General features: G+C 40.4%; 1 protein-coding gene across 2 annotated transcripts; it reads left to right on the top strand.

The window, feature by feature from the left end:
- The first annotated feature begins 13451 nt into the window (after positions 1-13451).
- On the top strand, positions 13452-99598 carry LOC309401769 (trafficking kinesin-binding protein 1-like). Of its 2 annotated transcripts, XM_081971002.1 has the most exons (18): positions 13452-13524; positions 28507-28584; positions 30145-30351; positions 50211-50405; positions 65476-65552; positions 65888-66004; positions 66721-66821; positions 69078-69186; positions 70777-70855; positions 72102-72232; positions 75715-75789; positions 77141-77275; positions 86528-86598; positions 86941-87162; positions 89173-89462; positions 92331-92549; positions 93255-93357; positions 97812-99598. In XM_081971002.1, the coding sequence occupies exons 1-18, from the start codon at positions 13467-13469 to the stop codon at positions 98293-98295; spliced, it is 2751 nt and encodes a 916-aa protein (XP_081827128.1). In that variant the 5' UTR covers positions 13452-13466; the 3' UTR covers positions 98296-99598. The 2 variants fall into 2 exon arrangements, with proteins under 2 accessions (XP_081827128.1, XP_081827129.1); XM_081971003.1 differs by lacking the exons at positions 13452-13524; positions 28507-28584; positions 30145-30351; positions 50211-50405 and adding an exon at positions 57231-57579.
- The last annotated feature ends 24880 nt before the right edge of the window (positions 99599-124478 follow it).

The raw sequence follows: 124478 nt of genomic DNA, 5'->3' as shown, positions 1-124478 counted from the left end.
GTCATAAATTGAGGACTATTTGTATAGTCTAAAGTAACTGAAGATGGGATGTGCCCACATTTTCCATTGTCTTAATCCTTAAAATAGTGGGAAGGTAGCTATAGCTCCAAGGTCACATGTATTCTTTTTGCCCTCAGATCTGATCATAAATGGTCAAAACAATATCATAATTTCCTGTTAGTTTAAGGTGGGAAACAAAAACTGCAGTAGAAGACAGCTACATTGCAGATAAAACTTCTCCGAAAGCCCAGTCTGATGTCATGTCATAGGCCCTAGTCATTTTTAACTTTTATCCCCCCCTCCCCCCCCCCGTTTAAGAGAGATTTTTGTTATCAAATGGGTTCTGCCTCTTCTATGTTGCAGGAGTATGTGGGTGTAATCTACATATCTTTACCCCAGAATTCTGAAATGATTCAGATGTGCCACTTACATGTAAACATTACAAAATATATGTATCAGAGATGAAAATGAAACTATATGGATAAAGTTCTTTTGTGTAGCTTCCTTTGCAATTTATCTCTTCTCCATAAACAATAACCTGTCCTGCTTATACTTCTAAAATCTCATCATGACTTCTATTTTGGTTCCTGACACTAAGCAAGTTATTCTTAACATTCCCTGTTGAGCAGACATCTTTTTCCCAATGATAATGAAAACATTGAGAATAGATAAAACGTTAGCAAGTTTGTAATGTGCTAGACTTGTACATTAAAAATCCCAGTAAAGCATTAGATAGAAGTTGTAGTATATAAGAGCAATCTTCTCCTGGGTTACTTGTGTTTGTTGCAGAAACACTGCAATATCAGTTTCCTACAACACATGTGATTATTTAAAATAAACTTTCCCAACATTTCCAGATATTTGGGACTGAAATTCATAACCTTCATTGTCAAAGATAGTGGCTGAAAATTCTTATTTTTTTCCTAGCCCTTTCTCCCATATGGACTATGTAAATTATGGAATTTCTATGATGAAACAGCTTTCACCTAATGATACTTATAACTTTCTCTGATGTAATGGACTAGGATCGCAATCTTTTCCCGCGTCTCCAGATTATTTGCCTTTCTCTACATTTAGCTCAACCCCCAGTGTTACATAGGCCAAAAAGTTCCGTAATTGTTTTCTAGGAAAGAGAAAGTATCAAACATCAACATAAGCAAAGTTTCAGTGTTGATACTGTACTTCTAAATGACCTGGTTCTCTTGGAATAAAGTGTAGGGAAGTAGACCTTTATACTTTCCCCCAGGTTTTTATTCCCCTGAGATTCATTCTTTGGGTCTACTGAACAAATTGTATTTTTAATATCGTCCCGTGAGCCACTAATCTTTCTAGAATGACAAATGAAAGGCGTCAGGATCAAAGGGATCTAGGAAGCAAAGTTGCTTCTGTATAATCATTGCCATCCAATGACAAGCCACTTACTCTCTCCTGCCAGCTTACTGGTGTGAATTAAATTTTGTTTTCCAGAATTAGATATGGTATAATCAAAGGGTAGGAGGAGAATGGCAAGTTGGATAACAGTAAAGGGAAGATTAGAACTTCAGGGTTTTCCTTTCCAGCTACAGAAGAGCTACTTAAAATTGATCATAATGCTGACGGGTCTTTTTTAAATTTCTATACATCATGCTCCACAAGTTGCAATTTTAAAGAAAACAAGAAGAAGCAACATAGTAGATTGGAAAGCAATATTTTCTTCAGTTATTTTGTCTACCAAAGAATCATGCTGACATTCTGGCTGCAGAATTATTAAAACCAATTTTAGTTTTGATGTAACAGTTGGCTTCTTTTCTACTTTAATGACTGCTTGGAAAGATAAATGAGCAAATTATAATTGTCAGATTGTTAGATAAGATTTTGGAGAGGGGAATACTTTTGTGTTATTCTTGGCTTCTCTTTGAATATATAAAATCCACCCATTGATTGTACACAGAGACAGTTACAAAATACTAACCCTAAATCTCAATTACATGACAGTATTAGTACATTCAAGTTAACTGGTTTGTGACTAACTTAACTACTGAAAACCCACCAATTGAGATATTTGATAGCAAATGGGAGACTATATTTATTTATAATTTGCTTGGTTATAACCAACCCTCAGTCAAAAATGACAGATCTCAAAGTTATGATAATGTCAGCAATTTGGTGCTCCCTCAATGTAGCAGGGATTTAGAGTTCTGGATTTTTTTTAGAATTAGTGGCTTTTTCTGCCCAAGGTAAACTCATTACTTCGGATGATAAGACCTGAAGATGTCTGTATTCACCTGAATTTATCTTCAGTGTAGATTTCAGCTTATGCTTCTGTTACTGATAGGCAATGTTTTGTATCCCTATATCTGCATGCAAAAACAAAAAAAATATTTTCTTAAAAAATGTCCCTCTTCTGTACCACCAATAACAGGAGCTAATATGAGAAATTTGAACAATCTAGAACATTCTACCTATGGAAATAACCCACAAATCTGTAATTGCAAATATTAGTTTTACAATTATGTTATATTTAATATGAACAGGGAAGGTGGGGAATATGAATTAAGATTTTTGCAATGGTAAAAATGTTTTGGGAATATAATTTTAATTGTGTTGATTTGAATATCGTAGTATTCCATCTTCAGTGTACAATGGGTGATTCAACAATAAGAGGTTGTTTTTATGTAATGGAACTTTTTCATAGTTCAACACCTATTTTATTTTATTTTTTTCACATGTGTTAGATGGCATAACCTATAATTCTGTAATAATAGTGAGTTTATTTTAGATATAGCTAGCTGGGGTAAATTGTCCTTTCAAAGTCTTTGGGTTGGCTGGCTAGAAGTTATTAAAGCTAGTACAAGTTAAAGCTTTTGTTCATTAAATCAAGAGATTCCTTACATTTTAAAGGAAATATTTTGCCTGTATAGTCTTATTTGGCAGTTTTGTTTTACAAGTACAGGCAAAAAAGTTCCTACATGCGTGATGTTGATCAATAACCCAGTTGAATATATGACCTGACTACTGAACAGCATTGTGTCTATAATTGTTGGAAAGTTTTGTTTATTGTGACTATCACTTGATGAAGTATCTATTAGTGAAATTCATGTTCATGCATCATTGCCCGAAGAAAGTTCAAATGCAAATGAATTGTGTGCTAACACTATAATTTGTGAAAGAACATTTCTGAAACAACATGCTACAGCGATTTTGCTAAAAACTTTGTCTCATCAAGAGATGGTATCTCTGTCAGTTCTTCTGGGGAAAACCATGTTTCCCAATACTCCAAAAATTTCTCAGCCTTGGTCATTTTAAAATATTTGGATTTCAACTCCCAGAAATCCTCAACCAGTGTGCTGACTGTTGAATTCTGGGAATTGAAGTCCACTTGTCATAGAGAGGTTAAGGTTGAGAAACATTGCCACTGATGTCCATTGGAGCTGATAACCTACCTTGTGCATCCTGCTCCCCATTGTGGAGATATGGCCTCATCTATTAATTCTTCACCATTGCCTGAAGTCCCCGTTGTGGCATAGCTTTGCTGTAATTGGCTGTCTGTAACTTGATTCTTGAGACTGCATCCCAAAATCAAGGGGTTGTGTTGAGGATCAAGAGCGCAGTATGCCCAGTTCCCCCATAAGCCTCAGATTATCCTGGTTTCATCAGCAGCTGCATGAAATAATTTAGAGATAACATTTTTTACAAATTGTAATATTCCTGTGACATAATGTATTCCATAAATATGACAGATCAGCAAGAATACACAGACCTATTTGTTGACTTTCCCACTGCTGTCCTGACAGCAGTAATTTATAGCTTTATCCAGAACTGTCCTGTACATGCATCAGTATGTTTCTCTGCCTCTTGTTCTAACTTGACTTGCTAGTTATTACCTTCATGTTCTCACCTGAGCAACAGGTCTTGTCAGTTTCATTTAATCAGGTGACAGCAAGAGAAATAATTATTTTTGACGCCATCAGCAATATGTTATCTTGGCTGAATCAAGATGCTTCCAGTTTCTGTGCAAAATATATTGAAAAGGGCAGTTCTAACATTCCTGAATCTGGCTCAGCCAACTTGCTGTTTCTATTTCTGCTCCTATTGACAGACTGGAAATTAAATGGAAGGACCCTTTGAGCTATGTATTCATTTTCCATTTATTCATGTGTATTGTTACTACAATTTACGAATCTCTCCATTTGCAAATGCCATCTATATCCTAATTATTTGCATTATTTTTCCTCTAGGTGAAATTGAAATATGACTTCCATTTTACCTTTTTATAAGCATATCTTTACCTCTTTTTAATTAACAATGATTGGTCTATAAAACAGGATTGGTCACTGTATATTTAAGCCTAATTCAGTATTATATAAAATTTGGCATGTGAAGCACAAGTATCATCACTTTTCAAAGCATTGTTTAAACTTGTTGAGGTAATACAGTCACCTCATGGGGCAGCCTGAGTTCCATCTCTGGATTAGGAAACAGTTGAAATTGCTCCATTATTTCAGAATTGTATCTGACTGTGTGGTATGAATTCTAATAGATATACAGATAACTTCTTACTTATGCTGCAGCTTATTGTTTCAATAATGTTTTGTAATGTTCCAGTTATGTTTGCTTTACTAACAGAATAGATATTTGATTCAATATACTCATTTGATCTGATATATGTTCCAATAAGTATGATATTTTTACTATCTGGTAGGTGAGCCTTTCTCAAGCTGGTGTCCTTGGTATATGTGGGATGTCAAATCTCATAATCATTAACACAGGCCCCATCCTTGGTGTTTGGGAATGATGGGAATTGCAGTCAAACCCCTCTGGTGAGTACCAAGATGGGAAGGCTTCTGTATGTCCTGACACATGAAATTATTGTTTTGGGTTTTTGTTTTTTTTACTTGAGAAGTCTTAGTATTGGATTCACCACTAGTTGACACTGATTGTGTAAAGGTACAGACAGTCCTCAAGTTACAACCATTCATTTAACAACCACTGGAAGTTACAATGATGTTGAAGAAAAGTGACCTACAATTGTCCTTGCATATGGCTGTTGCAGCATCCCTATAGTCATGTGATCAAATTTGTTTGCTTAGCAACCCACAATGCACTTATGACAGATGCAGTGTCCCAGGATCATGAGATCACCATTTGTGACCTTCCAGGGAGACTTCTGAAAAGCAAAGTCAATAGTCAGATTTGGATAACAATCACAGCAAAAAAAGTTGTAAAATTGGATGTGACTCACTTAACTCTACTTAGCAAAATAAGTTCCAGTCATAATTATGGTTGTAAGTTGAGGACTATCTGTAAATTGGTTTTTGAGATATAATCTTGTAATGGATGCTCTTAACAAATTCCTTGAGAAAGGCAAAAAGAAAGGACATATTTTCTCTGAAATATTGGTTCTTGCATAGCATGCTGTTGCCACACAGTGGTTGTTTTGAAACATAACAGTAAAAATATATCAAATTCTGGAGTCTGAGCTTGGAGGATTTTGAAAAGGATCTAAGCAGCATTACATCGGGTGAGCAACTGAGTTCCAGCCCATTTAGCCATTGTAAGATAAATTGGAGAAAAGTGTATAGGAGCACAGCTTATTCGACCTGTTTGGGATCTAAGTGACTTAATTTACAAAGAATGTAATTAATTAATGAGTAAGAGTCCTTCTACACAAAACTCTTTCCATAACCAATCTCTCCAAAGGATTTTCAAGCCAGAAATGGTGATGATCAATCAATTGTTGTCTTTCCTGGTGACCTATGGAAGATAAGAAGAAGCAGAGAGTACCATAGACTCATTCAACTGTCTAATAAGAGAAGGCAGAAATTGGCATTCAGTTACTGCCCTCTGCTTATGTCTTAGAAGCTTCTGGAAAAACATCCTCCTTGCCCATGTCTCCACCCAGAAGGAAATAAAAATAACTGCTTTTTGTTTCTGGTAAATGTGGTATTCACTTTGCAAATTTATGAGCTCCCTGGTCATCAAGACTTCACACTTCTTGCCAATAAATTCATGTTGAAAGCTGTGATGATAGCAGGACATTGCAATGTTGCAACTGGAAATTAACAGCTTCGGGACACCACCATTATCTCTGCTTGGAAAGATGCAGAGAAAGAAATGACTCACTTAAGGCCAAAGGCTGGGAGATGGGATGAAGCAAAATTTTGCATAGACTGCTTATATAAACAAGGAAAATCAAGCCAGTTTCTTACCAAATCGTGAAAATTTGCTACAAGAATATGACTGAATTTGTTGCTAAGGCGTTTATAAAACCTACTGGAGAACTCTATGGAAGATGGGGTAAAACAGGAGCACCCCCAAAATGAGAAAACAGTACATATCACTCGGCAGAACCCAGCAGCATCACAGATTTAAAAGTATGGCTTGTCAATGCCAAAATCTGTGCTATTACTGAACCAAAAGAAAACTTCTTAAATGCCAAGAGGGAAACAATGTGGGAGTGTAGCAGCTCAGTAACAGTGCTGGATTAGCAGAAATATATGAATAGAATGCCCTAAGCTGGCCTCCAACCCATTTTAATTTTGGCCTACATTGTTTTTTGTAATAAATGCACTAGTAATAAGCAAGAAGTCTGAAATTTGATTCCAATCAGAATGGAACAGTGAGAAAATGTGGGATTCAGCTGAATACTCAGCAATGTTCATCTTTCTTTACTAATTTTCTATTTTGGTTCTGATTCAGCAACACTTTTTGTTTTAACTTGGATATTAGTTTAGGCAGAAATGTGTCTTCCACCACTGTGCTATTGCTGCCAAAAAAGCTAATGCAGTCCAGGTTGCATAGAGGAATAGTTTCATGATCATATGAAATAATAGCACCACTTTATACTGCATTAGTAAGACCACACTTTAAATACTTCATCCAATTCTGGTCACCACGATATGAAAGGATGTTAAGAATCTAGAAAGATTCTTTCTAGAGAAGAGCACAAAAATGATTTAGAAGTTAAACCATATGATGAGTAATTGAGGGAATTAGGTATGTGTAATCTAATAAAGAGAAGGACTAGAGTGAAACAAAAGCAGTGTTCAGTATTTGTGGGGCTTACACAGAAGCAGCGCTCAACCTGTTTTCTAAAGCACCTTACTGCAGGACAAGAAGAAACAGGTGGAAGATCATTAAATAGAGATCAGTCTAGAACTAAGGATACATTTTGGTCTTCTGAAAAATAAATAAATTATAATTAGTGCTGCTATGAACAGAATAGAATAACAGAGTTGGAAGGGACCTTGGAGGTCTTCTAGTCCAACCCCCTGCTTAGAGAGGAAACCCTACACCACTTACGTTGGTTATCCAACATCTTCTTAAAGACTTCCAGTGTTGGGGCATTCACAACTTCTGGAGGCAGGTGTTCCACTGATTAATTGTTCTAACTGTCAGGAAGTTTCTCCTCAGTTCTAAGTTGCTTCTCTCCTTGATTAGTTTCCACCCATTGCTTCTTGTTCTATCCTCAGGTGCTTTGGAGAACAGTTTGACTCCCACTTCTTTGTGGCAATACTTGAGATATCATGCTATAATGTCTCCCCAGTCCTTCTTTTCATCAAACTAGACATACCCAATTCCTGCAACCGTTCTTCATATGTTTTAGCCTCCAGTCCCCTAATCATCTTTGTTGTTCTTCTCTGCTCTCTTTCTAGAGTCTCAACATTTTTTTTACATTGTAGTGACCAAAATTGGCCTTGCCAAGGGATTATAAAGTGGTATTAACACTTCATGTGATCTTGATTCTATCTCTCTGTTTATGCAGCCTAAAACTGTGTTGACTTCTTTGGCAGCTGCTGCACACTGTTGGCTCATATTTAAGTGATTGTCCACTAGGACTCCAAGATCCCTCTCACAGTCACCACTATTGAACAAGGCACCACATATACTGTACCTGTGCATTTTGTTTTTTTGCCTTTTTGCACCATTGAATTTCATTTTGTTAGATAGTGCCCAATTTTCAAGTCTGAAGAGAATACTCTTCATTTCTGATTTTCCTTCACAAAAATGCATCTAATTCAAATATCAAGGCAAATTGAAATGGCATCAATGTCTCCGTTTAGAAATTAACAATTCTATTATCAATGAAACTTTATTCCAATATAAAAAGATTTGAATAGGAGGGTAGGATAGGTAGAATGCATGAGCTCTTCTTAATAACTGTCTACTTAAAAGCTGCCTAGCTAATTCTAAAGATGAAAAAATGAAGAGAGAAAGCAGAGAATTAGGATCTGCCTATCAATGCAGAACAACAACCATCAATATTTAAATTTGCATATGGAAATTTAAAGTGGATTGATTCCCCCCCCTCCCGCATATTTGCACTTTCTTTTTTCCTTTTTCTCATTCATGTGTAAGTGGCTGCACTAGAGGTAAATAGGTCAAATAATCTGGCAGTTTAATGGATGATTCCTACTTAGAAGATGGTATATATCAGGGCTGTCAAACTCCTGCCCACAGGCCAGATGCATCATGCGCTGACTATGCCCAAGCCCGGTTTAGCGAAGGAGGAAAAAGTCCCGATATATCATGTGACGCCGCTATGACAACATGAGTTTGACACCCCTGGTATATATGAAATTTGATTGTAGCTGATAGAAATTGAAAACACAACCTTGGTAGCATTATGTGATAAAAATGCATTTCAACTGTAAGCTTATTTTTAACAAGACCCTGATGGATAAAAAAACCAAACCAAACCAAACCAAGTAAAGGCCAATATTTATGTTTTTGTTTAATTCTCACTTACTCCCTGTAAAGCAGGAATGTCAAACTCGCATTATTAGTGTGACATCATGTGATGTATCGGGACTTCCCCCCGCTTCGCTAAACTAGGTGTGGGCGTGGCCAGCGCGTGATGCATCTGACCGGCGGACTGAGAGTTTGACAGCCCTGCAGTAAAGGAATAGCTTCTGAATATAATTCTAGGTCACGAATCTGAGTCAGCCAGATGTTTCTGATTTCACTAAGTAGATACCTGACCAGCCGTTCTTTGAATGACTTGAAACTGATATTCTTTAATCGTTCAATTTAACCTCCAGTTACCATATTAGCTTTACAATTTCATTTGAGGGCGAGGGATGGTGAAATCTGAGCTTGAGGTAAAAAGAATGGAAGCAGGAGGACTATTATTGGATCCAGAGTGCTTCTCTTCCATCTGTCTGAGCTTCAATTTTGAATGGCCATGCTGTGATATGAATTGCAAATTTAGGGAAATGGAAAGTGTTTTCCACATTTCTGCCAGCTTTGGTATCCGAAATGGTCTGGAGACTTTTTCAGTAAGCTACCTACTTACATCTGTATCGTAAGTAGAGTTAGTGTTAGGTTATAATTCAAAAAGGTTAAGCTGGTAACTGGAATGGTGAAATTGAAACTGTCCATTTTATATATGTGATGCGCATAAAAAGAGATACTTGTTTGCATCATGACTCTTGTCACCTGGACATTTTTGACTTCAGCCCGCAGATATTCCTGTTCACTTTTTCTTCACCACCTTGAGTTATTTGTTTTAAAAAGGTGTGATATAAATAAACAATTCCTAACACAGAAATCATGCAAAAAAGAGAGGTTGTGCTTCAATTATGCCACTGGCCAGTTTGATTCTGATTTAATTCTTTGTAGATATTCAAAAAATTAAATGTTTTTATCCCTTTTCTAAGAGTGCCAAGAAACCACACTGGCTCTCCAGAACTTACTGCAAAAACTTGGCAGGATGATAGAATCAAGGCATTCTTTAAACATTCTAGTTCTTGATTTAATATTTATTTTGGGGTCCCTCCTTTCAGTTTGGGATGAGTTGTGCTATTTTTCCTTCCAGACCCTGCCTATATGAACCTTACCCACTGCTACATTCAAACCAACAAACAGAAAACCAAATGTTATGGCCAGCCTCTTAAAGGTTGTCCATCTTTTTTACTTTAACTACTTGCACGCGTGCACCATCTTTCAAAGTTAATAGCCAATACAAAGTCACTTGAAGTTATAAAATATTCAGGGTCAATATGTTGCAAAAAGAAAAAAGAAAAAGAAAAACAAAGGAAAAGAGGGCAATATACATTTTCACAGAAGCAGTTATATGTTTTGTGTGAACTACTTAGCAAACTTAAACACCAAATTAAAAATAGAATAAAACAAAATTGGTTACTGATTCAAAAGCAAAATAGAAAGTTAAAAAAGAAAAACGAGCAGATCTGAGTACCTGCTAAATCCCAAACTTTGTAATAGGTGGAATCTAATTTAGATCTCCCTTTACGATGTCCAGGGCTATGATATTTATTGCAAAAAATAAATTGAAATGCGCTGGAAGTCAACTTAAGGCTCTTTGTCCTCAATAATTGTGTTCAGCATTGTCACTGACTTGTGTACCCACATTATTCTCCTTTGTCATCTTGCAATAAGATTGTTGTAATTCTTGCAAATTTCAGCTGCACAATAGCATTAAAACTTCATCTGCAACAGCTTGTGGTAGATTGATTGTCTTACCATTGTCATATTACCCTTCTTAAATTTTCAGAGATTATTTTTTCAATGTACATGCCTACAATATGGACATCAGAATATAAATTTATTCTTTGTGCCCTTCCTGTGACCAAAACACTGATATTGCAACATTGGAAAGATAAATGTAATGACTCCATGTATTCAATGGACTGAAGACCTGGTTACATTTGCCATCTATGAGTAGTTTGTCTGTAGATGTAGAACTTTGTATAGCCAATCATAATGAAAGATGGAACTCAGTTTTACAAATGGAGTAGGTTAAAGATGAATGATGGTTATATAAATGTATTGGAAATCAATATATGTGTGCTTGAGTATTTACATTAGATAAGTATCTATAGAATTGTAACTCTTACACTGCAATGATATACTTTGTTTTTTCTGTTGGAATTTTTCTTTTTCACTTCTAAAAAAGTGTTTTTTATGTACTTTCTTTTTTTTTAAAAAAATCTATGTATTTCCATTGTAATTATAACTTTTTCTTTTTTGTTATTTTAAAAGCAATAATAAATAAATAAATAAATATTAGATCATTGCTATGAGAAATGTTCTGGCTGCTGGTGTTTTTCTGGTGGAATACTTGATGCTTGTCAATACCCATAAAGCCCTATATAACATAAAACAGAACAGAACAGAATAGAATTCTTTACTGGCCGTGTGATTGGACACACAAGGAATTTGTAATTGGTGTGTATGTTCTCAGTGTACATAAAGAAAAATAAAATAGAATACATTCATCAAGAATCATAAGATACAACACTTAGTGAAAGTCATAGGTTACTAATAATCAAATTATACAAAGAAACAAATAAAACAATATAAATTTTAAAGATACAAGCAACATGGTTATAGTCATAAGTGGAAAGAGCTTGGTACATTATCTGCCTGAGTGACCAGAGAATACCTGTGGGAGGCTCCCTTGCTTTGAAACAGTTTCCCATCTAGAAACAAAAGTAGCCGTATTTTTAAGACCTTCCAAAGGATAGTGAAACCTGACTCTCTTAAAAGATTTTTCTGGAGGTTACTGCATGCAACAGCCAAGGCTAGAATGATCCGGTTCTATGATTACTTTGTATCATTATTGTATTGTTTAGATCACACTTTGTTACTGTGTCTGCATTTTGTCCAAAGTCCTATAGGATTAATGATTGATAAATCTTATAAATGACAAAATGAGTTTCTTTAAATGTTAGACCATAGTTTGTTTGTAATCATCTTGTGCTGAACAAACTATAGTAACTAGATACATATAATATCAAAGTCATACACCTCCATATATAAATTAATGCAGCTTTCAAACATATGATTGACTTGGAAAGCCAGACTGTGTTTACTTGCCTGGACATTTGCAGTAGAGTTTTATTTATCTGTTTGTAAAAATTTATTAGCCGCCCATCTTACCACATGGTAACTCTGGGCGGCTTACAGTATTAAAAGATAAAACTGTACAAAATCTAACGATGTAAATGCAATGCTATAAAACTCAGCCTAACTAAAATGATGGGGAGAAAAGGAATATGATGAGAAGGGGTGGTGGTGCAATCTGTTGCTAATCTATCAACCACCCCATCCTCATTGAAAACCCCTCCATTGGAGTTCCAGGTCAATTGGCTGAGCCAGATCTTTAAGCTCTTATGGAAGGAAAGGGGAGGGGGTTGGAGCCATCTTCACTTGGGGAGGATGTAAGATGTTCCAAAGAGCAGCTGCAACTGCAGAGAGAGGTCTTCTCCTGGACCTCACTAGCCTGAATACCCTGTCCGACTGAGCCTATGGCATGCCTCCTCTGTTGGCACAGCTGGGGCAGGCCAATCCCAGTGGGATGAGACAATCTTTCAAATAGCTTTGACCCATGCCATGAAGGGCTTTAAAGGTGATTACCAGCACCCTGAATTGCACCCAGAAATAAACTGATAGTTAGGGCAGTTCATGGAGCAGTGGGGTTACATGGGCCATACTTGGGGCCCCCAAATATGGCCATTCCACTGCAGTCTGTAGCTTCTGAATGCTCTTCAAGAATCAAAGATTTCCAGAAGCGTATCTGCCAATCTACCTGCAACCATTGACTATTATGATAAACACTTGAAAGATGCTTTAAGAAGTCACTAATCTTCAGGAAATCTAGTGTACCACTGTGTGTACTCTTAAACGGGAATATTTTCTTTTGTTAAAACATAGCTCTGAATGGCAATATTAGTTCAGAATAGGAGAAATCATGTCTAAATAAAGAGACATGGAAGAATATTTCAGAATAATCCCATGTAAGGTTAAAGATAGACCACTTAACAATACATACAGTATATAGCAATAGTAGTTAGACATATATACTGGTTTACCAAGTCAGTATATTGCCCCCAATAATTTGGGTCCTCATTTTACCCATCTTGGAAGGCTGATTCAACCTTGAGCCTGGTGAGATTTGAACTGCCAAATTGCAGGCAGCTGGCAGTCAGCAGAAGTAGCCTGCAGTACTGCACTCTAAACCACTACACTACTGTAGCTTATATACAGTATATATAGATTGGATAATATTCAAAATATTGAAAGCAAATTTCAAGTTCGAGTGGAGCAATAGTAATAACAATGATAAAGAGGATATCCAATTAATATGCACTCAAAATATATAATGACTTACAATGATCTCAAGATCTTACCGAATATTCCTTAAATTTAAAGGATGTGGAAATGGAAAAAGGCACAGCAGAAAATATTAAAATAAAAAAAATACAACAAAATAAGGGCTACAAAACCCCGGGAACTTTGCAGTGCTACATGTATCTGTCCTGATTCAGACAAGCCATAGGAGAGATGTAAGGAAAAAACGTAATGAGAAAATACCAGCGAAAAAGTTGGAGGGAAATTGGACTACAGTTCCCAGCTGGCAGTGCGGCTAGGCGCCGCCTTTGCACCTGCTGGAGGAGAGGCTTTGTCTAGGGAAACATAAGGAAGAAAAGCGAAGGAAAAGTTTCTCAGTGTTCCTTCTGGGCTGCATGTGCCGGTCGGTCTTAGAAGGACGGCAAAACAAAAAACAGAACAAGAAAAGTTCAGGTAAACAGATTTGGCTGCAGTAGTATAAATGGCAAAACAAGTAACTTGAGAATTCTGCTGGGGGGGGGGGAATCGGGGAGGGATGCTTTTTAAAAGCGGGGAAGAGGGTCCATTGCACATTCACATTCTGTGGAATGCGTGCGATCCGGAGTGCCTTTCATATCGCCTTTTGTATTTTAAGTGCGACTCTCTCCCTTGGGTCGCTTTCAAGGGGAACAGAAATGGTGAAAGCTTTTTTAAACTACAAACTAATCGCAAACTATGAGATTTCTACTTTTAGGGCTGCCACAGACACGGGAGATTATTTTTTCGGGGGAGGGGGGAGGGGGGAGTGTGGCGGATTCTTTTTTAATACAATACCATACAATAGCGGAGTTGGAAGGGACCTTGGAGGTCTTCTAGTCCAACCCCCTGCCTAGGCAGGAAACCGTTCCAGACAAATGGCTCTCCAACATCTTCTTAAAGACTTCCAGTGTTTTATTTCGTGTGGCTTTAGGACTCGGTAATGGATATTCCTTCAACCACCGATTTTTCTTTGCAGAAAAGAAGGCTGGGTGGGAGATGGAATATATAAACTTGAAAGGCTCAGCAGCGGTTTGGTTACGCAGCCTAAAGATGAGATTCATCCTTCTCTTCCCGTCTCCCAGCGCCTCGGATTAGCCTACGTACGTCTCCCTCTTGTCCCATGGAGAAATGGGCGCCAATAAAAACGGGAGAGGATAGATTCCCCCTCCTTCCCTGTAAACTAAAATGCTGCTTTGGTTTTCCATCAGTCTGATTCTACTTCTGAAAGAAGTTCAAGAAAGTGCTAGCCCTGCTTTGTGTTCACTGTTTAGCTAAAAGTTAAATTAGCCAGGGCATGGTTAATAGCTTTTCATGGTTCATTAGCAGCATTCACAATCAGATCCTCTGAGTGATATAGGCAGGCTTGTTTCTCCAATGGTGGTACAGGAGGGGTAAGTCAACATTTGGAGGATTTTGATGGTCTCTCTCTGCCTTAGCCAGCAACCGCTTTTTCCCACCACCTGACTCTGTGCTATTTTAGTCAGACTGGAAAAACATGTACAGAGTAGCATTTAATGAATCCTACAAAATAGTCATATCATTTGAATTTGCCTAGCTGTATAGCTGTAAGAAATTTTTCTATGGAAAATCGTTTCCAATTCAATAAATAAGGAATGAAAATAATTTAAACATACATTTTTATATGTAGCTTAATATATTTTTACACCAAAGGACAAAAATACCCACCTCATAATGTAAATGTATGATTCATAAAAATCATAAAGCAGTTATAAAAAGCAAAATGTAAAAAAACATCCATACATTAAAATATTCCAATTTCCCATTCTGTTTTAGCAGTGCTAGGACCAGGTTCATGTAATTCTATTACATCTCTTGTTTTTTAAAGTCTGTACTGTTTTCCTCTGATTAAATCTTCCTTTTCTCCACTTTGCAAGCACAAAGATTGCTTGCATTTTAAATGCTAGCTGCACCTGTGCAGCCACTACACTCAGTTGCTCATATGCTACCTTACTGTATTAGTTGGATTTTGGATTGCATTAATCACAACCTGGAATCAATTTGCAGTGTGCATTAAAACAAATATTGCATTATATGAAGTTGGACCAATTGTGACCTACCTGTGAGCTGCCCAGAGTTGTTTAAGAAGGCTAATTATATAAATATATATTTAGCAAATGCAGTTCATGTTAGTCTGGATTCTGCCAGACATGTGTGATGTTACTGAAACATATTTAGAGTCCTGAAGCACTTTGTTTCTAGCCACTGGGGATGGCAGAGAATTGCATTACTGAAGTATCCTATAGGAAAACCAACAGAAATTTGTGTTGTGTTTTCAGGATTGACAAAACTATTATGGGATACACTTTGCAGATGAAAGTCCGCTTTATCAGATTGATCCAAAGCAGTAAATCTGGCTTGTACAAATTCAGAATCATATATCTTCAGCAGACACGAAGGGCTTTCAATGCACTATACAACCCATTGCCCTATTTTTCATTTTTGTTAGTAACTGGATAAACCTATTTTCTCACCCACCCCTATCCCATTTTTTTGTCCTGAGTTTTGCTCTGGGTGTGGTCAATTTGCTAATGAGCAATAGATTACTGAAGTTGGCATTTGAGACACAGTAAATTTTGTTAAGATACACAAGCCAGACACTTACTGAGACATCCTTAGGCTTAGTATTTTCTTTGGCAAAAGTTAAATTTTGATTGCAGAAGAAAAGTCAGCAATCTGAGTGTTGAACCCTCAACTCCTTTCAACCCCCAGGTCTTCATGGCTAATGGGAATGGACTGTGGGAAATGGAGTCCTAAATACTATGTGTCTGTGAGTCTGCAAATAGCTGTAACAGCTATTTCAGTTGCTTCAGTGGAATGATGATCTGAAATGTTATATTAGCACGTGTCTCAGAGTACTGATTGATTAAAAAATCCTTCACAATTCTGGTAACCTTTTGTGTTTAGAGTGACCAGGAAAAAAATAAGATCTATTAAATAGTGTTAGATTCCTGGAACGCTTAAGCCACAGTGAGCCCAAAAAGAAGACAACTTAAACAGAGGCTTGAATAACAGTCGGCATTTAATCTTTGATCAAAGTTTATATAGCTAAAAATATCATCATCTTCATCGTTTTAGCCATTGTCTATCCACTACAGGATGAAGACCTCTTCTGCATGTTTCCAACCAATTCAATCCTGAGCTTTCTTTTTCCAATTGGGCCTGCAGTAGTTGCTGAGTTAAAAATATAAATGTAAACTAAAACCACAGAAGAGTGCCTTGCATGCAAATATAGCCATTTGACAGGCTTTCTATTTTAATTGGATCCCCAAGCCTGCTGATATGCACATTACATGTTGAGTGACATGTAGCATGTTATATAGAATAACATATATAATACATGCTATTACTTGGAGGGTGCTGATGTGTGAAGTCTTAGAAGCTCCTCAAAATGGATGGAGATTTCCACCCCCAAGTCCAACACCCAGAGACTATATAGCAGATGGAAAGAGGAGTGGGTGGATAGATGTCTATGGAGATTCTGTGGAATCATAGAGGTCCTGGTTGTGCCAAAGATGATTTTCCAAAAAGTAACTGGACTTTCTTGAGTTTCGTTTTGTTTTGGGTTTTTCTTTGTTTTGTTTAATTTTGTTTAATTCTTCTCTGAAGAATTGAAGAAGCTTCTTGGATGAGAAGCAAAATGCTTTCGAAGAAAAAGCAAGGAAGTCCAGTTGTCTTTTGCCAAAGCACCTGTAGGTGGATATGACGAGTGCCAAAGCTCTTGTCCTGGACAAAACTTATAGTTTTCTGGAGTACATCAGTAAGGTGGCCTTGAAAGACGAGCTGCTGAGAGGCAGCAGCAGACATGGGAGGAAAATCAAGCAGAGGAAATGCAGGACAGGACCCTGAATGGGATGTACCATCAACAGATAGGAGGGGTGGCTGACATTGGGAAAGCCTATCAGTGGCTGGAGGAGCTGGGCTAAAACATCACTGAGGCATTGAACATAGCAGCACTAAGCACCAGATCCACAGAAGCAGAGGTTTACCACATTGGACAGGACCTGAGGTACAGATTTTGCAGAGAGGCCTTAGAGACAGTCCAACATACTGGCAAGGTGTAAGATGCCGGCAGGAATAGCATGTACCGAATGGCACAACCAAGTAGCTGGCAGTGTGTGCTGGAATATCTTCACAGGGCATGAGCGAGAGCTTCCCAAGACCAGATGAAAGATTTCACGGAAGATCATGAGGAGGAATAACAGGGCTGGGATCCATTGGGACTACCAGACTTGGATGAACAGGCAGTTAATGACTAATGAATGAGTCAAAGATCGAGACAGTGATAGTGATAGACAGCAGTGTGAAGTTTAATCAAGAAGGAGCGTGCCCTGAAGGTGCTTTTTTTTTGAAGAGGCAACTGGACTTCCTGTTGTTTTTTTTCCTTTGAAGACCTTTTGCTTCTCATCTAAGAAGCTTCTTCAGCTCTGTCTGGGTGGTGGAGAATGGAAGGATTTATACTCCTTGCAGACAGCTGATCATTTGCATTCTTTCAGCAAGTCGTTAAGGCCATCTGGAGGTTTATCCGTGTCGTTGGGGGGTCACCTGAGTGGTGCAAATGGGTGTGGAGCCTTCTTGGAGCTGCTGAAAGGACTGTGTTGTACACTGAAGATAGATGATGTTGTATCCCTCCCCCTCTGTTGAGAGAGGGCTGTTCAATTTTGACAGATGGCCTCTTTGAGCCCTCTTTCAAACCAAAGTTTCTCTTTGTCTGAAATGTGCACTTTGCTGCTGACAAAAGTGTGGCCTTTGTTTTTTAAGTACATAAAATATTTGTTTTCAAATAAATTGTTTCTAAATTTGCATTCATTTAACTTAGCAAATCTTTTCTCTTGTTCTTTTTGTAATTAATAATTTCTGCTTCTTTGTCCTGCCTCCCCACCTCACCCCCCCCCCCCCAAAAAAAAACCATTGGCCCATTTTGACTTCTGGCTCATTCACTGGCCTCCTTTTTCTCAGCTTCTTGCTTGGGAACCTTACAATAGTTAGCCCAGTGCTAGTCTACAGGCAAAATGCTATCAACAGCAAACTCCTGAAACCGTCCAATATTAACTTTTAAATTAGCTGTTGTCAAGTCTTGTCCAAAAAACCCTAATCTAGTCATCAAATAGGCTTGGCCAAATTGTTATATCTTATGATTAAAACAGTATAAATTTCCATAGTTTAATTGCCATAGTCTGCAGCAACACAGTCATGATAAATAAGACTCGAAAAGCACCAAAATGAGAAGGTGGCTAACATAATCCATTTTAACAAATTTGTTCAGGGTAAATGGCTGTTGAAGTAAGCTTTACTAGGATTCCTTCCTTCCTTCCTTCCTTCTCTTCCTTCTTTCTCTTTCTTTTCTTTCTTTCATTCCTTCCTTTGTTTTCTTTCTTTCTTTTCTTTCTTTTCTTTCTTCTCTTCCTTTCTTTCATTCCTTCTTTTCTCCCTTTCTCTCTTTCTCCCTCCTTCCCCCCATCTCTCTTTCTTAGGGAGATGGTGATGAAGTGAAGTTGATAATTCTTTTAAACTATCCATTGAAGCTATTTTCTTTGCTTCTCACTATCAATGAAAAATAATCTGGCCAAAGTCGTCGTCTTTTTTTTTTTTTTTTAGGGGGAGGGAGCTTTTGACACCTCCTGCTAGATAACAGGGATATAGACCTGTTGAAAGTTTTACAGCAATATTCTGATAATTAAGAATCGTAAAAGAAAACTCCACTTCAGTAAGATCTGTATAGAAAAGACTTTCTAGCTAAACTAAAGAAGTAAATCTTTCCTGCTGTTGCTTGCCTTAACCATGCTAAATATTGGCTACCTTGCCTTGCCTGCACTTATGATAGGGCTGGCCCTTTTCCCAGACAGTTACTATGCCATGAGGCCAAATCAAGAAAAGCTGCAAAGCAACATAGCACCAATCATTGAGCTTCCAGAATTGACTCACTGAAGCTCCTTGGGAAGAAGCCATAGGATATATTTCCTTCTGTGATTAGGAAAAGGAGTTGGAGGTGCATGGTAATAAACATATGTAATAAACAATAGTTGTTATGGATTGGGGTGGTTGTATAGGAATGATAGAAGCAGTCACAGTGTGAAGGGTGACGGCCCCCTGCTCCTCCAGTTTTGGATAGCAGCCAAACTAGTAGATAACTGCCATTCAGGCAAAGAATTGTGATATGAGTTGCCAGCAGCTAGCAAAGATTTGGAGATCCATGCGCATCGCTGGCTTCTTGTATTATCTTTCCGGCTCAATATCCTAAATATCCTGCATCAAAAGAGAGGTTAGTTGCCAAGCATTCTGGTCAGAGATTATTTGGGATGGGCTTTAAAAACAGCTTTCTTTTTACCATTGTGGCCATGTTTGGGAATTCAAAAGAATGCTGATCTGCTTGTTGCTTTACGGACCCCTTTCTCATGCGCCTTGTTCTTCTTGGAGGCTTCTTGCCCTTGGAAAGATATGGCTGGTATGGTCTAGATCAGCGATGGCGAACCTTTTTTGGCTCGCGTGCCATAAGTGGGAGCGCAGGGGGTAGTGTGCGGGCGTGCCGCACCCATAATGCAATGCGCAACCCCCCAGTGTGCATGCACGCACTACAGGTGCGACCCCCCATTTTTTGCATGCTTTTTTTGCCCTCCCCAGGCTCCAGAGGCTTTATAGGAGCCTGGGGAGGGCGAAAACAGCCTCCCCCACCCCCACCCCCACCCCGGAAGCCCTCTGGAGGCTTGAAGTACCTTCAGGACGCTTCCCTGAAGCCTCCGGAGCAGTGAAAACGACCCTCTGAACAAACCGGAAGTCCGTTCCCGAACTTCCGGTTTGCCCATAGGGCCGGGTTTTTTGCGCTCCGAAGGCTTCAGGGAAACTCATGAAGCCTCCGGAGGGCCTCCGGGGGGGAGGCTCTTTTCACCCTCCCCAGGCTCCTATAAAGGCTCTGGACCCTGGGGAGGGCGAAAAATGGCTTTAAAAAGGGGTGAACACTTGTGGCCCACGTGCCATAGGTTCGCCATCACTGGTCTAGATTCTCTCAGGGACTGAAATAGGAGCTTAGAGTATGTGCACTCATGGGATGCAGAAGCAAGGGCCCTGTGGCTTCCCCAATGTTGCTGGGTTTCCTCTCCCATCACCCAGAGTAGATTAGAGGCAAGGGGTTGGAGAGCCATGCCTGACAATGAGTATGTCATGTAAGGCAGGTGCAAAATGCCTGTATCTCTATATAAGTTTCCTCTCTGAGCTCGCACAGGGGTGTATTTTGGTACTTCACAGGCCATTGTGATTTATTGCAAATAAATCTCCCAAATACCATCTGCATCCATGGGGTGATCAAGAGAACTATTTCTACTCATTTCAGTTTTTCCTCACTAACCCTTGTGCAGTCCCACGGGCAATCCAATTGTCAGAACACAAGCACAGTCTTTTAAATAGTTTGAAGGAAATTCAGAAATAAAAAGCATCGCTGGTGGCCATCGTTCATCACAGAGTCCTTTTATTATAATATTGCTTTCGTAACCGTGGATATTGTTCTTTGCAATGAAGCATTTAGTGCAACATTCTTGAGCTCTATAGTGTTAAGATGTTATCTACTAGAAAATTGGTACTGTAAGTGTTTTCCGTGACTTCCCCCTCTAAATATGACGATGCAGTTCCAATGCAAAGCCGGGGCTTCTCCTTAATGTTTTTTGAATGTGTGTTCAGTGAGGTCAAGAGTTTCTGAACTTTGTATGCTTTGTTTTACTTTGTACCTTCCATGATTCACTTTTGTGTATCCATTTTTCTTTCACTCTCAATATGATTAACAATTCTAGCTTGATGTGAAATACAGCCCTTTTAAAGGGACTGTGCACAGGGATAGCTTTGGCCGTGCTGGGGTTGGGCTTCGTGTTGTGAAGGGATTCAAACCGCATTGCAGCTCAAGGGCTTCTTGCAGTCCCAAAGCCATGGCACACCAAGAAGCCGCTGGACTGAAGCATGGCAAGCAGCAACAATACTGCATAGTTTTGGGCGGTATGCTGCCCCATAGGATAGGGTGCTGAACAAAGGCAGAGTTGGAAGAGAATAGGCAGATGGGGCAGTGGAGGGGAGGCAGACCCTTACCTCACCAAAGCTCAGGGGTGGAAGGGATCAACAACCAGAATAGGTTGGTTTGGGGTGGATCCACAGTTAATGACTGGTGGAATTTGCTTGATGGTAGCAATGAGGAGTAAGGGGGTTGCTCTTGCTACATGATGTGGTTATATAGGATGCCCTAAAGGTGCTTTTTTCCAAAAGCAACTTGACTTTCTAGGTTCCCCCCCCCTTTGAAAATATTTCGTTTCTCATTCAAGAAGCTTCTTCAGTTCTTTCCAAAGAAAAAAAAGAAGCCAAGAACGTCCAGTTGCCTTTTGGAAAAAACACCTTTGGGACAACGACTTGGATGATTGAGAATCTGCATCACATTACGTTCTACTTTATGACCACAATATGGTTGTGTATGAGGGGCAACCTCTTGGTTGAATCATAACCATGATGTGAAAGTGACAAGAGTATAAGATTTATCTGGACACCTCTCCCAATTGTTGCAAAGGGAATGAGAAAAGCTTAAAGAGCAAAATCTTCTTGCTGTCCAGAATTCACCTCATGAAAGGAGGCAAATATTCGTGTCCCGGGATAATGTTGAAGGATCTGGGTCAGTCATCAGAACCAGATTGAATCTTCTGAGGTTTCAGATTTGTGCTGGAGCCCATCCTCAAGGAACTTCTCTCTCACCAGAATGTCTCTCTAGCATAATGTTTCTGCTAGAGAGAATTTCCATGAGGATGGGCTCCCGCAAGAGTCCAAAAGACCAGGCTGGTCCTGGTGACCAACCCATATTGGATCTTGCAGAATTCATTTCCCTCCATTTTCGTTTCTTGAAACTACTTTGGATTCCAATCTTAGAAACCTGTCTGGCTTGAAGAAAAAGTGTTATTGAAAAATAATTAGAAGCATGGAAGATTAACTTTCTTTTACCTTTTACTTAGATCTTTTTGTTCTGAGGGACGCGATGTCTCAGTGGCTAAGACACTGAGCTTGTTGATCAGAAAGGTCGGCAGTCCGACAGTTTGAATCCCTAGTGCCGCCTAATGAAGTGAATTCCTTTTACTTGTCCCAGCTTCTGCCAACCTAGCAGTTCGAAAGCAAGTAAAAAATGCAAGTAGAAAAGTAGGGAACACTTTTGGTGGGAAGGTAGCAGCATTCCGTGCACCTTTGGCATTTTGTCATGCCGGCCATTTGACCATGGAGATGTCTTCGGACAGTGCTGGCTCTTCGGCTTTGAAACGAAGGTGAGCACTGCCCCCTAGGTCAGGAACGACTAGGACAGCGATGGCGAACATTTTTTGGCTCGCGTGCCACAAGTGGGGGGAGCGCATGAGGGTCGTGTGCAGGTGTGCCGCACCCATAATGCAACGCGCGACCCCCCCAGTGCGCATGCACACACAACGCGCGACCCCCCATTTTTACATGCTTTTTTCGCCCTCCCCAGGCTCCAGAGGCTTTATAGGAGCCTGGGGAGGGCGAAAAGAGCCTCCCCCGCCGCCCCAGAGGCCCTCCGGAGGCTTCAGGGACTGTCCGGAGGCTTCCCTGAAGCCTTTGGAACGCTTTAAACCACCCTCCGAGCAAACCGGAAGTGACTTCCGGTTTGCTCGGAGGATGGTTTTAAGCGCTCCGAAGGCGTCAGGGAAGCCTCCGGACGGTCCCTGAAGTCTTCGGAACGCTTAAAACCACCCTCCGAGCAACCCGGAAGTCACTTCCGGTTTGCTTGGAGGGCCATTTTAAGCGCTCCGAAGGCATCAGAGAAGCTTCCCAACGGTCCCTGAAGCCTTCGGAGCGCTTAAAACGACCCTCTGAGCAACCCGGAAGTCACTTCCCGTTTGCTCGGAGGGTGGTTTTAAGCATTCCGAAGGCTTCAGGGAAGCCTCCGGATGGTCCCTGAAGCCTCCGGAGGGCCTCCGGAGGGGGGGCGGGGGGCTCTTTTCGCCCTCCCCAGGCTCCTATAAAGCCTCTGGAGCCTGGGGAGGGCGAAAAATGGCTTTTAAAAAGGTGAACTCAGCTGGCCAGCACGTGCATGCGCGCTGGCCAGTTGACAGGGCAGCGCCTCGGGTGCCCTGACAAATGGCTCCGCATGCCACTTGTGGCACGCATGCCACAGGTTTGCCATCACGGGACTAGCACATATGGGCAAAGGGAAGCTTTACCTTTACCTTTGCTCTAGTCCTCAAATGATATGAATGTACAGTCCATAAGCTTTACCTCCTCTTGTGAAGTATTCAATTTGTGTGTGGTTGGTTTGTTCGGTTAAAACTTTGCTTCTCAATCTTGGCAATTTTAAGATGTGTAAACTTCCAACTTTCAGAATTCTCCAACCAGCCTACATACCTTAAAGTTGCCAAGACTGAGAAACGTGGCTTGACATGAGTTTAATGCAGGCAATCTCCTTGTGCAGGCTTCAGAATTCCAGATCACTATGCTACCAAATTCCCGCATAATTTCTGAAAAATGGCAGCATAGTTACCTGCCATTTTGAGATGGAAAATATGAAAACCTCTCTGCCTACTCTCATGCATTACTTTCATCCTGTTCTCCTTTCTGTCCTTGATGCATCCTATTTGCCTTCATGCTTGCTTGTAAGCAAATATGTTCTTCTGACTTCAGTGAAGTATAGGAAAGTACACAGACAGTTTTCGATTTACATTGGGCTTGAGGCCCATTTGAAATTATAATGGACCTCCCCAGGGCTACTATGACCCAGATTCAAGGCTCCAATAGCTGCTCCTCGCCTGCTGTCACGGGATCACATTTTGGGTACTCAGCATACCCGGCCTGCATTTATGGCCATTTGTTGCATCCCATTGCATATGACTGCGATTTACAACATTGTGTAAACTGGAAGTAAACCCACATTTACTTCCAGTTTCTAGCAAAAAAATGTCCTCTGTGGACAATGGATTCACTTTATGGCCGTGGTGGTCACTTAATGACCATGACACTCACTTTACAACCACCACGTTTGCTTTACAAGTTAGGGCTCAATTATAGTTATATGTTGAGGTCTACTTGTATCCACACTGGCCACACTGGTGTGGAATTGCAACAGGTTGTTGATTCCTTTCTATAAGGCATCCACATAACCTGTAAAACAAGCCCTTATGAAACCAATGACATTTACTTCTGAATAAATGTATGCCTTAGATTGTCTTGTAAATTAAACAGTGTATAAATAGTTGGTTGAAACATAAATAGAAAAGCTCAGTACCTTTTCTAGTCTCCCTACAATTTTAGTAATGAAGTTATGTTTGTTTTAATTATACACTTCTAAAATAAATATTAAACAGGTGCACAATAGGCATCAGGGGAAAAATGTATTTTTAAACAAGTGCTATAGTGTAAATTAAATGTATAATGTATTTTTAATTAATTTAATTAGCACTGTGCTAGAAATTGGGCTCTAATTTGGCGAGTTCCAGTCTTGTTTTAGATATAAGCCATTTGGATAACCATTTGTCTGAAACGGTATAGAGTTTCCTGCCTAGGCAGGGGGTTGGACTAGAAGACCTCCAAGGTCCCTTCCAACTCTGCTATTGTATTGTATTGTATAAAAGCCGGTTGGGTGACTGGGCCAGTTACCCTCTCTCTCAGCCCAACATATCTTACAGGGTTGTTGTTGCAGGAAAACAGGAGGAGGAAATAATTATTTATAAAAAATAATAAGGGCAGGGTACATATAAATAAAAAATAAAAATAATTGATTGGCATTTTTATGTGGCTGTAAACACACATTATGTATGTACTATTTTTCCTATAAAATCTGCTAAATAGATGAAGCAAAGGTTTGTGTATAGAAAAAGCACAATGCCTTCTTAATTGCAATTCTACTTGCAGGGAAGAACAATTATTAAATGAATGTAAGAGCTACTCTTCTAGAAGTTCCTTTGGAACTGTGGATTTTATAGCATCCAAATGTTAATTACAGAACAGAAAGCCAGATTCTGCAACTAGGAGTGAAAAGAGGTGAAATACAGGTCGTCCTCAATTTACAACCGTTTTCTTAGTGACCATTCAAAGTTACAACGGCACTGAAAAAAATGTGACTTATGGCCGTTTTTCATTTATGACCTTTGCAGCATCCCCATGATCATGTGATCAAAATTCAGATACTTGGCAACTGGCTCATATTTATGACTGTTGTTGTTGCCGCCAGGGGTGGGCTTCAAAAATTGCAGCAATGGGTTTGCTGCAGCATTGCTGGGTGGCCTTGGCCAAGGTGGCGCGTGGCCTCCTTGGCCTCCTGCAGCATGGCCGGGATGGGAGCGTTTTTCGCCTTTCCCAGGCTCCGGAGGCTTTCCTTGAGCCTCCTGGAGGGTGAAAACTGCGTCCTCCAGGCTCCAGACGCCGGAAACAGGTCCATTTCTGGACTTCTGGAATCTCTACCCTCCCCAAGCCTCCGCACCAGCCCTGCACTTACCTGGTATGATGAACAGGCTGCGTGGAGACTCCAGGGAGGGGAGGGGTGTGTGTGGCCAGCCACGGGTGGCATTTGGGGGTTTGGAGAACTGGGCAGAATCCTAGCTAGAGGATTGCCCGAATTCCCAGCAGCCCACCCCTGGCTGTCCCCAGGTCATGTGGTCATCTTTTGTGAACTTCATTGGGGCAGCCAGATTCACTTAACAACTGAGTTTCCAACTTAACAAATGTAGCAAGAATGGTCATAAAATGGAGCAAAACTCACTTAAGAAATGTCTCACTTAACAAGAGAAATTTTGGGCTCAATTGTGGTCATAAATCAAGGATGATCTATACGTGGGAACTACCAGAAACTCAAGTGGGAGATGGTGCTCCTTGGTTATTAGATAGTACCGCATACTATACACAATGACTCTGAACAGAAGGCAGGAAGCAGGAAAGTAGGATGAAGGGTAATATAAGTTACAAAGATAGCGACAGGGCTTCATAAATAAGTAAGTGGCCTACTTCATATGTGTACATTTCTCTATCATGTGCTTCAGCCACAGTAGAAAGTATCTACCAGGGAGTTGCCCATTTTCACTTTCTGAGATATAAACATAATATTTTATTGCACTTTTTCAGATATAAATTTGTACGTGCAAGGAAGCACACCATGGTTCAGAAAGGAACCCATTACACATTTCAGTAGAGGTTTTGCTTTGTAGGGTGGAAAAGAAATAGTTAGTGGGCTAGTGGATCTGTAGATCCAGATCCCTGTAAGCCTAAACATTGGGAATAAAGGGAATAGTAAGTACCGGTACATTTATATATGAAAGGAGGAGGAGGAGGAGGAGGAGGAGGAGGAGGAGGAGGAGGAGGAGGAGGAGGAGGAGGAGGAGGAGGAGGAGGAGGAGGAGGAGGAGATGATGATGATGATGATGATGATGATGATGATGATGATAGCAGTCCCAAAACAGCAGTGCCAAAACAAAGGTCAAGTTGGATGGTCTCCTTCTAGGATGTTGAGGTTTTCAGGATCTCAACCACAGAGCCTTAGATAAGCTGATGCCAAGTATATAAGTCAGAATTTCTGTACTGCATTCCATCTTACGTTTTTCTTAATTTCTGAAACCTAAAGCACTTTCAGAAAACTCTTTTTGGTAACCATGTTATGCAAAAAATACTCCTGCTTTAATTGTAGAGGTAGTCCTCAACTTACAACAGTCCATTTAGTGACAGTTTGAAGTTATAACATCACTGAAAAAAGTGCCTTATGACAATTTTTTACACTTACACCCATTGCAGCATCCTTATGGCCACGTAATCAAAATTCAGAAACTTGGCAACTGACTCTTTTAAGACAGCTGCGGTGTCTTGGGGGTCATGTGGTCAACTTTTGAACCCTCTGACAGGCAAAGTCAATGGGGAAGCCAGATTCACTTAACAGCCATATTAACAGCTGCAGCCGTGGCAAGAAAGATTGAAAAATGGGCCAACATTCAATTAACTGTCTTGCTTTACTACAGAAACGTTGGGATCATTTGTGCTCATAAGTTAAGTACTATCTGTATGTAAAGAATCCCTTGGATTTTGGGGGTGGGTCAGCCTCCCACTTAAGGCTGAGCTGAAGAAGAGATATTAGCAGCAGCACAACGTTAGAAATAGCAAGCATAATTTCTGACTTGGTTTGGATAAAGACAAGGAAGCTGGCCAGGATCATTTGTCCTTCAACCAATTATCATCTGCTTTGACTGGCAGTTCTTCAAAACCCATCCTCCTTCCCCCCCTTTCCTTCTGCCTGATTATTTAATTCAAGGATAATCAGTGTTTTTGCATTTTGGGGAACACATTTCTTTTTAAAGTTTGGCCTTCAAGGGCTGGAGGGCAATGTGGGGATGAGAGTGATGAGGGTGTCATTCCTGGGAAAGGATCACAAGACGAAACAAAATGTGGATCCCTCATTGATTTAATCAGAGAATCCAAGAATTGATGTTTCTGCAGTAGCCATGCTTCTTCTGCAAAATTCCTTTACTAAGGAACTCTTCATTAAGTGATTTGGAAGCAAGATGGAAGAACTGTTTAAAATCTAGAAACCATTCGATGGTGAAATTCCACTTCCTTAATAACCATTCTACTGTTTGCCCATAGGCTTTGGTATCCGTAATATCTCTTCAAAAGACAAAAAGAAGGGCAGTGGTTTACCATAGATAGGCAAAAAATGTTCCCGAACAGTCAAGATAGCTAGAACACAGAACATCCCAAAATAGCCACAGCCCTATCATGCTTAAGCTTACTCACTAGCTGGAGTTTACTGCTTCCTTCAGATGTTGCTGAAACAAATACAGCAAGGGGTTATAGCCATTTTGGTTTTACACTAGAGTCCCAGCTCATTCAATTAACCCACGGTTAGAAAGGCACCAAAGGATCTTTTACATTGGCACCAGCATTGCAACAGCAGTTGCTAAGTTTAAAAGAGGGAGAAAAATGGACATTTGTGGCAGGGAGAAATGTGTTAAAACCAGAGGAGGTATTCAGCTGGTTCTCTCCAGTGGGTGAACTGGTAGCGGTGGCTGCAGGAGGCTCTGCCCACCCACCCTGACATAATGTGTGAGCACTGCGCATGCGCAGAAGGCGGTATGAATGCGCAGACATGGCGTGTGAGCTCACATTTGCAAACCGGTAGGGAAGGTAAGTGAATCCCACTGCTGGTTAAAACTGTTTTCTCACTTATTGGTCCCTATTCTAATCAGCTCTCCTGTGGTAGCTGAATTCAGATAAATCCCAAATGGCTGAAAAATCTGCTGTATGGATCTCATACCACTTAAGGTAAGCTGTGCAATCAAAGATTTGCATGGAATTGAGGGAGTTAGAAATTTAGGGAGGCCATTTACATGGAGAGTACCAGGCTGGATAAGGCTGCAGATCTTCAAAGAAGGCAACATTTTTTGTCTTTTGATTCAGATTACCACACCTTGAAACCTGGTGACCAAGGGAACAAAGTTCATCTCTTCTGCGTGACCAGCTGGTGCAAGAAAGCTGGTACGTGTTGTTTTACACATTGAATCAATCTTCAGTTGCATGTGATACTAGAGTGAGGAGTCCACACTTTCAGTTTCAAATTATATAAATGACATCAGGATTGAGAGAGTAAGCTGTAAATAAATGGTGAGGGGGGTTTGATGTTTAGAACATCTGGATTCAGCTGTGGATTGGAAATGGGGTTTGAGAGATATTACTTGCCCAAGACATTTTGCTTGTCTGGCGCAGAACAGCAAATTATATCTGGCCCCCATCAAAATGGATTTTTATTATTATTTATTACATTCATTTGCTGTCCGTCTCACCACAAGGAAACTCTGCTTATAGAGTTAAAAGCAATAAAATGATATATACACACACACATATATAGCAATAAAATTGTAAGTTATAATAAAAAGATGGGGAGGGAAGGAACAAGGTGTGCAAGGGGATGAGGTGGGATTTGCTACTGGTCCATCAACCACCCCCAGTATGGAACTTCCTCATTAGGGTCCCAAATCAACTGGCAGAACTAGGTCTTCAGGAACTTGTACAGGATCAGGAGGGTGGAAGTAGATCTCACCTTGGGATGCCATTTTGTCCTCTTAAAATCTGTGATCATGAACTTTAATTGCTTTTGTAAGAACTCCTCTCCTGATATTTTTTCCCAACCTGGGATATAAGCAAAATGTAGTTTATAATACACGTGTAACATAACCTCTTAAAAATATGAATTATGATTTTCAGATGCTTGGCAACTGCCTCGTATCTTAGATGGTTGCTGTGTCCTGGGGTCATGTGATCATCTTTTGTGACTTTCTGTAAAGCAAAATCAATAGAGAAGCCAGATTCACTTAACAACCATGTTACTAACCTAACAACTGCAATGATGCACTTAACAACTGTGCCGAGAAAGATTGAAAAATGGAGCATAATTCATGTAACAACTGTCTCGCTTAACAAGAGGAATTTTGGGCTCAATTGTGGTTGCAAAATCATCTGCCTGCCTGAATGAAACCAGTGATTAAACTTGGCGTTTGTAGAGATAATTCCACAAGGGTTTTTTTTCTCTCCAGCTCCAGCATGAAAAATATGCTAATATCAAATAATTCCTTGCTGCTTTTTCATTTAAGATCTGCCGTCTCAGACAGCTGCTTCATTCTATGTGAAATACTCATGGTAGGGCTGGTTTGCTTCTGAAGTACCCTGTTTCCCCGAAAATAAGAGCTCCCCAGATAATAAGTTCGATCAGGCTTTTGAGTGCATGCGCTAAAATAAGCCGTCCCCTGAAAATAAGCCTCCCTGAAAATATTGCAACACAGCAGCAGCCATGAGGTGACCATGCTCGCCTCCTCCTGCACCTTAAAAATAATAAGATGTCCCTGAAAATAAGGCCAAGCACTTATTTTGGGGGTCAACAGAAAATAAAACCCTGTCTTATTTTCGGAGAAACACGGTAGAACAGGTAGCATAGAACCAACTAGGGCTCAGCACTTTTAAATTTTGGAGCGTTTTTGTTTAAAGCAGAATTATTTAGTTCTTATTCTGCCTTCTGATAGCTTGAGTCCTGCTCCATTCAAGGTGCTGCAGTGCTATATTTTCTGCACGATAGCTGCATTGTCCGTGTGACACCTGCCAAACTGGATGCAGCTGGGCCAGAAGAGGCTGAAGAAGGCAGGAGTCTCTCTAACGGCAGCCATCCACTCCCTCTTCTCAATAAAGAGCCAGTTACATCTGACTCAACCTCCAGCCAGTTCCAGAATTGGTGTGATGCCTCCACTCTCACGGGTGAGTATTATTCTACTACCTGAAGGCTAAGTTCAGTTTATATCTCCTGAATAGTGAGTATCTGCCTGCAACATAGAACAATGGAGTTTGGTAGTGATTTCTTCTTCTTAGGAAATGCTGGGAGCTGTAATCCAGCAAAAGGGGATGTGGCTTTCATTAAACTCCCAAGAATTCCCAAGATACTTCTTCCCAAGAAGCTCTAGCAGGGTTGTCAAACTGGCTGCCCATGGACTGCATGTGTCACGTGCAGGCCACACCCACCCTAGCTCCATGAATGGGAAAAACAATGCAAAACATCATGTGATGGCAATGTGATGTGGCGAGCTTGATACCTGTGCTCTAGGGAATTAAACCCTGCAAGGTCAATATCAATTTGTCATGGGTTGAAGTGTCCTAAAAATGAAACATTTGTAGACTGTCAGAGGTTGTAGAACAATTCTTAGGAGCGCCAACCAGCATGAAGACTTAATAATTAGCAATATTAAAAAACAAAACAAAACAAAGACCTCCCATTTCCTACTTTTATAGATGTTAATATTTACATCTGAATTGTGTGAAACCAGATTTGACACTTTGTGGATTCATATTTGACTCCATACTTCTATTATGAGGTTAATATGTAGGTAAGAGAATGTAGTAGCCTTTCCTATGATGACATTGCCTAGATCAGTGGTTCTCAACCTGTGGGTTGGGACCCCTTTGGGGGACGAATGACCCTTTCACAGGCGTCGCCTAAACCATCGGAAAACACATATTTTCAATGGTCTTAGGAATCGAGACACCAATTTTATGGTTGGGAGTCACCACAACATGTGGAACTGTATTAAAGGGTCATGGCATTGGGAAGGTTGAGAACCACTGGCCTAGATGTTTTGAGAAAAATAATATACAGGAATTATTTAACATTGGAAATCACGAGGCTTCTATTAATACTGTTGGGAATTTCAAATATTCATCCAGTTATGTCTTGTTGAGTTTTGTATAGAATATCCATAGACAAGCCACAAATTAGCAGTTAGAAACAAGAATGCATACAATTAAAACTATATTTATTAAGTATAAAAATAGCAAAAAGAAAATAAATTAAGAAGAACAAAAAATCCACAAACATATCTCAAATCACAACCCTCCTCTGATGGACGAGCTACAGATGTTAAAAATTGTGGAGTATTTGTAATCTAGTAAAATAAATTTTTTAAAAATCCCTAGTATTAAAATAAAAAAATAGAACATAGAATAACAGAATTGGAAGGAACCTTAGAGGTCTTCTAGTCCAACTCTCTGCTCAAACAGGACACTCTACACCATTACAAATAAGTGGTTGTCCAATCTCTTCTTAAAAGCCTTCAGTGATGAAGCATCCATGATTTCTGAAGGCAAAGCATTCCACTGATGTCTCAGCTTTAAGAAATTTCTCCTTAATTCTAAGGAATAGCAGAATAACAGAGTTGTAAGGGACCTTGGATGTCTTCTAGTTCAACTCCTGCTCAGGCAGGAGATCCTTATTTTGAAAGCCTCCAGTAATGGAGCACCCATAAGGAAAGCTGAACCACTGGTTATTTGTTCTCATTGTTAGGAGATTTCTCCTTAGTTTTAAGTTGCTTCTCTCCTTGGTTAGTTTCCATCCATTGTTTCTTATCTTGCCTTCTGATGCTTTGGAAAATAAATTAATCCCCTCATCTTTGTGGTAGCTCCTCAAATATTGGAATCTATTGCTCTCATGTCTTCACTCGGCCTTCTTTTCACTAGACCAGTGATGGTGAACCTATGGCATTTGTCAGGGCACGTGAGGTACTGCCCTGTCAGCTGGCCAGCACGCATGCATGCACTGGTCAGCTGAGTTCACCATTTTTAAAAGCCATTTTTCGCCCTCCCCAGGCTCCAGAGGCTTTATAGGAGCCTGGGGAGGGCGAAAAGAGCCCCCCCGCACCCTCCTGGAGAAAATGAGTGGGGGGAGGGGAGACTATGATGGCCTCTTTCAGATGTTTCAAAAAATGTCAAGCAGAAAAAGGGCAGGACCTCTTCTTGTTCAACTTCAGGATATAGAATAATGAATCCAAATCACAAGAAGATGGATTCTAGTTGAACATTAAGAAGCATTCTTTTTAATAATAAGAATTCAGTAGTTGAAAATGAAACCCAATTATCCAGAGAGCGGGAGATCATCCTAAGCAGGCCAGTGACCTTTTGGAATACTGTTTATTAGATTTCTGTGTGAGAAGGGTGCATTTGGACCTCACTTCATTCACCTTTTATGAAACTATGGTTGAACTCTTGGTCACCCCATATTTTCATGTACCTAACTTTGCGAGAGACATGGTGGCTCAGTGGCTAAGGCACTGAACTTGTTGACCAGAAAGGTCGGCAGTTCAGCGGTTTGAACCCCTAGCGCAGGGGTGGCGAACAAGTTCGACAAAAAGAGCCAAAATTTTAAACTGTGAGAGTCAGAGAGCCACACCACGCAGTGACCTGCCAAAACAGACAAACACTCACACAAAAGCATATAATTTTAACAATAATATATTAAACACATAATATAACATGCTCAGTCAGGTGTTTTTTGTTATAAATTTTTATAAACCCATTAGAGCTGCAACGGAAGGCAACGGAAATATTTTTAGACACAAAGCTTTTGACAAGTTAAAATTCACAGTAAATGGAATAATCTCTACAATCTTTTAATATGGAAAGTCAAAGGCAAGGATGGGCATTTTCTCTTTTATTATTTATAATTGGTTAGGACAGGGGTGTCCAAACTTGGCTGGGGAATTCTGGGAGTTGAAGTCCACAAGTCTTAAAGTTCCCAAGTTTGGACACCCCTGGGTTAGGAGGTCCTGGCGGGCCAGAACTGAAAAGCTAAACAAATATTTCAGCTAAAGATTCAGGTAGAAAGAGATACAAGATGAAATGCTATGCAAATGATATAGTAGTAACGATTATGCAAACACAAAGCTCCATAAGATACTAATGGCAGAATCCAAAGATTTTTGGCTACCTTTTAGAGATAAAAAATTAAATGAAAAGTAAGATAATAAGGCATTCAATTTCCAATAAAAAAAAAACATGAAAAGGGGGATTGGGATATGAGAAAAATATAGTGAAATATCTAGAACTCTTATTTAATAGGATATAATAATAATACATTTGAAAACAATTATAACAAATTATTGAATGAAATGAACAATTCCTTGAAACTTAGATATTATCTAAGATAAATGTTTTATTCCAAATGGCACCAACTGGAAGCTGGGTGGTGGGGTGGGGGAGCAAGATTCAAAATCATACAAGACTTAAAAGAAAGATATAGAGGAGCAGCATTTCTTAATCTTAGACTGGATTACAAAGCAAATTGTCTTAATCTTATTTAAAGATAAAATTGAACAATCACCTCTGTGGTCCCTTCCAACCCTGTGATTCTATGGGTTTGGTATACCTACAAATGATTGGCAGATCACCAATCTTTTCCAACTTCCAGTATTTTAAGTTAAATGAAATGTTAAAAATTTAGAAAGATCTCTGCCATAGCCACCATTCTGATAATTGCTTGTCTTTTAACTTCAGTATAATGATTAATTCATTGCATTTGAATTAATCTATTTCCTTGGACACTTTGATTTCTAGTAACTAAGATATAAGTTTGTATTTTTTAAAATATAGAATACTTGATTCATGATGAGGTGCAATAGGTGACTGACAGTACTGCTACAACCTTCCTCTGACTACTTAGTCTTAGCATTTTATTCTGATTAGCAAAGTTCAAGTTCTAAGGGCTGGTTTTTTTGTATTTTTTTAAAAAAGTGGACTCCACAACCCAAAGTCTCCATTCCCCTAATTATTACCCATCTTCCACTTCATCTTAACTTAAGACTTCATCTTAACTTAACATGCGGCTCGCGGCCAAAATAAATGAGGCTCTTTGCCTCTTACCATTATTTAGTATGCTGTGGCTCAGATCGCGCGCTAAACCCGGAAGTACGGTCGACGCGACGACGCTCCAGCAGGCAAGCGTCGTCGCGTCGACCGTACTTCCGGGTTTAGCACGCGATCCGAGCCACAGCATACTAAATAATGGTAAGAGGCAAAGAGCCTCATTTATTTTGGCCGCGAGCCGCATGCGGCTCGCGAGCCGCGTGTTCGCCACCCCTGCCCTAGCGCCATGTAACAGAGTGAGCTCACATTAGTTTTCCCAGCTTCTGCCAACCTAGCAGTTCGAAAGCACGTAAAAATGCAAGTAGAAAAATAGGAACCACCTTTGGTTGGTGGGAAGGTAACAGAGTTCCGTGCGCCTTCAGCATTTAATCATGCCAGCCACATGACCACGGAGACGTCTTTGGACAGCGCTGGCTCTTCAGTTTTGAAACAGAGATGAGCACTGCTCCCTAGAGTCGGAAAGGACTAGCACATATGTGCGAGGGGAACCTTTACCTAACATTGCAGGTTGCAAAGTCCTCATGTTGCTTTAGGAAGGCGATGCTGCAGTTATTTCTTGTATGCTTCTTGGCCTTAAACGCGCCACATGAACTATAGGTAACCCTCGACTTATAATCATTTGTTTAATAACCATTCAAAGTTAAACAGCACTGAAAAAAGTGACTTATGACCAGTTCTCACACTTTTGTCCGTAGCAGCATCTCCACAGTGACATGATCAAACTTTGGTTGCTTGGTGGTTGGTAAATTTATGATCGTTGCAGCCTCCTGGGGTCCTGGGATTGTTATTTGGAACTTTCCTAGGGAGCTTCTGACAAGCAAAGACAATGGGGGAAGCCGTATTTGCTTAATGACCACATGACTCACTTAACAGTGCTGTAGTCTTTTGCTTAAAAACCATGGCAGAAAGATCATAAAATGGGGCACAACTCGCTTAACAACTGACTTACTTAGCAATGGAAATTTTGGCCTCAGCTGTGGTCATAAGTCAAGGTCTACCTGTATTGCACATTACCATATTCAAAACAGGCTAGAAATACATTACCAGAAATCCTATTGCATGGTTTTTGCCCAAAAGCAAAATTAACCTAAATAAGTAATGGATAAGAACAGGTACACTCCTTTAAATTTCTAAAAGTAGTTTTTCATGGCAGGGGATCCTGGAAATCTTATAATGAATAGATCCAGCACAGGGCATTGGCAGCCCATAAAAAGGGAGGGGTTGCTTCAAAAGAGGTGAAATAGGTACCTTTTCAGCAGTAAAGGTTTATGAAGGTTTTATTTATTTATTTATTTTATTTATTAATTCAATTTATGGGCCGCACCCTCTCCACAAAGGGACTCGGGGCGGCGTACAACTCAAAATACAAATAAATGACAAGGAGGAGGTAATCAAAACATTGTACAATTCATAAATAAATAATCATAAGTTAAAAACAACACAATAAAATTTAAAACAATTAAAATACCCAAAAATTCAGTTAGTTTAAATTTAAAATTGTCCGGGGGGGATTAGAAAATGTAGTTGTAATTTAAGCCAGGCCAGCTAGTTGGAACAGGTGGGTCTTGAGTTTCGTGCGGAAGGAGCGGAGATCGGTAGTTGTCCTAATGTCGGGGGGGGGAGGTCATTCCAGAGGGCTGGGCCCATCACAGAGAAGGCCCTTCCCCTCGGCGCCGGTTAAATGCAGGTTAAAAAAAAACCACTAGATCAAATATTTTATGTAGCTCAAGTTGGCACATAGAAGAAGAAAAACACCCTCGAAGTCATATAAGATGAAAAAGAAAAAGAGGCTTATGATTGTTTTTCATACTCATGACCATTGCAACATCTCCATGGTCATGGGATCAAAATTCAGGTGCTTGGCAACTGGCATGTATTTACGACTGTTGTAGTGTCCTGGGGTTCTGTGATCACCTTTTGCAAACTTCTGATAACAAAAGTCAACGGATTCACTTAACAACTGTGTTACTAACTTAATAACTGCAGTGATTCATTTAACAACTGTGACAAGAAAGGTCATAAAATGGAGCAAAACTCAAGTGAATTTTCAACTTCTCGCTTAGCAACAGGAGTGATCAATTATGGTCGTAAATCGAGGACTAACTGCATACAGTATAGCCAAAGTTATTTTTGTAGCAGCTAAAATAAGCAATGATTAACATTGTTAATCATCTTCATTCAATTCAATTGATGTCATCTGTATTGCTGATCTTGGACTCTAAATAATACCTTTGAGTGATTTATACTATTCTTACACCACCTGTTGACAAAATCATTGGGGTGGCTAGAGGTCAAGGCCTCTATTTTGAAGCACACCTATAAGCCAACCATCCCTCTTTTGAAGGGCTGAAAGATAAAAAAAAATAAGAGAAGGAGCCTGAAAGAAGGAAGGACAATTTGATGCTAAACCAATGGCAGCAATCTTTTTCAAAAACACATATTTCCTGCTAGTACCTCAATAATGTATATTAACCTTTATCAAAATATGCAAGATCTGCTCTATTTATCATGCAAATTAGGCTCTGAGATAAGAATAATTTGCTTAATGTTTGCGCCAGCACTGCAGTCTTGGTCAGGCATATCCTGGTTCAAGAGTTTATTTAGCTTTTATATTGCATCATTCTTTGAGGATTCTGAGTTAATCACTAATAAGGAAATGAAATAGCATATTATTTTATGAACATACTATACAACCTTCCTGTCATAGTAACGCCACAGTAAGGGCAACCATAAGTCTAACTCTCTGCCATCTTCAGCCTAGATTCTTTTTCTCCTGGGCATAAACTTAATATATGTCATATTTGTATAAAGAAAGGGAGTAGGTGCAAATGGTAGGGGTTTCGTTCCAATAGTTTTTGAGTGTGGTGTGGAGGTTTGAGTTGTTTTAGGATGTCTTGTTTAGTCTTCTTTGGAAGGGTCTGGGACAGTTTGGCATGGCCAGGTCACCACTGCAAGCTCGCTACTACCAAGTCATTGTAGAACAACTCAACACGGCTAATTCTCCTTGGGACAACTCATTGTAGACAGCTGGAAGGAGAGCTGGATGGGCGGGTGGGTGAGCAGGTGAGCCGAGTACAGAATAATGGCAATGATGGCCAGGGTCTTTCCATTCTCACACACACACCGTCACCACTGCAGCCTCCACCCTGAACTTCTGGAATACTCCCAGAGCTTGGCATAGTGATGGTGGCAGCAATGAGATGTGCCCATCTTCCACTATGTCCCCACCCACTGCCAGTACTGCTGAATGGCCTGAACAATGCTGCCGCTGCTGAATACCTCAAATTCCAAATGGCTTTGAGCTTGGTGCGTTGATATTGGCGGTGTGTGTGAAAATGGGAAGTCCCTGTTCTGTGCTTTGCCCACCCAGTTGCTTGCTTGCCTGCCTGGCTCTCTCTCTGGTGGGAAGTTTTTCGCCACTGCTGTTGCACTGCACTTTGCCCAGCTGGTCACTCCCCTGCCTGCTTGGTTCTCCCTCTGGCTCCCTGCAGTGAGTTGTCCCTGCAGCGAACTAGCCATGTTGACTTGCCCTGGGATGACTTGGTGTTGAGTTAGCAAAGACGATTCAGGAGTGGCAAGCTGGTGGCAGTGAGCTGACTGCTCTGAACTGACCATGCTGAGTTGCCCCATTCTGTGCAAGGTGAGCAGCCATTCAGTTGAGGTCTCAAGCTGTTTGGTAGAGTGTTATATTGTGGCGCTATGGTAGTATCTCCATAGATTTGCTTTGGAGCAGCAGCAAAAATGGTAGCATGATGCCAACCCTTTGAGTAGATCAAGTAATATTATGAATCCTAAAACTACTATTATTCTCTTATAGAAATGGAATCTTGCAAATCTGAAATATCTCATCTCCTTGCTTTTATCTATGAAAGAATTAGAGAGGGTCAAGTCTGGGATACTTTCTCAATTGCATTTCTCTCATCTGACCGTTGTCTTGGTTCTTGCTCTTCCTTCTCTTCCTCAAAGTTATTCTCACAGCCCAGCACATAGCAACAATGACATATGAAGCTGCTGGCTGATCACTAAGAAACTCTCTTCTTCCTGCATGGTAGTACATCTTTCGTGGTGGCCTCAAAGAAAATTATCCTCCATGTATGTGTCCTGCTGCCCAGGTTGAGGGAATAATCTCCCATGTTATTTGGGGGCTGAACAAGCTGGTTGCTCTCAGCTGGTCTTTGGATATCTGGAAGGCTGAGCATGGATGAGCATGGCAATGGTCTGGGTGTGGAGAGATTAGATGGGGAAAAAAAACAAGTTACAGGTTAACCCACTGAATGACTATGTGTTCCATTCTATTAGATTTGGAAACTGAAGTGTTCCCTTAAATTGGTTTTGGATAGTATGACACTGTCGTCCTGACTTGGTATGCAATTTGAGAGTGTTCCTGGATTAGAGCTTGTGGCAAGGTGGCTCATTTCACTACTGCAACTTGTCCTCACCCATTCTTGGATCAGAGGCCTTGCTCATAGTCACTCACAGCTTAGTTACTTTCTGATTGGATTGTTACAACATACAGCCTCCCTTGAAGACCATTCAAACGTTTCAGTTCTACAGTGTATGGATAGTTATGATAATATGCAAATTGTGGTAACTCTACTCCATTAGCTGTACCAGTTTCCAATAGGCTTCTGGGTATGAGTCAAAGTGCTGGTTATCATCCTGCATGGGATGAAATCAGAATCTATCTCCTAAAAACATCTGCCCCCAGTTACTCTCATAGGAAAGGCATACTCCATATCCCCTCTTTTTAATATTGCCTTTTCAGTGACAGCCCATGTCCCTAGAAAGAGGTCTCTAGTATACAATGGACCCCAACTCTGCTTATTTTTAGAAAAACCAATAAGACTTTTCCTCGGGCATTTGAGTCCTATGGAGAGGAATTGCGATGATTATGCCTAAGGATGGGGAGGTAGTATGATAACCTTCAGTAAACCGGCAGTTTCCCAGGAAGGAGGGAGACCATTCCAAGGTGGGAGGTAAGACAAGAGGCAACACAGTCTGGGGCTGATCTGAGACAGAGGAAGAAGTTAGTCATAGAAGTTCACTCCTAGAATAACTTTGCTGGATTGTTCTATGACTGTTTTGTGCTGAGCTTGATAGGAGTCCCCTTCTGGTTAATTATCAAAATTAATTACTATGTTTGGTTAATAATAATAATAATAATAATAATAATAATAATAATAATAATAATAATAATAATAATAATAATAATAATAATAATAATAATAATAATAATAATAATAATAATAATAATAATAATAATTTAATTTGTTAGCCGCTCCCTCTCCGCAAGGGACTCGGTTGCCAGTTCTTATTTAATATATTGGGTTCAGAGGTGGGTTGCTCCCGATTTGTCCCAGATTGGGCAAACAAGTAGTGGCGGTGGCAGTGGTGGGAGGCTCCGCTCACCTGCACGGACGCTTCGGCGAATGCACACAAGCACGCACCCAAGCACAAGCAAATCACTAGCACTGGGATTTGCAACCCATCTCTGATTGCGTTGCTTTTGAAGTGCTGTATAACCGTATTCTTTTTTCCTATTTATTGCCTGTTACACCTGCTAGAATTACATTATTTGAGTTGAATAGTCCTATAAATCTGTTAATAAATAAATACACTTGAAAGTAATTCTCATTCACCTGCAAAGATGGGTTGTTTCAACAAAAATAATTACTCCCCCTTTCCCCACATATTGATATAAGCCTTTACAACGTCTATAGAATATATTTGGAGGAAGAAATTAGTTGAGAAGTTGCCAAGCCCACTGTGGAATGGAAAATAGCCAAGCAATGAGTTAAATTTTTCTTTCTTTCTTTCTTTCTTTCTTTCTTTCTTTCTTTCTTTCTTTCTTTCTTTCTTTCTTTCTTTCTTTTTACAAAAAAGCCATGAGTTCAGCCAATTTAAGGACTTGTAATATTAATTGAAAAACAACTAAGCCCTAGGACCATACGCATGCACAACTGATGCAATTTTTATTTTTGAATAATAATGCACAGGATTGCACTGTAAATTTGGTTCATCCATATTATTGGTTTTTAATGGACTTTGGGAAAGGATAATGGATGGAATTTCAAAATGTATTAATCAAGTTCACTGCTCGTTCTGTAAAAGGTGGATATATAATAAGAAGAGTTTTGGGGAAATCACATGGTGCAAACATTTTCTTGGGGATACTATATAATTTTTGAGAATCTTGCTGTTCATTTTACTTCATTTATTTATTTTTATTTATTTATTTATCTAGTTTGTCACATATGTACAGGATAATAGGAATAAGAATAAACATGAATAAGAACACAGGAAATGGGTACAAATAAATGGGGACAGTAGGACAGGGATGTTAGGCACACTGGTGCGCTTATGTACGCCCCTACTGACCTCTTAGGAATGGGGTGAGGTCACAATAGACAGTTTAAGGTTAAAGCTATGGGGGTTTGAGGATATAACAATAGAGTCAGGTAGTGCATTCCAGGCATTGACCACTCTGTTGCCGAAGTTGTATTTTCTGCAATCGAGTTTGGTGTGGTTTACCTTCAGTTTGTATCTATTGTGTGCTCGTGTATTATTGCGGTTGAAGCTGAAGTAGTCATTGACAGGTAGTACGTTGTAGCAGATAATTTTGTGTACTACGCTGAGGTCAGACCGTAGGCTGCGTAGTTATAGGTTGTCCAAGCCCAAAATTTCAAGCCTGTGGCATAAGATATTCTGTTGTGAGTAGATGAGTGGAGTACTCCGCTCATATTTGGTAAGTAGAGGAAGTGTTTAGTCCATTTGGAAGAGGAACATATTTTACAAGTTTGGGCAATGCCTGTGGGATCGCCATAAACCAAAGTATTCTAAAGAAAAGTTCGGGCATGTCACAGCTTGGTTGAGTTCCTTTTCTTTGTGGATACAAACTGACTTGAAGTCTAAAAGCACAGAAGGGAATAATTACAGCTTACTAACCAGTAAATTTGTGGGTGAAAATAAATTGAAACCACACGGAATCTTGTGGCATATCAAAAACAATTATTTATTATTTTCTGGACAGCAGTTTCTGAGCATTTTATGGACTGTAATCTGTAAAAGCTTATACCACAATGAAGTTGTATTTAGGGTGCTATAAAATTCTTTATTAATATTTCAATAAATATGGCTAGGCTCTAGCAACTCCAAAATCTTTTGCTGTTAGATGCAAAATCATCTCCTTTGCCTTGAATATTCTTTTTTATTTCATTATTACTATGTACCAACAAACAAGGATTGATTACTGATAACTACAGTGTCCTAGCAACTTTATAACTTCATCTTTCTACAATGTGGCTTGTATTTTTGTGTGGGCACAGTAGTTCTTGTTAGCATCTCTACTAGCTCCCCCTAAAGCATACATGTCACACACACTACCCACCTCTATAGAGAAATTCAGTAATCTACAATCTATTTCTAGCTATCTATGGTAATCTTATCACATTTCTGCCCCTCATTGGCAAATAATAAGAGTTTTCTGAAAAAAGAAAGGAAAAAAAGAGGGGTCAAGTTAGTCTAAAGGCCTGGAGTTATTCCAAAGGTAATCTAAAAAATTAAGTTCTAATAAGATTTGTCTGACAAGTCAACATGGACAATTCTCTTTCACAAAGAAGTTAGTTTAAATAAGGGGTGTCAAACTCATGTTGTCACGGCAGTGTCGTGATATATTGGGACTTTCTTCCCCTTCACTAAAACAGATGTGGGTGTGACCAGTGTGTGATGCATATGGCCCATGGGCTGGGAGTTTTACAGCCCTGCTCTACGTGAGTGTTTTTGACCCTGACTACTTTAAGATGGATGGACTTCAACTGTCAGAACTGACTTCATTCTTCATTAAGGTTCACATGTTTTAAAGATTCCAAGATTAGGAACACAGATTTTGAGTGCAATCTTTGAGTGCAACAAGTACAGGCCTGCAGTTCTCCACAAATTGCATGCTGCCACTCCCAGGAAGCAGTTTGATAGCCAACTTTGTGTTGAAATGAAACAACTTTCACCTGACTGGAGCCACTACAAACTTTATTTAATTGCCTTGTGGTTAGTGCTGGATGAGATTAAGCTGACCTTGCATTTAAGCTTCTAGCAAGGGCATGCTTGGTTGCTTAATGGCCTAGTTTTAGATTGGGTTATGGATAGGCAAACACAGGCCAACAGTGCAATAGCTCTTTATTAAATACAACAAGTGTGAACAATCCAGCCAAGTCTGGGTCTGACAGCAGCCCTTTTATAGGGAGATATCAGACCTCTCAACCAATAGAATCAAACCTCTGTTCCTGCCGGAACAGAGGACCTAGGTGGAAACCATAGCTGCTACTGTAGATATCTAACACCCCTCCCCTCTTAGATGGAACAATCCTCCTGGTGACATAGTCAGGCAGGTAGGCGAGCTTTTGTGTAGCTCTGCCTGACCTGTGCAGTTCAGTAGGGGGGGTTTCCTTGGACAGGTTGGACAGACCTGTTTGCTCCGCAGCTCCGCTTGGTGGAAGCTCCTGGAATCTTCCACAGGCCACGGCTGGAGCTTCTAGAGCCGGTTCAGTTGGAGCTCGCTGCGGGCCTGCAACACCACCAGATAAGTATTCCGGAGACCTCGGGCTTGAGCTGACTGTAGGAGGAGCAAGCGGTTGCTCTGTTTGGGTAAGGCTTTGGCTAACTTGTGCAGGAGTTACCTCTGGTGGTCTAAGTGTGGAGTTGGAGAGGTGGCCACGGAGTTGGTCAATGTGCCTTCTCCAATTTCTACCGTCCTCGAGCTCTAGAATGTAAGAGCGAGGGCCGGTGATATCTATCACTGTGGCAGGAATCCACAGAGTTTTCCCGGTGTAGTTATGGGCATATATTGAGTCCCCTATGCTAAAATTCCAAATTTTGCTTGTGGAGTCTGGGGGCGATGAGGCAGAATAATTTGGGTGTAGCTGGTCTAAGTGGGATCTTAGCCGGCGACCCATGAGAAGCTCAGAGGGGCTTCTCCCAGTGATGGCACTGGGTGTGATGTGTTGAATTAGGAGAAAATGGTCAATCCGTGTTTGCCATTCTCCTGGGCCCATCCTAGAGAGGGCCTCTTTTGCAGATCTCACCATTTTCTCCGCCTGACCATTGGAAGCTGGATGGAATGGCACAACCAGGCCAAATTCCCTGGGCTGCTAGGAAGGTCTCGAATGGCATGGCCGTGAAATTGGGGCCCGTTGTCAGAGACCAAGACATCGGGCAGGCCGTGCATGGAGAAAAGTCTCCGTAGTACCTTGATGACCACTTCTGCCATTGTGGAGGTCATCCGAACTACTTCTAACCACTTCGAGTAGGCGTCCACAACTACTAAGAATGTCTGGCCGTGAACTGGGCAAGCAAAGTCTATGTGCACCCTAGACCATGGTGCTTGAGGACACTCCCACTCCTTAGCGGATGCCTCTGGGGGAGCTGGTCTGGACTCCTGGCATGGCGTGCAGGTAGCCACCCATTCTTTGATCTCCCTGTCCATGTTAGGCCACCACACGTAACTCCTAGCCAGGGACTTCATCCTGACAATTCCAGGATGCCCTACATGTAAAGCCTCTAATACTGCAATGCAGTTTGGGTGGAACAACAACCCGGTCCAGTACGGACGAGGAAAGAATCAGCCAATGGGAGTCGTTTTACCACGGCAAATGAGGCAGCCTCGGCTTTTCCCCAGGTCCACTTTGCGTTCTTTGCCAGGAGACGGTGTAGGGGTTCAGCAACAGTGGCTTTCTGTTTTAGAAAGACGCTGTAAAAGTTAAGGAGCCCGAGGAACGCCTGCAGCTTGGTTTGATTGCGAGGTGTAGGGGCATCCTGAATGGCTTTGATTTTTTGTGAGGTCGGGTGAATCCCAGAGCCGTCGATAAGGTACACTAGGAATTCAACCCTAGGCACATTTATTTGACATTTTTCTTTTTTAAGACGGAGGCCTTTTTCTCTAATTCTGGCCAAAACTGTTCGTACTCATTTCAAAAGTTGCGCCTCATTTGCAGCCGATATCAAGATGTCATCAAAATAGGGGACGACTCCTGGAATCCCCTGCAAAAGCCGTTCCATGACGCTTTGGAACAGTCTAAGGGCGATACTAACGCCGAATTGCAGGCAGTGACATTTGAATGCACCCCTGTGCGTCACAATGGTTTGGGCCTCCACCGTAGTGCCATCTACAGGCAATTGTTGGTATTCCTGCACCATGTCCAATTTTGCGAAAATTTTCCCCGGGTCTAGTGAATGGAGAAGATGCTGTACAATGGGTACAGGGTAGGCGCTTTGTTGTAGCGCTTTATTGATTGTGCATTTGTAGTCTGCGCAGATGAGGACTGACCCATCAGCTTTGACAGATGCCACTATAGGGGTCTCCCAGCATACATGATCGACCAGCTCTAATATTCCCTGGCCCACGAGCTTGTCAATTTCCCTGTCAATTTTAGGGCGGAGAGCGAAAGGCACTCTCCTGGGTTTTAGCCTTATTGGGGCTATGTTGGGGTCCAAATTGAATGATATTGGGGTCCCCACATACTTACCCAGACCGGTGCTGAACACATCCTTGAACTCCTTAAATATGGCCTCAGCGCCTTTGTCCTTCGGAGCGTGCAATGTGGGAGCGTTCGTCATGACGTTAATACCGGTTATCTCGAGGCCCAGGGCTTGGAACCAATCTAGCCCTAGGAGGCTTTGCAGGTTGCCGCTGACCACTGTCACTGGGAATTTCCCACTGAACTGCTTTAAATCTGTGCGAAACGTGCCTTGGACCACAATGGGGACTCGGTTCCCCTGGTAATCTCTTAGACGGATGTCAGGGGTGCAAAGGTGTTGCTTTGTGAGGCTAGGGCTAGCCTTCTTCATGGTCGACCAAGGAATAATAGTTAGAGAGGACCCTGTGTCTATCTCCATTTCACATGGAGCGTCCTCTATGAGGACTGTGACCCTCAGCTTTTTTGCCAACTGGTGCGGACTTGTCCGATCAATGTGTGGTTGGTGACTCTGTTGTCCCCCTTGGAATGCCTTGGGGACTTCTGCCAGGCCCCTTGGCTGGGCTTTGGCCTGCGGTTTGGTGTGCTCCTAGGCTGCCAGGCTGTGTCGGGGAATTCACTCCGGCACACCTTGGCGATGTGCCCTGTTCGACCGCAGCGCTGGCAGGTCGTGTCTCTGAAGTGGCAGCCCGATCTGGCATGATCTCCATCAGAGCTAGCACAAAGCGGGAGATGTTGCTTGACTTTGTGCGCCGGTTGGGCGCGGCTACTGTGCATGTGGCAGCTGTCATATTCTTCCCCCTCAGAACTCTCGGGCTCTGTGGCCTCACAATGAACGTGTGTGTTCTTTCGTGCTTCTGGGGCCGTGCTCTGGTGCTGTAATGCCTCAGTCGATTTGACGGCTGATTCTGACGCCCTGGCTTCGTCCAGGGCGATTTGTAGAGTGAAGTTTGACCATGCCAGCAACCTCCTCTGTAAGCTAATGTCCTGTACGCCGCATATTATGTGGTCCAGAATCAGGTCGTCCAGGTCTCTGAACTCACAGTATCCTGCAGCCTTACGGAGTGTCGCCACATACTCGTTTATCATTTCGCCCTCTCTCTGGTTTCTGGTATTAAATTCATGCCAGTGAACGTATTTGGACGGCTTTGGCGCATAGTGAGTTTTAAGCGTTTGCTGGAGTACGGACCAGGCAACCGAGTGCAGCGGTGTCAGCTCTGAAAGATTCTTCGCCATCTCGAACACTTCCCGGCCACAGTACCCAACAAACATGTTCTTTTTTCGGCCATCTGGTATGCCCGTGAGATCGTTCTCCTCTAGGAAACAGTCGAATCGAAGCATATACGACTCCCAGTGCTCGGTGACTGGGTCATACGAAGTGGGTGGGGTGTGCATAGACATTTTTTCGTATAGAAATTTGCCGATCAAAAATGGCTGCTTGACGCCGAGCTGAGCTCTGGGCTGGATATGCTTGCTGGATTTTCTGCACTCTTTTTGGGTTCGCCTAGTTGCCTTCCAATCCCACCTTCGTCACCAGTGTTGGATCGGGCAATGGATAGGCAGACACAGGCTAGCAGTGCAACAGCTCTTTATTAAATGCAACAAGTGTGAACAATCCAGCAAAGTCTGGGTCTGACAGCAGCCCTTTTGTAGGGAGCTGTCAGACCTCTCAACCAATAGAATCAAACCTCTGTTCCCGCCGGAACAGAAGACCTTGGTGGAAATCATAGCTGCTGTTGTAGATATCTAACATCTAGCAACTACTTGTTCTTCATTTTTGTCTTCATCTCCCGCAGCTACAATATTTAGGTAACCCCAATCATAAAATGGTAACAAAGAATAGAATGGGATTTTGACGCTATCAATGCCAATCCTGCAACATTGCAAGAAATGCAGAAGGTGTCTCTGTTCTGCTTGAAGCATTCTCGTAGGGAAAGATCTCACCTCTGCTGGGTACTTCTTTTCTTCAGACTGACTCAAATTTCTTCTGTTTTCCCCCCATAGGATTTGTTTCTCATATCCTCTGATCATTTCTTTCCTTTCTTCAGATTTCAAGGAACATAGAGATCTCTTAATGATAGCCTCTTATGCATTGTGTCAAATGCTCTGTAGAATAAGAAGTGCTTCATATATTTACCACCAGGAACATAAATCTTACAAGATAGAACTGCTGCCCTTACAACTAAAGGCTTTGTAAGACTTCCACAGCTTACTGACCTGCCAATACTGACTGGAAAGTTGGTTAACATAACTGGCAGTTGTCAGGCAGGGAAGGCTGCCTAGAAGCTAAAATGTGAGGTAATTTGCTTTCTTGGGAGCTAAATAGCCTTTAAGAAACCATTTAAAAGATGTTTGGTGTATGTTTCTTTTATCCTGCTAATTGTTTCTGGCTCCACCAAATTCTCCAAACCCAGTTTACTGGAAATTAGGTATATACATGCAATATAGTGATGTCTATGTAGATTCTCAATCATCCAAGTTGTTCCAAAGATGCTTTTTTTTTTCAAGAGGCAACTGGAGTCTTTGTTTTGTTTTGTTTTTTGAGGACGTTTCACTTCTCATCCAAGAAACATCTTCAGCTCTGAAGAAGCTTCTTGGTTGAGAAGCGAAAAACATAAAAGTCCAGTTGCCTCTTGAAAAAGCACCTTTGAGATACCTGTGGTCATCCAGGTCATAGCTGCCTCAAAGGTGCTTTTTCAAAAGGCAACTGGACTGTTTTTCCTCTGAGTTTTTCCCTCTGCAACCTTTGCAATATAGGAACTGAGAAAATTGAGAAAACCTCTGTTCCTTCTATGCTTATTTGCCCACAAAAGCCCACAAGAGGGCAGTAGAATTCTTTGTTTGCAAGAGCATTTTGCTTAGACCAGTTTTTTTCAACCTTGGCAATACTAAGATTTGCAGACTTCAACTCCCAGAATTCCCCAGTGAGCATGTGAGTAGAAGTCTATCCATCTTACTGTTGCCAAGGTTAAGAAACGCTGGACTAGATTGTTTAATGATAGTTGTGCGATAAGCAGAAAAACACAAAAGAAAAATTTTCATGGAGAGAGAGAAAGAGTTAATTTAAACTTAACTTATTTTAGAATAGCTGTGTAACTATTTTCCTGTAAGACAGCTCTCTGGTTTTAAATAAAATTTCCACTGATCTGAATTTTACTTCTATTTGTAGTTTCATATCCATATCTATATATTTTTCATGGCAACAATATGATGTACATTCATTTAGAAACCATTCAGAGTTACAACAGCACTGGATGAAGTGATTTATGATAGTTATAAAATCTGAAATTGCCTACTTTGGAAACCAACAGCAGTGTCTTGGAGTCATGTCGTCACTATTTTCAACCAGCTTCCAACAAACAAAGTCAACAGAGCAAGGCAGATTTGCTTAACGATTACATGATTCACTTAACAACTCAGTGATTTGTTTAACAACCATGAAAAAAAGATTGTATAAGATCAGACAGGATTCACTTTACAACTGCCTAGATTAGCAATGGAAATGGAAGTCCCAATTGTGGCTATGTCAAAGAATACTTGCAGTTCAAATCCCTTTTTGTTCTTTGTTTGTTTATAGAATAGAGTAGAATTCTTTATTGGCCAAGTGTGATTGGACACGCAAGGAATTTGTCTTTAGTGCATATGCTCTCAGTGTACATAAAAGGAAAAAATACATTCATCAAGAATAAAAAAGGTTATAAATGATTCAAAAAGTTAAGAGAGCAAATCACTAATTTTAACATCTTGTTTTTAATATCTCATTATATTGTTTGACAAAATGTCTTATGATATACTTTAAAATAAGTTACATTTGCTTAACATTGTGGCCAAACTCAGGTTCACTTAATGTTTTTTTTCAAGTCAAGCCAAGTAGGTTTTATTGTCATTTCAACAATATACAATACAGTACACAGTGAGACGAAACAACGTTTCCCCAGGACCAAGGTGCTACATCAGACAACGTAGATAAAAAGAAAAAGAGCAGAACACAGAACTACATATAGCTCTAAATCTAAGAACTTAGAGAGAGTTGAGGAGTCTGATGGCTTGTGGAAAGAAACTGTTACACAGTCTGTTTGTGCAGGCCCGAATGCTTCTGTACCTTTTTCCAGATGGCAGGAGAGTAAAGAGTGTGTACGAGGGGTGTGTTTGGTCAGCCACAATGTTTCTGGCTTTACGAATGCGGCGCATAGTGTATATGTCCATGACAGAGGGAAGAACAACCCCAATGATCTTCTCTGCTGTCCTCACTATTCGCTGTAGGGTCTTGCGATCCGAAACGGTGCAATTCCCAAACCAGGTGGTGATGCAGCTGCTCAGGGTGCTCTCAATGGTCCCTCTGTAGAAAGTTGTGAGGATGTGTGGTGGAAGCTGTGCCTTCCTCAGTTTCCTAAGAAAGTGAAGATGCTGCTGGGCCTTCCTTATTATGGAACCAGTGTTGAGGGACCAGATGAGATTCTCCGCCAGGTGAACACCAAGGAATTTGGTGCTCTCTACAATCTCCACGGAGGAGCCATTGATCTTCAGCGGGGAGTGGTCGTATTGTGTCCTCCTGAAGTCAACAATCATCTCTTTTGTTTTGTCTACATTCAGAGATAGGTTGTTGGCTTTACACCAGTTCGTTAACTTCTCCACTTCCTCTCTGTATGCTGTCTCATTGTTCTTGCTGATAAGACCCACCACGGTCGTATCATCAGCGAACTTTATGATGTGTAATTTTACTAAGCCTGCAAGCACTATAATATAAACTGGCTCCCAGCAAAGCATAGTTAGCTTGCTAGGCAGACACAATCAAAAGCAGAACCAATCTATATACCTTTGGTCTATTACATTTCAAAAAAAAGGCAGAGAGAGTATAGAGTACTGTAAATTACAACTTGATGTTGGAATATTTTTGATAAACCTATCTGTGTGATTTTATTTATTTCTCTCTGACAGGTCAGTATGCTAGCTACTATTATATCTGAGGTATGACTAGTGAATATAAACAATTTGATTTCCTGGGCCACAAACTTCTGACTGATTCTTCCTTCTGCCATTATTCAGGGTCCATTCAGTGTGCTTTAAATATTTAATTATAAGGGCTCTTTAAGACATCCACACCCATATGGAGGAAACTCATATGTTTTGTAGGAAATACAGCTCATGTGGGAAGGGGTACTTTTTATCACTAGAGAAGATTGACATCTACTGTCAATCTCTAGTTGTTGTTTTTTTACCTTTGGTGTATTGCAAAATAGGAAATCGGCTTAGTTTCCACAACATTCAAAAACGATACAATAAGTATCACACTGGCTGAAATGGCGCAATATGGTAAACTCCAATCAAGAAAAACTTGTGATATTCTACAGCCAGGTGCAGCTTAGAGATGATTCAGTTTCTTGAGAGCAAAAGGCCTTGCCTCACTTCTCCCTTGGCTAATCAAACCGCCTCCCTTTGTCTCTCCTCATATGTTCTGAACAGATTTTTGCAATAGCAGCAATCTGCCCGAAGTGGAAATCATCAGCCTTTTGGGGGACCATCTACCCTTGTATAAACTCCGGGCGGACACAGTATTTGGATATGACCACAAAGATTGGATCCAGACACCCCAGGTCTCTTCTGACGCTGCTGATGCCCTCACATTCAAGCAGATTGAAGAGACCCTGGAATACTTCTGTAAGTAACCTCCGGGAGAGAAGTCAAATCGATCTACGAGTCTAACAATAATTCTTAGTTTTTAAACTTCTTTTTGACTCCTTAGAGCAGGATATGAATGCTGTTTTGAAAAAAAACTACAACAACGTTACGAGGTAAGCTGTTATTATCGGTGCGGTGCAAAAGGAGGAGAAGCTGGGTGTCAGCTGTGAGGTGCTGATCTGATTGTGGTCGTTTCCAGGAAATTCTGAAAGAACTGGGATAGGCTTCAGTAAAATAATCCCCATTTCCTAACAGCTATCCTGTTACCTTACTCATAGTAATATATCTCTATATCACTGCAGAACTCAACTGCTGGGCTTTTGACTTTGTGGATCACAACGGTATATGCTTCTTTCCAGGGGTGGGCTGCTAGGGGCTGCTAGGGGTTTGGGAGAACATCTAGCTAAGATTGTGTGCAGGTCGGAGAACCTCCAAATCCTACTTCTGGTTGGCTCCGCCCACCCCTCCCCTCCCCGAAATCCCCATGCGGCCTGTTTTGGATGCAGGTAAGGGCGGGGCATGCACGGAGGCTCAGGGAGGGTGACAAATGGACCTACCAGAAGTTCAGGAAGGTTGGAAATCTCCAGAGGGCCTCCAGACCCTGGGATGGCCATTTTTGCCTTCCCAGAGCCTCAAAGAAAGCCTCCGGAGCCCGAGGAGGGCAAAATTGTGTCGCCCTCCCACCATGGCGCAGGTGGCTGACTAGGCCACGCCTACCCAGCAACCGGGCAGAGAACCCCTTGCTAAAATTTTTGAAGCCCACGCCTGTTACTCATGAACATTTAAGTGTTTTTACAGTACCCAGAAGGGCTAGTTCCTTTCCATTCCTTTTTTTATTTAATTCAGCTACTTTTTAAAAAAGTAGTCATTGTGATAAAGGAACAAGAAATGTTTCTCAGGATTGTTGGTATGAGAATCTGTAAAAAGAACAAAAGAAAGTCCTGATATTTCACAAGGGGTGTGTGTGAGACTGATACCACTGCATATTATACATTTCTGTGGAAATAATTCCCACTGTGTTCAGTAAATTTTAGGAAGTTGTCTTAGTTCCTAAATCTTTCTTCGGACTCAGTGTGTCCATTATGCTATTCTTCAAAGCATAGTTACAAATCTCAATCAGCATAGTCAGGTTGGACAGACCCATCAACAATGAGCTTCCTAAATTTCAGGCAGCTTTTACTAGCCTTACTCCAAGATGCTGTAACATTTATGGGACAAATACTGCAGTGAGAGCTTATCAACCTCCTTTGCATGGTTCTGGATTGCCCATCTGCTGGGCCTGCATAAATGCAGTACATGGAATCATAATCACTAGATTTGAATTGCACACGAAGCCACAAAAAAAATTATCATTTTTGATGTGGTCAGAAAACCATCACAGCTACCTCTGTCCTGCTGCTTTGTGAACTTTTTACCTTGTTTTGCTTTGATTTTACATTCTCAGTGCTTAGTAAATCTAGGATTATGCTTTCTAGTGAATTTAACCTTTGAGCTGCTGTTTTGTCCAGACTGATCTTGGTGCAGAATGAAGAGGCTGGGGCTGTTTCTAACTTGCATTATTTGAAATTTTCTAGCTTCTCCAGAGATGAACGTATTATATTGTACATTAATTTTACCATGTTTTGAATTTATTATGTATTTAACTATATGTGTTTGTTTATGTATCTATATACCATATTTTTTCGAGTATAAGATGCTCTGAAGTATAAGATGCATCTCGCGATTGGGGAGGAAAACAAGAAAAAAAATCTGCCTCTGCCTCCCAGCAATTTGCCTCCTTGCAGCAAACAGCAAACAGCTTGTTTCAGTTTAGGCACAGCTAGTCAGACAACCAGCCATTAACACTCTGAGGGTCTTGAAACCATTTGAGGGATAATCTGTGTCCTTAGAGTCACCTGAACCAGAGTGCGAATGAGTGTGGAACCATCTTGGAATTGCTGAAACGACTGCATGGTAAATAGGAGATAGGGGAGGTTGTATCCTTCCCTCTTTGTTGAGAGAGGGCTGTCAATTTTAACATATATAACCTATTTGACTCTCTTTCAAACCAGTGATTTTCTTTGTCCAGGATGTGAGCCTTGTTGTCTTTAAGGGAATGGCCCTTGTCTTTCAGGTGTAGATCGATTGCTGAATCCTATACTGGTGAGTTGGTTCTCCTGTGTTGTGCATACATTTGTGGAATGATTGTTTTGTTTTCCCAATGTATAAGTCTGCACATGCCTTGCTGTATAGCACTGTATGAACAACATTGTTCTGTTCATGCCTGGTTCTTTGTCCTTGGAGTGGACGAGCTTCTGTCTTAATGTGCTCCTGGATTTAAAGTATACACTTATGTTTTGTTTGTTGAAATTCCTGGTGAGCTTTTCTAATATTCCAGTCTAAAGCCAGCTTCTTTTTTCCATTACCCACTTTTCTACTTTGTTCAAAAGGTGTTTTGCATATATTTTAGCCACAATTTCAAGCTATCAGTTTCTTGCAATTATACCTTTTTTTTTTAAAAAAAAGCATGGTTTTTTTCATCTCAAGGTGTCTGGCATATTTCTGCCATCAGTGACTTTCTGGTATGTAAATGGAATCAAAGCAATTTGAATGCATTTGCTGTTAGTTTCGGGCTTGAAGTTTATGATTAAAAAGTTTTCAGCAAAAAATACAAATTAGTGTAATGGAAACTCAGGCTTCTATCTGCACCTTGGATAGAAGAGCAAATTGAGTTTGTCCAAGTTTGGGCGTGTTCTGAATTCAAAATATGGATATAACCCTTTCTATTCCATCTTACTGCAAGATTAGCTAGAAGCCTCTTGTGAAGCATTTATTATTTATTTATTTATTTATTTATTTATTTATTTATTCACATTTCTAAACCGCCCCCTCTCCCAAAAAGGGACTCGGGGCGGTGTACAGTCCACAATAAATCACAGATAAAATACAAATATAAATAAGGCTATAAATATATGTATGTATGTGGAGGAGGTTAAAATTAAGAGTCCTGTACAGAGGAATAAATATGAGGCTAAAAGCCCTAAAAACAATTAAAACTAAAACATTACCCTTAAAATAACCAGATGGGAATATACTACCAGGAGTTCATAGATGTAACATTTATAATCATGCCAGGCCAGCTAGTCGGAACAGGTGAGACTAGGCATAACTAGGAACAGATCTGCCTTATAAATGGACTGTGATTGGTCATTATTGTTATACGCCTTCTTGGATGTTTGAACAAGCCCAGTCTTGTTTCATGCAACATTATTTCCGGAATAATATTTAAATGGATACATGAACTTAGGTTCTTTTCCTTCTACAGTAGAGAAGATTACATTTATAAATCAAGGAAACCAATTCTGAGCCTGAGGTATTTCTTTTAAGATAATCTTTAGAGACAGGTGTACAAAATATTCTAAAGAAGTACCAACCCTGGCAGTAGCTTTGGGTGATATTAGGAGAAAGTGGGAAGACATTTATGGTGATAGATATATGTTCAATAGAACTATTTCTGAGAATGTATATGAAATTTTACAACTAAATAATGGGAAAAGTCATCTCCAAAGACCAATCCCTGTTTTTGCCTGGCTAGCTCTGACTTGGCAAGTATAGTTTGTCCTCCTTGCCCTTTAGTCTTATACAATAATACAATACAATAATACAATAGCAGAGTTGGAAGGGACCTTGGAGGTCTTCTAGTCCAACCCCCTGCCTAGGCAGGAAACCCTATACCGTTTCAGGCAAATGGCTATCCAACATCTTCTTAAAGACTTCCAGTGTTGGGGCATTCACAACTTCTGGAGGCAAGCTGTTCCACTGATTAATTGTTCTAACTGTCAGGAAATTTCTACTCAGTTCTAAGTCCTTGATTAGCAACTTAGAACTGAGGAGAAATTTCCTGACAGTTAGAACAATTAATCAGTGGAACAGCTTGCCTCCAGAAGTTGTGAATGCCCCAACACTGGAAGTCTTTAAGAAGATGTTGGAGGTATTGGAGAAGATGTTATATTTCTTTGAAGGAATAGAACAGGATCTAAAGCATGACAATTACATTTTTATCCCTTATTTGTAATCAACCGTGTCTCTTGGAGTGTTGCAAAGTCAAAATTAGGGAAGAACTCCACTAGGTGCCCATCCATTACTCTGTCCTTCCAGTCAGCAGTATTTCAAATCATTAATTGGTTAGAATTAAGCCATGTAATATTAGTGGGCATGATTGGGGAGGAATTGGAATTTTGAATGGAAGGACATGGGTTTTCTTTGAATGGGACTGATATTATCCAAAATTCCTTCAGTGTAAAAAAAATCACACTGGTTTGAAATTTGTCTACCTTCACCACTGCCTTGCTGGTTATAAGCTCTAGCAGGTTTTTGAGACCAGCAGCAATTTGGGTGGGGTACTTTTGCAGTTTGGCAACTCAAAATAACACCAAAGTCCAGTAGGGATAGCTTACTTTTAGGTGAGGATGATTGCCTTGCTTCAGCTTCTCTCCATAGCTATTGTAGAAGGCAGGAGAAATAGACTCAAAGGACAAGAGGAAGAACTGCTACCAAGGGAACAATCAAATAAGCAGGGCTTAAGTCTGGGCTAAGAAACTAATTTGGGCAAATATCTCAGACAAGCCTCTTTATTTATTTTATTTTATTTTATTTTATTTTATTTTTTACTTTATTTGGTTTGTCAAGCATATGAGAAAACAAGTATGAATATAACAAATAAACATATAAGTATAAGCAGGTATAAGTGTACGCATAAGAAATGAGTATAAATAAATGGGAACAGTAGGACAGGGATAATAGACACGCTGCTAGTACCCTTATGCACATCTCCTTACAGACCTTTTACGAATGGGGTGAGGTCCACGGTAGACAGCTTAAGGTTAACGTTTTGGGGGTTTGAGGATGTAACAACAGAGTCAGGCAGTGCATTTTAGACATGGACCACTCTGTTGCTGAAGTTGTATTTTCTGCAATCAAGTTTGGAGCAGTTTACTTTGAGTTTGTATCTATATTTTGCCCATGTATTATTGCGGCTGAAGCTGAAGTAGTCATTGACAGGTAGGACATTGTAGCATACTAAGCTTAGGTCAAGACTGTAGGCAACATAGTTCTAGTTTGTCCGGGTCCAAAATTTCAAGCTTAGTGGCATAAGGTATTGGAGTCGAGTATTCTTCTAATGAAATACCTCTGGACTCTCTCAATTGTATTAATGTCCATTATACAGTGTGGATTCCAGGCAGATGGGCTATATTTGAGAATTGGTCTGGCAAAGGTTTTATATGCCCTGGTTTGCAATACAATGTTACTGGAGAAGAAGCTTCGCAAAATTAGGTTAACAACTCTTAATGCCTTTTTGGCAATGCTGTTAGTGAGCTCTGGGGCTTAGACATTTTGAAATGAGGATTCCTTAACAGAGTGAGGATCTACGAGGTCATATCCGGCCAGTTTGTATTTAGTGTTCTGATTTTTGTTGCCAGTGTATATTTATATATTGAATTTATACAATGAATTTATAGTTCAGAGCACAATTCTGTTACTACAGCTGTTTACAAAAAAAGTTATCCTGACCTACATGGCATTTGTTTCTTAGTCTGGTCTACTTCGTAGGGTTGACAGCTATACAGAACTATTACTTCTAAAGCAACAACAATATATGTCAGATTGTAAACAGTCTCATATCTTTTAGAGTCTCTCGCTGAGAGTCTCTAACCCAAAAGCAGTCTAGTTGTGGAACAGGAACCCAAAGGTGGAGAGAGTGGGCTTTGGATGGGATATCCAAGGCAGGAGGATGAGAAACAAACCTCTGATCATTTGTCTGTATTATTTAAAGTTAGTATACCAGCAATCTGCAATGAATCATAAAACCCAAATTAAAGTTAGACATCTATAGAAAAAGAGATGAGTTTAGAGACTCAGTTCTTAGGAAAGTTACGTGTGCAAATTCCTAAAATGAGTAAGTTTGATTAAATTGATCTGAAGTTCATGATGGATTGGATTTTAGACATTACACCACTACAATAAGGGGTTTTAGTCTCTGCCACTTTACATTATGCTTTGTCCACTAGGTGCAAAAGATTTTACCAGCTTCTCCCAATTATTTAAAGCCCTCTCAAAACCTGGCATGTCCTGTAAATGGCAAACATTGCCTTTTGTTAATAAAAAGATCTCTTTTCATCAAACTAATTCCATTGTTAAGATGCATTTATTTGCAGCTGTCTTTAAATATGTATCACATTGCCTGAAAAGTCTTAATTGCTAGAAGTTATGGGATTGCAGAAACGTTATGAGGTTGTTGCATTTCCTTGGTTTTGGTTTAAAAAACAAACAAACCCACATTTGCCCCTCAAGGGAAATTTTCACACACGTTCATTCATAGGTAAAGGCAAGTTAATTAACATTTGGCTTTTAACAGCATATTTCCCAATTTTTCCCCAAGCTACTCTGCGAATGATCCTTGCTAGTCTTTTTTCTTTTAAAGAAATGCTAATTCGTCAGGGTTAACCTTGAGGAAGAAGAGCGCGTTTAAGAGATGGCTGAAGTCACACCAGCCCACCCTCCCATTCAAAAATACTGCAGAATGCCGGAGCTGGGATGGACCATTGCGCTAATAACAATAGGAGGAGGCTAAGCGTTATTTCCTCACCCACAACACCTTTGCTATTTCCATCTCAGCTCTTACTATCCAATCCTAGCCTTCGATTGTCCTGTAAGATCTTTCTATCTTCAACTTTTCTTCTCTTGTAACTGACAATTGCGGGGCCAAGATATTCACCAACCAACCCCCCGTCTTATCCTGGAAAATGGATTCTTCCTAAACAGGTGGATCTCAGATTCTATATACGTATATAGAATGCTGGTAGGGCAAGGAAAGCCTGCAATGCAAATTAGCGCGCTGGAGGAAAGGGGATTTCTAAGACGGGCAAGGCAAGCATCTCTCTGACGCAGCTGACAAGGCGTCTGCTTGGCTTCGCCTGTTTCACCTCTCGCAAGGTGAACGATCCAAGGGACCGGATCCTTGTACCTGCGGAGTTAATGTTGCCCAGCGAGGCGGAGGCTTTTCTGGGCTCGCCCGGGATGGAATTCTGGATCAGCCCCGCCGCTAGCGACGAAGGCAACGAGAACAGCGATCTGGACGGTAGCGAGGATCTCCTACCCCAGGAATTGGAGGAGGGTAAGGAGGAGGAAGGGGCCCCCGGAGCTAGGGGTTCTGTTGTCTTGGACCTTCAGCCTTCTCACGCCCTTTCCCTGTGGAGGGGAAAGCTACTGCCTGTCTAGATCTTTTTATTTTTCTCAACTGTTTTTTTCCTTTGACAGAAGTGCAGTGCTTGGAGGGTGGTTTTAGACTCCAGACGTGTGTTTTTCGATTTCAGTAACTTTAAGGTGTGTGAAATTCAGCTCCCAGGACTTCCAGAAAGCAAGTTTAAGATGTGTGGATGGCAGCTTACACAATTTTCTAGCTAGTATGCTATTTGGGGAATTCTGGGAATTGAAGGCCATGCATCCTAAAATTGCTGCAGTCTGAAAAACAGTTCCACTTTCAGCAAAGTTATCCAGGTGTATCAGATTATAACTCCCATCATCCCCAGTTTGCAATATGTCTAATACTGGAGGTGCCGATCGAGATCTGTTGGTGAAATGCCATGAATGGTCCAGAAAGAAAGGTAGGTGTGTGTCTACCTTTCCAGAACAAAACCCTGCTTGTTCCTGATAACCCAGTTGCATGACAAAACCAAGGTCAGCCTGCCATCTTTATAGATGATTGCCAGCTTGTTGCTCTGTGGCCTTGCCCTGATAGTTTTGATGGTTATCCAATGTGTATAGATCTACAGATTGCTACTTTCCCCATCCTACTTTCAAGGCAGTAATATTTTATTTCTGTTTGCCATGGATATGGTTAAAAAAATTCGATCTGTTTAGTTGGAAAATCTAACACCCAATTCAGTTGTTTTAACCAAACCTGTGTACAATTGATTAGAGATAGTGGGAATTGTAGTTTAAAAACAAAAAAGCTTGAGAAGAGCGATTTGTGACTATTTCCTTCCATCTGTTCTGAAGCTACCTTATCAGAATATTATGGGCCCTATTTAGACAGGTACACGGAAGAAACAATCTCAGATTCCTATCTCTTGACTGTTGCATTCAAACTCTATGAACCTCCTGTCTTCAGGCTTTGTTCGTTTGTTTTCTAACCTATCAAAATAAAATGGGAAACAATGATATTGGAAATAAGCCCAAGTTGTTAAAAATTAGGTTAGTAGGCATGTCTATAACAAGGGCATCATCTTATGTTACTGATAGCAAGTAATACAGAGAGTAATAGGGCAAGTTCTGATCAAAGATTTTAGAAAAAGCTGAGGAAATGCAAAATCCTAAACTTTCTTGGCAATTAATGGAGGGATTCTCTTAGGAAAAAAACCTTGCTTTTAGAAAGGAAGGGGGGATCTAATATCATTTTTTTTCATATGTGCTCATCTAAGTTGAGAGAAGATGGAAACACAGAAATCATTAAAATGTCCAAAGGCTAGTCTTGTATAAGAATTCCCTCTTTAACTTAAGTGCAATCAAGCACATTTTTCATTTCCCTTTAAATTTGAGTGAATTTTCTTCCAGTCTGACCATTTTAAAGGTTGAGATTTATGTGTGACCCCAATGATGCTTGCAATGAATCTAAAAATGTGCATTATATAAATTGGCTGCTGCAGTTTTTCTAATCCAATGTGTGTGTTTTGCTTTTGCTGTGCAATCTGAAGCATTTAATTCATAGGAATGAATCCACATGTTAAACATTTGGTTATTTGCAATAGTATTAGTTGCTCCTAAGATGTTTCTCTGCTTCTTTATGATAACAGGCAATACAAATAAAGGCTCCCATTACTTCCAATTGAAATGGTTCATTAATATATTACATGGTGATATCTTTGAATGCCGGGCATCCTCCTGCAGAGTGTACTGTATGTTCTATGATCCTTCATGAAAGTAGAATATAACATTTCCATTTTAAGAAATATTCTGCAAGGAGATTGACTTCCTAACTACTAGGCAGCCCCTGAACTGGTCATCCATTCATATGTGGAGATAGAGCTCTACTGAGCCTGCTGTGGGGCTTGAGAAGAATCTGGTAGGTTATGGTCTACTGAGAAAGTGGGACTGTCTTACAAATAAACCCAGAGACAATACTATCTCCTAGCAAGCTTTCTCTTCCATTTACTTATCAGTAATCAGCTGTGGAGTAAAAGGGAGAAACAAGTTGTTAAAAACATAGCTGCTCACCTGCTTGGTTCACTCATTTTTCTTTCTTGTTAAGCAGGTTACTGCAATGTTCTTTTATCATCAAGGCATAAATCCTGTACAACCATCTTAATTTTGTTAAACTATTATCTCAGGGTTATAATTGAATACTTTTGTTATCTGGGTTTAATTAAAGGTTACTGGAATGGCTTTAAAACTGATTACTTTTGTTTTTGGGGAGCTGTTTTAGCTATTTCTGTAGTATAGAAGAATGCAAAAATACTACAGATTTAATGCAATGTTGTAACAACAGATTTAATGTTTTATTTTTCATGGGGATTTATTTTTCAGGGGGAATGGCATATGGCCTTACTGATTGAAGGTGATGGGATTTTAGATCAGCAAATCTGGAGAACAATGCATTCAAAAGATTAATCAGAAATGTCCACCAAACCTTAAGTCAGCATCCCATCAGTAACATCTTCTCTAGCTTTTTTTCCTCTTATTTTGAAAAATCTGATGTGGTTTAACAGGCTACGATTTGGCTTAACTGTCTATAAAAAGTGACTGGCAATTGTACTTTCTGACAGATGCCCTTATCTCATTTGCAGTAAATGTAATCTAAGAGTAAAGAATTTTAAAAGTTCATCCCTCTGAAGTATCCATGAACTGTTCATGAATTGTTATGATAAACTCATTTGGGAAAAATTCAGTAGCTTTACTGCTCAAATACAGGCTCATTTTCTCACAGGTCAGTGTGAATTTGAACTAAAAATGCTTTGGTTTGGTTTGTCCTACCATCTTGGGGCCTTCAATCCAGTCAAGAAGCACACACAGAAGTACCAACTCACTTTTCATTGTAAGGTTACATTAACAAAATCTTGAAAATGTGAAATTATATCCCCCACTCCCCGAACTTTATAGTCCAAGAAACTAAAAAACCTCTGAAATGTTTGCTGTGTGCTCATTTCTTTTGTGGGCTCAGCTGCCTCTTGTCTGACCTTTGTCTAATCTGTGATTCTTCTGTTTCCCAAGGCCATTCCCACATACCGCTACATCCTATTGAATGTTTGGGTGAAATATAGGTAGTCTCAATTTATGAGCGCAATTGAGCGCAATTATTTTATTGCTAAGCCAGACTGTTGTTAAGTGAGTTTTGCTCCATTTTATAAACTTTCTTGCCAAAGTTTTGGGTATTGCCAAAGTTTCTTGCCAAAGTTTTGGGTATTGCCTTTTTGGGGAAGTTTTGAGAAGGAATGCTAAATTTTAATTCTGTCCTGAGACATGAATTCATTTTATAGACTTAAGGTTTCAATTAAATATCCATTTCTCCCAGGTATTGATGGAACATTTAATAAAATAGTGCTCCTTGATAATCACTTCTGTAAGGGGCATTTTAAAGAATGTCAAAGGTTTTGATGTCTTTTACATAACTACTTGTTTCAAAGAGCCTTGTGAGATTATGCCTCTTTTACTGCCATATCAGAGGGATCCCAAGGATGATTTAAAGCACCTATCCCAACCGGGTCCTTTTAAGATGTTGTGAGATTTATCACGCTGGCTTGAATTCTAAGAGTCTCCAATAGGAGGGACACTTGTTTGGGGAAGGTTGGTATATAGTAAATCAGCATTCCCAGAGCAGGAGTTTCCTGTGGACTTCTACTCCCAGAGTTCTGAGCAATATTCAAGTTGGTTGAGGAATTCTGGGAGGTTGGTCCATACACTTTGGCCAGTTAAAGGAAGGATATAATAAATTATCTGCTTACTTTATTATTGAAACAGCACAATCTCCAATTATGCAAAACAAGCACCATATATTTGCAGCATGCAAACTATCTCCTTCCATGAGAATGGAGCAGGAAAGTAAGGAATTAAAAACATATTTATAACCTGTTTCTTTTGCTGTAGATTTTCACTGAATTTAGTGTAATTCCTTCCAATATTATTTATTTACCCTTAGTCTCAATTACTGAATGCTATAAAATGACATTCCCTAGTAGTCATCGAGACAAAAATATTAATTTGAGCAATTCAGCAATTCAGCAATTCTGAAACCCACTTCCCCCCATTTTTATTTCCAGACTGAACTTGTTGGCCTTCTCTGAATTAGAAAAGATTGAATTGCATCCCTCGATCTGAACTTCTGGGGCAGAGACAAAGAGAACAATAGGAGATCTCCTATGTTAGACAGATGGTATGCATGGAATAGCCAGGCTAAGAAAGCCTCTTAAAACTTGCATAGCTGCTTTCTTTATCCATGCTTTGCAGGAAAACATTCATGCTCTAATTATTTCCAATTATGGTTCATTTGGATGCTAGCGTGCCATATAGATCCCCTATGGAGTGAGGGGGAGGTCCATACACACGCAAGCTGGAGGAGTATCATGGTGTCTCTGTATAGCCAGATTGTGCCAATCGGCATGCAAGCAGAAAGGGAAGAAGGATTAGCTGACTTGTTAGAATAGCAAGTGGACAGATAGTACAGGATGTTCTCTAGGATTGGGAATCATAACCACTTTACTGTGACTTGGCTCTGCATTGCATAACATCCACCTCTGGGAACAGCATAATAAGATTGAATGTCATCATTGATCTACTAATCCATTTACTGCTCATCAAATAAGGAACATTTTCATTTTGCCATATTAATGAACTGTTCTTATCAATTACTGTAAGCATCTGGGTAGCGAACAGCAAAGCAAAATGGAAACAATAAGAACATCAGTGCAATACCATCCAGGATGAATGGCTACAATTGAGCTGAATGAGCACTGGAATACTATAGATTTAACTGCCTTGCAGAACGAAAAGAGGAAACTCCCTTCAGGAGGGAGTGGGTCAGAGTGAGCTACAGTGAGTAAGGTTTGATGCTCGGCCCACCCTCCGTGCAGTAGAGAATATACAGTAGAGGGAATTTAAGTTCTGGTAGGTCATGTCTTATGCAATCCAGTGCTGTACCCTAATGGGCTTATTTACCTTTAAGAAGCAGATTTATGTCTACAGGTAATAAGCTATCCTCTCTAATCTATTAACTAGCCCTGAGTTTGGCCATGGGGAGGAGATATCTTATTTAGGTTATAGCTAAAAAGGTAACTCTCATGAGCCTTGACTGATATTTCCTGACTTGTAGGGTGTTTGATGTGAAAACTGAAGTTTCAGGTCATCCCCCCCCCCCCCCCTGAATCTCAGAGTGTCAGAATTGAGCATTTGAAAGGACCATCTGAGTCTTAGAAAATTCTGCTTCAACATGTTGGAGAATTAGACAAGCTTGTCAAGCTCAATCTAGTGGCATGGTTGTTGATTACTTTTTAAAAATAAACTGAAAAGTAGAGATTATTATATTATTATGTTCAGTCCATAAGGTCTTCTGTTATTACTGGGAAAGATTTCTGTTTGGAGAAATGATGGCAATCTATGTCATTAACAGTGAATGAGATAGACCCCAAAGTCTGATGTTAAAAGTTTAAAATACCTATGGCTTCTTCTGCCAATATTTGTTTTGTTTTCTCTTTCTTCTGCCAATATTTGTAAGAAATATGGAGAATGCAAAAGCCTATCAGTATTTTGACTCAGGACTATAGTAATAAGCCTTTTTACAGGGAGTCAGGATTTGCAAATCATGCTTTCAAAATTGCTTTCTTGGGATGGATTCATACATCAATTTGTCACTATGGCTTAGTGTAAATACATAAAAGCTTCCTGATATTTCGAAGTTCTAAATAAAGTTTATAAAGGAAACTAATAAAAGCTACTAGAATGTGCCTGTGTGTGTGTGTGTGTGTGTGTGTGTGTGTGTGTGTGTATCTATAATCTCCATGTGTAAAACCTTTCAAAGAGTCTATTTTATGAGAAATGATGTTGAGATTTCAACCATAAACTGAATATTAAAATAAATCTGATTTTGAAAATTTATAATAAAAAGCTTTTTCGGTATTTTAGAAACCACCATGGGGGTATCTATTGCCTTTGATAATGCTGAAATATTAATTGAATTGTGCCTACACCTGATTAAATTACCTTGCTTTCTCCTACCAAGAGCCAAATCTGCTCCTGAGTTAAGGAGCTTTGATCACTGTGCTTGAGGGAGAGGGGGATAATTTATGAGCATTTAATTGAGTCTGACAATTGTCCTTGGAGGATAAATGGGACAGAGATGCCATGGCATAGCTTTCTGTGCCTTTCCCCAAATGTGGTTTTCCATTCCTTTTGCAGCTTGAGGCAAGGTGTCTTTTGCCTAGGTAGATATGCTTGTTCAGCAGGATAAAGCAAAATCTATCTATTTGCCAGGAATTTATTTAATACATCAGTTATTCCCAGAGTAAACATTTTTTAAAATCTAGAACTAGAAATATCTTGGAATATTTTCTTAAGATGTTAAATTACTGTATTTTAACTAGAAATATAATTGTATATAATACTGGATATCAATTTTATAGTATTTATAATATAAATATAGCCCTGAATGCCAAGTACTAAGGGTTGAACTGAATTAACATTCTACGTAGATGACACTGCAGAGATGCAAACACAATATTGCAAGTTATGAAAAAGGCCTTCAGAATTTCTCATTTGCAAAATCTGGTTCAAGAACATTTGGTGTGGATCATTCTGAGTTTAGCATTGCATCCATTGTATTGTTTCCAATAAAACATAATTGGCTATGTTAATATAACACACTAAGCCATAGTTTATGGTTTACAAATTACAATGGCTGGGCCTATGTAACATAGTGAATCATTAGGACTCAATGTCTGAATTGCCCAATGTACAATTGTTCCAGGCAATCACAGAGTTAAAACAATTTTTAATACTTTTTTCAGACTTTGGAATCTATTAGTTAAAATGATCAAGGGGCAAAGGTCTAGTGATAGAAAATTGGCATGGATTTCTCTCTCTCCTTAGTTTCTTGTGGAACCCTATGCTTTGTGGATCACAGTTTAGAAAAAAATGTTGAATTGCAGGGAGAATTAAACTTAGCATTCTAAGAAGTTCTTTTTTTTCTTTTCTTTAGGTTTTTTAAAACAAATATTTATCTATTATGATATACATATGAAATGTGCTAAGTGCCTGTTGACATTCCAATTGATTAATTTACTATATAGAATGCGGTGGATTCAAATGTTCTTATTATATGTATGATTTGCAATTTGCTTCTCTCAGGCTTCAAAAGCCAAATAATACACCCAGAGTTATTTTTAAGCAATTTATTTTATTTACTCATAGACAGAAATTTTCCCAAACTTAAACAACTATACGTACTCTTTAAAGATATAAGTTCTAGGAAGGAGCTTTCTTGATCCTCTTTCACTCAATCAAACTATCTAAATTTTGCTGTCTCTTGGTTCTCTGGAATGCAGCCCCTCCTTCCTGGAAATCCAGACTACATTCCACCACATTGTCACATCAATGGAGTATTTATTACCATTTTTAAAAAATTATTGAATTTTGCACATTGGGTTCTGTTTGCATCTCCTTGGATCTCTGCCAGGCTCCCTGCCCCAACTGATTTTTTTTTAAAAAAACTTTAAAAATAAAAAGAAAGCTTACATATTGTGACACTGAGTACTACTGTCCAACATGTTTTAAAATCTACTTTACCAAGCAAAAATAACTTCAGTGGCATCATGGGCAGTCAAGAGAGGTCTACGGAGCAAGCTCACTGGTTTCTTTCTCAATAAATGGTGCTCCTCTGGCTGCCCATGCTTATCATGGCATCCATTTCTAAATGCTCAAGCCATGATGTGAAACATAGATAGCTGGCTTTCAATCTACATTACAAAGTGCCTATACCTCCCACATGTACTATGTTCAATTCTCTTTCTCTTTGTTTTTTCCATAGTAATATGTTCTGAGCGAGTTGAGAAGATCACCAAGACATATCATGATATAGATGCGGTCACCACCTTGCTGGAAGAGGTACCTTTCACCAATTGTTCTTTCAGAATCTTAAGTCAAAACATTGTGCAGCCTGGTAGAGCGTTAAGAAGCTCGAGGTGGTTTTGGCCTTTCCTAACAGCTGATCCTTATGGCTGTTAATTATGGCATGGGCAGGAAAAATTCCACAAGGAAGGTCTTAGTTTAGGGTGGATGTGGAAGGCACAAAGAGGAGAAGAAATTGCTTTAGGAGTGGTGAGCGCTGGAAGACCTAAAGTTGCTGAGAAAGTGATGATGGTAGAAACCAGGCAGCATGGATGAGGAGATGAAAGCATATCAAGTGAAACACTGCTCTCCTGTCTTCTCTGTTCTCACAGAAGGAACATGATTTGGAGTTAGCAGCCCGCATTGGGCAAACATTGCTCAAACAAAATCGGAGTTTGTCTGGACGCAATGAGTTCTTGGACGAGCAGCTAGAATTAGCAAAAGAAGAGGTAAGGAAGACGTCTATTCTGCATGTTAAAAAGAGAAGAAACAAATAAATACTGGGGGAATGGTAGATATTGAGTTAGGTTTTCAAAAAGACATTTGGAGAGTCAAGTCAGGAATTATTTGAGGCTGACTCAGATTCTGAGATATCCATAGTAGCTGAATGATGGTTTAAGGTTTTATAGCTTGTTTATATCTCATTCCATTGTTTATCCTAGAATCTGGGCAGCCTGTTTGACTTCTCACTCTAGTTTGCCCTATCTCCAATAATCTTTACAATAGCTTGTATATGGTTTAAGGTGAGAAAGCAGTTGGTTAAAGTAACATGGCTGGCTTCACAGTCAATGAGTCCTGACACTTAGACCATCTCAGCATCCCGATGGTCACACAATTAACATTTCGGTGCTTGGCAACTGGCCTGTATTTACAACAGCTGAATCATCCTGCGGTCATAGATCACTCTATGCAACCTTCCCAACAAGCAAAGTCCACAGGCAAAGATGCATTAATTTAACAGCGGCATTTGAATTCAATTAATTGCAGTGATTTGCTTAACCATGGTAAAAAGAATTGTGAAACTGGGAAAACTCACTTAACAACCACTTTACTTAACAGCAGAAATTCTGGTCCCAATTGTGGTCAAGTACCTTTTATGTATATTTTTCCTGTGGCTGAACAAATAAAAATATTTTCTGAACTTTTCATGTTTTTTAAAACCCAGATAGCTCAGCTGAGACATGAAATATCGATGCGGGATGATCTTCTCCGCATGTTTACCAACAGCACTGAAGAGAGTGAGCCAACTTCCATCACATCTACCCCGTGAGTATTTAGGCAATGGTGTAGGGCAGTGATGGCGAACCTATGGCACGCGTGCCACAGGTGGCACACGGAGCCATTTGTCAGGGCACTTCCGGTTTGCTCGGAGGGTCGTTTTGAGCACTCCAAAGGCGTCAGGGAAGCCTCTGGACGGTCCCTGAAGCCTCCGGAGGGCCTCCGGGTGTGGAGGCTCTTTTCGCCCTCCCCAGGCTCCTATAAAGCCTCTGGAGCCTGGGGAGGGTGAAAAAAGCATGTAAGAATGGGGGGTTTGTGCCTGTTGTGCGTGCATGCGCACTGGGGGGTCGCGCATTGCATTATGGGTGTGGCATGCCCACACACGACCCCCTACGCTCCCCCCACTTGTGGCACGCGAGCCAAAAAAGGTTCGCCATCGCTGGTGTAGGGTGTACCCTCTCTCCGATATATCCCTTGCAGAGAAACATCAGTGGGAAATGGTGGCAGGAAGTGGATGGGACATAAAGTAATTCTCCAGTTCATTTAGGATACCACAACTTGTATAAAATAATCAGATTTGGATTAAACATGATATTTGAAATGAAGTGAGTGATTGTTTTTTCTGTACACAGCCATCAACAAGGGTGGAGAGAGATGCCACATCAAGCACAAAGGAATAAAATATTTGCCTTAATATTACGTTTATTGTTGTAACCATAGATCATGACATATGATGTACTACAAAACAGAATAAACTAACTGTCAAAGTGTGAAGATATTAAAAACAGTATTAGATGTAAAAGGGTTACAGCTATATAAAAGCAAAGCTACAACTAAGAATTAAATATTTCTAAATGTAAACAGCAGGGCGAAAGTAGCAACTTAATTGCTCTCGGTTTCGGACATGTCTGCTGTATTATTGGAATGCTTTGAATGGAAACCTGTATTACTGGAATGTTTTGTGTGTTTCACAATGCACACTTTCATCCATGTGTTCCTTTCAGGTGTATTTTGATTTCAACAATCATTTTCCGCTAGCTGACTGCAAATGAAGATAGTTGTTCTATCAAATACTTCTCATTCCCCCCACCCCTCCCTATACACACACACTCTGTCTCTGTCTATCTCTCCCTCCCTCCCTCTCTCCCTCTCTCCCTCCCTCTCTCTCTCTCTCTCTCTCTCTCACACACACACACACACAAACACACACACAAATACTTGTGATTGAGTTCTATAGATCACAACAATTCACTCTAACTGAAATTATATATTGCACAATGGCAGTGTCAGAATGTAAAAATGCATTTTGCACAGCAATTTCAGCTGGAGGAAAGAAGGTGAAAAAGAGTTGTCCAAGTATCTTTTCCCCACCTCTACCCCCCTCCCCTTTCCTCTCGTCCTGTCTGGGGATTAAGCAGGCTGATGCAATGGATTAAGCAGCTGGTATCTGAGACAGAAATTGTCAACAATGTCAGTTTCTCACTCAGCTGTAATGCGATTATAGGTAATTCCTCACATGTCCACTTAATGATGCTTTGAAGTTACAACAGCCTCAGAAAAAAATTATGACCTGTCAAAATTAGGACTGTTGGGCCAACTTGTAATTTGGGTGCTTGGCAGTCGGTTTTTATTTTGACAGTTGCAGTGACTTATAGTCACATGTTCACAATTTGTGACGTTCACAGTCGGTTTCCAACAAGCAAAGTCAATGGGTTAATAACCATATGATTTGCTTAATGACCACAGTAAAAATGATTGTAAAATTGGATTCAGCTCATGTTTAATAACTGCATCATTTGGCAATAAAAAATGTTATAGCAATAGCGCTTAGAGTTATATATAGCTTTACAGCCCTCTCTAAGCGGTTTACAGAGTCAGCATATTGCGCCTAACAATCTGGGTCCTCATTTTACCCAACTTGGAAGGATGGAAGACTGAGTCAACCTTGAGCCTGGTGAGATTTGAACTGCCAAACTATTGCAGTCAGCAGAAGTAGCCTGTAGTTCTGCATTCTAACCACTGCGCCCCCATGACTTGTTATGATGTATGGATCCCAAAATGCTATAAATCCAAGATTCATGTTTGAATCAAGCTACATTGGTTTATTTAATAATCAACTTTAATACGAACCCTGTATGAACTAGTCCCTGACTGGTAATGGCTCTCTAACCTTTTGGGCAAGTGGTTCTCTAGCCCTGTGAAGTGATTAAACTTTAAACTTTCTGTGTGCAAAGCTTTGTAATTGTGCTAACGGCTCCATCTTCTTTCTCTTCTCTGCTCATTATCCCACTTTTACTCCAATAGGTTACGAAGGAATGATTCTTCCCTCTCTTTGCAGCAGGGATTGCAATATGATCTTCTTCATCAGAAACTTAAAGGATTGGAAGAGGAGAATCAGAAACTGCGTGCTGAAGTAAGACTCAGCTGTGTATTGTGTATGTGTGTAGGGTCAGCACGCCTAGCAGTGTACTGTAAGATGAACTGTTTTATTTCTAGTGTATGTTTTTAAATAGCTACAGTATTTTCATACATTAAAAAAGATGACTTGTATGGGCTTTATAATAAATTACCGTATTTTTCGGACTATAAGATGCACTCGCCCGCCCCTGGAAAAAGTGGGTGGAAATATCTGTGCCTCTTATAGAGCAAATGTTGCTGCAGCTCTGCCTACCCGCCGGCTCCCACACTTTGGCTTCTGCCTCTGCACAGACTGATCCCGCTGCCTATCCCTGCTGCCTGGAACAGGATGTGTGGAGGTCAAAAATAGGCCGCAAGGAGGCAACAATAGGTGGCAATGCCAATGGGCGGTGCCGGCGCTGATAGGCAGTGCGATCACCGCAGCCTGGAACAGCTGATCGGTGGTATTCTGGGAGGCAGATCCAACCGCCAATCAGCTGCTTGTGCTAAGTTAGGCTGTGCTGAAGCTGACCAGGCTGTTAGCTGTTTGCTGCAAGAAGGCAAATTGCTGGGAGGCAGAGGTAGATTTTTTTTCTTGTTTTCCTCCCCCAAAGCTAGGTGCGTCTTATAGTCCGGAGCATCTTATAGTCCAAAAAATATGGTAGATTTGCTTTCAAATGGCTGGATCCAAGCAGCATCATAAAACTGAATTTTTGATGGTTTGGAATCCACAAATACTTTTATTAAAACCAACCAAAGGGTGCAAGTTTCCACATCACTAGAATTCTCTCACTAGATGCAAACAAGTCTTCACATTTTCCCCAAATCTGGCAAGTGGAACTTCAATCAAATCTAAGCTAAGTGTCTTGTTCTATAATTTGGGGAATTCTTCAAAAAGAATTTGCCCAGCCTCCTATTTATTACAATATCCAATTTTGCAGGGTTTTTATCTTTGGCTAGTTGCTAACAATACTCTTCAAACACTGTAAGGATATGTGATGCTTTCTGAGCTTCTTTGTTTGCTGGCAGATATTTTCTCACTCAACTAGTAACTCCATCACTCCTTTTCTATTGGATCTATAAGAATATTCTAGTAAACCAGTCTTATGGCCATATGGGTATGGGTCAATAGTGTCTTTGAGCCATATGGTCCCTTAATCTCCTTTACAGGGACTCTAGGGTGACTCTCATTTATCCCGCCCTGAAGACATTTCTAAGCAAAGAACAGATTTTCTATTTGTTGCTCCTCTTATCTGATAAAAACCCACGTATTTCATCCCAGATTGTCTTGTGTTCGCGTCTCTATGTGCTATTTATTGTAGTTAAGATTCTCGTTATCATTTCTTTACATGTACAATTTTATGTTGTTTTTATTCATTATTGTATTTTTATCCCTCTACTTTTATATTCTATTCTTATTCCTTGTTACAGATATTATATTTACTACATGTTAATTGACATATGTGCATATTTATGCTTATTTGTTAGATTTTACATCACTGTTTTCTGGCTTTATGGCTGTAATAAAGGAATTGGATTGGATTTTATTTTCTCCAAATATTGTACCGATAGTCTCCAATAGTAAATCTCTGTCTTTCCGTCTCAGGCTGCAAACATTGCTACAGAAACATATGAATATGAGGAGCAGGAGCAGAAGCTCATGCTTGATTGTGTGGAACAATTTTGTAAGTTTTTTTCCTGGAGAGAGAAATGTTGAGTGGGGGGAATAGGAGCAACCTCTCAATAGCTGTAAAGTTCTTCATTTTCTGGTATAAAAGATACAATGAAAATGAAATGAATTATAATTGACTTTATAATCTACCTATCTCCTGAGGCTCACTAGTGCTATGAAGTGAAAGAATTATTTCATTTATCTTTCAAATGCTCCCGGTTGATTAATCATTCCCATCTTGTTTTCAGGTGGCTGCCCTGCCAAGGGATATTCGTAGTATTAATCCAATAGGTTTGGTAGGAATTAGGTTGGGGAAAGTTGACACCAGCCAATCCATGAACAGTTTTGGCTATGCCTGATTTCAGTAACAGTAAAATTATCTACAACTATATCTCTCTACTGGGAGAAGGGTGCCAGCACAAATACATATTTGCCTCACCAGATGATTGTACCTAGTTGATCTTGCTGGAGTTAGAAACTAAGCAGGCCTTTGCTATACAATTGTTAAAATAATCCCATTGTCTGAATTTAACTGCGGCTTTATTACATGCTTACTAAAAGGGTTTCAATTTCCGCCTCCCGTGTATTTGAAGCATTCTTCCCAGTGTAATAATACATTATTATTACTGTAGGTGCATTACATGCACCTACGGCATAGAATTAACCATTAGAATAGAATAACAGAGTTGGGAGGGACCCTTGGAGGTCTTCTAGTCCAACCCCTTGCTTAGGCAGGAAACCCTACAAATGGTTATCCAACATCTTAAAGACTTCCAGTGTTGGGGCATTCACAACTTCTGGAGGCAAGCTGTTCCACTGATTAATTGTTCTAACTGTCAGGAAATTTCTCCTCAGTTCTAAGTTGCTTCTCTCCTTGATTAGTTTCCACCCATTGCTTCTTGTTCTACCTTCAGGTGCCTTGGAGAATAGTTTGACTCCCTCTTCTTTGTGGCAACCCCTGAGATATTGGAACACTTGCTACCCCTAGTCTTTCTTTTCATTAAACTAGACATACCCAGTTCCTGCAACCGTTCTTCATATGTTTTAGTTTCCAGTCCCCCATTAGACAAGTGAAAATGAGCTCAATCTGTATATTTTCCCAGTAGTCTGGATGCTTGAAAGGTGATGGAGGTAGGGCATAAAAAGTAGGGCAGAAGAAAATAAATGTTATCCATTGCTGTGCAATGCAGAATTTTGCTGAGTATTTCAGAAGCTGCTCTGTATTCCAAATAACAATAGTCTTTACTCCTCTCCTATAGCTGATAGCAGCCAGAAAGTTATCCTGATTTCCGAGGAGCTGGCTCTCAAGACAGAAGATTCAATCAGGCAACAGGAGGAGATTAGCCAGCTTCTAGCACAAATTGTAGAGCAGCAACAGAAGTGCCGTGCGGTAAGCAGGACAAATTTGGCCAGTTTTTGTTCTTTATTTCTTTATTTGATTGATTGATTTGATTTATATAACTTCCCATGTCGCATACAAGACTCTGAAGAGTTTATAATGATTATTAAGACCCATGGGGGTGCAGGGGTTAGAATGCAGTACTGCAGGCTACTTCTGCTGACTGCCAGCTGCCAATAGTTTGGCAGATCGAATGTCACCAGGCTCAAGGTTGACTCAGCCTCCCATCTTTCCAAGGTGGGTAAAATGAGGACCCAGATTGTTGGGGGAAATAGGCTGACTCTGTAAACCACTTAAAGAGGGCTGTAAAGTACTGTGAAGCAGTATATAAGTCTAAATGCTATTGCTATTATAAATAAAGCTAAAAAGAGAATGCATATAAAACCATATTAACACTATATTAGTAGTCCTTGATTTACAACAGTTCATTTAGTAACCATTCAAAGTTACAACGGCACTGAAAAAGTGACTAATGACCATTTTTCTCACTTAGGACCATGGCAGTATTCCCATGGTCACCTGATCGAAATTCAGACGCTTGACAACTGACTCATATTTATGACGGTTGCAGTGTCACGGGGTCATGTGATCAGCTTTTGCGACCTTCTGATGAGGAAAGTCAATGGGGAAACCATATTCTCTTAACCATGTTACTAATTTCATAACTGCACTGATTCACTTAAGTAATGCGGTAAGAAAGGTCGTAAAATGAGGCAAAACTCACTTAGCAAATTTCTCACTTAACAACATAAATTTCAGGCTCAATTGTGGTTGTAGGTTTTGTTTTTTAAAAAAGTTTTTTATTTTTCTCTTTCAAATTCATTCACAAATATACACTCTTATAATTACTATTAACATTTATCTATTCATCATTAATCTTTATCATTATTTTCTTACAAATGTATAGAATACAGTTTGGATCACTTTCTTGCCACCCCATGCCTCCATCTTATTTTGCAACAACCTTGCTCCTTCTATCTTCTCAACCTCCCTTCTCTGCCTTCTTCTTTCCTCTTCTCCTTCCTCCTTTCTTCTTCCCCTCCCTTTCTCCCCTCCTCCTTTCTTCTCCTTCTTCTTACCCTCTCTCCTAATCTTAATTCCCCTCCCTTACTTCCTCTGCTTTACCCTTTCTTCCTCTCCCTCCTCCTCCTCCTTCCTTTCCGTTGTTGCCCTTGCTTATTTACTTTCTCTGATGGGTTTTCGGGGTGGCCTTTCAGCAATCCCAACTTTATATTTTCATACAAATAATTTTCTCTATTACATTTTATTTCTAATAATAATTCCACTTGTATCCTTTTTTAGTGTGTATACTTGCATTTTAGTCCTCCCCCCCCCCATTTAATAATGTGTCATCTGAGTTATTTGTTTTATACTTTGTTCCTTTCTCTTTCTATTTGTATCTCTTTTCTAACCAATCATAAAAACTCCCCCATGTCCTGTAGTGGTTGTAAGTTGAGGACTACCTGTATAATAGTAGTGGAAGTATAAAAACAGTCAGCAACATTCAACATAGTCATTGCACAGGCTCTGCTGCACACCCAAATCCTAAGCCTTGAAGACCTTAAGACAGCTAGTACGAATGGGGCCAATCCGGTCTCCAGGAGATGAGATTCCAAAAGACAGGTGCCATTTCATCTTTCCATCTAAGTCCTGACACACATGCCACACTCTAGCAGACCAAGGGTATGTGCTAGAGTCATTAGACGGCTCCATTCTTACGGAGTGTGTCAGTAACAGTTCAATCAAGTGGGGTTACTATTATTATTATGGAAGAGATTGATCAGATTTTATGGGTAGTAGTGGAACATTTAATACCATTTGTTACTCTGTGCAGTTCTGAAGCCTAGATTCATGAGAATGATCTAGTACAGTGTTGGTGAACCTTTTTGGCACCGAGTGCTGAAACAGGAGCGCATGGGCAGGCGAGTGCCGGAAACCAGAAGAGCAGCATGTGCATGCCGGCCACCTATTCTTCTGGTTTCTCGCGCTCCAGCACACTCTAGAGACCAGCTGGCCAGCATCATGCATGCGCCAGAACCCAGAAAAACAACAGGCGACGGCTGGCATGCCTGGAGAGATGTCTCTGCATGCCACTTCCAGCACACATGCCATAGGTTCACCATCACGGATCTAGCACCATCACCATAGAGAAGACATCCAGGCTCAAGATAGACAAAGAAGCAAGTTTGCTCTGAGAAGTCTGTAAATTCCTTAGAAAGCGGGCTGTTCTTTTTGTCCTTTTTTCCCACTTCAAAAATCTATAGCAAGAAATCAGAGGCCCCTGTCTCTCTCTCTGTGTGTGTGTGTGTGTCTGCACAAGGTAAGCTTCAGAGTCACACATTTCCTACTTCAATCCTAGTACTAGCGTTCATTCTTCCACAATAAAGCTGTTCAACACACACATTAAGATAGTAACTGGGCTAGTAATAGTGTTATTTTGATTACCCCACTGAATTTACCCTGGTGAATTTCTGTAGCATTGCTAGGCCTGCTGATGCCAGATGTTGGGGTTCAGTTGCCATCAGCCCAACCAGACAAATGAAACATTCCTTCCAGTTTGAGTTGCTTTTATAATATCTGATGTAGAATTTTCAACTAGACTAGTTTCTTAGTGGCTTTGGGCTAATAGGATTGTTCATAAAACTGGAGACCCACTGTTCTTAGGGAGGCATGTATTCTGCGTGGTCTTCTTGCGAATAGAATAGAATGGAATTCAAAAGGTGCTTTTTCTGGTTTTTCTTTGAAGACGTTTCGCTTTTCATCCAAAAAAGTTTCTTCAGCTCTAGAAGCTTCTTGGATGAGAAGCAAAATGTCTTCAAAGAAAAAGCAGAAAATCAAGTTGCCTCTTGAAAAAGCACTTTTGGGACAACCATGTCCCGGATGACTGAGAATCTCCATTAAAAAATGGAATGGAATAGAATTAGGAATAGGAATAGGTTACTTTATTGGACAAGAGTGATTGCACACACAAGAAATTTTTCACCATTGCATAACGTCTCAGTGTACATACAAACAATAAAGCAATATCATCGTAAGATACCAATAGCAGAAGGTAGTAGAAAAGATGAGAAGGATAGTGGTAAATCAGTCATACTTTAAAGATAAATATACTTAGACACAAGACTGTACTGTGAAGATTAGGTGTGGGAGCAGAGTGATGGCATAAGGGAAGAAACTGTCTCTGTGTCTGGTTATTTTGGCGTGCAAACGCCCTATTAGCGCTATGCGTCTTGAAGCGAAGAATTGGTACAGTTTATGTCAGTTTATGGGAATAATCATGCATTTTGAAGCATTTATATTGTAAACTCTGTCGTGTACATGTGTAGTGATGGGGTGTTTTTTGCAGGGTGTGTGTTTGTGTGTCTCAAATAATTTATTATAGCACCCAAGTTACTCAACTGAAAAAAAAGTACATATCCTTAGCAGTGTAAACCTGGTGATTGATTTTTTTTCCTCTTCCCTTTCTCCTCCAGTATTCTTCTGAAGTGGAGCAATTGCAGCAGCAACTCGCTGCAGCCAAAGAAATCCAATCGCAGCTTCGCAGAGAGGTGGGTCCCTTGAATAGCAAAGTATGGTGAGAAGAGAAGTGGTTGCATGGAAAGGATTGCAAGGAGCTCTGAGCTTTCTACAAATTAACCCAAATGGCTTTATTGCAACATGTTATGGTTTTCTGTACAAAGAGTTCAGCCTTTGATCGTATACGTGTGTGTGTGTGTGTCTGTGTGTGTGTGTGTTTGTATGTGTGTATGAGAGGGGGGAGAGGGAGGGAGGGAGGGGGAGTGTCACCGTAGAACTGACCATTGGGTGATTTGGGGGGGGTGTCACATTTTAAAAAAAGTAAGCAGTGCCAGGACAAAGCAGGTAATTGGGGCAGAACAGAAGTATGATTTAAAATTATGTTAATACTTAATTTCATCATTTCCCCCATTTCTGCCCATCCTAGAAGTTATATCTATTTTGTTTAAATTGGCAGGAACTTCTGAAAGAAGAAAGTCAGCCTACACAAATGTATACAAATGCCATAAAAGTATACATCACAAAAGAAAGTATTCTTGTAGTAATCATTTCTACGGTATGCTAAGATGCCTTGGTTAGATATCTCATTTCTGTAGTCACCTGGTCTCAGCCGTTGCTGAAGAAAAAGGGGAAAAACATCATTGATGCTGACTCCATGTTTAGACACCCCCCCCCCATAGCAAAACATCAAAGAAATCATTGATTATTCAGGTGACATCTGAAAATGATGGCTCATATAATGACTTAATTACCTGTATTACATGTTTAGACACCCCCCCCATAGCAAAACATCAAAGAAATCATTGATTATTCAGGTGACATCTGAAAATGATGGCTCATATAATGACTTAATTACCTGTATTACATCAACCTCAGCAGGCAAGCAGTGCTCCATTGCTACATTGGATTGATAGTTCCATCTTCCACCTCCTGGCAAACATTTTAAACATTTTATTGGGGAATTTTTTAAAGGGAATTTTAATTGTATTTGTATTTTAATTAAGAATTGTACAGTATATTTTTTACCTCCTCCGTCTACGTCTATGTCTACATCTACGTCTACGTTTCTGTCTATGTATTTGTATATGGTTTTAACATGACTGTACACCGCCCTGAGTCCTGCCAAGGAAAGGGTGTGGTCTAGAAATAAAAAATTTATTATTATTATTATTATTATTATTATTATTATTATTATTATTATTATTATTATTATTATTATTATTATTATTATTATTATTGCATGATTTTGGCTCACAAAATGGTTTAAAATAGCTCTGTGGTGAATCCCTTCTTTCTAGTTAGTTTCTCCCTTTATTCACTTGGCTTGGCCCCATTAAATATGATGTTCCTGACTTTTTGTTCTATTCTCTGGCATCATTTCAGCTCCAGGACACACAGGAGAAACACGCAGAATATGAAGCAATGTTGCATGAAGCTCAGGAAGAGATTAAAAATCTTCGCAACCGCAGTTTGCCCAACAGCACCATCCATCACAGTTCCTCCATCTTCTTACCCTTGGTAAGGATAGATAATGCATAGATAAGGGAATGCAATGTATACACGTGTGTGTGTGTAAAAATGTGGAATATATAATACATATGTAGTAGAAGGATACGCGAACACATGCATATTCACACATTTATAAATGAGACACATATGTAATCTAGAGCCAAATTGGTGTACACTGTCAGGCAGCAGACTAGAAACTGTGATACTGTGATGTCTAGTTCTGCCATAGGCATGAAACCGGTTTGAGCCAGTCTCTCCCCCCCCCCCCCCCAACTCTAAGATGGAGGCAATGGTGAGCCACTTCTGAAATTTTGCCAAGAAAAATGCAGTGACTTGTCCTGGCAGCTGTCCGAGGTCAATGCTGACTTAAAGGCACCAACAAAACAAAATAAAAATTATATACACACACACACATCAACTTGGTTGGATGAAACTTGTGATAGGAATGTACTGATAGAGGGATATAAAATATTTAAAAGAAACAGACCTAACAAAAGAGGAGGTGGAATTGCATTATATGTTATAGGCCACCCAACCAAGCAGAAAAAATAGATGGACTTTTTGCTAAACAGTTACCAAATGTATGTAGAAAATACATCAATACAATACAATAGCAGAGTTGGAAGGGACCTTGGAGGTCTTCTGGTCTAACCCCCTGCCTAGGCAGGAAACCCTATACCGTTTCAGACAAATGGTTATCCAACATCTTCTTAAAGAGTTCCAGTGTTGGGGCATTCACAACTTCTGGAGGCAAGCTGTTCCACTGATTAATTGTTCTGTCAGGAAGTTTCTCCTCAGTTCTAAGTTGCTTCTCTCCTTGATTAGCTTCCACCCATTGCTTCTTGTTCTACCCTCAAGTGCCTTGAAAAATAGTTTGACTCCCTCTTCTTTGTGGCAACCCCTGAGATATTGGAATACTGCTATCATGTCTCCCCTAGTCCTTCTTTCTATTAAACTAGACATACCCAATTCCTGCAACCGTTCTTCATATGTTTTAGTCTCCAGTCCTCTAATTATCTTTGTTGCTCTTCTCTGCGCTCTTTCTAGAGTCTCCACATCTTTTCTATATCGTGGTGACCAAAACTGAATGCAGTATTCCAAGTGTGGCCTTACCAAGGCATTATAAAGTGGTATTAACACTTCACGTGATCTTGATTCTATCCCTCTGTTGATGCAGCCTAGAACTGTGTTGGCTTTTTTGGCAGCTGCTGCACACTGCTGGCTCATATTTAAATGGTTGTCCACTAGGACTCCAAGATCCCTTTCATAGTTACTACTGTTGAGCAAGGTACCACCTATACTGTACCTGTGCATTTCGGTTTTGTTGCCTAAATGTAGAACCTTACTCTTTTCACCATTGAATTTCATTTTATTAGATAGTGCCCAATGTTCAAGTCTGTCAAGATCCTTCTGTATCTTTAGCCTAGCTCAGCGATGGCGAACCTTTTTTGGCTCGCGTGCCACAAGTGGGGGGAGTGGAGGAGGGGCGTGTGCGGGCGTGCCGCACCCATAATGCAACACGTGACCCCCCCAGTGCGCATGCGCGCACAACGCACGACCCCCCTATTTTACATGCTTTTTTCGCCCTCCCCAGGCTCCAGAGGCTTTATAGGAGCCTGGGGAGGGTGAAAAGAGCCTCCCCTGCCCCCCTGGAGGCCCTCCGGAGGCTTCAGGGACCGTCCGGAGGCTTCCCTGAAGCCTTCAGAACGCTTAAAACTACCCTCCGAGCAACCCGGAAGTCACTTCCAGTTTGCTCAGAGGGTGGTTTTAAGTGCTCCGAAGGCGTCAGTGAAGCCTCCGGACTGTCCCTGAAGCCTCCGGGGGGGGGGGGGGAGGCTCTTTTCGCCCTCCCCAGGCTCCTATAAAGCCTCTGGAGCCTGGGGAGGGCGAAAAATGGCTTTTAAAAAGGTGAACTCAGTTGGCCAGCGCACGCATGCGCGCTGGCCAGCTGACAGGGCAGCGCCTCACATGCCCTGACAAATGGCTCTGCGTGCCGCTTGTGGCACCTGTGCCATAGGTTCGCCATCACTGGCCTATCTTCTGGAGTGTTGGCTATTCCTGCCAGCGTGGTGTCATCTGCAAATTTGATGAGTCCCCATTTATTACCTCATCCAAATCATTGATGAAGATGTTGAAGAGTACTGGGCCCAAAACAGAGCCTTGGGGTACTCCACTGCATACCTCCCTCCATGTAGATGCAGTTCCATTGAGGACTACACGTTGAGCTGGGTTGGTCAGCCAGTTACGCATCCATCTAGTGGTGATGCTGTCTAACCCATATTCTTCTAATTTATTTATTTATTTATTTATTTATTTATTTATTTATTTATTTATTTATTTATTTATTTATTTATTTATTTATTTATTATGTATGTATGTATGTATGTATGTATGTATGTATGTATGTATGTATGTATTTATTTATTTATTTATTTATTTATTTATTTATTTATTTATTTATTTACTGTGCTTCTAGACCGCCCCCTCTCCCAAAAGGGACTTGGGGCGGTGTACAGTCCATGGAAAGAATACATCACAATATAATAAATAGGAAAATTAAATATGTAAAGTTAAATATGGAGGAGGTTAAAAATAGAGTTAAAAAGAACTGTACAGTTAGACAGTATATATAAATATAATTTTAAAACCCCTAAAAATAACACACAAATTAAATTAAAAGCAATACCCCTAAAATAACCAGTTAATAGTACGTCTACCAGGAGGTAACAGTTGTAATTATGCCAGGCCCGCTAATCGGAACAGGTGAGTCTTCAATTTTTGCCGGAAGGAGCGGAAGTCAGTGGTGGTTCTGATGTCGGGGGGGAGGTCAGTCCAGAGGGTTGGGCCCATCACAGAGAAGGCCCTACTCCTTGGTGTCGCCCGCTGGCATTGCCTAGTGGACGGCACCAGGAGAAGCCCCTCCCTGTGAGAGCGAATTGGCCGCAGGGATGTGTGTGGGAGGATGCGATCCCGCAAGTAACTAGGTCCTGTGCCATGGAGCGCTTTAAAGATGGTAATCAGGACCTTGAAACGCACCCGAAAAACCACAGGCAGCCAGTGCAGCTCGCGCAGGAGAGGTGTTACGTGGGAGTACCTAGTACTCCCCATCACAGCCCGTGCGGCTGCGTTCTGAACTAACTGCAGTCTCCGGGCGCGTCCCAAGGGCAGCCCCATGTAAAGAGCATTGCAGTAGTCCAGGCGGGACGTCACCAGCGCATGAGTGACCGTGCGCAGGGCATCCCAGTCCAGTAGGGGGCGCAATTGGCGCACCAGGCGAACCTGGTGGAACGCCCCCCTTGCCACGGCTGCCACATGGTCATCCATTGACAGCCGGGCATCAAGGAGGACGCCCAAATTGCGCGCCCGTTCCACAGGGGGCAATTGTTCGCCCCCTATGGCCAGCGATGGAATCAGCTGGCTGAACCGAGGTGCCGGTAGCCACAGCCACTCAGTCTTGGAGGGGTTGAGTTTGAGTCTGTTGTCCCCCATCCAGACCCCGACGGCTTCCAAACACCGGGACATCACTTCGACAGCCTCGTTGGGGTGGTTTGGGGTTGAAATGTACAGCTGAGTATCATCAGCATACAGATGGTACTCAACCCCAAAACCACGGATGATCTCACCCAGCGGCTTCACATATGCGTTGAACAGGAGAGGCGAGAGGACCGACCCCTGTGGCACCCCACAAGTGAGTGGCCTCAGGGTCGACCTTTGCCCCCCTGTCAACACACATTGCTTCCGGTCGGAGAGGTAGGAGCCGAACCACCGCAAAACGGTACCTCCGACTCCCATCCCCTCCAGCCGGCGCAATAGGATACCATGGTCGATGGTATCAAAAGCTGCCGAGAGGTCTAATAGGACCAGGATAGAGGAACAACCTCTATCTCTGGCCCTCCAGAGATCATCAACCAACGCGACCAAGGCTGTCTCCGTGCTGTGCCTGGGTCGGAAGCCGGACTGGCGTGGGTCTAGATAATCGGATTCGTCAAGGTGTCGTGGAAACTGCTGCGCCACCACATTCTCAACAACCTTCGCTAGAAAGGGAAGGTTGGAGACTGGACGATAATTAGCTAGCTCCGTTGGGTCGAGTGAAGGCCTCTTAAGTAAGGGCCTCACCACCGCCTCCTTCAAGGCAGTTGGTAAGGATCCCTCACCCAATGAGGCATTCACCAGGCCCAGAAGCCAGCCTCGAGTCACCTCCCAAGATGCCAGTACCAACCAGGAGGGACACGGGTCCATTAAACATGTGGTGGGTCGCAGCCGTCCACGCAACCTGTCCAAATCCTCGGGGGCAACAGATCTATTTATCTATTAGTAAGTTATGGTCTACCTTATCAAATGCCTTACTGAAGTCCAAGTAAACTATATTGACGGCATTCCTCTGGTCCACTAATTTTGTCACTTTGTCAAAGAATGCAATAAGATTAGTCTGACATGATCTGTTTTTGACAAATCCATGTTGGCTTTTGGCTATTACTTTGTTTGCTTCTAGGTGTTCGCTAATTCGTTGCTTGATTATCTTTTCCAGATTCTTTCTTGGTATTGAGATAAGGCTGATAGGTCTGTAGTTTCCTGGATCTGTTTTTTTCTCTTTTTTGAAGATGGGAACCACATCAGCTCTTTTCCAGTCCTCTGGTAGTTCCCGGTGCTCCAGGGTCTCTGAAAGATATAGTTCAGTGGTTCTGCGATCTCGTCTGCCAGTTCCTTCAGAACCCTGGGTGTAATCCATCTGGTCCTGGTGATTTGAACTTGTCTAGGGTAGACAGGTGCTCACTTACCATTTTCTTCCCTATTTCAATTTGGGTTCCTAATCTGATTTTTGTGGTGCTGTTTTTGATAGGTTGGACTGTTTTATCCCTTTGTGTAAAGACAAATGCAAAAGATGAGTTAAATAGTTATGCTTTCTCCCTGTTGCTTGTCACCTTCTTGCCACTTTCTCCCAGCAATGGACCAATTGTTTCCTTAACTTTTTTCTTGTTTTTAACATGTTGGAAGAAGCTTTATTTGTTATTTTTTACTTTTGTGGCAAGCCTTTCTTCATTGTGAACCTTAGCTTTCTTCACTTCATCTTTACATGCTCGGGCTATTTGCTAATATTCTGCCTTAGTTATGTCCTCCCCTTTCCACTTTTTATACTTATCATTTTTGTCTTTCAATTTGTCAGAGAGTTCTTTATGCAGCCATGCTGGTTTCTTTTGGGAGCTGTTATTTTTCTTCTTCATTGGTATTGTGTTAGACTGGGCTTTTGTAATCTCATTTTTCAAAATTTCCCAAGCTTCTTGAGTTGTTTTCCTCTTGAGGATTCTCATCCATGGAATTTTTCCCAGCTCTCTCTAAGTTTATTGAAATTAGCTCTCTTAAAGTCCAAGACTCTAGTTTCACTTTGTTCTACTACTTGTGTTTGCATAATGTTGAATTCCAATATTGCATGGTCACTTGCCCCCAGGGTTCCTGTGGCTTCAACACCTTCTATCATTTCCTTTCTGTTAGTGAGAATTAAGTCTAATATGGCTGATCCCTTGTTCCCTTCTCTACTTTTTGGGAAACAAAGTTGTCTGCTAGGTTTGTTAGGAACCTGTTGGATCTTCCACTTGGTGCAGAGTTTGTTTCCCAGTTGATGTCAGGGTAGTTAAAATCCCCCACTACTATTGTGGTGTGCTTCCTACATACCTTAGTTAGCTGACTAGCAAAAAGTTCATCTACTTCCTCTGCTTCGTTGGGTGGCCTGTAGTATAGACCTATGGCAATGTCATTTCTCCCCCAACCTTTAATATTGACTCAAATGCATTCAAGATAGTTCTCATCATTGTTGTGCTCTATTTCTGTAGAGAGGTAATTATTTCTTATATATAGTGCAACTCTACCTCCTCTTTTATTTGGTCTATTTCTTTTAAATAATTTAAATCCTTCTAGCTGTATGTTCCATTTTCGGTTTCATCCCATCAAGTTTAGGTAATGGCAACAATATCGTATCTGCCCTCTTTTACTTGAATGTCTAATTCGCCCTGTTTATTCCTCATACTCTGTGCATTGGTGTATAGACATTTGAGTCCATTTTGATTGACTCTATGTTTACTGTCTACATAACCTGTGTTATGCCTGACTGCCCCTATTTTCTTGCCACTTGTATGATTCATGCACATGGTATGGCACTCACTATTAAATGCTTGGTTTTGCTTGACAGCAGGAGTGATAATCTTACCCACACAAACATCTGTGTTACATGCACTGATAACCCTATGAATTTTAGATTGCTGGGGAAAGAAATGTTCTGTATCAATTAATTCTCTGTCCCCGCTGTTCAGTTTAAATGTTTATCCAGAAAATCTGTAAATTTAATGCCAAGTAAGTCAGTCCTTTTCTTGGATGGGTGCAAACCATCTCTTTTGTACAGTTTTTCATTGGATCAGCTGCAGACATCATGACAAATAAAACCAAAGCCTTCCCTTTTACACCACTCCTTTAGCCACACATTAAACTCTGCTACACACTGGCCCTTCCCTTTTTGCTCCTCAAAGGAGTAGTGACGTATTTTAATTACACAGACATTAACTGGGAGACAAAATCAGCAATAAGTGGGAAATTGAACAGATTCCTGGCCAACCAACTTTGTTATTCAAAAGTAGAGGAGGTAACTAGAGGGTCAGTCACACAAGACCTTATTTTTACTAACAGAAAAGTGATGGGGGGATAGAAGTTGAAGGAAATTTGGAAGAGAGTGACCATGCCATATTAGAGTTCAAAATAAAATGGACACAAGCAACAGAGCATAATCAAATCAGAGTCTTAGACTTCAAAGAAGCTGAAACAAACTCAGAGCTTGGGAAGGATTCCATGGATGAAAATCTTAATGGGGAAATCAACTCAAGAAGCTTAGGGAAATTTGAAAAATATGATCATAAAAACCCAGTCCAGCTAAATAACATTGGAAAAGAAAAACAAGAAATGCAAGAAAAGAGAGTTATTTATATGGTTGCATAAATAACTCTCTGATTAACTGAAAGAAGAAGAAAAGAATCAGAACAAAAATGGAAAGAGGGACACATAACTAAGACAGAGTATCAACAAATAGGCCGGACTTGCAAAACTGAAGTTAGGAAAGCTAAGGCTCAGAATGAGGTAAGATTTGCAACACCTGTCAAAAATAATAAACAGGGTTTCTTTCAACACATACAAAATAAGAAACAAGTCACAGAAGCAATCAGTTCATCAATGGGGGAAGATGGCAAGGAAGTAACAGGCAGTAGAGAGAAAACAGAACTGCTTAATTCATTCTTTGCCTCTGTCTTCAGAAAATACAACCCAACTTACCAAAAGCAGAACTGCAAAAGATAGCCTAGAAGTGCAAATTAGAATAAGAAAATAAGCAAATATAAGATAAGATAACATCTGTCAGCTCTAGATGGATTCAACTCACTAGGTCCTGACAGATTACATCCCAGAGTTCTGAAGGAACAGGCAGATACGATTTCTGAACCATTGAACCACATCTTTCAAAGTTCTTGGAGCATCACGGAACTATCTGTGGACTGGAAAAGAGATGATGTGGTTCCCATCTTCAAAAAAAAAGGGGTGGGGGTGGGGAGAATCCAGGAAATTACAGACCAATCAACCTGACATCAATACCTGGGAAGATCTTGGAAAAGATAACCAAGCAACAAATTTGCAAACATGTAGAAGCATTAACAAGTGGCCAACATGGGTTCATCAAAAACAGATCATACGAAAAACAAATCTTATTTCATTCTTTGACAAAGTGACTAACTTAGTAGATCAGCAAAATGCTCTGGACATAGTACATTTAGATTTCAGTAAGGCATTTGAGAAAGTAGACTACAATCTACTTCTCGGTAAGCTAGAAAATTGTGGGATAGATAGCATCACCACCAGATTTGTAACTGGATGACAAACTGTACTCAACGTGTAGCCTCAATGGAACTACATCCACTTAGAGGAAAGTAAGTAGTGGAGTGTCCGAAGGTTCTATTTTAATCCAGGTATTCTTCAATATCTTCATCAGCGATCTAGATGAGGAAATAGAAGGGGAGCGCATCAAATATGCGGATGACACTAGGCTGGTAGAAATAGCCAACTCTCCAGAAGATAATTTCAAGATCCAAAAGAATCTCAACAGACTTGAACACTGATACTTACCTGATAAAATGAAATTCAAGATCATGTGAAGTATTAGTACCACTTTACAAAGCCTTTGTACAACCACACTTGGAATACTGCATCCAGTTTTGGTCACACAATATGTAAAAAAAGCTGAGTCTCTGGAAAGAGTGCAGAGAAAAACAACAAAGATGATTAGGGGGCTGGAGGCTAAAACATATGAAGAACAGTTACAAGAATTGGGTATTTCTAGTCTAATGAAAAAGAAAAGGATTAGGACATAAGACATAATAGCAGTGTTCCAATATTTAATGGGCTGCCATAGAGATGAAGTGGTCAAACTGTTTTCCAAACAACGGGTGGAAACTAATCAAGGAGAGAAGCAGCCTAAAAATAAAGGAGAAATTTCCTAATGGTAAGAACAGTAACCCGTGGAATGGTTTGTCTTCAGAAGTTGTGGGTGCTCCAACATGGGGGCTTTCAAGAAGAGACTGGATAGCCATTTGTCTGAAATAGTATAGAGTCCCTGCTTAAGCAGGCGGTTGGACTAGATGACTTCCAAGGTAGCTTCCAGTTGTTCTCTTCTGTTCTTCTCTGCTTTGCTCTGTTTTTAGGGAAGAATAACTTCAACCCTTTACAGAGCGGGGAACATTGGGGGCAGGGGGCGGAGGGGAAAAAGCACATCTAAGAGTGTGATTGTTTTAATTTGTCCAAGACTCAACTGCCAGAACTGTTTTGCAATGAACTTTGGATGCAGGTGTTAAGAGAAATAGCATCTCTGAGTAATGGCTAAGAGAACAGTCAATGGCTCAGTTTCCATATCACACTGAGTCATGATGATTTCTTCAATAACGGTTTAATGAATACATATTTCTTGACTGGAGGCAGACTACTATGCCATAAACCTTAGTTTGCAGAACTGGATTAATACACGCCAAATTTAAACAAACAAACATTATACATTATAGCTGGTGCTAATGTGTCCTTCTGGTTAGAGCTTAGGAGAACGCTGTTCAGCCCTGTTCTCACTTGGGAAGCTGTAGTCTAGTAGGAATAGAAAAGGAGAAATATCTTTAGGAACTTCCTAAGTACTATTACTTTTTGCTGCCAGAAGAATAGTCTGCCCATGGTTACTTTTTGTTACAGGATTCCCTGGCTGCAGAGATCAAGAGCACAATGAGAAAAGGGATGGACAGCTCTGGGTCATCTGAGTACAAGTGAGTGGAGAGTACAGTAGCATTCACAGATTGGCAAGAGGCCTGAATTTTTTAAAAAAGTTTATAGCTCCAGGGATACCATGTTGATGAAGGAAGAAGTAAGGGATGCTCACTATCAGGAGGTGAAGGAGGTGCTGGAGGAGGCACCAAATTATGGAGTTGAACTGACTTAGTCTGCAGATAGGTAGAGCTTAGAATACTTCTTGGTGTTATGGACAGTAAAGGCTATGATTTTATTAAAAACAACACTGGGAAAAAATGGCACTTACAAGTATTTCAAGGATGTGACTCTTTGATTTCTATCACTGATTGCAATATTTCCATCTGTCTGCTTATTTTCAGAGGCTTCCGCCGTGTGTTTGAGACAGTGAAGGCCGTGAAACGAGCAACAAAAGCTAAATCGGGAAGGGCAACCCCTTTGAGTCTTCCTCCACGTTCCCCCAGAGCAGCTTCAGTGGCCTGCAGTCACTTTAGCACTCCACGTAACAAACACTATGGTTCGGATAGCCCCATTATGCCAGAAGAAAAATATCACTTGGCTCCTGAAGTTCTCAATGATACCCAGTGAGTATTACTAGGATCTGGACTCCTCTGTGGGAATACAGATTTGCAAAACCTATAGGAGATATCTCATGGTTGACTTAGCCCAGTTCGCCATCTGACAGTCTTCAGATGAGTTGGACTAGAATTCTGGAAATTATCATCCCAAATATCCAGACCATATTCTTCGGAAACTTGGATTAGATCTTAAAGGCCAAATATACATACAATATTTTTCAGATTATAAGATGCTCTGGACTATAAGACTCACCTAGCTTTTGGGGAGGAAAACAAGAAAAAAAAAATCTGCCTCTGCCCCTCAACAATTTGCCTCCTTGCATCAAACAACAAATAGCCTGGTCAGCTTTAGTACAGCCTGATTTAGCACAAGCAGTTGATTGGGGGTTGGATTTGCCTCTGATCAGCACAAGCAGCTGATTGGGGGTTGGAATACCACTGATCAGCTGTTCCAGTCTGTGGGTATCGCCACCACCTGTTGCCACCATTGCTGCCCATCACTGCTGTCCCCTATCGCTGCCTCCGGCTGCCCCATTTTCAACCTCTGTGTGTGCCCCATTTTCAGCCCATTCCAGGTGGCGTGGATTGTCACTGCTGCCACCTATCCCCGCCGAACCGGCCGAAAATGGGGCATGAGGAGGCCGAAAATGGGACGCACGGAGGCTGAAAATGGGGCACGCAGTGGCAGTGATAGGTAGTAGCGCCGATGGGGGAGATGGGTGGTGGAGATCCCCAAGCCTGGAACAGCTGATTGGTGGTATTCTGGGAGACAGATCCAACCACCAATCAGCTGGTTGTGTAAATCAGGCTGTGCTGAAGCTGACCAGGCTGTTCGCTGTTTGTTGTAAGGAGGCAAGTTGCTGGGAGGCAGAGGCTGAAGAGTGGGGGCTGGCGGGTTGGCAGGGCTTCGGCAACATTTGCTGTATAAGATGCACAGACATTTCCACCCATTTTGGTGGGGGTAGTGCATCTTATACACCAAAAATGCAATAATTTCTGGCGGTCCAGCCTTGGATTATGATTATTTCCCAGGAGTTTAGCAACATATTCCATCTTCATTCAGTTTATGGGGACCATATATTGCAGGGAAAGCTGTTTACCTTGATGGATCCCAAACTTTCCAGACCAGCCATAGTTGGAGGTAGTCCTATTGAAAGAAAAAAATGAGAAATTTTTGGGGACTGCCTTAAAGGACATCAAAAGTATTTTGCCCTGCTGGGCCTTTGATAAAGAAAAAGCTGTCAAATAACTATATTTCTATCTTTAGGAAGCAATTTGGGGCATTGACTTTGAGATGAAAAAGCCATAACAAATGGTTAGTTAAAGAAAGACATTCCTCATTCCTTCCTCACATCACTTTGGATTTCTCTAACAAACAAGGAGATCAACTCTTACCACCCTATTTCTTTAATTGCTATGCCTACTCTGGCAAAAGCTTTCAGCTAGACTCCTTCGGCACTGCTTTTTCAAACTTTGATTTGCAAACCATAACAATGTCCTCTTGACATATTGCATTGTTGGGCACAACCCATCAAATGACTGATGTACCCAAAAATATCTCCCGTCAACCCCAGGGAACTTATTATCATTCATGGTACCTTCTGCCTCTTGTGAAAAATGTCTTGGTTCAAATCTTATAAAAGTGCAGTTGCCAAATGTCCAGTCCTTGCTCTTACTAAAATCAAGACAAGATGTCTTTGTTGGTTTTTTCTAATCTCTTATCGCCATATTTGTCTCTCCCATCCAGTTTCAATAATGCATTTTTTGAGGCAGGGATCTGTTTCTGGGACAGATGTTTATTTTTTTGTTGACATATTGATGGATCATGGTCAGTCTGTGCTTCTCCAAAAGATGTTGAATGACAGTTTCTAGAATCCCCCATTGTCACTATGTACACTGGAGCAATGAGGAGCTATCATTCAGCAACATCTGGAGAACCAGGATTTCCCCTTCTGGCAACAGGGTAATGGTGGTGCTTTCGGAATCAGATCAACTTCACAACTCTCTTTATTTTAGCCGCGGCGTGAATGCTACATCAGGTACACTTGGCCACAATGTCTTGGAAGCTGCTATCCAGAGTTTGTCTGCTCGCCAGAAGAACTACAGCACTGAGCTTTCATTTTTTGAGATGGAACGTGAACGCAAACTGAAGCACCTGGCTCAGGAGGCGGAGGATTTCAGTGGGTGTCTGACCCCCAATGGAAGCATCGCATCCATAGGCACCAACTATTCAAGCAGTTCTGGCACATCCTTGAGCTCCTACTGTTGCTTCCCTGATAAGCTTCAAATTGTTAAACCTATGGAAGGTTAGTGCAAAGGGGGAGCCCAGGGAAGCCCTCTTCACTTAGGGAAACAGCTTACCGTGTTCCCCCCAAAATAAGACAAGGTCTTATTTTCTTTTGACCCCCGGATTAAGCACTTGGCCTTATTTTTGAACCCCGGATTAAGCACTTGGCCTTATTTTCGGGGAGGTCTTATTATTTTTGAGGTGCAGGAGGGGGTGAGCGTGGTCACCTCATGGCTGCTACTGCGTTGCAATATTTTTGGGAGGGCTTATTTTTGGGGGAGGGCTGATTTTAGTGCATGCACTCAAAAGCTTGATTGGGCTTATTATCCGGGGAGGTCTTATTTTAGGGGAAACAAGGTACTATGAGTTGTTCATTTAATGTGCATTTTTTGGCTTTCCAAGCTCATTATTTTCAGAGTGCCATTCCTGAATAATACAGGTAGTCCTCGACTTACAACAGTTCATTTAGGGACCGTTTGAAGTTACAGCCTCACTGGAAAAAAAAAAAAGACTTATGACCATTTTTCACCCTTTACGATTGTTGCAACATCCTCGTGGTCACGTAATCAAAATTTGAACACTTGGTTCATAAGCTCATATTTATGACGCTTGCAGTGTCCTGGGATCATATGATCCCCCTTTGTGACCTTCTGACAAGCAACATCAATGGGGAAGCCAGATTCACTTAACAATTGTGTTACTAACTTAACGAAAGCTGTGATTAACAACTATGTCAAGAGAAGTCATAAAGTGGGGCAAAATTCACTTAACAAATGTTGGGCTCAGTTGTGGTTGGTTGTAAGTCAAGGAGTATCTGTACTACACTTCCAAAAGTAATCTTATGAAATTCCAAAAGGAAACGGAACTGGAAGGGTGAATTCCTGGCATTCCAAGATCTAAATGAGGGGAGAAGGGGCGTGAAAACGTTATAGGACAGTGCTTCCCATTTTAATGTGGAGAAAAGTACAGACTTTGGGGGAGGGGTTGTTTCTTGTTTATTTTAGGCTATGTTAAATTCCTGGTAAGACTTACATGTACTTCTTGTAACGATGGTGGGAGCAATCCCCGGCTTATCATGTAACCTAATGATTGGACAGATTTTCCACTTACTGAGGATTGAGATCAGAATTGGATTCAAGGAGGGGGCTAAGATACAGAGAGTAACCACAAGAGTCCAATCTAAGGCAAGGACAAGGATGGAGCAGAAATAAGAGGGGAAGGAATCTAGGATTCTTCCTAGCCATCCTGATTTAAAAGGATAAGTGAGATGTCCTAGAAAGGAGAAAACCCTGGACATTGTAATCCTTCTGCCATAATCTAATAAATGCAGTGAATATATCCTAATTGTCTGTGATTAAGCAGCTTGGTACCCAGAAGCAGTTTATCTGAGGAATGTGTCAGCTTAATGAATAGCTAAGGAACTGGTCAAAATATTTAGTAGGATAAGCACACCAATCGAGATCCTCACATGTAGCTTTGTGGAGATTTAAGAATAAAAAGTCCTTATCATTCTTAGGCAGATTATTTTACTGAAAGGATGAACCTGACCTTGAAAAATATATTTAAGAAACATGCATACCCAATATTTTGGGTTACATGGCTGTCTCTTCTATTGTTTGCATTTAGGAAAATTCCCCAGACGTCCATGGAATTTTAACCCCCTCCTCCTTTTAATGAAAGACAAGAGTTTTACACATTATTAAGAAATGCTGGTGTGAAAATATAGAAGAACCTAAGTATATATATATTCATAGATTTTCACGGGTGTAGGTATGCTAGTCTTGTTGTATTCAGGTCTTTTCCCGTGTAAGATTGAGATTGTCTTGGCAACGTTTCAGCGAGGTCTCACTCGCCATCTTCAGGCTGGTGTTTTCAGCCGAAAACCTGAACACAACAAGACAGACAAACAGACAGACAGACAGACCTCAGAGGAATAAGTTAAAAGCCCTAGGACAGTGATGGCAAACCTTTTTGGAACAGAGTGCCTAAACCAGAATGTGTGTGCATGTGTGCGTGCCGGCCAGCTGATCTTCGGGTTTCCAGCACATGCGTGCGCTGGTCAGCTGGTCTTCACATGCCTGAGCACCGGAAACTCAAAGACCAGCTGGCTGGTGCATGCAGGTCCCTTTTCAGGCCGTTTTTTGGCCCGTTTTCAGATCATTTCCAGGCACTCCAGCACCTGCAAAGATCAGCCAGCCAGTACACATGTGCACGCTGGAAACCAGAAGTGCAGTTGGCGATGGTGCCTGTGCTCACAGAGAGGGTTCTGCGTGCCACCTTTGGCACGTGTGCCACAGGTTCGCCATCACGGCTGTAGGACACATTGCCCAGGAGCACTTAGAAATAATCAGAGAAGGAGAAAAGAGTCTGTGATAAAGGCTTAAAAGCAAAGCAATTTATTGTAGGAAAGCAAGTATCCGTTGTTATTGTTATTGTAGCAAAGCAAATTACAGGCTAAGAGGCAAGGTCCCTACATAGTAAAGGGAAGAATTGAGTCAGTGAATTATGAAATTGAACTGGAAGATAGAAAAAAAAAGAAAATCTACCATGCTAACCTCCTGATGAAATGGCACAATAGAAATGGGTGAAACACAACCAATTAGACAATGTTCCTCTTGGATTCCCGAAGAGTCGAAATAGACAGATACCCCAGAGGACATTGTAGAACGATCTGTAAGTGACTGGTGTTCTCCAATTGGGGCTTAAATCTTTCAAGATTCCCTCCTGCCTTTAATGTGTTGTCCATGTAGTTTGGAAATTTCTATTTCTCGTTATACTGTGGGTTTGCAATTCCCCATACTTCTGTTTAGGCACACTACAAATGATTTTTGCTGGGATTTGCCACTGGGTCCAGCAAACTCTAATAGACCTCTGTGCCTCCTCTTAGGTTCTATGACTCTGCACCACTGGCAGCAGCTGGCCCGGCCTCACCTGGCAGGAATCTTGGACCCTCGACCAGGTGTCCTAACCAAAGATTTCCGCCAACTTGACACTGATCTTGAAGAGGTCCACAATCTAAATGACTTAGAAGAAGATGACATTGATGCCAGCGCCTTGTCTTCCCTTGCTACCTCAATACCAATTAAAGCCAAAGAAAGGGCAACTGGTGAGTGGGCTAAGCTGGGTCACTCCTAATGGTATATATTAGCTTGTCTTGGAAAGATTTGAGGAAATCCTGATTTGAAAGTTAGTAAACATCACCTCAACTTTCCTGCAGGAAAGCAGTCATAATTTATTGGCAGCTGTGATAATTGGAATATGTGCCTATTGGTGAAGTCCAAACTTAGCATTACTAGTAGATATACTATGGGTGTTTTGACAGTGTTCCTATGGCAATGAATGAGGTGGGGTCATGAGAATGTGTCTGAGAGAAGGCTTCCAGGAGTAACTTTCTACTGGAGAACCTGTTTTCTTTAGTTCAGTGTTTCTCAATCTCAACGAATATAAGATACATGAATTTAATTCTCAGAATTCTCCAGACAACAATGCTTCCTGTGTAATTCTGGAATTGACGTTCATGAACTTCACTGGTCTACTTTTTCAGACAGTCATTACCAGCGGATTCAGCCAATCCTAGCCACTGTGAGAAATGCTGGGACTTGTAGTTCAATAAAATCTTGAGAGCCACAGGTTCGCCACTCCTTTTCCAGCTGGAGGCTATGAATCATTGCTGACAAATTGGATGAAATGTGATGCCCTATTGTTCATAGAAGCTTTTCCCTTCCCTTTTTCCCTTTATGTTTGTCCACCTCCATGACTCCCCTCCCCATTCTACTCATTCAATAACCCTTTGTTTTCCTGTCCCGTTTAGTTTTTCACTCCGTTAACAATCTGCCCCAGACCCCGCCTACTTTCACCATCACCACCTGTTGCATCATGCACCCTAGCAAAGAGGTTACTATGGTGACACCCAGGTAAGCATCCTATTGCCCTTCCCTTAAACTTTCCTGCCACCTGTCCTTCTCCTACAAGAGAAGGTCATTTCCTACATAAAGGATGTGTATGGGCACATCTGGGATTTTTTTGTTTTCTACCTCTTGTCTTGCATTCTTCTCCTTCCTCATTGTCAAATCCTGACTTCAGGCATTTCTCCTGATATGCGCAATTTCAGGGCACATGGATGGGAGTCCTGAAGTAAGAAATCTTTGCTTGCTGCTTCCTTCCTCTCCATCCAGCAGAAGAATTTCCCTCCTTGATTCATCTCCTCCCATTGGATAATGGCTGCAGGGAGGAGCAAGGCCTTGCAGGAAATAGAGAATGGAAGTTCATAGAACTGGGAGGAGGGAGTTATAACTCCTTAGTGCTGGGGTTGATTTAAAATTATTTCTGGTGATCAAGAATATTGTTCAGAAAATTGGCATGATAAACAATGACTTTATATATTTATTTTTTAAATAAATAACTGCATATGCTTAGGGGCATCTTGCTTACCATATTTTTCAGAGTATAAGACGCACCAAGATTTTGAAGAGGCAAATTAAAAAAAAAGTTTTTGCACTCTGCGGACTTCCCCAAAACAGCCCATTTTTCGTGAAAAGGGGCCCATTTTGTGTCAAAGAAAGAGCATGCATAGCCTTTAGGAGGCTTATAGAGTGCTCCTGGGGAGTGGGGGAGGTCAAAATGAGCAAAACATGGCCCATATGTCACTCCCCAGCCCCCAGAAGCACTCTGGAAGCCTCCTAAAAGATATGCACGTCCATTTTGGCGAAGGGGTGGAGTTTCAGGAGACCAAAAAATGCTGTATTCAGTGTATAAGACGCACCCAGATTTTCACCCTCTTTTCTGAGGGAAAAAGGTGCGTCTTATACTCCAAAAAATATGGTAACTGTCGGATAGTCAAAGCTGAGACTCGGCCCAGATGAAGCCGTGCTAAGAAACCACCTGCCGGGAAGCCTGTAAAGAGTCATTGTAGGATAATAAAACACAGGCACCTGCCTTTGGTCAACATTAATGTTGGATGCAGTTGCTCAAATACTTCTCTCCCATTATACTCCTATTCAGTTGCCAATTTGAAGGAGTCAAAGGAGTTCTTAGTTCAGAGGCATTGAATGAACAGCCTTCTCCTGTTCTGGATAACTTCTTTGTCTTTGCTTGGTTAATGTTAACAAGGCTTTCCTGAAGGATAATGGATTGATGAGGATTTGGGTGATAAGCCAAGCACATGGGACTCCTTCCTCCTAAACAGCTCATTGTAAGAAAAGAACAAGGTAATGAAGGAAGGGCCTTATTTAAGTCAGTTTTTCTCAGTCATTCAGTCTGGGTTATGATCCTGGGTTACATGGAGACTTATGAATTTATCCACAACATTGTGACTAATTGTATATGACAAACTTAAACTTTCAACCCAGGTCAACAAAATCCAACTGCTGTGTCCAGATCACCATATTATAATTTAATTAATAAACAATAGCGGGGCTTCCATGGTTTGCTGAGCCATATGCTATTCAAACTCACTGTAGCGTAACCTATAGCACAGGGGTGTCCAAACTTGGGAACTTTAAGACTTGTGGACTTCAACTCCCAGAATTCCCCAGCCAGCCATGCTGGCTGGGGAATTCTGGGAGTTGAAGTCCACAAGTCTTAAAGCTCCCAAGTTTGGACACCCCTGCTATAGCAGTTTGCAAACCCAGCAGCCATCCCTAGAGGTTGATATGGGCAGCTAGATTCAGCCTCTCTGGGAAAGTAAGATTTTAACCCACTATTTTTTTGCAGACTTCACTGCCAACCTCTCTTACTTTTCTGCAAACTAACTGAAATGAAATTTGTGATGCTGGCTTTCAGTGCTGAGGCCGCAGCTGATCCTGTCCTCAGAAAGATAAAAATGGATAGCTAACAAAACTAATGCTGTTGAGAAGTTTTCCTAAATCAAAAGTGGGCAATCATTAATATTTGGAAAAGAGTGGCAAGGAGCCATTCTGCTGTGGAAAATGATGTCAGTGTAGGTGTCATATCTGAGCCTGAAACATTTTCTCTAAGTTTCAACCATTTCTTTACACAAAGCGTATTTCAGAACTTTCCGTCCTTCTGAGGACCCAGATTGTTGGGAGCAATATGCTGACACTGTAACCTGCTTAGAGAGGCCTGTAAAGCCCTATGAAGCGGTATAGAAGTGTAATTGCTATTGCAAAAGAAAAAGAAAAAAATCCAAACAATTGGAACCTACAGATTATTTATTTATTTACTTGTATCCTGCCTTTATTGTTTTGACAAATAACTCAAGGGAGGGAGCATATCCAACACACCTTCCTCCTCCTTTACTCCCCATAACAACAATCCTTTGAGGTGGGTTGGGTGAAAGAGAGTGACTGGCCCAAGGTAACACAGCTATTTTTCACGGCTAAGATATACGTACAGGGTGAACCAGAAGTCAGACCTCATAGGACAATCACAATACGTTTTATTATTTATTTACTGAATTTTTATGACATCCATCAGTCCTATAAAGGGGCCCCTAGGTGGCTTATAGGCTTTCTATACATAGAAAAGTAATTAAAATACCATATTTTTCAGACTATAAGACGCTCTGGACTAAAAGACATACCTATCTTTTTTGGGGAGGAAAACTAGTAAAAAAACTGCCTTTGCCTCCCAGCATCCATCCGGTATTCATTTAGCCTGTTCGCATGGCCCTTTCAGCACTGCCACTGCCAATTCACTGCTGCCCATTCGCTGTGGCCCTTTCGCCACCACCCATTCGCTGCCACTGTGGCCTGTTTGCCGCCATAGTGGCCTGTTCGGAATGGCCAGTTTGCCACGGCCTGTTCACCGCTGCCACGGCTTATTCACCACAGCCCGTTCACCACAGCCCGTTCACTGCAGCCCATTTTCAGTAGCCTGTTTGTTGCTGCTGCCAATCCCCGCTGCCTGGAATTGGCCGAAAATGCGACACTCCAGGCCAAAAATGGCTGGCGGGTGGGGACCAGTGAGTGGGCGGGGCTTCGGCAACATTCCATGTATAACACACAATTTTCACCCACTTTTAGGGGGGGGAGAAGCGGTATGTTAAAATATTAAAACCACACAGATTAAAAATTTTAAAACTCACAATTAAGAGACAGATGGCACGAGGATAAGGTCTTCTTACCCTATCACATACCCATTGATATATTTAAAGGGAAAATGTTCCAGTCTTAGGAATGTTCAAACATCCAGTGTCACAGAATTAAGGAAGTTCTCAGAAGAAAATGTACATTATATTTAATGCAATTTATACAATTGTCAATGGGCCTAACTTTTAGTATGCCCTAGGAATATATGTGTAAATATGTTTGTAAAAATATATATTAGTCACAGAAGAAATGGAAAGAAAGGGGCTGAATGGCCAGTCGTTGCCTACCTGTGGCCTCAGTGGAAAAAAAAAACCCTGCAATTGGTAGTAATATTAGGAGCCACTATAGGATTAATATATGGGCTGGAGCTTTTCTGCCTTTGCCATCTTTTTCTATCAGGCACTAAGATGGAAATATCTTCCTCCTGGACAGCAGGACCAGGTTCCCGATTTTAGAAAGCAGGCGCTGCTGCATTGATGTCATGGCTGAGGAATTTTGGGAAATGTAGTCCCCGCACACTTGAAGGGGGACCGGTTAGAGTAGGCGGCCCTCCTGTAGCTCAGGAGACTGCTAAAAAGACTGTATCACGGCGGACATAGTACTGTTGATTTCAGATACTGTGCTAGTTCCGATCCTTCTTTTGCTTTGCAGAAGGCCCAATTCAAAATAAAATTGTGGTGGATTGAGCCTTAAAGGGTCAGATTCTCTAGTTCTCAGCCAGCCTCAAGAACAACCGAAGGCAGCCATTGCCCACAGGAATTGCCAGGAGCCTGTCTCAATTACCTGAAAGGGAACCAAAAAGTACCTTTTTAAAAATGCTGCTGTTATAATTCAGAAAGAGAGCACACAGTCAAGCCCCAAAATATTAGGGCAACTCTCTTTTCCTATTCACAAATTGCAGGAGCCATTTGTGGAAATGGAGCACAAGTCCACATCCTGCAAAGCTTTCCTTCGTTTTCACTTTGCAGACTGAACGGAAGAGGGTGGAGTAAGGCGTTTTCTCCATTCGGTTTGTTCCATTATGTGCTCCTTTCTTATTTTATGTAGAAAATTAGTATTTTCAGGGCCCAGGTAATCACGGGCATCTGCACCTAGTGGAGAAAATACTACGTAATTTAGATATTGTTCTAAAGTGTTTCCATGAAAGAAACTTCCCAGTTGCCAGAATTCTCAGCCTGCACAGATTGAGAGGCTATTGCAGAACAAATCAAGGTGGGTTGGGATGTATGTTTGCAATTAAGCACCTAACCCAAACATATTAAAGCCTTTAGACTAAATACTTGTTTTTTCCCCTTCTTCCTGCTCTTCCTCCTATTTAGTCTTTATAATACAGTTGTGCCGTCTTGTGGGCCCTGCACGGGGCTGAGTCTGTCTTCCCCTCCTCAGTCCCACCTTAAGGAACAACACAGGCAGGAGAAGAAAGAGAAGGAGCTTGGACTGGTGACTCTACTGGCAAAGCAAGGTATTTCTGCACAGAGCCAAGGACTGGCGCTCGTGTCCCTGCCCTGCGTTATTAGGGATCCAACCCCCTCCTGTTGCTTTTCTTCTTCCTCGGTTTCATTGTGGCACTACCACTCGGAAAGCTTTGTTGATTGGACTTCAGGACTGCAACAGAAAAAGCCTGAGAAGAGTCCGAATAGCATCTTTAGCTTGAACCTGGTAGAGAAACTGCAGAAACTGGGCCTCGATAAGGTGTTGGCTAGAGGGGAAGCATCATATCTAACCATAAACCAGGAATTTCACCTGGGAAAGAATTGTAGCTCTGGACTTGAAAACCAGCAAGATCAAGTGGAGCATCAATAAAAATGAAGGGGTGTTTGTGTGTCCTACTACCTGCTTTTGAAAAGCTGGACAAAACTCGGTTGTACAGCTAGAACATTGGGTGTACCAGGTTGAGGAGCACTTACGTTCCGCTTAGAGCACTGTTTTCTTCACTACTTGTGAATCACTGTGGTTGGCATGTCTATTACAGGGGTACATTGCATCTTCATTCTTCTTTTTCCCTCCTTTTCTCCTTCCCACTGCTGATGGAACATTTCTGTCAAATGACTGTTTTTAGACCAATGTGTAGTTGTATCCCCAATCCCATTTCTTCTGCCTTTTGTTGTCAATATTATTCTACTAGAATTGCACAAGTCACAGAGCCTTCTGGGTTAGGGGGCAAGGGGCAAAAGGAGTGGGAAAACCCTTGAACTTCCCAGCTAGAAATGGCAATGGACAGACAAATGAGCATTGGAAGCAGTGGTTGGAGTCAATTATTGTCTGTGCAGAGAAGCAAAGATTAGCAGTAGCATTTCTACATCCTCATAGCTCATTGTTTTCGTATTTAGGTTTGTTTTCACCTGTCTCTGCCCTGTTTATAGTTCTTAGTTTATACAGGGATGGCAGGCTAAATAGAAATTTTGGTGACAAGTTTTATTTTATTGTGAGGAATTTCTTCATCCTCTTTTACTACCAATGCTGCTATCCTCGACCTTTGTTAACTATGACATGGTATCTAGGTTTTCATCTTGATGAAGCCTGTGGAGTTTCCCTCTTAAAAGACCTAATCATAGTTTATTATAAAAAAATATTGATGAAAGTTCATCAGGCTTTGGTTGTGGTTGTATTATACTTCCAAAATGAAGCGGCTGTTGCTTTCTCTTTGGTGTCTGAGAATTTCATTTGGGAATGTAGAATTTCCTGTTTCTGAAACAAAATTCCAACATTTTATTTTTCCTTCCAATCTACTGTACAAGCTGGATCCATATTTATGTTTTATCCAAGCTAAAACAGGAATAGGTCTTGTTCCTCCCAATTCCTCCTGAATAAGTATTCTTGTTCTTTTAAGAATTAAGCCAAGTTTGCAATGGCTTCCACATGTGTCGTGTTTTTCTTTCTTCTCTTGAAAAGAATGCCTGCATTTTTCTATTTATGTATGTTAGATTAAAAATCCAACCTCATCCCTCCTGGACCTTCCTAGTTCTGTACTCCTTGCATGCTCGTATATGTGTGCTTCACAAAACGCCATTTGCACTCCTTCTCCGAAGGCCACTTTGCACTCTTCCACATTTACAATTCTCCTCCTGTGAGTTGACAAAATTAAATGATGATGCTGTTTCCCTGACCAGTCTTCTGTGTTTTTGCCTATATACACACACATTCAAACATGTACACACTTCACCTGTTGGGAAAACTGAGCTAGATCACTTGCTTCACCTATTAATATAGCTTAACTGTTTTAATAGCAATGGCATTTAGAACTGAATGCCACCCTATAGTACTTTACAGGGCAGTTTAGAATTGTCCCCAAAAATCTGGGCCCTCATTTTACCGATTTTGGCAGGATAGAAGGATCTTGAGATTGTCAGGATTGACTTATAGACTGTGGCAGAGTTAGCCTGCAATAGTGTATTCTAACCACTGTGCCACAGGGCTCATTTTATTTAACATAGTGCTCAACCACTCATTGTTACTTATAAATCATCGTTTATTATACTTCAGTGTTATTCCTGAATCATGCTCACAAATTAAATGAATTATGACACATGACTAGTGAATTGAGTCCTACTTTGGTATAAGTGCCTTTGAAATTTGAAGATAGGAAGAGTGATTGTAGAAGAGATAGATAAAAAGCTAAGTCCAGAGAGACATGTCAATCTTATCCTGACATTTTTCAGGCTTTGGGCATTTAGATGAATGTCAGAAAAACCTGTTGTGAGAAAGGGTAGGCGGGTAATGTAGAAATAAAATGTGTGAATTCTTATATATACATCTTTTGATTCTGATCAAGGTGATTCTAATATTTTAGTCCAACCTGCCTACATAACACCTCATTGGAAGGCTGTTGGTTAGACAACGAGCATTATAAAATTACATTACTATATTTTTCAGAGTATAAGATGCTCCGAAGTATAAGACGCACCTAGATTTGGGGGAGGAAAACAAGGGCAAAATATCTGCCTCTGCCTCCCAGCAATTTGCCTCCTTGCAACAAACAGTACAGACAATATACACTGTTTATAGTGTTACCGTATTTTTCGCCCTATAAGACGCTCCGGAATATAATTTTAAAGGAGGAAAATCTAGAAAAAAAAGATTCTGAACCAAATACTATAGTAAAATATTTTATATCAACTGTATAAAGTTAACAGCAGTTTAAGAACAATTTTATGTCAACCATGTAACACAGGGGTGTCCAAACTTTTTTCAAAGAGGGCCAGATTGGATGAAGTGAACATGCTGAAGGGCCGAACATTTTTCCGAACATTCTTTGAATAATAACAATTAAATGCAAATGAATTATTTTATGCCAAGTTAATTGCAAATGGCATACTTCTCATTTCATAACATTAAGATCAACTGACAGCTGAGTTTTCACAATGTATCCATCTTTTCCCTGAAGACTCGTGTTTAGTACATTCAGATGCTTTCTTTCCTCTTTCCCTCTTACTTGTCTATCCTTCCTTCCACCCTCCCTTCCTCCTTCCCTTCCTTCCTGCCGCCCTTCCAGTTCCCTCCTTCCTCTTTCCTCCTGCCTGCCTGCCTTCTTTCCCTCCTGCTTATCTATGCTTCCTTCCTTCCTTGCACCTCCCTCCCTTCTGCCTGCCTGCCTTCTTTCCTCTTTCCCTATCCTCCTATCCTTCCTTTCTCCCTCCCTCCTTCGATCTCAGGAGCGAAAGCCTTTGAATCAAGTTTGATTGTGTCCCATCTAGCGTTCTCCACCCCCACCCCCAAATCTCTCCGGATCCGGAGAGATTTGGGGGTGGGGGTGGAGAACGCTAGATGGGACACAATCAAACTTGATTCAAAGGCTTCGATCTCAGGAGCGAAAGCTCCCTCCCTTCCCTCCCTCCACCTCCCTCCCTTCTGCCTGCCTGCCTTCTTTCCTCTTTCCCTATCCTCCTATCCTTCCTTTCTCCCTCCCTCCTTCGATCTCAGGAGCGAAAGCCTTTGAATCAAGTTTGATTGTGTCCCATCTAGCGTTCTCCACCCTCGGATCCAGAGAGATTTGGGGGTGGGGGTGGAGAACGCTAGATGGGACACAATCAAACTTGATTCAAAGGCTTTGGCTCCTGAGATCGGTGCGCTGCCATCCAAAATGCTATTACTACGATCTCTGCCGCCTGGAACTGCCCGAGAAGCGGCAGGTAAAGCGGGCGCTGCAGCGATCGTGGTACCAGCATTTTGGATGGCAGCGCACCGGTCTCAGGAGCCAAAGCCTTGAGGCACCTTTCGTTTGCAGGAGGAGGGCAGCTTAAAGCAGCGCCCCAGCAATGTGAGGAGCCGCTGCCACCGCCACCACCGCCTAAGCCCTCTCGGGAGCCCAGCCGAGCAGGAGCTCTGAAAGCGAAACCTCTCTCCTTTCCAGCCATCACGATCTCTGCAGCCCCCTCTTTGCCTGCCCCATTTTCAGATGACCCAGTGGCTACATTCGGCTTACAAGACGCACTCAGATTTTTACCCTCTTTTTTGGAGTAAAAAAGTGCATCTTATAAGGCGAAAAATACGGTATATTTCAGACTATATTTATACAGATGCTGTTAAAATTGATGTGCTTTCTGGAAGTATAGTTATTCTCTGCTATTTAAAAGAATAGCACTTTTTAAAACAATAGCACCGGGCCTCTTCAGATCAAGCATTTATTTTAAAAAGCGTCTTCATTTTCTTAAGTTGTCTAGAATAATAATAAAGCAGTCTTTAAAAAAATAAGTTTAATAATTTGAACATTCTATAGACATTTATAATTGTTGACTTATCTCCTTGCAGCAGACAGCCTGATTAGCACAAGTAAAAAAATCTACCTCCCAGCAATTTGCCATGTGGAGCAAACAGCAAGTTTCACTTTCAGTTTCTCCCAATCATCAGCTGTTAGAGGCTGCAGGGATTGCTATAGCTTATTGAAGCCCCCCTTTTCTGCAAAAAGGTGAATTGCTTGGAGGCAGAGGCCAAAGGGTGGGGGCAGTGGGTGGGTGGGGCTACATTCAGTGTATAAGATGCACCCAAATTTTCACCCTCTTTTAGGGGGGGAAAGGTGTGTCTTATACTCCGAAAAATATGGTATATACAGTATGAGAGAAAGGAGACTGAGTAGATGCAGTTGCTTGATCTAGCCAACAGAGGACTGTAAAGATTCATTGCTGCAAAGCAAGATACTTTGCTCCAACCTGTCTGGATTTAACTGACTTGGAATTGTGTACTCTACAGGTGAAACTCGAAAAATTAGAATATTGTGCAAAAGTTCATTTATTTCAGTAATGCAAATTAAAAGTTGAAACTAATATATGAGATAGACTCATTACATGCAAAGCAAGATAGTTCAAGCCGTGATTTGTCATAATTGTGATGATTATGGTTTACAGCTCATGAAAACCTCAAATCCACATTCTCAGAAAATTAGAATATTGTGAAAAGGTGCAATATTCTAGGCTCAAAGTGTCCCACTCTAATCAGCTAATTAAGCCATAACACCTGCAAAAGGTTCCTGAGCCTTTAAATGGTCTCTCAGTCTGGTTCAGTAGGAATCACAATCATGGGAAAGACTGCTGACCTGACAGTTGTGCAGAAAACCATCATTGACACCCTCCATAAGGAGGGAAAGCCTCAAAAGGTAATTGCAAAAGAAGCTGGATGTTCCCAAAGTGCTGTATCAAAGCACATTAATAGAAAGTTATGTGGAAGGGGAAAGTGTGGAAGAAAAAGGTGCACAAGCAGCAGGGATGACCGCAGCCTGGAGAGGATTGTCAGGAAAAGGCCATTCAAAAGTGTTGGGGACTTTCACAAGGAGTGGACTAAGGCTGGAGTCAGTGCATCAAGAGCCACCACACACAGACGGATCCTGGACATGGGCTTCAAATGTCGTATTCCTCTTGTCAAGCCGCTCCTGAACAACAAACAACATCAGAAACGTCTTACCTGGGCTAAAGAAAAACAGACATGGTCTGTTGCTCAGTGGTCCAAAGTCCTCTTTTCTGATGAGAGCAACTTTTGCATCTCATTTGGAAACCAAGGACCCAGAGTATGGAGGAAGAATGGAGAGGCACACACTGCAAGATGCTTGAAGTCCAGTGTGAAGTTTCCACAGTCTGTGTTGATTTGGGGAGCCATGTCATCTGCTGGTGTTGGTCCACTGTGCTTCATTAAGTCCAGGATCAATGCAGCCGTCTACCAGGAGATTTTGGAGCACTTCATGCTTCCTTCTGCAGATGAGCTTTATGGGGATACTGACTTCATTTTCCAGCAGGACAAGGCACCTGCCCACACTGCCAAAAGCACCAAAATCTGGTTCAATGACTTTTGGGTTACTGTGCTTGATTGGCCAGCAAACTCGCCTGACCTGAACCCCATAGAGAATCTAGGGGGCATTGCCAAGAGAAAGATGAGAGACATGAGACCGAACAATGCAGAAGAGCTGAAGGCCGCTATTGAAGCATCCTGGTCTTCCATAACACCTCAGCAGTGCCACAGGCTGATGGCTTCCATGCCACACCGCATTGAGGCAGTAATTGCTGCAAAAGGGGTCCAACCCAAGTACTGAGTACATTTGCATGCTTATACTTTTCAGGGGTCTGATATTGTTCTATGTTCAATCCTTGTTTTATTGATTGCATGTAATATTCTAATTTTCTGAGATGGTGGATTTGGGGTTTTCATGAGCTGTAAGCCATAATCATCACAATTATGACAAATCACAGCTTGAACTATCTTGCTTTGCATGTAATGAGTCTTATCTCATATATTAGTTTCACCTTTTAAGTTGCAATCTTGAAATAAACGAACTTTTGCACAATATTCTATTTTTTCGAGTTTCACCTGTATATGACTAACAGCCCTCCCTTTGATCACTCTCTATGTGAGGGATCCCAGTCAGCCATAGGGGACTCATTACGTGTAGCGTATTTGTTCACACAGAGAATATTTTCGTTTGAAAATCCAGCAGACTTTCCAATGGGAAGGGGATTTCAAACATCTTTAGTCCATTGGAGTTTGTCCCTAAAGTGCATTTTCATTGCAAACTTAATCAGATCAGTACATTAAAGGTAAGCTACATGGGATTTGAATTGTGCGTCTCACATGGAATCTGCCCACCCCCATGTGTGGCAAAGCATTCTTTAAATCATGAGATCCCCATCTAAGATTAATCATCATTCTGTGAAGACTGTTGAACTGGAGCTAGAAGGTGAGTTGTGCTCAGGGTCCGTTGATGGGTGGAGATGATTTACTTTCATAACAATTTACCCTTCCTCCAAATGTTCCTCTTAAGAAAGGGTTTAGTTGGCTGGAATGAGAGAGAGAACCCCTAGCTAAGAAGCCTTATATTATACTTCATTGAGAGGTCTCCCATCAGCCACTTTTCAAGGATGCTGAATTTAGGGCTGATATCCCAGAAGCTTTTCACTGCTTGAAAATGGGGTTACATGTTGTAGGGCAGGAGTGTCAAACTCGATTTCATTGAGGGCCACATCGAGGTTGTGTTTGATCTTAAGGGGCTGGGATGAAGGTGGGCCTTGTCAGCTTAACACCTTACATGGTGGGAGTCTGGCCCGAGTGCTCTGCCAGCAAAAAAGGGCTCCTGAGCTGTTTTCAGCTGCAATTGCTTCCTGCAACCCTCTGCCAGCAAAAACACACACAGCCCTCCTCCTGAGCTCTGTTTTCACTGGCAAAGGCACCGAGGGCTGGTTCTTCACTGTTTCCAGGGCAGCTCCATGGGCCAGATCCGGCCCGCAGGCCTTGAGTTTGACACCCCTGTTTTAGAGGCATTTATATCTGTCTTCAGGGAAGGAATGTGTAAGTCATTAAGGGAAGATTACACTCCTGAGACAGAGGAAGATGGCACAAGGAAAGAGAATCTTAAAATTACTTTCAAAAACCCAATAGGGTCTAGTGGTTTAGACACCAATTTATATGCCAGGGGACTTGAGTTCTAGTCATACCTGAAAGCCAGCTGGGTGACTTTAGGCCAGATTCTAACTCTCAGCCCAATCCACCTCACAGGGCTGTGGAGAAAATAGGAAGGGGAAGAAGTATTAGCTCTGTTCACTGCGTTGTTGTTTTTTATAAACAATAATTAAAAATGGGATAAAAATCAAGTAAAATAACCCTACTTTGATTTTGATTGATACAAGAGCACACCAAGAGAAACTTGGAATGTTTCTTCCTTACGATAATAAAGGATATTTCTGGAATATCTGCTGTACCTGCTTCTTAACCTCAACTACCTTGAAGGACTGGCACATGCGTAACATTTTTCTCTAAGCTTTATTTTTTTTAAAAGCATACCACAAAAGCTTAGGTGTCATCAGTAACAGTGTCAATGCTCCAGTCTTAATTCTAGCTGGGTTTGCTGATTCCTTTCAGACAGATATTGCTTACCTGCCTGGCAGTACCTTAAAAATGAGCCTCTGTTCCCTGTCACACCTGCCTGGCCCTTTTCCCAATGTTTCAGAGGAGCAATCTCCTCAGAGAGAGGATGTCTCAGCTTGCCAGCATTCAGAAGCCCCAGTCTCCATCCTGTCTCAGGTACAGTAATTAGCAGGTCTACTGCTAAGTGGAAAACTCCATCAGGCCGGTCGAATGTTCCCTTTCCCTGCACCCTCCTGAGGATGTTAATGATGATGACCCTGAAGTGAAGAAAACACGGGGCTCAAAGTTTTGGTTGTTTCAAGTGATCTGACCTAGGCCTCCCAAGAGCATGAAGGAAATTCCTCGTCCTGACAAAAACCTCCTTTATTAATTTACTGAGAATTCTGCTCATTCACGTACAGCAGTTTTTCAAAGGAGGATTTACAGTCACAGACCTTATCTGGCTTGGAGAGCTGCCAGGCCGATATGTGCAAAACTTGGCAAGGTATCTCGGACAGTTATGAGCCAATTAAGTGAACTAATTGTTTCCTGCAAACTGCACTCCCCTTTCACTTTTCTTTTATTTCCTCTGGGAGGGGCCATTCATTGTCCACTTGTGGCCGTACTCCCAAGTCGACCCCTGTTCTTTAGTTGTTTGCTTTGTCTGGAAACTGTGCAATGTGCACACTGGGAACAGGCTCCAGCTGTTTGTCTGCCTCACTGATGTCTAACTCTGAAGGCAACTGATAACTGGCATGCAGTTCTGGCCCCCTCTCCCTCCGACATCAGAGCCTTCCCCAGACTCCAGGACTGGCCCATGTTTCTCCCCAACTCCCTCACTGTTTGAATCTGCTGCCAGCTCTGCTGGCGGGCCACAACATCAGGCATAGGGACATCCTAAGGTACAACAGGCCTGATTGATTTTTCTACACAGATTTTTCAAATGGGGGTTGAACAAAAGAATGTCAGGAAGCCAGTCTCTTGTTTGTCCTTCCTGCCTTGCTTCAACATGCTCAGCTAATTAACTTCTCTGTGTTCTGGCTTTGTGTAATGCACTAAGTAAAGAAATATTTTTCAAACTTTGGCAATTTAAGATGTGTGGACTGAGGGGAGGAGCCGAAGTCGCGATGATATGATGTGCAATCTCAAAGCTCGGAGATCGCAGTCGACACTTTTGCCATCCCGAAGAGATGGTGAACAGGAAGAATACATCTTGCTGATCTAAGGGACATAGCAAAGTCCCTGATTGATCCAAGAGTTCAAGCCGGTGACAAAAAATCCAACCATTTGGCTGATGAAGTCGGGCCGGCTCCAAAATGAAAGTATATGGAAAGAGAAAGTGTTTCCAGCTGGTGAGGAATTTTTATTGTTTTAAAAATGACTGCCTATAAAAGAAACCTTAAATTTAATTTAAATTGGGGAACAGAAGAAATAAGTGGTGGAATTAAATTTTGACTGGTTTTGGGCAGTGTATTATCTTACTTTTGAAACGCTATCTTCATGGATGGAATTTATGCAAGCCATTTAAAACAAATGGATTAAGTTTCCTTCTTCTATTTTTCTTCTTCTTTTATTATTTTCTGTAAAATTCTCCTCTTTCATTACTGTGGGTGTTTTTCTAACTCATTTAAGAATTGGATTTTTTTTAACTTGAAATACAAAAAATATACAAAAAGAAAATTGCAACATTGTAATAATAACACTGCTGCTCGGAGGCTAAAAGTTTGTGTATTGGAAACGAAACTTTTATTTTCTTTCACTGATTATCCTGGCTTGGCACTTCAAGGTCTTACTGTTTGTTTAGAGAGTGATAAGAAGAAAAGCACACAGATGTTCCTTTGAAGTATATTTTTAACCAGAGAAAGATGAAAATGAAATGATTATTGTGAATCAATGCTTAATCTTTGTTAAAATCTTCTAAGCTAGAACAGCAGTGTTTGTTAGCTGGAGATAATGGTGCAATTTCAACAGCAGAAAGAAGTTTTAAGTCTGCAAAAAATATTCTCAGAAATACAGAAATTATCAAATACATATGAGAGGATAGAGAAGAAGTTGGATGACACTGCACTTAACAGCAAAATACGATGGTGAAGTTGAAGATGTTCATCAAATGGAAAAAGTGGAGGCTAAAATCCAAAAAATTGAAGAGGAAAATGAATACAAAGAAACTAAAATTGCTGATATTTATGGTGATTGGTTTGTTTCTGAAAATGGAAAGAGTGGAATACTGAAAGAGGAATTACAGGGAGGGAAAACCAACCCCAGATGGCAAGATACAGAAGAAGAAAAAATGAAAGAATTTATGGATTTAAAGAAAGAAATCTTATTAGCAATAGTTTTGATAACACCACCGACAATCAAAGATAAGCTGATTAAGGAAACAGAAGAAGGGCATCGAAATTACATGAGAGATTTTATAAGCAAAGAGTTGCTAAGAGGAGTCCATACAAAGTTGATTAAGGAGATGATTAGAGGACTGACACCACAAATGGCAGAAGATATGAGACTGTTTTGCTATTGGAAAGATACAGGTTGATAGATGGAAGAGTGTAATTTAAAACTAGTTAAACAGTGAAATTTAGTGATAATAGATATAGTTAAATAATAATTGATAATGATAATAATGTATACAGTGTGTAGTGTCATGATAAGCAATAATGGGATATGAATATTGAATGGTACCCATGAAAGGAAAATTAGAAATTTTGGATTATTTATAAAGGTTAATGAAAAAGAACCAAGATATAGTTAAGTCTTGAATATTAAGGGGAAAATGTTATGATATAGGATATAATTAAATAAAGGAGGGATAATGATAGCAACGTATATATATGCATGGGTACAACATAAGCAAATTGGATGTAAATTGTAAACAATGATTTGGAAAGAAGGATTAGAAAATGTTGTTCTTAAATATTATGGATGTTTAGCTAGAACAGGACATAAGGATTCAGTGTTATTGGAAGATTTTAGAAATAGTAAATGAAATGCCAGTATGTGGTTATGTATTAAATCTTGGTATATTTTATGATGAAGGACGTTTAAATAATTATAGTCAAATGAAAATGAAGGTATGATGATGGTAACGTATAAATATCTGAGTTAATATGAATTATGTTTGTTGACTGTGGAAGAGATACACGTAAGCCTTTTTGTAACCAACTGATACACTTTCTACAGTATGTAAAGAAGGATGTGTTGTGTTTGTTTTGAAAATAAAAAATAAAAAAAACTTTTTATAAAAAAAAAAAGATGTGTGGACTGAAACTGCCAAAATGCTAACTGGGAGAATTCTGGGAGCTGAAGTCTACAAATATTAAAAAATTGTCAAGTTTGAAAAACACTGCTACTATCTAAACAAGCTGTGTTTGTACCAGCTGATCTATAATAAACAAAGTGAACACTAGGAATAGCATGCTGTGCAAATATCACCACTGAGATTGCTATGTTCATGTCCCATAATGTCAAAGTAAGTAACCCATATCAAGGCACAAGCTGGCAGTTGTTGGTCACGGGTGGATGGCTCAAGAGCTCCTGATGGATTGGGGTCATCAAAGAGTTTAGTTCATAAGAACACTGTTGAAAGCCTGTTGTACCTATTTGCAAAATGTCTGTCATGGTTGCATGGCTAATTTCTGCATGAATATGGATATCAGATTATGTTTAAATAACTGGTTGGCATTATTGAACTATAGTAATGTTGAGTCTAGGGCATGACTTACAAAGTCCAGTTGAAATAACGTTTTTAGAGTCAGTTTTGCACCTAATTCCAGCTAGTTAATCTTAACAACATTGTAAAAATCAATTTAGATTCCTCAAGGTTTAAGTTGGCGCTCCCCCTAAAGTTGGATCTTTATCTGCAGGACTGAATCACCGACCAAAACTGGAACGCTTTTCTATAATCCAGCCAACCCTTCTATGATTTAGATATTGTAAAAGTTTGCATAGGACATTGAGCTATAAATTGCAGAAGGCTGTTTAAACTTGAGTTTTTCCTCAGGCATTAGAGATAGGATCAAGGGAGCCCAATATGTATGCTTGTTTTATTGATTTTACGTCTCCCCTTCCTCAATATGGATATGAGGAGACAGAAAAACAGTAAACTGACAACTTCTAATCAGAAATCCACACACACTAACCAAATTCTGAACTTCACAAGCAGCCACCCCACAGCACATAAAAGAAGCTGGGTCCAGACCCACTTCAAGAGAGCCAAAACACACACGGCAGCATCAGATCCCCAAGAAAAGCAGAGGAGAAATGTCTTTTCCTCCCCAATGGCTATCCCAGGAACTTTACATTGTGATACATGGCTTTCGAACCCTAGAAAACCACACAGTGAGAGGCAACACGGAAAACAGTCCTGCCATACATCAAAGGAAAATCAGGAGTAGCTGCCAGACTACTGCAACCCCTAGGAATAACAACAGCACACAAACCCACTTTCACACTCAGACAAGAACTAACAAAGATCAAAGGCAGACCACGGAAGAAAGACAGCACCAACCTAATATACAAAATGAACTGAAAACTTGTAACCAGCTCTATGCTGCACAAACAGGATGACAATTAAAAATGAATTTACAAGCACCAGATGGCAATCAAGCCCATCATGCACACAAATTCACTGAAACCTGGCATTGAACCAATGAATCCATCAACAAGCACATTGACTTTGAACCAGCATATTAACCAATAACCAATAACCTGAACCACCAATCAGCAACAGAATCGACCACCTCCTTACCAGTTGAATCTCATGCCCCATAAACCAGTCACATGACCAACTAACCAAAATGCCAAACAGCACCTATATAAGCAGAGAAGAAATTAAACGAGACATTTTATCCAAAATCCCACTGGAGTTGTTACCTAGTCTGGGAGCTAAACAGCATGCTTGGAGAACAGATTACTGCCAAAACTTAAACCCGAGCTACAAATGTTCTCAACAATTTCTAATATGGTGTGTGTGCATATATGTTTAAAGCAGAGATCCCTAAAACTTTTGGGAAGTGGGCTGCACAAGTGGTAGACAAGAGTGCAAGTGCACAAAGCTGCATTTGCGCAAATGGCACACATGCACAAAACTATCCCCTGTCCCCTGGTCTGCAGAGCCAGAAAGGTTGGGGACTGCTGGTTTAAAGTATTCCTTCACTTCTGAATGGGGTTATCACAGAGTTTCCTGGTCCAATGTTGCCCCATAGAACCTCAGCAGCCTCTGTGACAAGAAATAAACATTATCAGTTTTGGCTGATAAGCCAGTTCTGATTTTTCTCACAGGCGATAACTGGCCTACTCTTCATCCTGCTGTGATTATCTTCCACAGTGTATTGTTTTTGAAATTTTGATTGGCCAAAATAACGCTCCAAGATTTTTTAAGAGACCGAGCAATTTGCCATGCTGATCCAGTGATTTGTTAGCTGCACATAATGTTTCTGGGCTCTACATCCATTGCTCTTTTGAATTGGGACCAACATTTTAGAAATCTCACATCTCAATTTGCACCCTGAAAACCTTCTCACAGGTTGCTTTCAAGTGCTCCTGACAAATGAAGTGAGGAAAATACCGCAGAATGTTTTCACTAAAAAAGGAGAATAGTCTTATAAAGCTAATTCTGTTATTTTGCTATCAAGTGAATATTGTTTTATTCGCCAACATTTTAATACCCACTACATTTTCATTTTGTGCTGTAAATTTTGTGAATTCTTAGTCGCACTATAAGTTTCATTTCACTCGCTGCTACTTTTTTATGTTACAATTTATAGTCATATTTATAGTTACAGGTATACACAGATACTTTATTGTGTCATTTGGGAACCTGAAAATATTATTGAACATTTTATAGAGATGCAATACAATACAATACAATACAATACAATAGTAGAGTTGGAAGGGACCTTGGAGGTCTTCTAGTCCAACCCCCTGCCTAGGCAGGAAACCCTATACCGTTTCAGACAAATAGCTATCCAACATCTTCTTAAAGACTTCCAGTGTTGGGGCATTCACAACTTCTGGAGGCAAGCTGTTCCACTGATTAATTGTTCTCACTGTCAGGAAATTCCTCCTCAGTTCTAAATTGCTTCTCTCCTTGATTAGTTTCCACCCATTGCTTCTTGTTCTACCCTCAGGTGCTTTGGAGAATAGTTTGACTCCCTCTTCTTTGTGGCAACCTCTGAGATATTGGAATAATGCTATCATGTCTCCCCTAGTCCTTCTTTCTCTTAAGCTAAACATACCCAGTTCCTGCAACCGTTCTTCATATGTTTTAGACTCCAGGCCCCTAATCATCTTTGTTGCTCTTCTCTGCACTCTTTCTAGAGTCTCCACATCTTTTTTACATCGTGGCGACCAGAACTGAATGCAGTATTCCAAGTGTGGCCTTACCAAGGCATTATAAAGTGGTATTAACACTTCACGTGATCTTGATTCTATCCCTCTGTTGATGCAGCCTAGAACTGTGTTGGCTTTTTTGGCAGCTGCTGCACACTGCTGGCTCATATTTAAATGGTTGTCCACTAGGACTCCAAGATCCCTTTCACAGTTACTACTACTGAGTATGGTATCACCTATACTGTACCTGTGCATTCCGTTTTTGTTGCCTAAATGTAGAACCTTACTCTTTTCACCATTGAATTTCATTTTATTAGATAGTGCCCAATGTTCAAGTTTGTCAAGATCCTTCTGTATCTTAAGCCTATCTTCTGGAGTGTTGGCTATTCCTGCCAGCTTGGTATCATCTGCAAATTTGATGAGTTCCCCATTTATTCCCTCATCCAAATCATTGATGAAGATGTTGAAGAGTACTGGGCCTAAAACAGAGCCTTGGGGTACTCCACTGCATACTTCCCTCCATGTAGATGCAGTTCCATTGAGAACTACACGTTGAGTGCGGTTGGTCAGCCAGTTACCAATCCATCTGGTGGTGATGCTGTCTAACCCACATTCTTCTACTTTATCTAGTAGTAGGTTATGGTCTACCTTATCAAAAGCCTTACTGAAGTCCAAGTAAACTATATCAACGGCATTCCTCTGGTCCACTAATTTTGTCACATTATCAAAGAATGCAATAAGATTAGTCTGGCATGATCTGTTTTTGACAAATCCATGTTGGCTTTTGGCTATTACTTTGTTTGCTTCTAGGTGTTCGCAAATTCGTTGCTTGATTATTTTTTCCAGAATCTTTCCTGGTATTGAGGTTAGGCTGATAGGTCTGTAGTTTCCTGGATCTAATTTTTTCCCTTTTTTGAAGATGCAACAAATAAATGAATACATACACGCGAAGGTAAGCTTGGCTCCATACAAATGTCATTTGAAGGTTCTACACATTTGTAAAGCAACTTTCTGGCACTAGGAAACCTATAGATGTTATCAGTGGTAGACGTTATGGCCATGAGTAGTAAGAAACTTAGCCTAACAGAAATGCAGTTGTTCCCGGTGGGATAATGGCTATTCTGAAATGTTTTTAAGCATTAGGCTAAAGATAGCAATAAAATTTTTACATCAGATAATATATTTAATAATATTCAATATAAACCACAAAACAAAATTTTACAGTGGTTTAGGTGATATACAGCTCTATTCCAACTATATACGATCATAGTATGATAGGTTTTCTTCACCTCCCTCTTCCTCTCCTGAACTTCTGTAGATATAAAAAGAACAAAAAATGACATTACAATGTGCTTGTTAAACTACTGGTAGATACTCTTCCAATCAGTCCATTCAGCTTTTGTCAAGTATTATCATTGTAGTAGATCTAGTATCCTTATTCTCAGATGCTTCTAAAATAATTATCTATATAGTACTGTAAATCTATATATAATAGATCTATATATGGTGCTATTATTTTTGAGGAGAGGAAGAATTTTGGCATTTCTTAGCTATCAAATTTCTGCCATGCTGAATAACTTACCAGGCAGAAAAGAGCAGAAGAGAGCAACTGCACATAGCAAAGATCAAAGGAGATCTAAGTCAGGCCTGCCACAATTCATTCTGCTTCTCGATTACTCCTGCATGGCTTTTCCTATTGTTCAAGCAGCTAAAGGTAGGAAGATAATAGAAAATCAAAAAAGTAAAGGTTTCTCCTGTCCAGTCATGTCTGACTCCTTTGCCTGCTCATCTCCGTTTCTTAACCGAGGGAGCCAGTGCTGTCCGAAGGCACTTCTGTGGTCATGTGGCTACCATGACTATACACCAAAGGCACACGGAACACCCACTGGAGTAGTACCTATTTATCTACTTGCTTTCCCTTGCTTTTGAACTGCTTGGTGGGCAGAAGCTGGGGCAAGCTACTGGAGCTCATCATATCAGACAGTGCTCGGGTCTTGAACCCAGGCTTTCAGGTTTCCAGCTGACAAGCTCAGTGTCTTTAACAACTGAGCCATCGTGCCCCCTCAATAGAAAGTTACCATTTAAAAAAATTTAATGTAAGTCAATGACACTGCCAAAAAGAGCTTGAAAACAATATTGAGGGATTATGAATAACTAGGCAGGATGGCAAGACTTTAAGTGATGCTTTCATCCATATTTCCAACAAAATAGAATGGAACTGTTGCTTCTAAGAGCATGAACAATGTTGCCACTATTTGCTTTCCTATCAACTTTTCCTGCCTATTTTGCTAAGAGCTTTATTGGGACCACACACTGCCTCGTGGGAAGTGAACTCATTTACTGAATTAACCCAGTTTCCTGCGTTGGCACAACACATGAAACCATAAATTAGCCAACTGCATTTTGGCCTAGTATCTCATGTGAACCCAGCCTAAATATGGTTGCCAAGAGGACAATTTGGGTCTTGAGAAAGTTAAGTGTTCTTGAAGTTGCTAATACAGAATGCAGGATGAGAAGCAATCTCAACAACACTTTAGTAGCCAGCCACTCTAAGAAAAGAGGGCTCGGTATCCACCCGTGGAATCGCCTCTTGACAGCATTACTTTCTACCTGTGGTAGAGAGGGAAAGAGAGAAGTGAAGCTCTAAGGTGAGCAGTAAAACAGAGGCTTCGTATTGGCCTTCCAACGGGGCTGAGGAAGAGTTTCTTTCTGTGCTCAAGCTTCTTTTTCTTGACCTGCTTGAATGAACCCTAATCACTTACAATATTAATAAATGTTGTAAGTTGCCTGGAGTCACTTATGTGTTTAATGAATTAAAAAATGAAATGCATGACTGTTTCTCTGTCCCAGTAAACAAACAAATTTTATGTGCTAAATAGAATTATTTCTACAGGTAGGAGGAATAAAATGAATTCCACTAAAAACAGAGTTCTGTTTATTCCTAGTAAACCAGTGTTTGGAAGGATTCTTACTGCGGCATCCAAATGTAAGTTTTCTTAGGAGTAAAACACAATATAATCTCTGGGGTAAATCTATGAATTGGTTATATAGACTCAGGATGCATATTTTGGTATAAAAACCCCAGAATTGTAACAGGCAAAATACGATACCATCTTGTATACTAAGATATTTTAACCAGTCCTTTGAGTTTCTGTTGATTTTCCACTTCCTACTGTTTCAAAACAGCCTGGCATCTTTTTCTCCAGTTTACCAACTCAGCCTCAACCCGTACCTTGTGGTACTTGCTGCCTTGAGTAGTACAGCGAATTCTGTTGCAAGATACTACCTTTTTTCTTTGCCAGAAAGCAAAGATTGACTTCTAAATCTGCATTTCTAGATGCTATTAAATCAAGCTAATATGAAAACATAATTAGCTATTTTAGCATTCATTGGAAAAAATGACACCCCCCAACTGAATATATTAAGAAAACCTGGAAAGTCAGGTATTACAAATGCAAATTATTATACCTATGAAAAGAAGATTAGAAATTCTTTTGGATTATATATAAAGGTTAATAAAAAAGAACTAAGTTAGACATAGTTAAATTTTGAATATTAGGGGGGAAATGTAATGATACAGGATACAGTTAAATAAAGGAGGGATAATGATAACAACGTATATATAAGTATGGGTACAACATAAGGAAATTGGATGTAAATTGCAAACAATGATTTGGAAAGAAGGATTAGAAAATTTTGTTCTTAAATAGTATGGATGTTTAGCTAGAATAGGACATAAGTATTCAGTGTTATTGGAGGATTTTAGAAGGATGAAGGACGTTTAAACAATTACAGTCAAATGAAAATGGAAGTATGATGATGGTAACATATATAAATATCTGTGTTAAAATACTTGAGTTAATATGAATTATGTTTGTTGACTGAGGAAGAGATGCCCGTAAGCCACTTTCTACAGTATGTAAAGGAGGATGTGTTATGTTTTGGAAAAAAAAAAACTTTTTATATAAAAAAAATTTTTTTTAAAGAGAAATAATCATGACTTCCACACCGAGGCTACTTACACTTTCTTTGAAGTGCCTTTGGTTCCTCTTCTTCTGTTCCTGAGGTACTGGTAAAAAATTAAAATTAAGTATTGCTCTGGCAGCAGTTTGAATGTTTTATCATTACCTGCTCAGCTTGACCTAGTCATTTTGTTTATTAGATTTAATTGCCGCCCATCTTGTTTCAAGGCAACCCTAGGTGCTTTATCACATTAAAGGTATTAAAACCATTAAAGATAATTATTTCTAAGATGCTAAAAATGAAGTTACAATCAAAGATAAAATTAATAAATAAAAAATAACGAAAAGGTAAAACCGAGGGAGGGAGGAAGTGCACTGGGTGGGAGGTTAAATTGTCTCTTAATTAACCAACTCCATGTGATGCTCCCCCATTAGGGCCCCACACCATCTGGCAGACAGGTCTTCAGACCTTTATGGAAGGTCAGATAGGTGGGATCTCACCTCAGGAGGTAAGATGTTCCAAAGAGCAGGAGCTACAGCAGAGAAGGTCCTTCTCCTGGACCTCACCAGCCAAAATTCCTTGACTGATAGGGCCTGCAGCATGACTCCTCTGTTGGCGTGAATGGGGTGGACCAATCCCATTGGGGTGGGATGGTTCCTCAGGTAACTTGGACCTACGCCATGCAGGCCTTTAAGGATAATAACCAACACTTTGAATTGCTCCCAGAAGCAAATCGGCAACAGTGCAACTTACAGAGCAGTGGTGTAACACGTGCCCCCCAAGAACTGCCATAGCAACTCTGCACTAGTTGACATTGGTATGTAAGATTGCTTCTTGTATGGCTTCTACAAGCATTGGATATATTTTAGTCTTTTGCTTTGTTTTCTTTGTCCCTCCAACTGCTGTCATGAGGATTTTATGAATGTGACATAAGCAAGAAGGTGCTCTTTCATCTCACATCGTGGTTTCTTCTGTTAGGGTTGGAGAAAAGTCAACCTCATATCTAGGCCTTCTTATCCAAGTCCCAGTCAATTGGAATACACTTTCCAGGTAAATGAATTTGTGACAGAAGAGACCAGCATCAAAAGTATTGTGCAAGGCACTTTTCCATTCCTATTACGCCAGAAAGCAAATAAATTTTGTAGCATTAACTCAATTCAATTCCAGCTAAAGAGAATGAGAGGCTTTCACATACCGTATTTTTCGGAGTATAAGACGTACCGGAGGGGAAGGAGGAGCTGATGTCTCAATGACATGATGTGCGATCTTGGAGCTCCAAGATCGGAGTCGATACTTTTGCCGCTGGACGGTCCTTTTGAACCTAAACCGTCCCAAAGAGACGGTGACAGGGAAGAGTACATCCTGCTGATCTCAGGGACACCGCAAAGTCCCTGATTGATCCAGGAGAATCTCTTTTTGCCGGTGACAGAAGCGCAGCCATTGAAGCTGCTGAAGTTGGGATAGTTCCGGAATGGGAGGAAAACGGAAAGAGAAAGAGTGTCCATCTGGTGAGGAAATATTATTATAAAAGAGACTACCCCCCAAAAAAAAAATTAAAGCTAAATTAAATTTGAAAACAGAAGAGAACAAGCGGCAAAATTAAGCTACACTAGATGGTGTGTTATACTTTTTTAAAATTTTCTTTTACAGTTGGAACTTTTGCAAATATTTCCTATTCTTTAAAATGAACAGATTAGTTTTTCTTCTTCTACTTTTTATATTCTTTTTTTTATACCTATGGATTAAAATCTTTTTTCTTATTTTTATAATGCTGGAATGGATGGGGTTTGTTTGTTTGTTTTTGCTCCATTTAAGAATTTTGTTTTTTTTTAAGCCTGCAATATAAAGAAGATATAAAAGGAATACAAAGAGGGCTGTAATAACAGAGAGAAAGGAAATAACATTGCCACTTGGAGGCTGGAGGCTTGGAAATATTTTCTTTTCTTTTTTCTCTTTGATCATTTGACTTTGCATTTCAAGGTTCCTCAGCTTGTTTACAGAAAGTGATAGTGAGAAGAGCATGGGTTGTTTATACAGGTGCTCTTTGGGAGCTTTATGGGCAGCTGGAGTGGAGTGAAAACAAAGCCTTGTCTTGAAAGATTATAAATGTTTTAAATTTAATAAAAAGTTTTGAATGCCAGAGTGCCAGTGTTTACAAGTTGTAAGAATGGTGCAACATGAAAAAGAAACCTTAATATTGCAAAAGATTATGTTTGAAATTCAAAAATTATTAGAACAGAGAAAATTGAGAAGATATTGGAGAACATAGATCGTAGAACAGTAAAATTTGATGGAAAAATTGAGGATGTTCATCAAATGAAGAAAGTGGTGGTCAGAGTTCTAAATCTGAAGGAAAATATAAACAAAGAGACAAGAAAATTGTTGATACTGACAGTGAACTGAGTGTGGTTGGAAATAGAAAGAGTGGAATATGGAAAGGGGAGATACATGGACTGGAGCTCTACCCCAGATTTCAAAGTATAGAAGAAAAAAAGAGAAGAATTGATGGAACTAAGGAGAGAAATTTTGTCAGAAGCACTAGTGATAACCAAAGATAAGCTGATCGAAGAAGCAGATGGAGGGTTTTGAGCTTATACAAGATATGCAATAAGCAATACGTTGCAAAGAGAAGTCCATACAAAACTTATTAAGGAAATAACCAGAATACTAATGGCACAAATGGCAAGAGACATAAGACTGCAGTATTACTGGAAAGACACAGGTTGATGTAATAAAAGCTTATAATAAAAAATTAAGTCAAATTTAGAGCATTATGTATAAAATGAAGTGATAATGGATACAGTTAAATAATTGATTGATAATGAGAATAATGCACATATATGTATTGGTTTGATAAGAGGAAATGTGATATAAATTGCAAATGGTGACTACAAAAGGAGGTTTAGAAACTCTTGTTATTAAATATAACCAATTTTTATTTAGAACATGTTATAAAGATGTAATGTTACTGGATGATATTGGGGAGAGCTAATGGAATGCCATTATGTGGTTTTGCTTTAAATCTGGAATATTTTATATAAAAGGACGTAAAAACAATTATAGTCAAATGAAGGTTGAGATATGATGATAGTAATATATATATTTGTTTTAAAATATATGATTTGATTTAAATTGTAGGGGATAACTGTGGAAGGGATGCACGGTTTTTGTAACCAATCAACACACTTTCTACAATTTGTAATGGAACATGGTTTTGCGTGGGGTGTGTGTGTTTTGTCTGTTTGTGTTTATTCAAAAATAAAAAAAATCTTTATTAAAAAAAAATGCACCGGAGTATAAGATGTACCAAGGTTTTGAAGAAGCAAATTTTTTTAAAAAGTAGGTAGGTAGATAGAGGGAGAGAGAGGGGGAGAGAAAGAGAAATACAGTATGTAGGTAGGAAGAGAGAGTAGTTAGGTAGGTAGGTAGATAAAGGGATAGAAAGAAATAGAAATACAGTAGATAGGTAGGGAGAGAGAATGAGTAGGTAGGTAGGTAGATAGAGGGATAGAGAGAGAGAAATACAGTAGGTAGGTAGTGAGAGAGAGAGAGAGGGTAGATAGGTAGGTGGAAAGAGGGATAGAGAGAGAGAGAGAGATGTACAGTAGGTAGGTAGGGATAGAGTGAGTAGGTAGTTACGTAGGTAGACGTTTCCAGGTGTATTTATCCATGTGCTGCAGAAGGACATTGCTGACAATCTGTAGCACCTAAGACTTGTTTCTGCTAGCACAGCACTTGATCAATGTAATTCTCATCAACCACTCTAACTAAAGAGCTTTCCGAAAGGAAAAAAAAAGGTTTTGCACTCTGCAAACCTCCCCAAAACGGCCCCTTTTTCGCGAAAACGGGCCCATTTTTTGCCAAAAAAATTGCATGCATAGCCTTATGCAGTGCTGCTGGGGGTTTGGGGGGGGCAAAAAACGGCCCATTTTTTGCTCATTTCTGCCCTCCTCAGCCCCCAGGAGCTCTCCGAAAGCCTCTATAAGAGTATGCACGGCCATTTTTGTGAAGGGGCGGGGCTTTGGGAGGCAAAAAATTGCTATATTTGATGTATAAGAAGCACCCAGATTTTCAGCCTCTCTTTTGAGGAAAAAAAGGTGTGTCTTATACTCTGAAAAATACGGTAATCTTCTTTCATAGGCGCCAAAATAAATAAAGCCTGCCCCCTACTCTCTGCTGCTCAAATTTGGGAGCAAATTATTTTGGGTAGTTTTCTGCACTCAGCTAGAAACTCTCATTTGGGTTTGGGGGAGGGAAGTCTGATTTTTCTCTTGTAGTTTTAACCAGGTTAGCAAAGTGCTAGGACTTGGAAGTAATCTTTTAATGACTGACTTTCTGCTTTCCCGGACCTGAAGTTTTAACCCAAAAAGAAAGGTGTGATTGTGAGATATTAATGTAAAGATTTTTCACAGTGAGAAAAAAGAATCAATGGCTGGCACAGGAAACAATGTATTTTTCTCTGTTTCTCAGTAAGAAACTCTTCCTTTTCTCCATATTCCAACATGGGCTTGGTAAGCCTAAAAAGAAGGTCCTATTGACCGAATCAAGCCCACCAGGTCCCCTATCAGAATTGGAGGCGGGATGAATGCAAGCTCAATATACCCATTTAGTTAACCCAATTTGCCTCTATCACCAATAATTGTACAAACATCAGTTCCATTCTTTCTTTTGACGTTACGATACCATTGCCACATCTGTTGTGGCTTTTTGAGGTTGAACATATTGTATTACATCCTGGCTGAAGCAATGTGGCTGTCTCAAATTACAGTGTTCAAGGAAATATTAGCAATCTATTGAAAGTTTGAAGTAGTTTATCTTTTCATTATTGGACTTTGAGATATGGGTAGGTTAAAAAATTAGTATAAGGATCTCTAGAGAAATATTATAGCTTACCATAATCAAAATAATCATTGCAATGATAACCATTATCAACACTGCCACCGAAATACCCAACAGCAACTTTTTGTAATACTCAAATTGTGGAATTTCCTGTCTTGCTATCTGCAAGGTTAAACGAAGAGAAAGAAAATGGAAGATGAGTCTTCATGTATTTCAACATCATCTTCATCCTGACTAATAATACAGAGAGCAACATCTACTTATCAGTATGTATCAGGTTGCCCTAACACAGCTTGGTAGCTAGTATTGGCTTGCCGTATTTTTTGGAGTATAAGATGCACAGGAGTATAAGACGCACCAAGATTTTGAAAGGGAAATTTTTAAAAAAGTTTTTGCACGCTGCAGACCTCCCAAAAAGCGCTGTTGTTCGTGAAAACAAGCCCATTTTTTGTCAAAAAAGGGCATGCAAAGCCTTTAGGAGGCTTATAGAGTGCTTCTGGGGTGGGGGTGGGGGGAACCAGCATGTTTTTTGCTCATTTTCGCCCTCCCCAGCCTCCAGCAGCACCCTGGAAGCCTCCTAAAGCCTATGCACGGCCATTTTGGTGAAGGGGGCGGGGTTTCAGGAGGCCAAAATGCTATATTCAGTGTATAAGATGCACCCAGATTTTCAGCCTCTTTTTTGAGGGGAAAAAGGTGCATCTTATACTCCAAAAAATAAGGTAATTTGAATATCTTAGCCTATATCATCCCACCTGTACAATTTTAGCAACAACTATAATCTAAACTCATAATTTAACGTTAAGTTACTAATACCTATTATGTTTTAATCATGGCTTATTATCTTGAACATAGAATCTTGGTTTATTAGTAGTTTACACTTTGGCATACCCAAGGCACTTATCAATTCATGCTAAACTCAAGGCAAAATAAAAGCAAGTTTCAGATTTCTTGCTCCCCCTCTACAGTGACTTGTAATTTTCCCTGGCAATTTTTTTGCCATCTTAAATACCAGATAGATGGAAGAATCAAGAGTCTATATGCCAAGCCATCTATTAGCCCCACAAAACACCAATTTCATTTTAAAAATGTAATTATATTGGGTGGGGGAATCCCATAGGCAGAGTCTTATAAATGCATGCTCATAATAAATCCACTTTGGAATTATTAAATTACAATGAATATGCAAGACATACATTTTATAAAAGATAAGTTTACAAAACATAACGAAACTCTTCATAAATCACTGACAAACTGTAGTGCTATAAATATAGATGGGAAAAATATTATTGCTGCTAGGACATGGAAGATACCATGTGTGTAGGGGTAAAATATTAATAAAAAGTATCCAGGAAATAGATAAAACAAGTGATGATTAATTTCTATATGTGTGGTGCTGTGTATGGTTTATTGGAAAAATCATGATTAAAGCAAAACTTATTTAATATAGATATTATGTTTATTATTGTCCAAGTTTCATTACATCTACTATTTAAAAAACTTTTTGCAAAATTTAGCATTAAAAATATTAAGGTAGTTTTGATAATATTCATTCTGTTCCTTTAAAATAGTATGTCAAATTTCAAAATCAGTTGATAAATTAGGACAGAGATGATGAGATATTATTATCATTATCATCAGTGTTATCTTAGCACAGGGAACATTTGACTATGCCATTGTTCAGTGCATCCATTTTTTAATAGTCAGTTATCATCTTTATGAAATAAATACTGCAAACTCTTGCAGTTCTTCTAATCCATATAAAACTTCCCTTCCCTAGAAAAAAAGTACATTTTGATCCATCTCCCTTTTAAAAGCAATAACAGTTCTTATACACCTAGTTTTCTTAATATCATATCATCATATCTGAAAATCTCTGATTTAATCCTGATGAACCTCATTTTGCTTCTCTTTATTTTCACTTTAGCTTTGTGCTATACGCCTCTCTTCCAAGATACAGATCACCATTTGTAAGAACTTTACTTATATACACCTGTCCCTTGAGTACAGACATGGGAATCAGGCAGAGAAGTGTTCTTCACCCATACACATTACTTTAAACAACCTAACAAGCCTTTTATCCAAAAACAGTAACAGAAATGCATGTGCAATTAATTTACACCAATTTGATCTCCTGAAAAAAAGAAAGACACATCTTAGGCAATCAGAGATTTTTAAAACTCCTAATAGTGTACTTGTTGGGACTATTTATCTAGGTTTACTTACCTCATCAGAAGGTTTCTCCATTTTTCTGGAGTTTGCCATAATCATATCATTTACATTCTTAGTGGGCCAAAAGTAGGAGTTCAATAGAACAGGTGTCTCCTGGCTTTTTTTCACACTGAAGTCATTCATGAGATGCATTCTAGAGATTAATTCAGAACAAGCCATCTGGATATTGGGCTCTCTGCAGTTCACATTGACAAGATGGATCAGGCAGGAAAAGAGTTTTCTGAAAAGAGTTTCAGACTTCCTTGGGAAGACAGATGCCAACAATGTGTTTAACTCAACTTCATAGAGTTCATCCTGAAGCCAATTGTCAATGTTTCTCAAAAGGTGAAGCAAAGGGAGAACAGAGATGGTTTGTTCATGATGCTCCCAATGTGTCTCATGAGACAATGTTATATCAGGCAAATGTTCGTTCAAAGTTTCTGAGTCTTCAGCACCATCCTCAACTACCACAGAAGCAGTGAAGGGAGGCAGTTTAGTTGGAAGATGTGAAATGGAGTGATTCTGTAAGGAATGAAGTGCTGCTAGAAGAAGCCTATTAAAGGAAACAGACTTCTGAAACTTTAGTTCCTTTGCTAGCTTCTCCCATTTTTCTGCCATGGTATACAAAACAAGTTTTCCTTGTTCTCCAGCAAGTTTTCTAGTTGCATTTACAAATTCTAAGCTTTTTCTGAATAACCTATGAAATAACTCTTTTTCCCTTGGATTTTTTCCAAGCCAGTGATCTCTTTTTACCCTTTTCAGATGGTTCTTTAATCTTTTCCGATGGCTTTTATTGCTCAGGATGATGTTGCCATAATCTGACATTTCTACAGGCAATTCCTTTTGGATCTCCAACTCTTGAGCCTCCCCTTCGTTTTCTGCTAATTTTGCTTTGAGAGCCACCTGTAGCAAATTTGTTAACTTGTACAGTTTCTCCAGCTCGTTTTTATCAGACCACTTCACATCCACGTATTCATCAGGAATGAATCCACTGACTGATTTTAAAATATCTGGTATGTGTTTATGAAAATGGATACCTAAATGACTACGTCCGTGGGTCACCAAGAGTGATAGAGTGACATTATGATGTTCAGGTTTTTCAGGGACAATATTTAGTACATTGGTGGCATTTAATTTTCTAGTTTCTAGTATTTTCTTTACTTCATCTTGTATAGTTCCCCAAAGATCTTCTTTCTCTGCTCAGAGAGAAGAAAAAGGAGGAGGAAAAAAGGAATCAGGATTTTTCTTTCATTGGTAGCAAATGCTATGAATGGAATAAATAACTGAGTTTATTGGATAAATCAGTTTATGCAATTAGCATTAGA

This window comes from Natrix helvetica (assembly GCF_964273705.1).
Source record: "Natrix helvetica genome assembly, chromosome: Z".
NCBI lineage: Eukaryota > Metazoa > Chordata > Lepidosauria > Squamata > Natricidae > Natrix > Natrix helvetica.
This window is presented reverse-complemented; position numbering and strand designations above follow the sequence as displayed.

What these genes read in the sequence shown, in the direction of transcription:
- LOC309401769 (XM_081971002.1), top strand. Translation starts at nt 13,467, where the DNA reads ATGTGCCGGTCGGTCTTAGAAGGACGGCAAAACAAAAAACAGAACAAG. An exon ending in CAGCTGGTGCAAGAAAGCTG is followed by an intron (nt 28,585 to 30,144) that starts GTACGTGTTGTT and finishes GCTCCATTCAAG; the next exon opens with GTGCTGCAGTGCTATATTTT. An exon ending in TAGAATTAGCAAAAGAAGAG is followed by an intron (nt 66,005 to 66,720) that starts GTAAGGAAGACG and finishes TTTAAAACCCAG; the next exon opens with ATAGCTCAGCTGAGACATGA.